Below are 106277 nucleotides of genomic sequence, written 5' to 3'. Positions count from 1 at the left end.
TTTTCTGTGAGTGTGACTATACTTTCGGCCATGTTTTTTTGCCAGCACTTTAGTCTAAGAGAGATAAAAATGCTAAAAACAAAAAAGTACATAACCCGCGGATGATCGATAGTTTTGCAACCCATTTCTATTGCAGCACACTGTCCTAGGACGAGGTGTGAGAATCCATGCTACAGCCAACGGTGTGACGATACAAGACGTGGCTAGCGGGATAGTAGTTGTAGGAACAGGAGCTACTGTTGAGGTGAGAATGTTTAAAACGATTGTATCCTTATGACGGAAACTTTACATTGCAGAAAGTCTTGCTTATTTCTTGGTTGAAGGTTTTTTATTGACTACCAGCAATTACATGCACTACTTTTCAACACAAAAATCGATAAAGATAATTTGTTCCTACTTTTTCCGTTAAGTCTCTTTTTTTTTTTTTTTAAAAAAAAAAAAAAGTTGTTTTCTTACATTGCTCTGTAGTTTTATTAATGTAATGGACGAGACACATGTATGACACAGTCTAATTAATTGTTTGGGTGTTGAAAGGTGCTATTCACTTCTGTGTCTTGTAAAATCCTCACAAACCTGCGTCTCTAGAACCCTTTAGAGCTTTTTCTTCTTTATCCAAGAAGTTAGACAAAAATATCTTCGACACAAATACACATCGAATGGAACTATTTTTCGCTTATGGTTTTTTGTTGACTTGAATAAATAACCTATTTCTGCATATATTACCTAATCCCGTTATTTTTCCATATAAAGAGGATATTGTACGTATTAAGACGAATAGTAGAGATGTTGTCAAGAGTTAATAAATGTTTTGATATTGATCTCAAGCACAAAAGATGAAAAAAAAATTCAAATATGTCATCAAGAACTTCGAATCCTGTTCGTTATCGTTTTTCTATCAATATTTGAACAGATATGATCAAACAGTCAATACCTAGGGAAAGTTTGTTGTTGTCATGCCTGTTGTATTGTGAGGTCAGAACAACACAAACATAACGGCTACAGCGGCCTCGCAACTAATGAACACTATAATTTTTCGAGCTACCACCTGTTATCTGACTGGTGAAACTATAAAAACTAATACTTATCTTCAGATATATAATTTTTCCATTTGGACCTTTAGGAGGCAATCAGTATGGCGACACAGAAGTACGTGACGACCTTATTAGAGATGGGATTCATCAGCAAAGACGACTTGCATTTGGCACCAATCCTCACCACCACTGAAGGTAGGAGTTGTACAGGATAGCTGGTTCATGTATCGACATTGTAAATATAATTAATACCAATCATAATGAATAATATAAACAAGGCACAAGGGAAATATGTCCGTGTGTTATCGAATGGCAAACGTGTACTGCATCTTAGATCAAAAACCGGAAGTAGTAATATGAGCAAGCTCTGCAATGTCGAATCAGCTGTGACATGTAAACGCAACAGGTTGGAAAGAAGAAATGGACAGTTACTATCTCGAAATTTACGATAGGGAAAATTAAAACCATCATACTTATCATACAGCATAGTGGAAAGCTGTCCGTGTTGGTTTCGTGATTTCGTTGTAGGTAAAGACTGAAGTAAGCGGTAACCATTAATCCGTTATAGTACTATTCACAGCAAAGCTTGTTTAGCATTGTATTGAAACATATATCCATTAAAGGGGTATACATACGAACTTTCGGCTCTAATTTACGTTTTAAAAGAACTTTGCGCAATATTTTATTTTTCCTGTATCAATTTGTTTAGTTTGATTTAAGAATAAACGCCGGGACGCGATACATTCTGTAAAGTTGTCGGCGGCGAAGAAGCAACCAAATCTCGGGCATGCGCATATCGCGCACGTGCTAAAAAAGAAGAGAACATGGATGATCCCGTGGCAAAACGAAAGAGGGGAAGGGCTTCTATAACCGCATCAGCGAAGAAATGACGGAAACTGGAGACGGATCGTCAGCGAAATCTTAGTTGGATAGCAATAGGGGAAGAGATCACTTGCTGGAATAAACTAAAAACATGAGAAAGGCTTCCAGTTTCATATGCAACTGTTGTGACTGCGCATGTCCCTCGTGCCAAATCCCGCGATCGGTTTTGATTGACAGTTCATCAGCAGATTTTTAAATCGCGTAAATAAATGTGTTAGAGTATCTTTGATTGTTTATAATATTAATGAATATTCTCTTTTAATAATTTTCTAATCGTAGTTTAATTCATTATCCGTTTGAGAGACCTTTCAGTTGGGAGTACATACCCCTTGAATTCATGAAATCAAATCATTTGGTGAATTTCATAGGCTCTAGTTTTAGTGAAGTTATTTAACAAGGAAGCTATGTCGAGTTCCTTATTAATAATAATCTTTTGAAGATAAACGTTGAAACTCTTATTTATCTGTTCTAGTGCCGTGTGGGGACAATTATCCGAAGTCGTACTGTGAAGATCAGAAACGATTGGGTTTCTGTTCCCCTGTTAGTGCCTACGCCACATTCATGTCTCAGAATTGTTATGCAACGTGTAGGTAAGTGGAAAATCTGTTTTCTGGAACTAATTCTCATATCTAACCTAAAAACACTTTCGTTTCGGGTCAATTGCTTTTAATATGAATCCATTTTTATGTAGGTGGTTTTAATAGTAATTCAAAATTTCAATTCTCAATGTAAATTATCTGGGGATAAGTAATGTAATTTGACTACAACACTGACATCTGTGATTCTATTTACAGGGGAGGATGCTGAAGACTCCAAAGATGGAAGCTCTCACATTGTAATGTTATATATACAGAAAATATACGATATCTACATTTGTTGGTTGTTTTTTGCTATACGATATGGTAGGCACAAAATTGATCAGAGAGAAACAATTTTTTCCACAGTAAAAATGTTATGTAAGTGTATAAAAGCTATTCATATCACAAAGACACAAGTGGATAGCAACATTTAATGCAATTTAGAATTAGATATACTAGAGCCAAACATTAAATTTAACTACGTCATATAGCTATATTTCGCCCTTCTAGTAATGTCAATGATGCTATGGGCTTGAACTTTTAAAACTTCGAAGGTGAATGAGAAAAATCGTAAGTGATCACAAGAAGAGTGAAAATCTAGACAGGAGGTGCACTAGCCCAGTACTTCAGTAAATTGTGTAATGTTCTAATATTCATTTATCAGACTCGTTATCATATACTTAAATAATTAGTATCACGGCATACAGTTTATTACAAACTATTGGGACAAAATGAGGTCTGCTGGGTCTCCGTCATGACTATACACTATTCTTAGATTGGTATTTTTAATGAAGGTTTTTAACGAGTCTACACTTGATGTTTCCATTCAGCACGTCCTTATAAATATGACAAGATTAACACCATTGGATAAGAGGTTATGACTGACCACAAAGGGCTGCTAGGTAGTACTTTTCAATCAGTCTTCTAAACCTTGGAGTTTCATCATTGTTTCAATATTTCACCTGCATCACAAAAATACAACAATAAAACAGAGTTCACTCTCAATCCGTTTTTTTTTATTTTCATATGTTGAAATCTTGTATTACAAAACTGCTATCAGCTATGAACCTGATAAAAAAAAAGAAATAACACTATGGCTTTGTACAGTTAGACATAGCAATACTTTATAACAAACAAATAATATCTATGAACCTTGTATATTAACAACATCGTCAAGATTTAATAAATAATATCAATGATGTGTGTTTTGTGACCTAAATATTGATATGACTTGAAACAGAAATGCTGATGGTGAAATAACATGTTACAGAGCGGTATTTGTACATTAAATAATGAAGAATGAAAATAGCAGTGAAATCCATATGTAGTAGGAATCAAAAAATAAAAACCAGATATTTGGTTAATGATCCCCATATGCTTTTAAAAGATTATCAACGCAATGAAATACATATGTATTGACAATTCTGTACAACCTTCCATCAAAGTCAATGACCATGAAACATGTATGCCAAAGTCAGAATGAGATTTCATTTTGAAAATACTAAATGTGTACAAAATTTTCCCGAAGGTACAAGTACCTTTTTCTAATGTCGAGCTGAACAATCCAAATTGAAATGTCTCCATACAGTCAGTCATCGCTTTAATGAAATTCAAATGAGTACTTAAATTGTTGAAAACAGATATCGGTATCACAAACACAACACTCGTATGTATATAATAAACTTTGGCCTGGCCATAATGATCTACAAACAAGACAGGTTTGACAATTAAGAAATAAATAACACCCTCTCTAGATACTGTTACTACGGTATATACAATACTGTCATGACAGTATACCCAATATCTACATTTACCAATTACAAACAAATGTCGGTAATAACACTGGTTCACCTAGATCTACCAGTTATGCATAATGTATGACAAATGAAAATAGCTGCATTTTTAATTAATATGAATACGTTTATCAAGAAATTGGCCACAATATACAAAATTATGCAATACACAAATACAAACCTTTTCATAGATATATAGATTGTTTTCAATATTTACCACTGGTACTAAACAATATTTTAAATTAGCAGTTCTATAATATCAAAATTTTCAACAAAATACAAGATAAATTTTTTTTTAACTAGAATCATATTAAAATATTATATGGAACTTTTCTTCTGAGAAAGAACTATTTTTTACAGTAAAGTAACATTCAATCTTCTGTTTTAGATGTTTCAATAATTCGCAAATATCTGTCGAACAAATTATTTCAAGTTGACTACCATACATTCAACAAGAAAACAATATCTGAGAATGTTTTCTCTATTTACTGCAACATGCCACACAAAACATGTAAACATTTATACACTAGTCCTCACAATAACGCACACCTAACAGCCCTATTTTAAGAAGATGTGTCGGACTTGACAGCAATTATATACACTTATGAAACCTCCCCAGCTCAAGCACCAGATGGTAATTTTCCTACTTTGGCTTTGGTCAGAACTTCCAATTCTAAAATAACATCTTCAGAAAAAATATTTCAAAAAATTCAAACATCAAGTTTAGAATAAGTGTTCACATCTTATGAAGGTAATTATCCAGAAAATGGAAACTTAAACAAGATTATCCTGGTATGAATAAATATTACTGTATTTACCATACTTCTAACTTATTGGAATATGAACAACATACGTTATACACCGTACGAAATGCTGCAAAAATTTCTAACCATTTAAATCAAAATCTGAATCTACCTGAAACATAGGACAGCACTTGAAACCAAATTCAAACTGCCGCACTGTTTTAACATGTTTTGAATTGCTTGTACACAATAAAACCATTCCTTATGATCAGTTTGAACAATTTTAATCCCAATATCTAAACAATTGTATCCAAAAAAATATTTACCTCAGTTCATATATATTTATGATTGGACTGATAGAACCCACGATTTCCTCCTCCAGTGTTTCCTGGTAAAAAAGTGGCAAGACTATCACAGGTCACTACAGTGATAAGTGTAAATGTATCTAGAAGTTGAGATTGAACATGAATTTCTTAGAAAACTTAAATCAAACAACTCTTTGTCATCTGTCAATGATCAACTATGCCTGGGTTCACCACACACTGATTGTCTTCACCTCGATTCTTCTGTGTTGAACAACTCTTCCTGGATACTTAGCATGCCGATCTATTTGCCGAGGTTCTTTGCGTGCTCATCAACTTCGCCTTGGTTCTTTGCGTGCATCTTCTTTAATTTTCAAGTGCATTAGTTCCATACACGATGTAGAGTCCTCTTTACTGTCATGGCCGCCAACTGTCAAAGATCACACGATATTATACGATTTTACTTATGACTTCGAATATTTAGAAACCTTTTCATTATATCTTTACATTTTCTACATTTTATACTTATTCAAAGTTTTATCATACTTGCACATTTAAGTTTAAAATAAGACATTTCTTAATTATAATACAAAATTGCACATCATGTTAATACTATAACTAAAATTTGACATTTGTAAACCTACCATCATCTTGGATAATTTTCTTCAGATATTCCGCCATGAGTGTCTTCAATGCTCTTTTGTAGGGTGGTCCCATCTTGTGTGGAAACACGACTGAGGTGTCCACGACAGTGTTGTGTAGAAGCTGTCATAATAACATGTACCAATAATTATCCAATAAAAACATTAAATCCCAAATAACTACACTGACCTTTTGTTTTACTAAATTAATCTTTTCCTTTATTCGCCCTCTTAAAGATAAGATAGATTTAGGAATATTGTGTATTGACCTTGTTGGTTAATCAAGATTTTTGTTTCAACATGTACAAAATTATAAGAAATGGGTTATCATTTACTGTAAATCGGAATAACTTAACTCTCAATTGCCTCCTTATCAACCACTAACCTTGACGGCAGAGAAATCACTCTCCAGACTGTGACCCATGACGATAGTGCGGTCAGAAAAAAGGCTGAGCAACACAGCCTGTACATCCCTCAGTGTGGTGGTCACATCTTTCAGGTCTTCTTCAGTCAGTCCACTGAACCTGTATACACCGACCAAGACTATTAGATAGCCAGCACTAAACCTGTCTCAGGTTTCTCGGTTATACCCCTAATGACAGTAGTCCTCAGCTTCCCTACTAAACTTTATCCTTTTCAGAGTTTAACCCTGAACATTACAGGTAGGATATATCTTTTTCTAAATAACCTTATTCCAATACGAATTACTGTTAGATCACTAACTGCATTTTGTATGATTAGCTATTTCATTCAGTCATCATAACACTTTTTTCAAAATTTGGAGAAAAACAAAATTTTGAGGTGATATATTGGTGTACCTGTCAGAAAGTTTGATTATATTAATGTATAAAAATTTTGTCTCCAAACAACCTTGTAAATATTGTAATCCATTAACTAACTAAATAAAATATAATTATCTACTCAATGTATTTACTAGTATTCTTCAAATCAAAACCTCAATTTGTTTAAGTTTATATCACGATATACTACCACAAGTCTTGAAACATATCATGGTGAAACATGTTGTGGTTAAAGTTGAAATAAGTCTTGTGTACCTTGTGTTATGATCTATAACAGCTCCATCTGGCTTGACAAGTGTTTCGTACACACAGTCGTTTTCTGGATCTGTGACTGTGACTCGTGCTAGCTCTATTCCAAACTTTGTGTAAACCTACAAGAAGCAGAAAAGTATCTTTCAAATCTAGTGTTACGGGAATAGATGAGATGACACTTCTTTAGCACAGACCTTATATACACTGTTTTAAGACTACAAAGTTTTACAACAAATGTAAAATTTTACACAAAAAGAATATTATTGAAAGGTATCCACCATTTCACAGTCCAAGGCGAACACTCCGTAGTCTCCATCACATGGCGGTGAGCATGGAAATGTCTTCATGTACCCAGACAGAGCTTCCCATTTGTTGGTCTCGTGGACATGGCCCTGTTATGGTAACAACAGTCAATTATTACACAAGTAAATTACAATGCCGAAATTCTATATCCAGGCAACACCAAGTAGAGTTTCTGGTCAATCACACAGTATAACACATGTATATGTAAATAAATAAAGTCTTCGTATTACTTGTTTATGTTGCATTAAAGTATTTATAATATATGAATAAATACTATATAAATATTTTAATCTGATCTGAAAAAGGATCTGAGAAAACAGCTGGTGAGCCTACCTTGGCAATCTGACAGCCGTCTGATGATAAGTCACCTTGACAACAGGTATACCTTGTGTCAATCATACCAGCAACTGAAAATAACAAAACAAAACTCTGTATCAACAAGATCAACATTATCTACATATATTTACTCAAAAAAAACCTGAACCCTCACCTTTACAACACTGTAATTATCAAACTAGTGAAGAATTCAACCACACCCAATCAACAGTTCAACCAAGATTACATTTAGTTTGATTTCTCATCAGTACAGTGATTCTGCTTGTGGCTTATAACTGAGTTAAAGAGAATACTAACCACGTTTCTTCCATGCTTTTCCCCAGTGATATGAACACTCCTCTTTGGTGGCATAAGTTCCGTTGGGGTACACAGTGAAAATCTTACCACATCTGACACACAATTTCTCATAATCTGTAAAGACAAGCCTTGACTGCATCACATCATGTAAGTAAAATTATTACTATTTACCTGGCCTCAGACAACCACCATTTGTAATGTTCACATATATGACTGAGGATTTTAAGGTGGTACTGAATCAATGGAACAGATACTGCAGTATTAAATATTATATATTATCACCTGATAGCTCATTCATTATTGACCCCTCAAAGTCTGTTTTTCTAGCTAAATGTACAACAGACAGACAAATGAAATTGTAACCCACAACTCCTTCAGGTGAGATTTTTCAGATAAATGTACATCAAACAGACAACAGAAATTGTAACCCCTCCAGGTCTTATTTTGTAGGTACGTGTAAATGTACATCAAACAGACAACAAAAATTGTAACCCACTACCCCTCCAGGTCTTATTTTCCAGATAAATTGACATAAGACAACTTACTTGTTGGCTTTGATGACTGAACATTGATTTTCTTTCTTGGCTCAACATGAAAAATGGCTGAGCCTGAAACGGTTGGGGAAGGTCTAGGAAAACCATTCTCTTTCATCTGCTCGTCTGTCAGAATGTACCGAGTCAGGCGCTTATACAATTCAGCTCCTGGAAAACAGTCATTGCAAAGAGTAAAGATAAATTTAATAGGCAATGTTTGTAATTCTTTTTTTTTCATCATTAATGACAAGATTTTAATAATACACATTACAAAGGAATGAATTGATATGAATTGCTATTCCAGAAACATATTCATTTGACCCTTTTCATTTCACTATTATGCTTGACAGATGAAAGGGCTGAAAATGGTCACGACCAAGTGTGTATGACTCTTTTTCGGCCAATATTAATCAAATGACACTTTTACAAACTAAATACAAATGCTAATCCTTAAATATTGCTAGCCAGTGTAGATATTTACCTTTAAAATTTTCCTCTTGTAATTTTGAGCCCCCGCCTGATCGATTGACCGTGAATGTTGTTTTTGTGGCATTTTTACCCCCAAGTATCTGTTCATGTGATAGTTGGAACACGGTCTGCTTTGGCTTTTTAGAACTGGATGGGCCAGGCTGTTCTGTGCGAAGTCTCTTTATGGTGTTAACAGCAATATTGAGGTAGACAGTTTTACTGGAAGCCCTCTTGTACACTGCAGTCTCCTCCATCTGACCCTAAAATACACAATCCTCAGTCAGTCACCAGGCCACAACGAGGTGAGAGGTCATAAAATGATTCATCAATTAGTCTGCTCTAGATAGCTGATATGTTGTTAAAAAGAAACATGTAACAGGATTATACCTAGTAAATGGCACAAAAACAAAAGAAAATTTAGAATCACAATATACTAACTTAACATGTTTCTCGGCTAATCTGTTTCACCTCTTGGGGTGGGGTGAGGATTCATCAGGACAATTTTGTTGCATATCTCTGATCTACCCACTTACATGGGACTGACATAGGCTCTAATTAATTGTTTAATCTTTAATAAATTGACAGTATATGTGATGATTTGTTTTTAACAACACCATGTCCCCTTTATAATATCAGACATGAACATACATGAACATACATGATGTTCATTATGAAATATTTACCAGTCAAGATATAAATAACTTGACTTTGAATATTTGACCTATAATTTTGATCTATGACCATGTGACTGACCTAAAAACATTTAATGAGTTATTATATCATAAATTGATTTTTAATAACAGTGACTTTAGCAAATATTACATTTATTTGACTTCTGACTATGTTATATACCTGAAGCGATATCTTTGTTACAAACCTTATCAAATGCTTCTTTTTCTGTATCACATATTTTGAGACATTCATCAATGATGAGATTGAGATAACGTTGACGGATATTAAATGGTACTTTACTCCCAAACTCGGAAGGAATTGTTGGTCTTGCCAAGTTGGACTGAAAAACAGGAATAAAAAAAGTGAAAATACAATCAGCTGTGGGAATAATGCAAATTACTTTCAGAAAAGCTTCACTATTACCATAAAGTTTATCTATATTCAATCTTTTGGTTCAAATCTCTAATTCCTTATCATGCCTCTCAAATTATAAAATAGTTTAAACAAAAGCTAGTATGGTTTTCTGCCTAATCTTACATTTTTATAGAACTTTACAAACGTAACTGTTGCTTATGATAAGTCTCATGACTTACAACATTTGGAGTGCGAGCCTTCCTTTTCTCTGTCCGTGATGCAGTGGTGACGGTAGTTTTCCCCAAGGATGCACCATTAGTTTTTGAGGTAGAAGGGTTGTGGGCAGTCCTTGTTTTAGTCCCAGACAAGAGAGACTTTCTTGCCTAAAAAATTTATGTAAATCAGACTTAAACTCTGGCAATGATAACAATTAGCACCCCCCCCCACCACTCATGCTTTTCTCTCTGAAACCCTCCAAATTAAATACTAAAACTATATCAATCAATGAAATGGAAATTTTATTTTGCAATATTTGTATCCATTACTTTTAAAGGAATACAACAAAAGACTATAAATAAAAATACACACATAATAATCATCATATTTATATCATACTTTAACATTGTCATGTCATTTATGTCATGTCATTTATGTCATGTCATAACTAAAGCTAATACATGACATTTACATGAACATCCATGACAGCAGTATTATCACAGCTGGTGCCTCCAGTGATCAACTAAACACTAGACCAGGTAAGGTATACATAAATAGTACTATCACACCGGTAGTATGAGGGTATTGCACCACCAGTAAATCTATGACTCAGATTCTATTTATAGCACACTCGGCTAATACACATAAGTAACGGTACACCTATACAGGATATGAATGGAATATGCTTACATCAGCAAATTATTCTAAAAATAGATATGACAAACTGTGTATCAGATTTCTTAAACGACTTTCAGTACAAGGAATTTTATCATTTTAACTACAAGTGTCATCAGCATGGCTGACTTTTATATGCCACACCTCTATCAACATCAGACAACTCCCTTTCCCTTTCAAATAGTCAAATCTAAAGAATTGGCAAATAAAGATTACAAAGAAACAGGTGAAAGTCAAACTGTAGTACTACATATGATAAGCATGTATATCCCTTCAAAATGTAAGAGTACCTGTATAAAGTTGAAGTCATTTACTACTGTGTATTGTCTTAGGTTCAACCTAGGTCATCATTCCTTCAAGAAATATTACGATAATATGCATGATAAAGCTGTTTTTATTGTTTACTGGTTTTCTTTCATACCTTGGTTAGCCAGAATCATTTAAAATTTTACTAAAAGTGAAGTATTCTGATAGAAGCCGTACAACTGTATTCCAAAACAGGAAATTTGTGCTAGATTTATTTTATTTCACACAAATGTATTCTAGTACATGAAATATGAACCAGATTTTTCTTTTTTCTGAGGTTGAAAGTCAAATCATATCCACGATACCACCTTACACTATTAAATGCCATCTTGCTCCACCTTTGCCACTCTTTGCTACCTGAGCCTGCCCAACACCATACCCAGTATTGCACTACCTGATGCAATGTTGCAGTTGCACCAGCCTTTCTGCTTGCCTGCCCTAACTTGTGTCATCTGACACCATCTTGCTTCAGCCAGGAAATGCAACAAGTTCAGATATAGGGCAAAATACATGTGTAACAGTGGCTGTGACTTTCTGTTTTTGAATATTTGAGGTCTATTTTTGTGTTTGTCTCAAGTTGTGGGTAAATGATAAAAGGCTCCATGGACACACATCTATATTCCATGAAAAAAAATCAGGGAAAGTAAATAAACACTCTCCTCATTACAGTCATTACAGCCAGAATCTTGTCAGTTAACGACTCAGGATCTCAAACAGATAATATAAAATGTCTAGAGAGTTACATGCTGCTTCTTAGAAAATTCAACAATGAACAAGAGTTCCTTGGAACTGTATGTGTCGCCTGCATAAAGTGTCACGGTCACCCAGAAATTGAACTGTATGTGTTGCCTGCATCAAGTGTCACGGTCACCCAGAAATTGAACTGTATGTGTCGCCAGCATAAAGTGTCACGGTCACCCAGAAATTGAACTGTATGTGTCGCCTGCATAAAGTGTCACAGTCACCCAGAAATTGAACTGTATGTGTCGCCTGCATAAAGTGTCACGGTCACCCAGAAATTGAATTGTATGTGTTGCCTGCATCAAGTGTCACGGTCACCCAGAAATTGAATTGTATGTGTTGCCTGCATCAAGTGTCACGGTCACCCAGAAATTGAACTTGATGTGCAACAATCAACCATAAAGTTGTTATACCAAATTTCATTTCTATAACTTGAAGCATAACCAAAGAAAGTCAAGAAAACAATATTCCCAGAAAATTTTCTAAGTTCAAAGGGGCATGACTCAGCCAAGAATGGTCACAGACAGCAAGGAATCACATTTAATCTGTACCCTTGCAACAAGAAGCCATATACCTAATTTCATTTCGATAACTCAAAGCATAAGCCAAAAAAGTCCGGAAAACAATATTCCAAGGAAATTTTCTATGTTGAAAGGGGCATAACTCTGTCAAAAAGGGTCACAGACAGCCGGGAATCAAACTTAATATGTACCCTTGCAACAAAATGCCATATGCCATATGCCAAATTTCATTTTGATAACTCAAAGCATTACCGAAAAAAGTCTGGAAAAAATTCCATTAGGACGACGACGCCGCCGACGAGTGAAGACGGACAAAGTGATCCCTAAGTGTCTGCCAGCTCTGCAGGCGACACAAAAACTATATCTAAGCTGACAATTTTAACTCTCATAGTGCAATATGGCATCCTTGCTTTTGAATTTTGAATCAATTTTTCCTACTATATTTTTTGTTATGATTTTGGTTATCAAACTTTAACTGATGATTGTGAAGTGAATAACAGTAGGCCTTCTCCCATCAGTCTCAAACTGAAACAAAGACATCTACAGAACAGTGGAAACCTACAAATGACATTTAAGAAAGCTATAAAATCAAGGATGGGATGACTGCCTGTCGACTAATTTTCTGAACAGTCTCAAATGAAAAAAGAATGACATGTAATGATGTGTCTCGTGTGTCCAAGCTTCCCATCTATCAGGAGTTAACAAGAATTGCATTGTACATGTAATAACTGTATTAAACTGAACATGAGTATAAGCTGCAGGACTGATATTTAATAATTTGTTCAATTTGATCCACTTATAAGCAGATCGCGTTATAAGCCACACCCTTTCTTACGATGTGGTAATCCTTATGTTGACCAAGGTTTACTTATCAATTTATCAAGATGGTCAGTGAAACATTTAATTTAAGTTTGCAAATGAATTATACATAGATCATCCTTAATTTTCATGATGTGTTTGAAAAACACAAAATAGCAATTATCAAACTCATTTGGCTTTGGAGCCTTCAAAGATTGTCTATGCACAGATATAGGGTCTGACAATAGGTAGGGTTTGATTAACAATATCTCTATCAGTGTCTGTACTGTTAAATATTAGCCAAGGCCCTTGCATGCCTTTGCATATTCCCATATTACTTCTAGGAAGTTTCAAAAAGCTATTCTTGTCATAAACAAGCATGGAGGTTGTTCTAGAATTTGACCCTATGACCTATCCATCCCAGGATGCATGCATATTTACACATCTACACATAGTCCCTAACATCCCTGTGTAATTTCATTGAAATCGGTCCACAACATTTAGAGTAGTCTTGAAAGTGTCTGTCTAATCATCAGTCTTATGAGATTACCATAGCAACCAAATGACAACAGATGTTATAGAAAATGGTACCATTGTAACTGTCATTCCTAAAAACTCTTATATTTCAATTTTCAGCTCAACTGGACAATATCTCAAATTCGTCCAAACAGCAAAACATGTAATAACAACTCCAATCAAATGCAATTGAACTCACGTCGTTCCATCCCGCCCATGTGTACAATACCCCTACAGGCCAAGCACATACACATTATGTATTTTACGGAATGACATAAAATAAAATTTGAATTTGCTTTTGATACATTGAAAGAAACGTATTAAGCCACAGATCATATCAATACATCAATATGACTTTATTATGAATAAATAAACATATGAAAAACATGGCACTAGAAAGTTTTTCCCTGTTACAGAAAACATTATACAAGCACTAGACTTAACAAATCACGCGCAGATATAGACTCTATCACTGTAACATACTTTCAGCACTTCATTGTCCAAAACTTACAATCTGAAAATGCCCAATCACAGTCCTTTTGTTAACAAGCTCAAAACCAGTCTCCTTTGGAATTGTGGGGATCATATTTCGTCAAAAAGTTTGTACTGGTTTGACGGGTTTGTTTTTATAGTTCCTGAAGATGCACACAACCAAGCTAAATTTTTTGATGTTTTGTGTAAAGAAATTTCTGAATCAAAGGTTTACATTTTTGTCTATAAAGAAAACAAAAGCATGGTATACACAATAGATTATGTAGCAACATGGAGAAGACTTACTGTTGAGGATGAGGCTGTTCCATTACTTCCAGATTCAGCAGCAGCAGCAGCCTCCTGGGCCTTTTTCTGTATCTGGAGGAAACGGTTGTGCATCACCTCAGCAGGAGACATCTTGGTCTTTGGTTTCTCAAATACTTTCATTTTCCTGGTAAACTGAAACAGAAAAACAAGTTTCATTATAAAGACATATTATATATCATTTCCAAATTCATGATAGATATCAGCAGTTTTCAATTAATGATCATTCATTGATCACAAACTGAAAGAAACACATACATTATAACAATTTGTAAAATCAAATATAAAATATGGTAAATATTTCTATTTAACACAAATTCATAAATACTATTTTCTTCAGTGAATGAAAGCACGTCTTGCCGTTCCGCTCTAGTTAACAAATCCTGCAGGTGGCTTCTAAGCTAAAAAAAGTTGAATTTGGAAACAAATTTGTAACTTCAGTGATGGGACAGATTCATTTGCATCACGGCACGACGTCAGCGGTTTTTGAGTGCTCCTGTCTTGAATCTTCAGTTTCAGCGTGCTACAAATCTAAGGATTTCATCCCAGACAATCAGAAACAGTTCCAGTTCTATCATTGAGAATTGTACACAATTGTATACAATTTATAACTCTACTACACTGTATAATACAGATAGTTTGAGATGTCTCTTAAATATATAGTACAGATAGTTTGAGTTGTCTCTTAAATATATAGTACAGATAGTTTGAGTTGTCTCTAAAATATATAGTACAGATAGTTTGAGTTGTCTCTTAAATATATAGTACAGATAGTTTGAGTTGTCTCTTAAATATATAGTACAGATAGTTTGAGTTGTCTCTTAAATACCTATTACAATTTTGAAATCAGTGTTTATTAGAAACTCTGAAAAATGCCTTTTAAAGGCTGATGGCTGTAAATTACCTCTAAATGAACAATTTCACATCAGAAATCAGAGTCACTCCTGAACACAAGCAACTGACCATCATTGCAATTCTGGCATTAATTGGTCTTTATTTCTTAACAACACGGCCACAACATCTGTGAGATATCAAACACTAATCTATCTCTGCTGAAATGATATATACCTCAGAATCTTTCTTGTGTGCCATACGCTGCTTGCCAGTTGGGGTTTGTGGGACATTTGCATCCTGGGTTTTTTCTGAAGATAATTTCTGATAAAAAAAAAAAATAATGCAATTTTAAGTACACATGTGTAGAGTAAAATACCATCTTTCTAAAACGGGTCCCAGGGCAGAAATGATACCAATACCAAATATATATATTTATCACGTATAAATAATGTTAAATATTGTTGTGTGTAGCTAGCTATACAAGTCAAAATACATACAAAGGGTTTAAGTATACACTGAATTATGCTGTAAATTTACACCAAATACGTGGAAGTCATTCAGTCACATTTACTCATGCATATGAATTTCTGAAGTATAGTGCAATCCGCTTAATATCATGTCCAATTTGTCTGGGGAAAATGTGACAATAAGCAGAATGTGACATTAACAACTGTCACGTTTTTTTGGCTGTCTAAACACGGAAGTTACATATTTGACGTGCAAAACTGACTTGTTTCTTACCGAAATTGTTTGAAGACTCAAATTTGTAATCAGCTTTGTTTTTTTCAACTATGCACAGTAATTCTCCTTAACGTCTGTTTGTTTATTCTTTGAAATATCTAACCTGCTATCATAAATTATCGTGAATGATTACAGTTCATACGTGGTTAAATTCGTACGTGGCATTACAATGTCGTCTGCTGATATTTTGTTGCATAATCATTATATAATATACAACGTATACATTATATACATTAGATATGCAAATATATTTGGTCATGGAAATATGCCCTGCACATATATAGTTTGCCTATTGAAACCACAAAATACACCCCCATAAAAATATCCATTCACAGTAAGTACTTAACATGTCACCGAAAATGGAAAAAACATCAAATTTGATTACAAGGAAGCTTTCCTTCTTGGCTCTGACAAGACACATGTATCTTTCCATATTCCTATTCTATAAGGGGACACCAGATTTAATCTATTCCAATTCATGACCAACACTATCAGGTCTTAGATAGATAGAGAAAATTTATTCACGACTGTAGATGTTGACTCAATGTAATGTTGTTTTTATAGAAACAGTTGGGTTTTTTTGACCGAGACAGATATTTGAATTCCTCAACAACAGGTGATGACTTTGAACGTGTGTGACATTCCAGGAAAATTGGAACGAAAAATAAAAAAAGGTGAGCAAAGACCTCGAAAATTCTTTTTACCCGAAGAAGTATAGAGATGTATAACACTATAGTACATGAGGTGAATGTGTGAGAAAACATGTTCAAAAAGTTTATAGATAACAATCTGTCAAAAAGGCAACAGGAAACTGATGATATATACACACAATATTGAGTCTGTGTCATCTATAAATGCTTCACACAAATTTGGATCCTGATCCCTTCACCCATGCAGAAGATAAAAAGTTTAAATAATCAATTTTACCTATCCTTTAGACTCCATCCAATCTATCTCAAGTAAAATCTATTTCATCCTTTTATACAATGTTTTCTTTAAAACAAAATAATCAAATAAATAAAAAATGAAATATGTATCTGGATTTCCCCAATATGTGATCTTGTACATGAGGTAATGATTGTACGAAAATATTTACAGGACTACATGGGTTACCCTATCTTGAACTGCATTTTTGTATCCCAAATGGTGGAGAGCTCAAATCAAACTCTACAAAAAAAGTGTTTATGGGCAGGTATATCAAGTTTCATAACTGGATACACAAATCAGGTCTGTTTAGAAAGAGCACCACTAAGTAAATATATGTACCGGCCACTATATTTTCATATTTCATAAACGACTCATTGTGGGGATAACATTTATCTGGATTTCTGTTAAATGATTAATATATACACCAATATCGAATATCAGACTGTGTTACAGAATTAAACTTGAAGTTCAAAATGATCTTCCAAAATGGTGGTTTTGGCAGACATCTTGGATAGCAAAAAAATTATAAAGAATTAACCTTGTTCTATAAATTGGTAATATCTCATTTACATATCGTTAAAAACATGTACAATTACCTTTTTGTTGGCATTATTCTGCACACCACTGTTTTCCTGAAATATTCTTAAACATTCATCATATCTATCAACGTCTTCATCTGAGTAATCACTATCATTGAGAAATGCTATCATGTCACTCTCGGAGAGATGTCCTTCATCGGTCACCATTGGCACCTCCACCAAGTCACCATCATCATCCTCATCCTCCGTGTCTGCACCAAAAAGATCGACATTGATATCTACAATTTTTTTCTTGGTCGTCTCCGAAGACTTTCTCCTTTCAGAACACACAGACTTGGTCCCTTTTTTATTGTCTTCTGTACTGTCTTTGTGTTTGACTTGCTTGTCTTTGCTATGTTTACTAGACCCTGAGCCATGTGATGAACTGTGAGAATTTTTTGTGTGACTTTTTTCTGAATTATGCTTGTGTTTGCTTGAAGATGACGATTTTGAATTTGAATGTCTTGAATGTTTGTGATTATTAGTAGATGACTTAGAAACACTTTTTGAATTGTCAGTATTACACGGATGGTTTTCGTTTTCTGGTGATCTACTGTCTTGGGAATCTCGGGATTTTCGTTTGGATATGACCACTTGATCTGTACTTATAGATGTGTTAGAATGAGACTTTGATGATGAAGAACGATGTGAACTCTTATCACTATGAGAAGATTTTACATGTTCAGTTTTTTTATTGGAAGATTTTGTTGAGGATTCCTTTGATGATAAATGAGATGAATTATTAGACCCTTTGTGGGATGTTTTCGATGAAGACAAATCTTTAGATGATTTATGAGATGAATTAACAGACCCTTTATGGGAATTTTTCGATGAAGATGACTCCTTTGATGATTTATGAGTTGAATTTCCATCTTCCACAGAAATTTTTGATGATTCTTTTAGTGACTTATGAGAATTACTAGATCTTTGGTGGGAAGATTTTGAATGTGATGACAAAGCACTGTGATTTTTGTTGTCATTTTTATCACAATTTTCAGCAGATTTGTCATTTTCACTGCCAATGCTAGGGATTGATTCCACTCTGAATGCTTTGTTTGTTTTTCTATCAACAGAATCAGAGCTATCATTAACTTCATCAGAGATAATCTCTCTGACAGTGTTTGAGTTGTCTCCCTTATCTGTATTGGAGATTTTCTCCTCAGCACTGTCATAATCAGTGCCCCCTGACTGTGAACGCCTTCTACATTTTTCCAGTAAAGGTGTAACATCGACATCTTCATCCAAAGAATCTAGTGAATCATCACTTTCAACTTTAACACGGTTTTTCTTTACATCCTTTGGTCCATCCAAAAGCTTCTCAAAATAATTGACATCCTTCAGATGAAATTTATCTTCTTTGTCACTTGAAGCTGTTTTTTCATCGTTTCCATGGTCTGCTTTTGTATGTTGTTCTTCTTCATCAGAACTAAACTTTGCATCAAAGAATGAAGCTACACGTTGTCTTTTGAGAACAGGTTTTTTGTACTTGACATTTGAAGGATCATAACTACACGACCTCTTACTGGCATATGAAGGTCGACCAACTTGAGGGACTGGAACATGGGTGAGCTTAGTAGAGGTGGAGTAGTTTGATTCTGGGTCATATTCTTGGCTGCAAGTACTTGAACTAACTGACAATGAATACTTATTCAGATTTGGATTTGCATTTCGTTTTTGCAATTCACTCAATGGAGTAGGATTATAGGTTGGAGTGCTACTTCCAAGCACTGCTTCTGTCCATCGTTTATTCAAAGATGATGATGTATCTTCTTTATGATAAATAGGCTCTCCTGTATATTTGTTGTATTCCACCGGTTTTTGACTATATTTATCAATGTCATTTTGATTTGTGACAATAGTTCCCAACTTTTCTGATTCCTCATTGACTATTGGTTCACCTGTATACTTGTTGAAAATTTGATCGTTGAATTTCTTTTCATCAAGATCCACATCACTGTCCTTTGAGAAAGACTTGATTGATTCACTTGTCAATGGGAACTGTCCATCCGATAGCTTCTCCAAATAGGTACTAGCATCCTTTGAGGCAGATGGAGTATGTGCCCTGCTGTTCAGATCTGAAATAAAAAAATTACAGAAAAAAAATCAGACTTCATGATATGCTGCAGGTTATTCTGCACATTTTATATCATTTCTTTCCCTATCTTTCTTTTTCAGCTTCTTTCAACCCATTTCAGCTTTGTGCACAGAATCAACACAAGAAGTCAACATACTGCCATTTCAGTTTTATGTAAAAACTATTGAACAAGTGTATATACCAGCCTTCTTTTATCTGTTGACAAATAAATTAAATTTTCCAAAGAGAATGTTAGATTGTTTAATTATTTTTCTACAGGAAAGTTTGAACCTTGTTAGATTAAAGGAATTGTTATTATGCTTTGTAGACACTTATATTGAAGACCATAACAAACTCTGATGAATTAAAGCATGATATGGACTGTCTTGACTAATAATTAGATTGCGCTACTGTACATTTCATATATGAAAACCTCCTGAATAAAGCGATGATTCCTCTATGAAAATTCCTGAATTTTTACATCATGTAAACTCAACACAAGTGAAACATGAACCTAAATAACAGATATTTAAATTGGATGAGCATCGTTATTTGATTTTATTGGTAAACCTGAGCACAGGTGTCTGGTATATCTGGCACAGCTCATAACCAAATACTTTATACACTATTATCATTAATCGAACAATATATAATGTGCACTAGAGATGCAAAGGAGTGGACATCCATCAAAGTACTGACCATTTTTTTCCTTGCTCAACTTCAAGACATGGACAAAACACCAAACTGCTAGGGGTAGGAATGTGCAGACAAAATGCATATATCCTGAAAGTTTTTTTCAAAATTTAAAAGCTTTCATGGTCAATATTTGCAAGCTATCAGAATATGCAATTGTCTCTCTTCTTGTTATAGAGGTACTGGTGCCACATCTAGACTTGAACCCTGTCCCCTGGGCACACTCTATGTTATATACCAATCTCATTCACTACTACCATATTTGACATGCAATGTGGATACATCAGAGCAACCACTCATCTTTTTTACAGGTACGGTAGAAAACTAGGTGGTTGAGAGTCATTGACTTATATAATGTACAAACCAATGACAATCAACCGATTCACTTTTCTCCGTTCAGCTGGACCACTTCCCTCCACCCACGATATATTATAAGTGGTCAAAACATAGTTCACGAAAATTCCTTTGATACAAGAACAATTTTAAGCTAAAATAACCTCGCTCTTGCAATTGTCTTCGACAAAATATCCAGTTTGGTTTATCCGAAGTATTATTTTTGTGACAAACACATTAGAAGTAGAGTTAAATGAAAGTTTTTTTTATGTCAGAATTGCTCTGTCTAGTAATTTATCCTAAAGTTTTGCATAAGTTATGACATTCATGCCTTTTCAATACTGCATGCTTTACTTCCCAACAATTTAGGGTCGAGCCACGAGTGTTACGATAATCACAACAAAACGGTTTCACTTTTTTGTTTATCATATTTGCTACCTTCATTGTGATCTTGTTTGACGTGTCTAAAGTGACAATACGGGCGTTCACAAAGTCCGCTGGCAAAGAATGGACAATTCACACCACGATAATAACCGGCAGAGCGAAACATGCTCAAGAGAGTTATCAGTTACTGCATTCACGTAAGGTTTACATTCTCGTGTCATTATGTCAACTTTTCATGAAAGCCGCCATAATGTCACTCTTAAATCTCGTCCGTCCGATAACAGAATTAATGTTTTTTTCTTGTGACCAGACAATAGTGTATCTTTCAATAAAGCCATCAAGTATGTAAAGCTAATGTGACAATTTCACCACATAATACTGATGTTTATTAAAAAAGAAAAAGGAAAGAATGAAAATAATCCCATAATGCAATTTACAAAATGGCAGCGTCCATGTTTTGAATTGTTCAGGTAGATCGAATTTGATTTTTTTGTGTGTTTATTGGTTCATTGTCAGCATGTAAGTTATTTATTGAATATGTAATGTAATTTTTGTTAGTATTCTGTATATACGTTGTCATTTTCTGTCTACTGTGTCTGTGATTTGGCAATTTGGAATCGCAACTTTTGGTTTCGATTTGTATTGTTCACAATCACTCGTAAAAGCCTTTGACCCGTGATTAGAACTAGGTAGTGCAAGTCTTTTGTACATGCACCTAATTATACTGTACACTCCTTCTTCTGCACTAGTGATCTTTTATGGTTCATACAAGGTCTATGCATTATTTGTATTGCAATCCATCAGTTCTACATGCAAATCTAAGAAGAAAGATTAACCAATGTGTGAAATCATATCGTACATCCTGCACGAAAGGACACGCAGAGAAAATACCTTCCTGTTGCGAGATATGACATAAATCAGACCTGACATCACGATCCTTAACACTAACATTTACCAAATAAGCCAAGAAAGCGTATATATATATCTTTATTGAACGGGTTTTACGCCCACTATTACAGCCTTTTGGACTTACAACGGTCAATGGTATATCAATACTGATGGAGTTATGTATCCTCAAAGAAGAACTGAGTGACAGACAGAGACAATATTAAAGTGACTCTACTCTCTTGATGGATAAAACTTCAGTATCAGCTAATGACTGAGACAGATTCTAACATGACTGACCAGCAACTACATTCTCCATTATTTTTACAGTATTAGTCATAGCCATCACTGATATATCAATATAGATTGATACATATTGAGACCACTTCTTGTCAGCCCATGTTAAGAGATTTACAGATTAAGATTTGCTTCTTGAGTAGTAAGTAGTGGTAAGACACCTAGAATGCATTTCAGTTTCTGATTTTAGGTTTATAGATTTGAAGTCCTTGTAATAGACTTATCCACCATACCAATGCTGCACTCATGCATTCAATGATATTAGTACTGGTTCTTTGCATTTTTATTTTTTCATGTTTTCTTAGGCACTGAATCATTTTCAGTTATTTGAAAGTTGTTGGATAAACAAAACTGGGGGCTAATTTTCTGGAATAACTAGGAGATTTATTTTGCAACAAGAGCAGACATTCTACCATCTCCATGTTAAATTTTCTTTGTCCAGATTTTTCATAGGACACTACTAGCTGCCAAGCTATATTATGTTTTGATATTAACATTTCCAGTGTTCAATTTTTTCTGGGCTTTAGAATTGATGATTACACTTCTGGCAAACATTCCCTCAAAAAAGGGGGAATTGGCTATTATACTGTTCCATCTGTTGTCAGACTATTCCATCAGTCCAATGTGTGACAATTCTTTTAAAGCAACATAAATAAAAAAAAAATGAATAAATAACTGACAAAATGTAAAGGAAAGAAATGTTTTTTCCTTTTTGTGATTTACTGGTATATAAGCTACATTTTTTTACAGATATTTCAACAACATGTGCCAACATACTTTATTTAAAGTATCAGTAAGCAAAATTACAGAATACATGTATTGTTAGTGAAAGCATCCCACTGTTTCAGAATTAAATCAATTAAACAGTATCATTTTCATTTTACAGAACTGAAGACAGAAATGAAGCCTTGGGATTGGATGAAAGTAAAAAAGTGATGAAATGTGATTCAATGTGAAATGGCAGATTTCAGTCTATCTACTCAAGAAATTGAGATAGGTATTAAGAGTCTTCTTAACTTCAAGAAAGGAGAAAGTGATTCAACATCAGATAAAATTGCTGCATCACCAAGTAGTGAACAGCCTCTTCAACAGAAAGATGACAAGGAGAAAGAGAAACCAGCTATAGCATCAACAGAAACATCACAGGAATTAGATGAAAAGTCAGAAAACCACAACAATGAAGGCAAAAAGACCAGAAAAAGACGAAGCAAAGTTATGGATGCCAACAGCCAAGAGAGTGAAGTCCATCTTTCTGCTGAAAAAAGCTTGATTGGTTTGGAAGCTCTTGAAGGTCCTCTCAATAATCATGAGTTAGCTTCTTCAATAAGTTCCATTTCAACAAGTGACAAGGAATTAAGAAAGATTTTAAAAGCCAAAAGGCACATAAAGAATTCACAAGGTGATGATGTGGTGGCATCGAAACAAGACGAGAAGCATAATGGTAACATACCAATGGATAATGTCGGAAACAAACAAATTGAGGAAGCGGTAAAGAAATTTTGGGATATGCCTGTTAAGAAGGAGAAAAAAAAGAAGATGAAAAAGAAAAAGGCTGAGGAACAAAAAGCTGCACAAACAGAGAAAGAATTTGATGTAGAAGAAAAGCAGTCAATAGAAAAGAAATTAGAAAAGGGAGATAACCAATCAAAGAAACACAAGGAGGATGTTGGGAAGAAGTCAAAAAGCACTTCTAGCAAGAATGAACGCAGTGAACCAGAAATAAAAAAAGGTACATAACAGTGATCGTGGATAAATCTCATTTTGTGATGTAGGCACATTACAGGCAAAACAAACAGGAAGATCAATTATTACTGATATCAGATTATACAAATCTGCCATGATTAAGTATTATTTTTATTTAAGCTTTCTGGTGTTGTAGAATTTTTTTGTGTGGAATCTTATATATTTAATCAAAATACTGTGGTAAGATTTTAAATAGTATTGATTATTGATCTTTAAAGAAATATATGTTCTAGAATGTTGAGATATGGCAGGTCTATATACCAAGAATGTCTTCAATAAGGAACACATACATACAAGTAAAAAGTAAGACCTCAAAGTGTTTTTACATATGTAAATAGAGTGCTCTTCAATCATTGTTTATATACAGGTAAATAGAAATGAGCGATTTGTTGATGTTTTTGTTTAGATGTGAGTGTCACTTTCTGTAAAGACAACAGTAATCAATGAGTAGATTCTGAATTCTTTTCATCATTAGCATATCATCACTCTATGACAAGATCATGTGAGTTTCTTCATTTTTACATGTATCTGATAAAGTACTTAATACATTTTTTAGTAAGTGTTGATTGATGAGTGTGTTTGTGTAGTTTTCATCAACATCTGTTGTGGTTTTAGGAGTAAATCAGGAGGCAAAACAGGTACTATCACAGGAAGCCTTACTGAAGAAATTAGAGGAAACCGGAATATTTCCACTGAAAAAGGTATGTTCTGTTTCTGTTTTATTGCATACAGTATACATGTAATCTCATAATGTGTGCAAGTTAGATGGAGCTGATTTTATTTTACCAGAGCCTGAATATTGATCAATCCATAATAGTGATTTATATTAAAATGCCCAAATGAAGAATTTTTCACACAGAATGATTGCTTTTTTTGATGTCAGCTTGTTGACAGGGATGCTCGAGCGAAATTTCTATATCCGAGAGAGTCTTTACCAGCAATTTTGATCAAGTGCTCAAATTCTTATTACTCAAATTTTTCTAAATTATTAAAAGCATTAGGCTACAGTATGATTTAAACAAGCAGAACCATGTCGTTACCATACGATTTTGTTACAATTTTCAGTTCAAATCTATGAATCATAAAATAAAATCAACCAGATTCTTTGCAAATTTCTTTCTTTGGAGAAATCTACACAATTTCAGAAAACAGGAATCCTGATGATATTTCAAAACACGAATAATTTCCTTTAAATTCACAAATTCATACAATGACACAATAATGATAATGTTCCTGTTTCAGAAATCAACAAGGTTTGTACAGGCCAAATTTTTTTGTCGTCTGTGTGATTATCATATGGATACTCCTGTGGATTGTGACCGACATATGCAGGACAATCGTCATAAACGCAGAATAGAGGTATATCATACTGTGTGTACAGTTTCAACACTGTTATCATCTTATCTCGTCTAACATTTACACCATGTACATTGAACCTGAGATTTGGTTTTGCTACAAGTGTATGTTACAAAAAAGGAGTAAATTAGTTACTGTTTTATCATACCATTTTGTATTATTAATTGCACTGTTAAATCTTCAAAATGGATGGATATTTTAAAACCACATTGTTGTATCTAAATAGCATTAAAGGCAAAAGTTAAACCATATAGGTTTTGAAAAGTGTCTGAATATTTGATCAGTTAACTAAATTGGAAAGAGCATCCAACTCTAACAGATAATCAGTTAGAAAAAGTATACTACTGTAAATAATATACCAATTGTCCCATCAGTTTACATTCATGTGTACTAGTAAATGCATTGATCCCTTGCTGGGGATCCTACTTTTTAACCCTTTCGGCGCCGTAGGTGACTAAAGTTGACATGCAGACAGGCCGCCGTAGGCGACTAAAGTTGACATGCCGACAGGCCGCCGTAGGCGACTAAAGTTGACATGGAGACAGGCCGCCGCAGGCGACTAAAGTCGACATGCAGACAGGTCGCTGTATGCGACTTTGGTCGACAATTTTTATATCTTTATTATCAGCCAAGATATGCTTGTTTCAGTAATGCTGCCATTGTTTTCGGATATTTTCCGGAAAATATTTGGCGCTGAGCTGTACATTGTGGGAGATATTTGGCGTTGAGCTGTACATTGTGAGAGATATTTGGCGCCGAAAGGGTTAAAAGGATATCTTGATTACTGAGACATGAACAATGTTTATAGAAACAATGTATGTTGTGATAGATTAACAAAATTGAGACACTTCTGGAGAAGATGCCAGCTGTGAGAGATGACCAGGTGAAGGCCATTGATCGCGTGGCAGATGAAATTTACCGTCAGCATGCATTGCAAGAAGAGGATCTGGAATACAGGGCCCAGGCAGCTAAAAATCTTCAAACATTTCTCTGCAAAACTCAGCCAGGTACTCATCACAATTACATAATGGCTGTACACCAATGTGTTTACATTATTAAAGCTGAAGTTTATAATTGAATTAGGTATCAGTTAAACATGGTGGTCTGTCATTTTTCTCGGATTTAAGGGTTTGATAGTGTAATCAATTAAACTCTCCATGATTTTACAGAATCCTGTTTTTAAAAAGAAAAAGAATAATTATTTTGATGTTAAATAAAAATTCTCTCGAAAAAGAGGATGGAAGTAATGAACAACAGCTACAGCCTAAATCCATCATATTACTTTGTTATACACATTTGCCAATGAAAATTGTTAAAGCCACAGATCCAACAGACGAGCAATTAAGAGTTCTTTAACCAGTTGCAAATTCTTCAAGCTGGTAGACTAATTATCCAGAAGGTTGGCAAACAAGTTGTTTGTAATTCTGCCAACTAGTGGATCAGTGGCTTATCTTGCAAGCTGGTAGACCATTGTCTAGTTATCCTACAAGCTGGTGGATTAGGTGCTTATCCTGCAACTGAGTGACCCAATGTCTAATCCTGCAGAGTGATGGAAAAATAGCTAATAACTCTGCAGGTTGCCAGGCCTGTTGATAATCTTGTAGGCAGGCAGAAAAGTAGCTAATCCTGCAGCCTGGCTGATAAGTAGATGATAAAAATCCTATAAGCTGGCTGATGAGTAGCTAATAAAAATCCTATAGGCTAGCTGATGAGTAGCTAATAAAAATCCTATAGGCTAGCTGATGAGTAGGTAATCCTGCAAGCTGACGGACCAATGATTAATAACTCTGCAGGTTGTAAGGCCAGTTGATAATCTTGTATGCAGACGGACAAGTGGCTAATCCTGCAGCCTGGCTGACTTGTAGCTAATATGTAAGCTGGTAGATCTGTGGCCTATCCACTATTTGGTTATCCTGCAAACTGGTTTCCTTTGAAAAATTAATTCCTGTTGTGTGCATTCATGGAGATATTAAATTAGGCAGGTTCTTGTTTTCCATTTCCAGATGTCAGTGTTGTGCTTTACGGATCCTCACACACAGGAATTGCACTGAAGGGTTGTGATGTTAACATGGATCTGCTGGTGAAAGGGGACTTAGGTCAGGCAAAGGCCCTTACTAAGGCTTTCAAGGTCATGAAGGAGTCAGGTAATGACTTATTACTCACCATTATCACTTATTTATCTCATATTTGACACAAAGAAATAATTCATCACATTTGATAATGCTGTCTTTTCTCCCTGTCAAATATATTGTGATGAAGATAGTTTAAGGATAATATAATTGTGTAATTAATGTCACACATATATGAGGTTTATAAGATACAAGCTTTGAACATCGATATGTATCAACAGAAGACTACCAGGATGTGAAGAGTGACTTCTCAGCTAAAGTTCCATGTATCTACTTTTCTGACCATTCCGGGTCATTGTCCTGCCAGCTGACCGTCACAGGATCCCTGGCCCCCCAGACGTCCACTTTGCTTTGTATTTATGCAGATCTTGACCCGAGGGTCAGAAAGCTTGGAATAATTTTCAGATACTTTGCCAAGGTAGGTTTTACATAACCAGCTTCAATTTCTTGGTTTTTCCGAATGCTAATGGCTAAGTACTCCTCTCAGTGTCTCCTCTAATATATTGATACCAGGATTATCAAAAACTGTAAAGTGCCTTGTACAAAGTCAAAGCCATGATCTGGGAGATGCTTTTAATGATAAATTATATTGTGTACAGACATGATAAATTGTATACCAGCTGTACACTACCTACCTGCTTATATTGTTAATGATAAATTATATTGTGTACAGACATGATAAAATGTATACCAGCTGTACACTACCTACCTGCTTATATTGTTAATGATAAATTATACTGTGTACAGACATGATAAGATGTATAGCAGCTGTACATTACTTACCCAAGCCTTTGTAAAATAAACAAAACAAGTGGACAGTTTGTTCAGATATTTGTATACTTTTGCCTTAATTTTGTCTTCAGATCTGTGAGACATGATGAGGGTACTCTTTCAACATAAGATATAAGACATTTCAAGATAAGGGTACTTTTCCAGCTTACTATTTCTCCTTTTTGGTTGTGTACTATCTTGTCTATATATTTCTATATTATCAGATCTGTAAAATAGACAGACAAGATGAGGGTACTCTTCCAGCTTACTGTTTCTCCCTATTGGTTGTGTACTATCTACAGAAGTGTAAACCAGCTGTTCTTCCAGTGCTTGATTTGGTAAGTCGTTGTACTTTGGTGCAACTCATTTGAATCATGTAGAATTTGTAATGAATTTTATTGCTTACTTGTCTGATCTAGGAAAATCTGTTAAAAACTCAAATTTCTTTAATGGCACAAAAATGAAATTGAAACAGCACTTAATTGGTATGTCCTTGTATATCATCAGAATGCTATATAATTATAAAAATATTAAAATAAAATCACATTATATGCATTGGTTCCAGATGATGAAGTTAGATAGTCTTTGGACATCCTCGATGCTCCAGGGGTTACAATCACTTTCACTCTCTGCACCCCTGGAATATGTCATGGCAAACTTGAAGGCACATGTGAAGTGATTTGATTGGTTCCAGGATAAAAAAACTGACCAATCACAGGCTGATATGTTCCTTTTGAAGATTACAAAGGAGCAACACCCAACTTCAAAGCAACAACAATATACTGTTATGTGACCTCAAGATTCCTTGATGTTACATCAAAGGATCAAACTAGTCTTTTTAGTCTTGTCCACATAGAACCTTCAATTTTGCAATGACATGGTCTTGGGATACAGAGAGTATTGAGGCTGATCTTTGGGAGGTAGTGGGGGAGGGGAATTGTGATATTAGTGCATTCTTAGGTGTGTACAAGAGGCCTTGTTGTTTACTGTATCTATGTACTGTTTCTGTATCACCAGGGCCTTGATGAAGATGAGAGTAAATCTCCTACCAAGAGAAAGAAGACACCGCCTCCAGAGGAAGCAAACTTCGCCAAGATCAAAGAAGAGGTAAATATATGAACAATAGCAGGATATCATATTTTAACATTTCTTGTAAAATTGTTTTACAAATTCATACTGACATTAATAACTATCATGAAGCCAACGAATGGTACAGATCCTTACATGTTTAATGTTCTACATCAGATGGAAACACCATGGAGATGCTGCAATAAAGCTGTTGTAACACTGTGAAGTACTGTAGAAATCCTAGATAGTACATGTACAACACAACACAGTATGGTAGTGTGGTGGATTCAGTACAGATGATGCTGTGAAAATGCTAAATTGTTTATGAATCACTAACCCAACTGACCCACTTTCCAGGCCAGAAATGTGTTGAAATCTTTAAACAATTTCATCACACTGATAAGGAGGTCCAAGTTCATGAGATGAAAATCAGTGTCATTCATGCTGGGATGTGGGGCTGCCAAGTTTATACAAACATATGACCTTTATAATGTCTCAGGGATCAAACATGCTCCAAGAACTCCAAGCTACTTCATTTCAATGACCCATCATGTTGTGGTTCTTGTGTAGTAGAATTTTGGCATTACAGGCTTTCAAATTTGCAAAAAGATAATGGTCTGATGAAGCCTGGTTCTTGATCTGTAGGGTCGGGTGAGTTATTGAGGACTGTTGGGCCTCAGTTATACCAAATAAACAATAACAACAATGAAAAATACTGATAAAAGTCTCATAGATTCATAGAAAGATTAAGATTTGTGTGACAAATAGCTCCCATGAGAAGAAATTGCTTTGCAGCTTTAAATTTTGTTTAAATATGAAAAAGTTCACTTACTGGATTATTATTCATTTGGTCGCTGTTGTAGGCAGGAAAATGGCGGACAGAAAATAGTAAGAGTGTGGGTGCACTGTGGCTGGATATGCTTCGCTTCTACTGCCTAGAATTTGACAATAGTCAGTTTGTGGTATCCCTGCGACAGGAAAAATACCTTACCAGGTCTCAAAAGAAATGGAATACAAAGAGGGTGGCCATTGAAGGTGATAATTCACAAATAAATCCATGTGGCAATTTTTACTACTTCACTGAAATGTGGTAGATAGAATAGAAGTTGTTGAATCACAAACAGTAGAAGATTAGAGTGTGACATTTTGAGGACTACATGGTCACCTTCATCAGAAAAATGATCAGTGTGGAGCATACTAACACACAGGTCATTTACCTGATGAAGGTGACTGTGTTGTCGTCAAAACGTCACACTCTAATCTTTTACTGGTGTTATCAGAACTTCTGTGCTATTGACATTGCCAACCAATAGAAATTTTTTCGAAAAATCACCGAAAGTGAAATTTCACACAAAGCATCATATAGTAAAAGCAGATATAATTGGTAATGTTGTTTATCTCAATATACCTCAAGATGGTAAAGGAATATATCAAATTGAAATTGTGGAAATATTATTGTTTTTCAGTTATATATGAGGTTCAGTTTAGTGTAAAATAGTTGGTTTTTCTCTCCAAAGATCCATTTTCCAACAAGAGAAATGCTGCACGGTCTGTGACGAATTACGAGGTGTTTCAGTACATCTGGGACTGCTTCAGAAAGTCTTACTTCTACTTCAGTCTACCAACAAACTATGACAAGCTTTCAGTTCAGCAAAAACAAGCTCTAGAAAAGACGCGGCTGAAGGCCAAGGCCGAGAAAGAAAGACTAGCGAAAGAGGAAAAGTTGAAAGAGCAGAAAGGACAAAAACTGAAACTAAATAAAAAGAATAGTAGTGAAGAAAAGAAAAATGTTGAGGAAACTGTAGATGAGTCTGAAGACAACTCTGATGTTATCATATTAGGATCCTCAGAGGAGGAGTTGGATGATGAAGGCGGCAACGAAAAAGCAGAAAATAAGGATAAGCAGGCTGAAAGAGAAGGCACTAGCAGCATTCGAAAGCAGCTAGATTTCTCTAGTCTAGAGAAAAAGGACAAAGTAGAGACACCAGAAGGAAGTGGTGCAGAAAATAAGAAGGATGATAATTCTAGTTTAGATCCAACAAGAGAAAATTTATCAACACAACTGTCTCAATCTGTAAAGGCAGAATTAACCGACAGCTGTGCATGTGGTAGTGACACAACACAGTCTGTTGTACATTCTGATCCGAAATCCTCAGACATTCCTTCTGAATCTGCCTCAGAGCAACTCGCCAAAGACTCATTAGTGAACACGTTATCAGAATTGACTCTAATGGATAAAAAGAAGAAAAGTGCCAAACCACCTGATACTGCTGCTGAAGAGATTTTAGTGGAAAGGTGCGATAATTTGGTGCTCGGTGATCAAAGTGTTTGTGAAACTCAAGAAAATCTGAAGGAGCAATTGGCAACTACAAAGGAAGAGGAGACGGTTCATTCAGAGGAGAAGTCTGTAAATATCTGTCAGGAACTGGATTCAAAGACGGCAAAAGTGAATTCACAGGAAGTTAAGAGTATTCCAACAGCTGAAAACAACAGCCCTGATTCCAAGGAAATGGAGTGTGCTGCAGAGCCTGAAAATGACAGCCATGATTCAAAGGAAATGGAGTGTGCTCCAGAGCCTGAAAATGACAGCCAGGATTCAAAGGAAGGAGAGAGTACTTGTGAGCCTGAAAATATTTGTCCTGATTCAAAGGAAGTTGAGTGTACTCCAGAGCCTGAAAATGATGGTACTGATTCAAGGGAAATGAAATGTACTCCTGAGCCAGATTCACAAGCAATACTCAATCTAGAATATGATTTTGAATTTGTGGAGAAAAAGTTCACCGATGGAAAGGTAATCTTCTTATATTTCTAGAATTAAGTTTAAAGTCGGCTGTCAGAAAGCTGATTATGTTGTGGTGCAGCATCTGTTATCTTTCAATTGTCCATTGGGCATCAATTTTTTTCTCTAAGTGACTTAAATAACTTAGTTTAGTGACCAAAAGTCTTTGGCAAATAATATTTCGCCAGTACTATGCTGGGCTGAAAGGCTTTCAAGGTTTTTTTTTCAAATGAAGCAATTTTTTCTACTTTCAACTTCACAGGGGTCAAATGTGTTTAAAACATTGAACAACTTTTTAATAATCAAAAGTCCCTGGGTCATGACATTTAGCCTGAAGCATGCTGGAAAAACAAGTGATCAAAGTTGTTAATGAATAACCTTCCTTCACTTTCAGAAACCCAAATATGTGAAAATCTTAAATAACTTTTTGTTAAGCAAAATATCCAGAATTTCACATAGAACTTTTAATACTACTGAGAAGATCTCGATTATTAAGTATTGAATAAATATTGAATAAATATATTGAATAAATATTGAATAATAGTCTTTTTACATCTAGAGAAAGTGAATGATAGAGTTGTTTTAGATCTTTTTATTCCACGCATTCTATAAATCTACAGATTTCTCTGAAACCCTGACAACTGTTTTTCGGATTCATAACCTTATTGGAATCTGTTGCAAGGCTTTATCAGCCTTTGATCTTAATTTCAGGATTCTTCTTGTTGTAAGGCATGTAATGTCACTTCATTAATGGTCTTTAAAGATTACACAGATTTATATAACAAACAAACATTTTTACAGTGAATCAAAATCTTTGAGAATGTTAATATCAAATTATAATATGAAAATATGTTTTTTCTGTTTACTGCTAAAGTTGGTGTAGTGCGAAATTCAATCTCCATAAACTAGCCAAAACTGCAACAAATAATGCTTTATTAACCTCGCAAACTTAAATAATACATTTAATACAGTATTTACCATGAATTTAGATCTCTGTTAATTATCAGCTGTAGCTATGATCAGTAACATGTTTTATTAAATACAGGGTCCGATGATCATCTGTAGTATTTGTGAGAAAGAAGGCCATCTGAAAAATTCTTGCCCTGAAGAGGCTCTCCCTGATCTCAAACCACTGCCGAAAATGACAAAAGATTTCCTGAGGTGTCTTACCAATACAATCAAGCAGGTACCAAGTAGGTGTCACATTTATTCACTGATATGTATTTACAACACTTTCATAGAAATAAACTTTTTGGACTCAATACTCAGTTTTTGTGTCGCCTGCAGAGCTGGCGGACACTTAGGAATCACTATGTCCGTTGTCACGCGTTGGCGGCGGTGGCGGCAGCGTCCATACGAAAGCTTTTTCAGACTTTTTTCGGTAATGCTTTGAGTTACCAAAATGAAATTTGGTATATGGCTTCTTGTTACAAGGCTACAGATAAGTTTGATTCCCAGCTGTCTGTGACCCTTTTTGGCAGAGTTATGCCCCTTTCAACTTGGAAAATTTCCTGGGAATATTGTTTTCTTGACTTTCTTTGGTTATGCTTCAAGTTATAGAAATGAAATGTGGTATTACATCTTTATGGTTGATCGTTGCACATCCAGTTCAATTTCTGGGTAACCGTGACACTTTACGCAGGTGACACATATTGTTCTGAGAAACTCTTGTCTAAGTCAGCATTAGATTTTACAGATCCAGATCCTGTGTAAGTTTGGTGTTTTCGATGTTGATGCAGGCCATTTAAAAACTGAAATGTGTGGATTTTTTTTTAGGAGAAGTTGCTGTCAAGGAAGAAGAATCAGCAGACAGAGAGGATATCAGACTAGAGCTGGAGGAGTTCATTCAGGAGCTGTACCCAGGTATATACAAGATCTGCAGGATCTTACTCTTTCTATTTGATGTGTGATTTATGAAAGAAATGGTGGACTGGTCAAATTGCAATGTGTTTGGTTTGTCGTCAGATCTTGAACAATTCCGGATATGGCTTCTTCTTTAGAAGTACAAGATGAATCTTTCTCAAATTTCAAAATGGCTGATAAGTGGTTGTTGTGGATACCCAATGAAAGTTGTTAAATTGCTTTGATTGAGAAATACTTTTTGAAATTTCATACACTGATTATATCTTTACTCCTGAGTTTTGCCCATTTGATGTAAAGTTTACTGTCATGTTTCGTCAGAGGACTTTTCAAATTTCCTGCAGTTAAGTGCAAAAACATTAGAAAGAAGGGAAAAGATCAAACTTTTAAAGAGCAAGTAAAGATCAAACAATGATGATACCGAGATCTCCATGGTGTCTCTTGTTGGTTTTAAAGGCTTGCTAAAATGAAAAAAATTGGGATACATTTCATAAATCACAAATCAAATAGAACTAATCAAATATTTTTTTCATCAAATGATCGATTATTCGAGCAGATATTGTAGAAAATAGACATTTCCGCATCACACTCTTGTCATTTGGGTTTTTATATATGGTCTCTTTTGTTACGTCACAATACAGTCTGTTAGAGTGTGATGTCATTTCATTATTGAAACCTGACTTCACGAGAGATTATATTACATGTGTAAAACACAAAAAATATTTTACATTGTTGTATTCACTGAATAGCAAGAAAAATCATATGGTTTCATCGGAAACTATTTGGGTAATTTTTCAATATCATTTTTTGGACACTTGATATTGTGTTTAGGCAAAGCTCAATGAGTCTACATATATATGTTTAATGGACATGTGACTTTATTGATTAAGAGTACCCACAAAATTAATGAAAATAGCTCACCCTCAAAAAATATTAAATTTACAGTATTATAACTTCTGATTTAGCTAAATAAGTAAAACTCTGTTGAATACAGATCTGGTCGAAATTCAATACAAAGCCACTTTGGCTGTTGATGATAAATATTTTTCCAACTAGATTTTTATTTTTATTATAAGAATTCAGTTGATTATAAATTAAGTTACAACAGAATTAAACAACACTATTTCTATCAACATTACAGATGCTGAACTTCACTTATTTGGGTCATCACATAATGGATTTGGATTTAAACAAAGTGACATTGACCTTTGTGTGACCTTCCAGGGCAAGCCTACTAGTGAGGTTGGTACCTGCTAAAAAGTTTTCCAAATGCATAGACTTTTTTTTTATTTGGTATTAGGTGTGAGAATTCCTTTTTTTTTTTTTAAATACAATATGGATGGCAACTGGATTATTTTTTCATATCTAAATCATCGTGTACTGTCTGATGCAGATGCTTACAATTTTACATCTTTTAACATTTATCATTTCTAATGCTGGAACCGTTACACATTTACTTTCCTGAATATTTTCAGATATTCACTTCACAGATTTAGCCTCAACATATATATACTTATTTTATTTTCCTTATTACCAGTGACACTCAAATAAAATGTTACTTTTCACCCTGATTTTTTTTTTATTGGATTTGTCCATTTTATCATTTGCTGTTCATAATTCTGTTGTTGAGAGGCCAAACTACCAGCAAACTTCATTGAATTTTTCAGGAGTAGATAAGCCAACAGTCTAGCAATATTTTCTAGACAGACAAGTTTTGTTTATAACAAATTCTGTACACAGACAATACCTTGATTTAGGTTTGGATTTGAATCCTTTTTTGCCAGAATGCACATTTCATGTGTTCCAAAATATGACCTCCTTTGTGTTGTCCCCTTACTAAGGGTCTGGACCCAGTGGCAGTGATAGAAGAAATTACACAGAAGCTAAAGAAGCACCGAGGCCTTTACCATGTGTTTTCCATCACCACAGCTAAGGTTCCGATTGTAAAGTTCAAACACAGACGCAGTCGTTTGGAGGGAGACATCAGTTTATATAACTTGCTGGTAAGATTTGTAGGAGAAAGGCGTAAGTTTGTACAACTGATTTATTGGTTTTGAAGACATTGCGTGTTGTATCTTAGACAGCAGAACTGCTCTACTAGCTTAAGGTATTCAGTATATAATATGAAATGATATTCACATTTATATTAACATTATCTTGTATTTTATTCCTTACAAACTATTTTGTTGAAATTTGATATAGGATTAAAAGTGAAATTCCAGTTCTGTCATTGCCTCTGTTAAGGAATAAGACAATACCGTCCTCACACAACTTTTGCCATACCTCCTCAGGCACTATACAACACTAAGATGATCCAACTGTATGCCTCTTTAGACCCTCGGGTCAAGTGTCTTGGCTATGCCTTCAAAGTGTTTGCCAAGGTAAGTTATTAATTATCTCTTGTGGGAAATTCTCCCTCAGCTTCAGGTTAAGACATCTAGATGTTAAACAGTAAACAATGTGAAAGTATCCTACACCACTCCAGATCCAAAAAATATCCTCAAAATTACATACCTTTAGGAGAAAGTAATTCAGTGATGTTTGTTCATTAAAACTTGTTTTACATGGAAGACGTTAAGTTCAATGCTTGCTCAGCTTGATAGTGTAATGGTAAATGGACCTTTTTAATTGGACAGGTTTGTGAAATTGGGGATGCCTCCAGGGGGAGCCTGTCCTCCTATGCCTACATTCTTCTTCTCATCTACTACCTCCAACAGTGTAAACCATCAGTGTTACCTGTTCTACAGGAGGTGAGTATCTTGACTCTCTGTCTGGGTGTAAACCGTCAATGTTCCCTTTCCAACAGAAGGTGAGTATCTTGACTACCTCCAGCTGTGTAACATATCAGTGTTACCTGTCATACAGGAGGTGAGCACCATCAGTGTTACCTGTCCTACAGGATGTAAGTACCATCAGTGTTACCTGTCCTACAGGATGTGAGTACCATCAGTGTTACCTCTCCTACAGGAGGTGAGTACCATCAGTGTTACCTGTCCTACAGGATGTAAGTACCATCAGTGTTACCTGTCCTGCAGGATGTAAGTACCATCAGTGTGACCTGTCCTACAGGATGTGAGTACCATCAGTGTTACCTCTCCTACAGGATGTGAGTACCATCAGTGATACCTGTCCTACAGGATGTGAGTACCATCAGTGTGACCTGTCCTACAGGATGTGAGTACCATCAGTGTGACCTGTCCTACAGGATGTGAGTACCATCAGTGTGACCTGTCCTACAGGAGGTGAGTACCATCAGTGTTACCTGTCCCACAGGATGTGAGTACCATTAGTGTTACCTGTCCTACAGGATGTAAGTACCATCAGTGTTACCTGTCCTACAGGATGTGAGTACCATCAGTGTTACCTGTCCTACAGGAGGTGAGTACCATCAGTGTTACCTGTCCTACAGGAGGTGAGTACCATCAGTGTTACCTGTCCTACAGGATGTAAGTACCATCAGTGTTACCTGTCCTGCAGGATGTGAGTACCATCAGTGTTACCTGTCCTACAGGATGTGAGTACCATCAGTGTTACCTGTCCTACAGGAGGTAAAGGTCTTGTCTACCTCATGTTGTACAAACTTCCACTATGTTATCTGTGTTTTTTTTTCTTTATACATTTTATTACCTGATTTCCTATTTAAAAGTAGATGAGAAAAAGATGATAGTAATTAATGTCACAAATAACTCTTTTTTTGATGTATCGATGTTTAATTATTTGATTTTTATCTTTTTGATATCTTTTCTGAAGATCAAAATGTCTTATTTTGTGATTCTTTTGGAAATCTAAGACTTTGCTGTGTTACAGTTATACCCAGGAAGGAAGCCAGAGAGGATAGTAGATGGCTGGAACACATGGTACTTCGATGATGTAGATAAACTGGTAAACATTGTATTTTTTACCTTGTGAACTGTTGTGTATCTATCTGAAAATTCAGGACAATCACCTTATTGGTATATCTTGGCTTCCATATTGTTTCTGTGTAAAAGGTACAAAGAAATAAGTACAACAATGTAATATTTTTTCTGTGGTACAATGTATGACTTCCTTGTGACAAGAGAGTGATTTAGTACCAATATTTACTGGTGGGACTGTGTATATATTTGTTAATTACTTGGGATTTGTAAACTAATACTTCTAATCCAAAAGAACCCATTTATAATTTTATGTCTGTCGCAGTCATTGTAAGTTTGAGATTTTGTGATGAGACAGGCGAGTGTCAGGTACAATGCTGTAAAATTAAGACAGGTCGCTCATGTACAACAGACAGGATAAATTATAAATAAAAGAGCAGGACAGGGTTGGCTTTAAATTGGGACAGGACAATGTCCAGTACAACAAATAGGGTCTGATATAAATTGGGACAGGTCGGGGCTAAGTACCAGGCTATTAATTGGGACAGATCAACATCATAAATAGCATTGGGTATAAATCAGGACAGGACAGTGTCAGGTACCATAAACAGGATGGGCTATAAATCAGGACAGGACAGTGTCAGGTACCATAAACAAGATGGGCTGTAAATCAGGACAGGACAGTGTCAGGTACCATAAACAGGATGGGCTATAAATCAGGACAGGACAGTGTCAGGTACTATAAATAGGATGGGCTATAAAGCAGGACAGGACAGTGTCAGGTTCTTCAGACAGGGTCAGCTATAAATCAAATTTAATTTTTCTACATTTCAGCCTAAAATTTGGAAGTGTAAGAACCAGCAGAGTTTGGGAGAGTTGTGGTTGGGAATGTTTGTCTTTTACACTGAAGAGTTCTCCATTAAGGATAATGTGGTTTGCATCAGACTGTCAGAGCCACTGACACGATTTGAAAAACTGTGGAATGGAAAATGTATTGCAATAGAGGGTAAGTTATCTACATGCACACTGAAGGTTGTTTACATATGATACCTTTACTAAAGCAGTCGATGTAAAATTCTTTTTTAAAAATAACCATAACTAAATCTCGCAAGAGCTATGGAGGAATGTTATACCATTACTGTAGACTTCACAAGGACATCAATGTATTTTAGACACATTCAGATGTGAAAATATTGCACTACACATATGCTTACCAATTATGCAACCTGGTCAACAACGATTGACCCAGTTCTGTTTTTCTCTTACATTCATCCTTTCCTAATGCGTCAGCTCTGAAGACACAAACATTATTAACCCAGCTTTGGGTGTATTTCCTTGTCAAACATTCAGATAGGAGTGGAAAAATTCACAGCCAGATTAGGGTTTGAACCTGTTACTCTTCAAACTCTAGACGGACGCTTTACCAATTCAGCTGCCTGGTTGCTGACCCAGTCCAGTACCACTGTACAGTTGTCAAAGTTTGTAGTTGTGTCTAATTAGAGTTCTCCCCCTTGATAGGGCCATGTTTCTATAGCTTAAGTCGTTACAAAGCCTGTTCCTAATGAAGTGAACAAAGCGTTAATTTAACACATTTTACCAAAGATTGAAAATGATGAGACAACAAAAATTTGTTTACTTTGCAGATCCTTTTGACCTTGCACATAACCTTGGTGGTGGTCTGTCTCGAAAGAGTAAGTATTGTTTTATCTATGTACGATTTTAATTGTAAATATGAATAAGCACAACATTTAAGGTAATTTACACATAGAAACATATTATGAAACACTTGTAATTTAGTGCTAGGCTAGGGTGTACTTAAATTAGCACTGTCTGTTGAGTGCAAGTCTAGAATTTGTGCTAATGGATATCACAAGTAACAAACTATTAGTTACACATTGCCTGGATACCTCTCGGACACCTCTGGTTATAAGGTTTATGAAATATTTGTTAGAAGTGTTGATATTAGTATTTCAAGATAGTCTATTGGAGACATGTTATGAACAATACTGGGCAGGTTATAGGATGAGGGTAATCCAGGTTTTTTCGTATTTTGTTGTAACTAAAGCTGTATCGTAATAAACATATATACATATATGGCTGTGATGTAGACAACAGTGTCCTTACAAGTACATTTTTCCTTGTCAGATTTCATTGTTACGTATCAGTATTAGTCTTTCTTTCGTCAAGATATTTTCAACATTTTGTACTAAGACGCAAAAACATCTACACTAACAAGGTATTTATCTGATCAAATGTGAGATGTTGTTGATGCAAGCAGAAAAGTTTGTAATGATTAAATAGTTTTATTAATTTATATATGTTTTTTAAATCAGTATTAGTCTTTCTTTCGTCAAGATATTTTCAAAATTTTGTACTAAAGACGCAAAAACATCTACACTAACTGATCAAATGTGAGATGTTGTTGATGGAAGCAAAAAATCTTGTAATGATCGGATAGTGTTATTATTTTATATATGATTCTAAGTTATTGATATTTCACTGATATTTGTCATGTTAATTGACCGTGCAGTGAACCAGTACATCATGAAGACATTTATCCGTGGCAGAGAGCTTTATGGTATGCCCACAGAAATCCCAAAGGCTTGTTCAGCTCTCACTGTAAGTTGATTTGTCAATCAAATTCAACGGTTCACCTGTCATTTGTTTCTAATAGAGGAAAAATCTAATACTTCTGTGCTTGGAATATAAGTTTTTCTCAAGAACATATCAAGACCAAATAATAATGGTGGGCACCAAGATCTCCTTGGAGTCTTTTGTTTTTCATTGTTTTTGATAAACAATTATTTGTGTAAGCTTATACTTAGGAGTTTAGATCAAGTTTTAAATTTCAGCTGCTGATAAAGTTACTCTGTCAAAGCACTGACATTATGTCATAATGTTATAGCATGTATACTTTACGTTTCTGCTTTTTAAGTCCATTTAAGTGTTCTTCACATTTTGTGGTGACCAATAGGGAATATGTATTGAATGCTTTAGCACTACTCTGTATGCTTGCTGCTATGTGGTATCTTTCTTTGCAACAGGAATATTTCTTTGACAAGAACCAGCTGTCCCAAGGGGCCCCTCCTAGTGACCGATGCTGTCGTGTGTGTAACAAGATTGGCCACATTGCCAAGGAGTGTCCAAAAGTCCTTCAAAGGAAAGAGAGGTGTTTTTTTACTTCTTGTTTATCAGCATTTACAAAAGTATGAAGTATGGAATGCTAAACAAATATGTCACTTTAGGAATTTCAGATGTCATAGGTCATTTGTCTGGTTTTGTCAGCAGGTATTGCTTTATAAGAGGGACATTGTTTAGCTCTCCCTATTGAGAACTAGAGGTTTTCTCACTCTAACAGTATCGGGCAGAATTTTTTTTAATTGATGCCACATTGTAAAAATAAATAAATAAATAAAATTTTTGTAAGATAAGATAGATTTTTCTGGATCATTCACCAAAAAAATAAAATGTATTTATCTCCTCTTTAAGTTTTTCCAGTTATTCTTGCTTTCAAATGATGTCATCAGAATATTTACTTACTTATGTACCAGCTAAATTATAATGGCAGAAATGTTTTTGCCTTGTTTTCCAGAGAAGAAAGAGAAAAGTTCAAAAATTTCAGGTCCAAGGATAAGAAACAGCAAAGGGAAGATGGACAAAGAAACAATATAGAGGAACAAGGTCGATACATGGACAAAAACATGTCACAAGGGCAGTACAACCACTCTAAAGGTAAGCAGCCCTTCTCAATATGTCAAGGGAGTAGTATAACCACCCTAAAGGTAGGCAATCCATATCAACATGTGACAAAAATAGTATAACCACCCTAAAGGGAGGCAATCCATACCAACATGTCACAGTGGCAGTGCAACCACTCTAAAGCACTCCTTCAAAAAATACCATTGGGACAATACAACCATTCTAAGGGAAGGCAAACCTGCCTGTAATGTCTTGGGAGTAGTACAACCACCGTTAATGTAGGCAAGTTCTTCTCAATTTGCATCGAGAGCAGTACATCTGCCCTAAATGTAGGCAATTGTACCCAACATACCACAGTAGCAGGTCAACCACTCTAAAGCACTCCTTCACAAAAATACCATTGGGACAATACAACCATTCTAAGGGAAGGCAAACCTGCCTGAAATGTCTTGGGAGTAGTACGACCATCCTTATGGTGGGCAATTCTTCCAGTGGAAGTGCTTTGTCCACACTAAAGGTAGGATATTCCATAGGTTTACATTGTAAAGTGAAGTATCCTTACTCACAACTTGCCAGCAGCAAATAGGATGCAAATGAGAATTAGGTAACACACATTTTACTTGCAGGGTTAAGAAGGTCACAGTCTGACCCCAATGACCCTGATTTGGAACAGAACTGGCGTCGCCCTGCAAACTCACAGCAGCACCTCAGTTCTAACACTGGGCAACGATATCAACAGCAGCAGCATCAACAGCAGCATCAACATCAACAACATCAACAACATCAACAGCATCAACGCCAAATGGCCAGCCAGCCAAGGGTTTGTAGTTTATCATGTCACAATATTAGCTGGTGTGTTTGGGCGTGAACCTGGTGGAGATGAATCTCTTGCTGTTTTTTTTCTGTTGTGTTTCTGCTGAAATAATTGGTGCTTCAACAGGTTAGATTAATATTCCTTGGTTCCATGGAGTAGGTAGTAAATGTGGATCTCTTATTTCTTGTCCTAAATAATGTTTGCCAAAACCTTTTAAGTTTAAGACGGATCTTTCAATAACTTAGTGGGAATGGCCAGCACAATATGGAGATGTGCTCCTTGAAGCGTCTTTGCATTTTTTCAGTTTACTGCAGTAATCCCTGTTTTATATAAAAAAATTAACATAATTTTGTCCAGCTATGCATCTTGAGATATAACAGTTTTCAGAGCATCCAATTAACTTGAAGCTTGGCTTATACTTTTGTCGAACCATTTAACACATAATGCAGGTTTATTCCTCACATGAATAACCAAATTTTTTTTTGACAATTTTCAGTGTTTTCTAGAATTAAGGTTTTGGATTTAGGTCTGTCAAGTGTCTTTATGTATGGTTGATAATGGATTTAGAATGCAGATTTCTTGGGGATTTTTATATAAATTTTTTATATAAATTCCAGTATTCCAGCCAATGAAATAGCAACAAAGGCAACATGTGCTTACTGAAATTGATATGTCAAGTCTTTACATCTGTGGGGGGTATTAGTTATACTCAAGGTGACAGGTCTAGTTTCTATTGTTGATTCAACTCCAGGTCTAGTTTCTATTGTTGATTCAACTCCCAAGGAGCTATGTCCATTGTATGATTTCTTGAACATAGAATTTTACATAGGAGTGGTTGGTATAAAACTTTTGATTTATCACTCATTCTAGCACTGTACTATAAAGTTCTGTTAAATTCAAAGAACTTTAAACCAATGTCAGACAGAAATTAATGTTAACTTCAGTTTAACTTGGGGAGATTTGTTATAAACTGGATGATTAGTTGTGAATGTTTACTGATGTGTGTGCTCCTTTTCAGAACATCCCCATGCCATTTGGTCACCAGGGGTCCCCAGGACAGAGGCAGTTCAACAGTGGCAGTCCTCAGGGCAATTACCGGGGTAGTCCACGGTCCAAAGTAAACTTGTCCGACTCGTACCCACCTCCTAGACAAACTGTATCACCTATGAAGCAAGGCCATGACCCCCGGCCATCATCTTCCCCGAAGCCGATCGGCCGACCTCAGTACCCAGAGACCTACATGTCAACCAGCCCACACAACAAGGGCATGTCCGGACATCCCTGGTTGAATCAGTACATGTCGAACCAGCAGCATCAACGTTTGTCTCATCAACAACAGCAGCAACATCCTCAACTACAGCGCCACCAAGGGACACCGCCAAACCCGTACCCTGTATGGCTATTATCACACTCACCACATGCATGCCCATCTCCATCTCTATCGACATCGCCATTGGCAACTAACTCGGCCTTTGTCACCACTAATTTTCTTGCTTCCTCTCCTAACACGGTGGTGAGACACCTTGCTCCCATGAATAATCCTCTTCACCCGTCCCCACGTCACCTGGAGCTGCAGGGTTCTGTGCCTAGCGTTACCATGGTGACACAGGGTAGACATGATCTAGTAGCCACTTCAGTACAGCAACATATCATTGCTCAGTCCACTCATGATGCTCAGGTACATTCACATCTTTAGTTCTAATTAGTTAGCAAGCAACAAGCATTGGCATGGATTGGTCCTTTTTTAATAAGATATTACATTTAACATATTTGTTCAAAGGAGCAGAGATCAAAGTTTTCAAACAACAAAATTAGCTAAAACAGGTAACCTTTTGATGTTCATAACATATTGCTAGTCCCTGACATATTAAGTCAATATCAAAATGATTTCTGACAAAGTATTTCCCTAGTTATCATCATTTAATACTGAGTTTGGTTGTATTCATTACAATTTTCTACTAACTATTTGTAGTTTAAACACAATTTCATACTCAACTCCATTTGTAGCTGTTTTGTAGCTCACCATCATCAGAGGGTGGGTTGTTTAAATTGCCCTTTGTCTGTGGTCCTTCTGTAATGTGTTATGTAGCTGTATAATGATGATATTGTAGGTGAAGTTCTTATTTGGTCATGGTCAATTATTTTTTATACACCCTACTTACATGATAGAAGAAACATAGTAACTACTTTGTCTGTACGTTTGTCTGTGTTGCTATCCATGATAACCTTGGTTGCCTGATATCTCATAAACTCCAACATAGATTTGGTTCATGTTCACAAAATAGCATTATATCACCAAGGTCTGCACCTGACTGCAATTTTCTTGGTCATTGGTCAAGATAAAGAGGTGAAAGGTCACCCTTAACCACTTTGATGTAGTTGTATGGGATATATGTGGGCCCCTTGTTCAGTTTGTCTTTATTTCCAGAATTATGATAATCTAGATTCAAAGAGACAGTGTATCAGATTATTTCAATGTCTGCTAGATTCAAACATGGGACCTCTGGCTTACTAGTCTGACACTCAACCAATCAAACTAGAGAAAAGTTCTCTTTAGGGAACAGTATGGTGTGGCTAGTATTTTACCAGGGTTACAATGTTATTCTCTTTATTGGTTGTGCATGCTTTTTATTTTCGCTTCCAGTCACATTTCTGATGTATCCCGATATTTACAGACAATTTCCAATGTTCAATTTGACCACTCATTTTATTCGGGAAATCCCTCTCAAATTTAGAGCTGATAACATCATCTGACAGTTTGAAAACGTAGTAGATCCTTTATATACATGGACACATGTGATGGCGGATAAAAATATGGTGGCACATTACATAGACAGCTGGCTTTTGTCAAACAAATTTGTTACTGATAAATAGATGTTGTTTGGTAACTTAACTTGGAATTAATAGAGATCCATATCCCTAATTTCTGTAAAAGTCTCACTCCAGCCATACATGTATTGTCAACAACATGCAAAGCTTTGACCTAGTTCCACTTTGTCAGTTGTCAGACAATGAAGCAGAATACATGCATTGTCCTGATCGCTTTCTCATCTGATATGGTAAGCTCCCATCTACCATGTTAAGCTTCCACAGAGGAATTCTGAGGTTTTTTTTTTTTGCCGATTCGGTCATTCTTCACTTCCTGGTTGACATTGAGACATTTTTCAGCTGCAACCAATTCACATTGTAAGCTATTCTTGTGTTGTTTTGTGTGCATGCATTTATTATATCTGGCACAAAAATTAACATATACAGACTTGATCAAGTGTGGAAGATTTTCTTTTATGATTAGTAGTTTTATGTGCATATTTCAGCGGGAAAAAAACTGTCATTGTTCACAGGGTGACACATCTGATATTTATATGTAATAATACAAAATATGATATAAACATCACAAAAATTTTGTTTTACCATGATGTATGTCCCTTTGAGAATTTCTATTCACATTTTCTCAAAAGATGGTAAGACCAAACTTGGAAAGCCTTGCCTAACTCCAGTAGGAAAGCCAGTAGCATTAAAAAGTTTCAATCTTCTCTTTGGTTGCTGGTGAGGGCATTCACATTGCTCTCACACGTAAGTTTCCGAAATAAGGTAGATTAATTAAGTAAAATTATTTGATTAACATAAATAATTTACAGCTAGAATGTTGTCATAAAAACTAATTTTGTGGAATTAATAAAATAAAAAAAAAGAACATCAGAGATTGTGTCTAGAATTGCTGTCAGGATTTCTTGTGGTACCTTCTAGTGGGAAGGGGTCATGTATTTTATAAGAGATTCAAACATGATTTCCTACCAATCGACCAATAAGTTTATCGTGAAAATGATTCCATACTAGACATATACGTGGATATATTTATAGTCACTTTGTCCTTCCATCAGTCTATAGAACAGAGCTGGTGAGACCTCATGAGCCCTTAATAGATTTAGTTCATTTTATTACCTTAGCATAGCACCATCAAATTCTACACCTGACTAAATTTGAGTGATTATTGGTCAAGGTTAAAGGTTTAACAAGATGCTTGTGTACCAGATATCTCGTGAGCCTCTCAATTGATTTAACATATATTCACATAATTGCTGAGTATTATAATATTAAGATATACATCAGATTAGACAGTGTCTATCACTGTAGATGCTATCTGTATGTAAGTTTCGGCATTGTCTGTCAGTCACTGAACTGTCTGTCTGTCTGTCAGTCTCTGTACTGTCTGTCTGTCAGTGTCAGTGCTGTACTGTCTGTCTGTAAGTGCTGTCTGTCTGTCTGCCTCGGTGCTGTTTCAACTAGTTTCTGTGCTGTCTGTCTGTCAGTGTCAGCCTCAGTGCAGTGCTCTCTCTCTCTCTCTCTCTCTCTCTCTCTCTCTCTCTCTCTCTCTCTCTCTCTCTCTCTCAGTCTCTGTCTCTCTCTGTCTCTCTCTGTGTCTCTCTCTCTCTCTCTCTGTCTCTCTCTCTATCTCTCTCTCTGTCTCATTGCACTGATTTGTCAGCTCTTGGTTATCCTCAGTGTTATGAATGACATAACGAAATTAACACCTAATAAAAGTATTTCCATATATGGTTTGTTTGTGTCAAGTATTAAAGCCAAGTAGGAATATTGTTCAAAAGTGAAAAGAACATTTAAAACAATAACCAAACTTTAATTTAAATGAAGATAAAAAACTTTTTGATCAATAAGAATGTGTTGTAAAATACAGTATCTTTACTACATTCTCAATTTGTTTTCAGAACATTCCTCCTGGGTCATCACCAAGGCAAGTGTCTATAGCAGCTGCTCCGGGTAACATGGGGCCACCCAATTTAGGTAAATTTCCTTACCACAGATACATATCGTCAATTTTTGTTCTATCCTAGTTCACAGGACCATACAAACTGAGTAAAACAACAATGTTTTTTATGTCCAATTTCAACATTTCATATTTTGTCCTATCTCTCCTGTTCCCCCTCCCAAACCCCCACCCCACATGCTGTGAAGTTCTATAGCAGTCATTTGTCTTTAAGTCTGTTTCCATTTTACTGCAAGTACTTTGTAAAAAAAAAAGAAAAAAAAATTTCTGGAGAGGAAGGATATGAATACAACATTCCTTTTACAAGTTTGGCAAATTTTAAGTTAAAAAGCTATTGTTTCTGCAATATTGGCTTCAGCCCGTTTAAGAGGTACATTACCACAGCTATAATTCTTGTAGTACTGATAGTTAACCAGGCCCCACTGTCCTGTAGTACTGATAGTTAACCAGGCCCCACTGTCCTGTAGTACTGATAGTTAACCAGACCCCACTGTCCTGTAGTACTGATAGTTAACCAGGCCCCACTGTCCTGTAGTACTGATAGTTAACCAGGCCCCACTGTCCTGTAGTACTGATAGTTAACCAGGCCCCACTGTCCTGTAGTACTGATAGTTAACCAGGCCCCACTGTCCTGTAGCACTGATAGTTAACCAGGCCCCACTGTCCTGTAGCACTGATAGTTAACCAGGCCCCACTGTCCTTGCCTGACAAGGTGTTAACATCTTGTTATAAGAGATACATTACCACAGCTATGATCTCTGTAGGAAAAATAGTACTTATTATTTACTAGTCAAGGGTAGATGATCCACCTATTCCTCTTAGGCTAGCGAAGATGACCAGACATCAGTTTTGGTTGACATAAACTGATTTTTTTTTTTGGACACCATATAGAGCCTTCCTTTATTTTTTCTCCCTTGTCAATTAATATTCAGTAGCAAACGTGTAATGACTGACTTCTATGATTAAATTTTGGTAGATTTATTAAAATGTTTTTTTTCTCACTATGCAGGTATTTCAATTCCTAACGACCAATACCGCCAATCTAGTCATCCAGGAAACCAGGGAGGTCATTCCAGAAGTGGAACTAATCAAAGACAATCTTACAAACAGTATACAAATCAACAAAGAAGGAAGTAAAGCTACAACAGTTGTAGACAAAGTTTTATACAGTCCACCAGTCAACAGAAATTGTCTCACAAATACAACACCAGTTAACAGAGCAGAAATTGTCTTCCAAATACTGCACCAGTTAACAGAGGAGAAAATGTCTTACAATTACTACACAAGTCAACAGAGCAGAAATTGTCTTACAATCACTGCACCAGTTAACAGAGGAGAATTTGTCATACAAATACTGCACCAGTCAACAGAAATTGTCTCAAAAATACAACACCAGTTAACAGAGCAGAAATTGTCTTACAAATACTGCACCAGTCAACAGAAATTGTCTCAAAAATACAACACCAGTTAACAGAGCAGAAATTGTCTTACAAATACTGCACCAGTCAACAGAGGTGAATTTGTCTTACAATCACTGCACCAGTCAACAGAGGAGAATTTGTCTTACAAATACTGCACCGGTCAACAGAAATTGTCTCAAAAATACAACACCAGTTAACAGAGCAGAAATTGTCTTACAATTACTACACCAGTTAACAGAGGAGAATTTGTCTTACAATCACTGCAGAAATTGTCTTACAATCACTGCACCAGTCAACAGAGGAGAATTTGTCTTACAAATACTGCACCGGTCAACAGAGGAGAAATTGTCTTACAAATACTGCACCAGTTAACAGAGCAGAAATTGTCTTACAAATACTGCACCAGTCAACAGAGGAGAATTTGTCTTACAAATACTGCACCAGTCAACAGAGGAGAAATTCTCTTACAATTACTCCAACAGAGATGTAAAAGTCCATTTGTTAACAGAGGAGAAAATATCTTACATGTGATGTATTTGTCATAAGAGGAAAAATAGAGCTGCATTAATATAAACTTTATTTATTTCAAAATGATAATTGAAAGGAGAATCCTAAGGGTAATTACATTATTCTGTACATATCACCTGATCATACAATGATATTTGTGTTTTATAATTCTTGACTTATATAAGACTTGATGTAAATCTCTACTTATTAAGACTTGATATAAATCTTGACTTATTTCAAGACTTGATGTAAATCTCTACTTATATAACATTATTCTGTACATATCACCTTATATAAACTTATTTGTGTTTAAATCTCTACTTATATAAGACTTGATGTAAATCTTGATTTATATAAGACTTGATATAAATCTTGACTTATTAAGACTTGATGTAAATCTCGACTTATATTAGACTTGATTTAAATCTCGACTTATATAAGACTTGATTTAAATCTCTACTTATTAAGACTTGATGTAAATCTTGATTTATATAAGACTTGATTTAAATCTTGACTTATATAAGACTTGATGTAAATCTTGACTTATTTAGACTTGATGTAAATCTCGACTTATCAAGACTTGATGTAAATCTTGACTTATTTAAGATTTGACGTTAATCTTGCTTTATATAAGACTTGCTGTAAATTTTGACTGACACAAGGCAGCTGGAGTCATTAGGAGTGACAAAGAACTGTTATTTCTGGACTTCAGATGGTCATATTATAGAGCTGAATTAGTAATTCTTCATCAAAATATTTCTTAAATCAATTTGAATATCAAACTTTGATGTTTGCTTTGATATATAAAATTCCTTGTTGCATTACTCCAAGTACTATTTGATCAGTTTATCCAAATCGATTTTTGACTGTTTCTGTTTTTGAGGGAAATTTGAAATGTTTTTTTATTTTGTATGGTTAAAAGTTTTTCAGAGTAAGGATGACCATTTATATGGAATACGTAGCACATGCATGTAAAAAAAAATTTTCTAATCAGTCTCATTAATTGATTTTTAGAGTGACATTCTATTAGTTAAACTATTAAGGTCAGAATATTGTGTGCTTAATTGTTTTGTTTGTCATTACGATTTAGTATAATTTCATGTTGTATCAGTTTGACTTTGGGTACCATCCAGTATTGTGACTTTCATGAGATTGGGCAGCTGTGAATCATGTTTAGAGAGCATCTTTCTCTAGCATCAGTGTTAGTAGTGTGTTTTAAAAATAGGGAAAATTTGAGATGAAAGAAATTCACATTGAAATGAAATATTAGACTTTTTTTTTTTTTAAATGCTTTATATTAAACATCTTAATCACAAGTGATAAAAAAAAGAAAATAATAGTTAACATAGCTATTCTGTTTTTGAAATACAGTATAATAAAGAGAAGAAGAAAAAGTTTAATATTTTTGTACAATTTTTTTTTAACCAAAATTGTTTACAATATGGTAGCTAAAATTTTATTATGTAAAATAATACAGAGACAAATTAAAATAAAAATATAAACTTTTTGTGAAAATTAAATTTTGGAAGTCAATTATAAACATTTATTCCATTGTTTGTTTTTATTAAATGCTCAAGTTGTTGTAGATTTTATAACTTATATAGTTAATTTTTTTAATATGTATCTTTATTTCTTGGCCATGATTTACAATAAAAGAAAGAAAAATAAAGAACTCCACGGGAACAGATTCTTTTTTTTGTACTAGATGTTCATTGGATACAAGCTGTTGTTTTATAATGCTAAACATCATCAAGTTCACGGTTCATCAACATTATATTCTGGGTCCAGGAATTTCAACCTCCGAAATAAACCCTGGAAACTCAACCTAACTCCGATCCGAAAATTATTCTTTTTTTTTTTTTTTACAACTACCGGCAAAAAAATCTCCAAATGTCATTTTACATGTACACAATATGTTTTTCCCTTTATGTACTTGTAGATGTCATCTTTTATTTTCCCTGTTTTTTTATAGCCATTCTCAAACAAAGAAACTCGGTATATACATACAAATACACATTGGTAAAGGTGAGATTTTAGATACAGCTAGCTGTTAAAAGTGTAAAACTTCCATGTGACATGTGCTAAGATATCCTATTGTGGTAACATAATACAGAAAGTTTATTTAAATAAGTACAAACGTATAAATTTCAGCTTTATAACTTTGTGGGCTTATAGAAGACATAGAGGAGAAAGGCTGAATATTATATTGGTAGAACAGTCAACAACATTTTACAGGCTTAAACCTATCTTCTTTCTCTGAAAAGAAAATAGGGTGTGATTTCAAGGGCAGGTGTGATTATAAGAAAATGATGTGATAAACATTTCCTAGGTGCATGAAGTGATTTCCAAGCATGAATTGGCAGCAGTTTGACATCACAATTAAGAACAGTGCTTTTTTTTTTATTTTTTTTTTTTTATATATATGTCAAGGACTGAGTTAGTAAGAACTGATTGTAGTGATATTCAAGAAGTTCAGATTACTGTTGGCGTATCGTGCATGTTTTGCATGTTTACTAAAGAACGTGTCAGGAAATCAGGAATGAAAGAAAAACATTTTACTGTAGAAATTTTGCTGACCGCATTGAGATTTATGTCGCCCTTGTGGTAATGGAATAAATCTAACAGACGAAATCAGAATGAAGAGGAGAATCTGTTTAGGTTACAACACCTGATAGTATGCAAGTGTTGTCATCGTAGAAATACTGTGTTATGATTTAGTGTTTGTACAGAAGATACGTTTATTGTTTATTGAGTTGAGAAATGAGTAGGTGTGCATATTTGGTGAAATGTTTCTCAATAGCCATAACATGTGTCTTGATCTCATTTTCATGTGTATCAGTCCCTCTAACATGTGTCTCCGCCTTCTTAACCTGTGTCTCAACCTCACTAACATGTCTCAGCCTCAATAATGTTTGTCTCGCCTTGATTGTTACTGAAGAGATAGTTTACATTGTGTTGTGGTATTGTAGTGATACTTGCTAGCAGTTAGACTTTCTATAAGGATCGTAGATCTTTTTTCTTCAGGTTTGTTTGTGATTTCGCCTTCCTGCAGTGACAGGTCTTATCCCTGACTAAAGTGTTGCTTATAAGTCAGCATCCATATGAAAGTAAAGAAACTGTGTTTAGATCAGTTCTCAAAAATGTAAATACTTGAATGATCTGTCATATAGTTAGATCCTTGGGTGTACTAGTCAAATTGGGGACAAATCTTACATTGTGGGTTACGATGGGGTTTTTTCTGAGAGGGGAGGGGTGGGGGGAGTTTAAAAAATGTGAAATTCGGTCACTTATTCAACACATCTGTAAACAATGTTATTCAAGATTAAAAAAATCTTTATCAGATTTTAATCTGAATTTTTATATCTTTCGAGATTAAGTTATTTGAAAAAGTCAAATCTGGGACAGCAAGACATATTAATGAATGGAAGTTTTGTGATACATGTCTGTCACAAATTAAACACCATTCTCAGAAATTTTATAGCTTTTTTTCCTTTGAGATTTTATTGTAATACATATCTTAATACATTCCTTTTGTATTGCAATATACATTGATCATTTCAGTGTGTGTTGTGACACCTCTAGGAGAAAGTGTTGTGCAAAAATTTCAGAGGTGTGTTCATACTCTGGTAGAATTATATGTCATTCCTTTCTTATGTCAAACTTTATTTTTAAGAACTTGTTGGTTTCCCTACATAATCATTGTTTGTGATACCCATTATTCCTCGTTCACACCCGTCGTTTCCTGTTCATATCCATTGTTTCTTGTACATAACCATTGTCCCTCCTACACACCCATTGTTCCTCCTACATACCCATTGTTCCTCGTACACACCCATTGTTTCTCGTACACACCCATTTTTCCTCCTACACACCCATTGTTCCTCCTACATACCCATTGTTCCTCGTACACACCCACTGTGCCTCCTACACATCCATTGTTCCTCCTACACACCCATTGTTTCTCGTACACACCCATTGTTCCTCCTACACACCCATTGTTCCTCCTACACACCCATTGTTTCTCGTACACTCCCATTGTTCCTCGTTCATATCCATTGTTCCTCGTACACACCCATTGTTCCTCGTACACACCCATTGTTCCTTGTACATTCCCAATGTTCCTCGTACACACCCATTGTTCCTTGTTTATATCCATTGTTCCTCGTACACACCTATTGTTCCTCGTACACACCCATTGTTCCTCGTACACACCCATTGTTCCTCGTACACACCCATTGTTCCTCGTACACACCCATTGTTCCTCCTACACACCCATTGTTCCTCGTACACACCCATTGTTCCTCCTACACACCCATTGTTTCTTGTACACTCCCATTGTTCCTCGTTCATATCCATTGTTCCTCGTACACACCCATTGTTCCTTGTTTATATCCATTGTTCCTCGTACACACCCATTGTTCCTCGTTTATATCCAATGTTCCTCGTACACACCCATTGTTCCTCCTACACACCAGCTGTTTCTTGTACACACCCATTGTTCATGGTTTATATCCATTGTTCCTTCTACACACCCAATGTTCCTCGTACACACCCATTGTTCCTCCTACACACCAGCTGTTCCTTGTACACACCCGTTGTTCCTCCTACACACCCATTGTTCCTCCTACACACCCATTGTTCCTTGTACACACCCGTTGTTCCTCCTACACACCCATTGTTCCTCCTACACACCCATTGTTCCTCGTACACACCCATTGTTCCTCCTACACACCCATTGTTCCTCGTACACACCCGTTATTCTTCCTATATATACCTGTTGTTCCTCCAACTCGCCCGTTGTTCCTTGTACACACCTGTTGTCCCTCCTATATATACCTGTTGTTCATTGTACCTGTTATTCCCATACCCACTATGAGGGCACTTGTTGCTGTTGTTTTTTGGCAGTTCATCAATAATCAACTGAATGAAAATAAAGTTGACAGGTTTTACCCGTCCAACACTGAAATGATTACTAAACAAAATAGAGAGTCTTGGTAGTGCTTGTTGTAAGTCAATTTTTCTAATAAGATTAGTTTCTTACACAAATAGAAAGCATTTTAGGGGGAAAAATGCATGTGTACTTTAGAGAGAATTTTTATTATGGTTATAGAATGAATTTCTGATGATATAAATCTAGTTTTGTCAGATTCATTTCTCTGTGTTTTTGAAGTGTCACGATGTTTATGCTAAATTTTATGATTCAAGAAATTTGATTTCCAATTTTTGCTTTTTTTCTTTGTCACTCACAGTGTAGACATCCTTTTGGAGCTTAATGTTTTAACTAATCCTTTTTATTACATTTTAAACAATTTTATTCTCAATGAAAATGAAAAATTTTATTATAAAAAGAAATCAATGTAACAAGTTGTAAATATTAGATCCACTTCATTCTTTATAGATATTAAAATGTCACTAATTGTATAAATGAAGTATTGAAGAAAAATAAATTAATTTGCAGCTATATTTTTGTGAAGTGTTCTTTCTGTCTTATACAGGTTTGTAAAACACCAGACCAGTATCCTTTATGAAAGGGTAAAACAAAATATTAAGATGTAATAAGTCTGTAAAAAAAATCCATGTTTTAAAATTCTTTTTTGCCAGTGTGACTATGAATGAGAATAATTTTATATATATCTGTCAGTGACTGACAGTATTACATAGTACAGATTAAGCTGTCTGTCTGGCATCTGATTTTCACTTTACTTGCACCAGTCTTTCCTGCCATATCTCAGTGAGATATGTTACAATCAATTCATACAAATAAAGTTCAGTCAGTTTTAGAGAGGAATAAAACCAATTCTAGGAAAGTATTCCTTAACACCAAATTTTGTCCTCAAAATTAATTTTTAGCCCATTATTCAAATCACCCAGTGTCCAGTGTCAATTCATTCCTAAACATTTCTTGTTATGCTTTACTTGAGAAGAACTGGATGCATCTTTCTGAAATTTAATATAAAAGTTCCTCCTGGTTTCTAGTTTAACACTTTAAAATTTGCGATTAGAAAAACAAAATGGCTAACAGATGGCCAAATTAGATTTGACAATTAAAGATCGTTATCACTATTTCTTCAATACATATAAATGAGTGTAATAACAGAAGAAAGAAAGGAAATGATATATAATTTATAAAGATATAAAGACCAAATAGTGGTGGGTGCTAAGATCCATAAGGGATGTTTTGTCATTAATGTTTGTTCATTATCCATGTATATACCTCAGTCAGATAATCCACCTGTTGTCCAGTGAATCTGCCAAGATGATATTTTTTGTATATGTCATTAGTGAATTATAACCTGGAATGTTTATCATTGGTTGAGCAAGTCAGAAATTGGGGGTGTGGCATCATTACATGGACAGACATTTGGATTTAAAACCTGTCAAAATGTCAATGTTCTTAGTAAAGTGATATTAGGTATCTTAAACTTGTTGTCTCAAACTTTAATTTTTGCTCCTCGAGGCTCTCAATGATAAAAATACTTCTAAGACTTGATTCGTAAAGTCACATATGAAATGCAAATCCTTTTAATGCCCTATATGTATCCATGTATGCACATGTAGTAGATGTTTACACGTGGTACAGACGTGTAGTAGATGTTTACACGTGGTACAGACGTGTAGTAGATGTTTACACGTGTACTGACGTGTAGTAGATTGTAACACGTGGAACAGACTTGTTGTAGATTATAACACGTGGTGCAGATGTGTAGTAGATGTTTACACGTGGTACGGACGTGTATTAGATTATAACACGTGGTACAGACGTGTAGTAGATTATAACACGTGGTACAGACGTGTAGTAGATGTTTACACGTGGTACAGACGTGTAGTAGATGTTTACACGTGTACTGACGTGTAGTAGATTGTAACACGTGGAACAGACGTGTTGTAGATTATAACACGTGGTGCAGATGTGTAGTAGATGTTTACACGTGGTACGGACGTGTATTAGATTATAACACGTGGTACAGACGTGTAGTAGATTATAACACGTGGTGCAGATGTGTAGTAGATGTTTACACGTGGTACGGACGTGTATTAGATTATAACACGTGATACAGACGTGTAGTAGATGTTTACACGTGGTACAGACGTGTAGTAGATGTTTACACGTGTACTGACGTGTAGTAGATTGTAACACGTGGTACAGACGTGTAGTAGATTATAACACGTGGTGCAGACGTGTAGTAGATGTTTACACGTGGTACAGATGTGTAGTAGATTATAACACGTGGTACAGACGTGTTGTAGATTATAATACGTGGTGCAGATGTGTAGTAGATGTTTACACGTGGTACGGACGTGTATTAGATTATAACACGTGGTACAGACGTGTAGTAGATTATAACACGTGGTGCAGATGTGTAGTAGATGTTTACACGTGGTACAGACGTGTATTAGATTATAACACGTGGTACAGACGTGTAGTAGATTATAACACGTGGTACAGACGTGTAGTAGATGTTTACACGTGGTACAGACGTGTAGTAGATGTTTACACGTGGTACAGACGTGTAGTAGATGTTTACACGTGGTACAGACGTGTAGTAGATGTTTACACGTGGTACAGACGTGTAGTAGATGTGAACACCTGGTGCAAGCGTTTTAGTCCACCATCAGACTTGGAGGGCTGACCAAACGCTCTTCGCCCGTGGTCCATCATTAAACAACTATTGCGTGATTTTTTCAATAAGTTATCTGGGATTTTAGTTGTTATTTCTATTTTTCCATTTTTTATTGTTTTAATTAACGTCGTAGATTCCCGTTGGTTCTTGGTGCATGTCCATATGATGATGTGTACAAAAATGTCTGTGTTCTCCTTACATATATGTGTATATATCGTAATTTTAATATCTCCAATTATATACATTAATTTCAAATCTATAATCTCTTGTCTATCTCGAGTGTCTGAAATATTATCTACATATATATGTGAGGAAAAAACTTGACATTTTCTTTAAACATAAATCACTCTCTTAATATCATCTTAATGAGATACCGTGGTCCATTTAAAATGGGTTAACCACAAAATTATATTTATATATCAATGGCAGCCCGTAAAACATTAATAAGTTATTTGATAATTACTTATTCATTATATAAGATATTTATCAGGTCTGTTTGCAGTGTTATCGGCCTGGGGGAACATCTTATCTCGTTCCATTGTATCATATTCTTTTCATTTTTACATATAAAGAATGAAAACATATTCTAAAAGACGCGTGTTTGTTTCTCGCGAAGGCTATGTCTACCACTACTCATACAGCTGGTCACGCCCACCAGCCTTGGAGACCGTACTGGTAGAATTTCAAACTCAAGATACCTTGTACAATTCTTTCTGCGACAATTCAAAGAGAGACGTGTACTTGGGCCCGCTAAAACTCCGTCAGATATGTAACGTAAACCATTATGTAAGATACAGCTCACAATGTACCTGGTCACTAATAGAGCGTTCTTACCGACTAACAGGTGTACATTGTACTTACATTGAGACGCTACTTAGTGCGTCATATATGTTGACTAGATAACATACGTCCGTATACCGTACTTGACACTAGGACACACCCGGACAGGTGTACGTTTCCTGTACTGACTGAGTAAAGGACGCTAAGTTACACCCGGACAGGTGTACGTTTCCTGTCTGACTGAGTAAAGGACGCTTAGTTACACCCGGACAGGTGTACGTTTCCTGTACTCACTGAGTAAAGGACGCTTAGTTACACCTGGACAGGTGTACGTTTCCTGTACTCACTGAGTAAAGGACGCTTAGTTACACCCGGACAGGTGTACGTTCCCTGTACTGACTGAGTAAAGGACGCTAAGTTACACCCGGACAGGTGTAAGTTTCCTGCACTCACTGAGTAAAGGACGCTAAGTTACACTCGGACAGGTGTACGTTTCCTGTACTTACTGAGTAAAGGACGCTTAGTTACACCCGGACAAGTGTACGTTTCCTGTACTCACTGAGTAAAGGACGCTAGGTTACACCTGGACAGGTGTACGTTTCCTGTACTGACTTAGTAAAGGACGCCAGGTTACACCTGGACAGGTGTACGTTTCCTGTACTCACTGAGTAAAGGACGCTTAGTTACACCTGGACAGGTGTAGTTTCCTGTACTGACTGAGTAAAGGACGCTTAGTTACACCTGGACAGGTGTAGTTTCCTGTACTGACTGAGTAAAGGACGCTTAGTTACACCCGGACAGGTGTACGTTTCCTGTACTGACTGAGTAAAGGACGCTAAGTTACACCCGGACAGGAGTATTTGTATTAGTCTTCCCAATTACTAACGTTTCGGGTATTTATGTAGTTTGATCAGGTATTTCAGATTAGCAGGTCTCTTGGTAGTCTAATCAGTAAATTATCAAATGGGATTCTTCTCAACTATTTAAGTTAATGTGTAATTTGTAGACAACCGCCTATTGTGTAAGCAATTCTAACCGTGTGTAAACAATAACAGCCGTGTGTAGACCACCGACCCTTGTGTAAGCAATTCTAACCGTGTGTAAACAATAACAGCCGTGTGTAGACCACCGGCCCTTGTGTAAGCAATACTTATCGTGTGTAAATTATCCTTACATATAAAAACTGTGTGTAAACAATATTAATCGTGCGTAAATGATACTTACATGTAAAAACTGTGTGTAAACAATGCTAATCGTGTGTAAACAATACCAATCGTGTGTAAATGATACTTACATGTAAAAACTGTGTGTAAACAATGCTAATCGTGTGTAAATGATCCTTACATGTAAAAACTGTGTGTAAACAATACAAATCGTGTGTAAATGATCCTTACATGTAAAAACTGTGTGTAAACAATACAAATCGTGTGTAAATGACCCTTACATGTAAAAACTGTGTGTAAACAATACTTATCGTGTGTAAATGATCCTTACTTGTAAAAACTGTGTGTAAACAATACCAATCGTGTGTAAACGATCCTTACATGTAAAAACTGTGTGTAAACAATACTAATCGTGTGTAAATTATCCGTACATGTAAAAACTGTGTGTAAACAATACCAATCGTGTGTAAACGATCCTTACATGTAAAAACTGTGTGTAAACAATACAAATCGTGTGTAAATTATCCGTACATGTAAAAACTGTGTGTAAACAATACTAATCGTGTGTAAACGATCCTTACATGTAAAAACTGTGTGTAAACAATACCAATCGTGTGTAAATGATCCTTACATGTAAAAACTGTGTGTAAACAATACCAATCGTGTGTAAATTATCCGTACATGTAAAAACTGTGTGTAAACAATACTTATCGTGTGTAAATGACCCTTACATGTAAAAACTGTGTGTAAACAATACTAATCGTGTGTGTAAATGATCCTTACTTGTAAAAACTGTGTGTAAACAATACCAATCGTGTGTAAATGATACTTACATGTAAAAACTGTGTGTAAACAATGCTAATCGTGTGTAAATGATCCTTACATGTAAAAACTGTGTGTAAACAATACTTATCGTGTGTAAATGATCCTTACTTGTAAATACTGTGTGTAAACAATACTAATCGTGTGTAAATGACCCTTACATGTAAAAACTGTGTGTAAACAATACTTATCGTGTGTAAATGATCCTTACTTGTAAAAACTGTGTGTAAACAATACTAATCGTGTGTAAATGACCCTTACATGTAAAAACTGTGTGTAAACAATACTTATCGTGTTTAAATTATCCTTACTTGTAAAAACTGTGTGTAAACAATACTAATCGTGTGTAAATGATCCTTACATGTAAAAACTGTGTGTAAACAATATTAATCGTGTGTAAATGACCCTTACATGTAAAAACTGTGTGTAAACAATACTAATCGTGTGTAAACGATCCTTACATGTAATAACTGTGTGTAAACAATACAAATCGTGTGTAAACAATGCTAACCCATGTGTAAATGATCCTTACATGCAAAAACTGTGTGTAAACAATACAAATTGTGTGTAAACAATGCTAACACGTGTGCAAATGATCCTTACATGTAAAAACTGTGTGTAAACAATACAAGTCGTGTGTAAACAATGCTAACCCGTGTGTAAACTGTTAACCATGTACAAGCTGTGTTTGAACACTACTAACCACGTGCTAATGATACTTACTCTTTGGAGGCAGTACAAACTGAACTCGTTTTTTGTATTTTATTTTTATTATTTTTATTTTATTTTATTTTTTTTTTGTGTGTGTGGTGGGGGAAGGGGTGGGTTTTGTAATGTTTATTGTGATGTCTATGTTTTCGATAAACATACGTTTCAGTTTGAAGTCTACTATATTTAACGTCAGAAAAAAAAAATCATTACTGTTAAAAGGCAAGTTTGTGTGTGACATGTAACACCTTGTATAGACTGGTGGTTTGTTATAGGGTTCCAAACCATTTCTAATCTAACAATGACAAGGTAACAAAGCAATACCTTTACAGACCTAGTCTTAAAACAATTCTTCTCGCGGAACTACAGAACAACACGGAGTTTACGGCTGATTGTGTTTGTAAGTCAATGCCTTGGTAGACTGGTCTTCACAAACAATATGTCAGCTTGACGTTGTCTTTATTACAATATCGCTTACAGTTTTCCCTTTTGTAAAAAGATATGTAATCAAACTTTCTGAAATCATCGATCCATGATTATAATTAGCAACGCGCCATACAGCTTTGAATAAGTTATGATGACAAAAATATCCTTTTTTTTCGATCGTTTGATTTGTGACTCCCTAACAATACTGTGTACCGTGGACAAACCAACCTAGCGCTGACTTTCCGTCTGATCGCCTTTATAAGAAGTATGTATAATACCAGATACTGGGGCTAAACAAACTACTGAATAAATCTCTTATGATTTATACTTAAGGTATTTTTGAATAATTACAAACTTGGAGTAGCTAAACCAACATGTCGTTGAGTTGATGTTGTTAAATACACTCCGTACTGTAGACAATGTTTATTCCCGGCACACTTGCCGTGGGATTTTCTACATTGTTATAAATCTATAGACAAATGGTAATAAACAGTGTATTCAGTAAGTTAATGGCTACGAAAAGCTTCTAAATCCGATGTTCACTATACTGTACAATAACGTAAAATATTGTACAATATATGTACACAATATATACATTGAAAAACTTAACACATTGTATGACAATGTATTACACTCGTATACAATACATTTTGTAACACTGTATATATTGTACACAATATACATCGTGTTACACTGTATATGTTGTACATCATAAAGTGTCCGATATATAGTGTAAACGCCACATGTCGAATTACACTCAATTTAATACACACACTAAGTCGTGTTACACTGTATATGTTGTACATCATAAAGTGTCCGATATATAGTGTAAACGCCACATGTCGAATTACACTCAATTTAATACACACTATGTCGTGTTACACTGTATATGTTGTACATCATAAAGTGTCCGATATATAGTGTAAACGCCACATGTCGAATTACACTCAATTTAATATACACACTATGTCCTGTTACACTGTATATGTTGTACATCATAAAGTGTCCGATATATAGTGTAAACGCCACATGTCGAATTACACTCAATTTAATATACACAGTACGTCGTGCTACACTGTATATGATACACACTTTACATCTATTTAATTTATATGTTGTATTCGTTGTAATGGTGTCGTATATATAGTGTTAACACTTGAATTACACGGGTTTTTTTTTACACATTACATTTATATATTGTTCCAAACGTATCATGCCAAAGCTATATGTATGTACACTTTATACATAGAGGTAACACAACGACTGGTGGTGGTTTATGATATATATTTCACTCTCGTTAATCCGTTTTTCAAAAGTTACAGTAAAAAGGTTTTAACTTGTTTTTTTTGTTACGTTTGGAAAATAACCAACGTGAGAGAAAGAAATACCATATATTTCACAGAGTGTGTGTGACCTGTTTCTACTTCTAAAAAACTATCCCAAATTGAATTGACCTATTCTGTAACAGTTTGGTTGATAAGACCTGTAGTGAAATGCCTCTAATGGATATTTAAATCTGACAATTTCAGAAGTATATGAAGGTATTGTAATTAATTTGTTATCTTCAAAACAGAATTAGGAATAGAAATAAAAATGAACTCCAAATTATTAGCAAAGCAGTCGTAAGCTACTTATTACGAATTCTAATTTCGGCAAAGCTCATCCTGTCAGCCAATCAAAACATGCTTAAGTGTTATACTACATGTGGTGTAACATGTATGTTTATACAGTAGTTATCAAAGCTAATTGATGCCTTGGGGATTCAATAACATTCATCTAATTTGGTAGAAGATTTGTATATATTGTACAAATTATAAATCATGGTACACTTATACATCGTGTTACACTGTATATATTATACACACTATATATCGTGTTACACTTTACATATTGTACAAACTACACATTGTGCTACACTTTATATATTATACACACTATATATCGTGTTACACTGTATATATTGTACACACTATACATTGTGTTACACTGTATATATTATACACACTATACATTGTGTTACACTTTATATATTGTACACACTTTACATTGTGTTACACTTTATATATTGTACACACTATACATTGTGATACACTGTATATATTGTACACACTATATTTTGTATATATTGTACACACTATACATTGTGTTACACTTTATATATTGTACACACTATATATTGTGTTACACTTTATATATTGTACACACTATATATTGTGTTACACTGTATATATTATACACACTATACATTGTGTTACACTTTATATATTGTACACACTATATATCGTATATTGTACACACTATATATTGTGTTATATATATTGTACACACTATACATTGTGTTACACTTTATATATTGTACACACTATATATTGTGTTACACTGTATATATTGTACACACTATATATTGTGTTACACTGTATATATTGTACACACTATACATTGTGTTACACTGTATATATTGTACACACTATACATTGTGTTACACTTTATATATTGTACACACTATATATTGTGTTACACTGTATATATTGTACACACTATATATTGTGTTACACTTTATATATTGTACACACTTTACATTGTGTTACACTTTATATATCATACACACTATATATCGTGTTACACTGTATATATTGTACACACTATACATTGTGTTACACTTTATATATTGTACACACTATACATCGTGTTACACTGTATATATTGTACACACTATACATTGTGTTACACTTTATATATTGTACACACTATATATCGTGTTACACTGTATATATTGTACAAACTATACATTGTGTTACACTGTATATATTATACAAACTATACATTGTGTTACACTTTATATATTGTACACACTATACATCGTGTTACACTGTAAATATTGTACACACTATACATTGTGTTACACTGTATATATTGTACACGCTATACATCGTGTTACGCTGTATATATTGTACACACTATACATCGTGTTACACTTTATATATTGTACACACTATATATTGTGTTACACTTTATATATTGTACACACTATACATCGTGTTACACTTTACATATTATACATCAAATATTTATAAGTTGTACATCCTGTAAATAGTGTTACCACTTCATATAAGACTTGTTTATATCAAACATGAATTTTTGTGAAATATCGTATACCGTATTGGGTTTACGTCACACGAAGCGTGTTGCGACATTACATTGAAACTTGATAGGAGATTTTTTTTTATTATTTTAATAGGATTCTCATTTTATATCTGATAAAAAACATGGTACAGTAACAAACATCTAGTGATACAATATACATTTTATAAAACAAAAAAATCTAAAACGCATATCCTATGTTATAATCGAGACAGCTTATATACGTAATATCTTATTAGCTTCCATACAGAATACCTCTGTATACATAAAATACATTATCTCCTTCAGATACGTAAATGGGCGTCACCAACGTGTTTTATAGACGGTTTAAACATATTATCGGTAGATCTAAATGTACCACTTATAATGCATTAGACCCAGTGTATCATCACAGTAATTAATTCACATTCTAACACATTGAATCGTTAATTATATCTACGGTTTTTACATTTTTACTGCGGACAATTCATCTGGAAACGCATTACCGTACGTATAGTAATCATAATACCTACATCTGTCTCAAATTACTATAAGTGGTGACCAATTTAATGAATATATGCAATACATGTCTGTGAATTAAACTATTGATTTTCATTTCTTAAATGTTCTGATCTTTAGAGAGAAAATAACCAACTCATGACAGAATCCAATAAGAGGTGAGTCAACAGGGTGTGCAATCGGTATGTAGTGTGTTGTTAACTTATAATGGGCACGAGGCACCGTTTAAACTCCGATAGCACCGTTATGTGTGGAGATAAGTTTGAACATCACTATTCTACAGAGCTGACCTGCGTGTTTATGTTGATTGCAGGAACACTACGGAATTCCTATTAGTGGCATAAAAACGTGAGAGAAAAGACCAACCAGAATCCCTCGAGGTTAAAATAAGTCTGATATGGAAGTGAATCTCTACTATTCACAAACAAACACAAATGCATGTTTTATCAACTATAATTATTTTATATTAATATAAGATTAAATCGTTAAGTAAGAGATGCAATGGTAAGATAGGTTTTGATATCACTCAAGTTTGTGTACACGGATAGTGTAAAACTTGTTTAACAGTTTTACTTGCGTCAAAGTAACGCGATGTTTTTGCTTGTTTAGAAATACACATTACACGTGCTGTTTTCATTTTCTGAAGGATGTTATGACTGAAATGCCATTTTTTGTAATAAAAAATCAAGATGTTTTACAATTAAACACAGGATTTAAAATTTCCCAGGAATCCATGAACAGTAAGATATATTCCACATTATGAAATGTGCCACACAAAACGGCTGCGTACTCCGGCGTCGTGCACTTCCGGTTTAGTCAAACATGGAAGCGGAAGTCCTCCTTTATGATATAAATAAGAAATGATCTTGATATTGGCACTAGATTTTCAACAGTTTTATGTGTCACACATTCAAACTAAGCATCGAATCTAATACGTTTGTTATCCATCATTCTGCGTACATAGCATACACCAAGCCGAGAGCGTACAATGACGTGTTCTTGTACACGTGCTGTGAGAAAGTGTCAAATTGTGCACTCCACATGCACCTGCTCGTGAAGGCCACAGACGGATTGAACTCCTCTCGTTGTCCGATACAGACAACAGTGATGATCTTATATCGTGAGAAGCCTAGCATTTTCACGCGCTGTTTTAACCTGTCTGCTAGACTTTTTGACATATTACTACACTCTTCTTTGTTATATGTCTTATCGTCCAGCTCTTTCTCAAACAAATCCTTTATACAGTCTCGTAAAAGGTCACTTCGGACCTTTTTGTCCGGTTCCGTTTTGTAAGTATTTTCATACTTGACGTTCGGGCGTTGTGTATGTGCTGACGTTATAATTAGCGTTGAACGTCCGGGGATGGAATCTACAATTGACATTTTCCTATTGTCAATAGACGGTCTCCGAACGGCCAAATTTTCTGGTGCTGGGGGTTCTAAAGAGGACTTCCGGGTGGCAGCATCTGATGGAGGAAGAGTGCTCAGCTTCCGGCCCGCTCCGTCCCCTTTCCTGTCCTGTTTCTTACTACTAGTGCTCGTACTCATCGTGGCTTTTTATGGACTAACTTTCTAAAGACCAAATTAAGCCCTTTTGTCAGGGTATGATTAGTGTAATACTTAAACCTGGCACTTGCAATTAAAATCCAATTTTCACCGGTACACGATTGAAAATAAATACGGTTCGTTTAGGTTATTATCACTAAAGGTAAAGCGTGCCTAGTTTGATCCCAAAAAAACACACGCAACCACCCTATATCACTGGATGTCACTGTCTCCGTTTGAATGTGGTCCGTTACAGAAATTAAAACTGAAACAATTTCAATGTATTTCCTCTGCCTTGCCTACAATGGCTCCTAGTGACGACCTTTGTCTCTCGGTGTTTAAACATTCCAACCGAGCCCTTAGATGGGTCTGTATATATAATCAAATAAGATCTTATGATTACCGTTGTGATTCGATGGACTTGGGTGACTTGATACGCTGGGTATCCCAGAGTTACGATAGACACGACCGCCTAATTGATCTTTTGTGCATTAGATCACAAAGCCTACCATAAACAATCCGATATAAAAAAATCTGGTTATCCTAATAGTGACGTATATACCTACAGAACACAGATATCACTTTAAGTTAATGCTACTTAAATCCTAGCGTGTCATCGCGACGACTCTGTTATAAAACCCCCTACCGTCTTTAATACACTATTTTGGGTCAGTGTGCTATGACTTGTTTGGTGTATTTTATTTATTACATGTCATTATATTTTTCAACAATAAGTGATTTATTTAAAATCAGTGTTGATATAATGCTGGCCATTTGTCTGTTGTAATATTAAGAGAACTTTAATAGTTTGATTAAACATATATGTTTTTTTATGAAATTAATAAATTCCTACGTGCTGCACAGTTCTGTGTAAAAGTGGCAATGATCCCGGGTGATTAATTGGAAGAATGCTGCAAAAAACAAAAAAAATTAGATTCCGTCCATGTATATAACAGTCGATGCGTGTTAGTTTCGATGGCACAAGATTATTCTAAAGCCGATATATCAAGACATTGCGTCAGTGTTTTAAAACATTTCAAATCTATTTTAAGCTTAGACGACACTTTGTGAAACTCTGCGTCCTGGCGGTATATCTGCATATACTACTATAAACTGGTGCAATAAATGTCTAGATCATATGTCGACGCGTGTCGCTCCATTCCAAAAATCGTTCGCTCGGTCATAAGATGACATTATTCTGTTTATTTATTCACTAGAAACATTTATAAATTCTGCGTTACAAAACAGTTAAATGTCGGTTTTCACATAAAGTTTAACGTAAACGACACCAAACACTTATACCGATTTTATGATTTGCTATGGGAACATAATTTAATACAACACCAATTACACATGTTGGTGTTGGAATAGTAAGTTTTACGACGCCGACGACACGGGTTTGGTGTTGGAATCATAAGATTATACGACGCCGACGACACGGGTTTGGTGTTGGAATCATAAGATTATACGACGCCGACGACACGGGTTTGGTGTTTGAATCGTTGGGTTATACGACGCCGACGACACAGGTTTGATGTTGGAATGATAAGGTTATACGACGCCGACGACACGGGTTTGGTGTTGGAATCATAAGATTATACGACGCCGACGACACGGGTTTGGTGTTGGAATGATAAGATTATACGACGCCGACGACACGGGTTTGGTGTTGGAATGATAAGATTATACGACGCCGACGACACGGGTTTGGTGTTGGAATGATAAGATTATACGACGCCGACGACACGGGTTTGGTGTTGGAATCATAAGATTATACGACGCCGACGACACGGGTTTGATGTTGGAATCATAAGGTTATACGACGCCGACGACACGGGTTTGGTGTTGGAATCATAAGATTATACGACGCCGACGACACGGGTTTGGTGTTGGAATCATAAGATTATACGACGCCGACGACACGGGTTTGGTGTTGGAATCATAAGATTATACGACGCCGACGACACAGGTTTGGTGTTGGAATGATAAGATTATACGACGCCGACGACACGGGTTTGGTGTTGGAATGATAAGGTTATACGACGCCGACGACACGGGTTTGGTGTTGGAATCATAAGATTATACGACGCCGACGACACGGGTTTGGTGTTGGAATCATAAGATTATACGACGCCGACGACACGGGTTTGGTGTTGGAATCATAAGATTATACGACGCCGACGACACGGGTTTGGTGTTGGAATCATAAGATTATACGACGCCGACGACACGGGTTTGGTGTTGGAATCATAAGATTATACGACGCCGACGACACGAATTTGGTGTTTGAATCGTTAGTTTATACGACGCCGACGACACGGGTTTGATGTTGGAATGATAAGGTTATACGACGCCGACGACACGGGTTTGGTGTTGGAATGATAAGGTTATACGACGCCGACGACACGGGTTTGGTGTTTGAATCGTTAGGTTATACGACGCCGACGACACGGGTTTGATGTTGGAATGATAAGGTTATACGACGCCGACGACACGGGTTTGGTGTTTGAATCGTTGGGTTATACGACGCCGACGACACGGGTTTGGTGTTGGAATGATAAGGTTATACGACGCCGACGACACGGGTTTGATGTTGGATCATAAGGTTATACGACGCCGACGACACGGGTTTGGTGTTTGAATCATAAGATTATACGACGCCGACGACACGGGTTTGGTGTTTGAATCGTTGGGTTATACGACGCCGACGACACGGGTTTGGTGTTTGAATCATAAGGTTATACGACGCCGACGACACGGGTTTGGCGTTGGATCATAAGGTTATACGACGCCGACGACACGGGTTTGGTGTTTGAATCGTTGGGTTATACGACGCCGACGACACGGGTTTGATGTTGGAATGATAAGGTTATACGACGCCGACGACACGGGTTTGATGTTGGAATGAAAAGGTTATACGACGCCGACGACACGGGTTTGGTGTTTGAATCGTTGGGTTATACGACGCTGACGACACGGGTTTGGTGTTGGAATCATAAGATTATACGACGCCAACGACACAGGTTTGATGTTGGAATCACCAATTAACACGACGCCGACGACACGGGTTTGGTGTTGGAATCATAAGATTATACGACGCCAACGACACAGGTTTGATGTTGGAATCACCAATTAACACGACGCCGACGACACGGGTTTGGTGTTGGAATCATAAGATTATACGACGCCAACGACACAGGTTTGATGTTGGAATCACCAATTAACACGACGCCGACGACACGGGTTTGGTGTTGGAATCATAAGATTATACGACGCCAACGACACAGGTTTGATGTTGGAATCACCAATTAACACGACGCCGACGACACGGGTTTGGTGTTGGAATCACCAATTAACACGAAGCAGACGACACGGGTTTGTTGTTGGAATCATAAGTTTATACGACGCCAACGACATGGGTTTCATGTTGGAATCACCAATTAACACGAAGCAGACGACACGGGTTTGATGTTGGAATTATAAGATTATACGACGCCGACGACACGGGTTTCATGTTGGAATCATAAGATTATACGACGCCAACGACACAGGTTTGATGTTGGAATCACCAATTAACACGACGCCGACGACACAGGTTTGGTGTTGGAATCATAAGATTATACGACGCCAACGACACAGGTTTGATGTTGGAATCACCAATTAACGCGACGCCGACGACACGGGTTTGGTGTTTGAATCGTTGGGTTATACGACGCTGACGACACGGGTTTGGTGTTGGAATCATAAGATTATACGACGCCAACGACACAGGTTTGATGTTGGAATCACCAATTAACACGACGCCGACGACACGGGTTTGGTGTTGGAATCATAAGATTATACGACGCCAACGACACAGGTTTGATGTTGGAATCACCAATTAACACGACGCCGACGACAAGGGTTTGGTGTTGGAATCATAAGATTATACGACGCCAACGACAGAGGTTTGATGTTGGAATCACCAATTAACACGACGCCGACGACACGGGTTTGGTGTTGGAATCATAAGATTATACGACGCCAACGACACAGGTTTGATGTTGAAATCACCAATTTACACGACGCCGATGACATGGGTTTGGTGTTGGAATCATAAGATTATACGACGCCGACGACATGGGTTTCTTGTTGGAATCACCAATTAACACGACGCCGACGACATGGGTTTGATGTTGGAATCATAAGATTATACGACGCCGACGACACGGGTTTCATGTTGGAATCATAAGATTATACGACGCCAACGACACAGGTTTGATGTTGGAATCACCAATTAACACGACGCCGACGACACAGGTTTGGTGTTGGAATCATAAGATTATACGACGCCAACGACACAGGTTTGATGTTGGAATCACCAATTAACGCGACGCCGACGACACGGGTTTGGTGTTTGAATCGTTGGGTTATACGACGCTGACGACACGGGTTTGGTGTTGGAATCATAAGATTATACGACGCCAACGACACAGGTTTGATGTTGGAATCACCAATTAACACGACGCCGACGACACGGGTTTGGTGTTGGAATCATAAGATTATACGACGCCAACGACACAGGTTTGATGTTGGAATCACCAATTAACACGACGCCGACGACAAGGGTTTGGTGTTGGAATCATAAGATTATACGACGCCAACGACAGAGGTTTGATGTTGGAATCACCAATTAACACGACGCCGACGACACGGGTTTGGTGTTGGAATCATAAGATTATACGACGCCAACGACACAGGTTTGATGTTGAAATCACCAATTTACACGACGCCGATGACATGGGTTTGGTGTTGGAATCATAAGATTATACGACGCCGACGACATGGGTTTCTTGTTGGAATCACCAATTAACACGACGCCGACGACATGGGTTTGATGTTGGAATCATAAGATTATACGACGCCGACGACACGGGTTTCATGTTGGAATCATAAGATTATACGACGCCGACGACACGGGTTTGGTGTTGGAATCACCAATTAACACGAAGCAGACGACACGGGTTTGTTGTTGGAATCATAAGTTTATACGACGCCAACGACATGGGTTTCATGTTGGAATCACCAATTAACACGAAGCAGACGACACGGGTTTGATGTTGGAATTATAAGATTATACGACGCCGACGACACGGGTTTCATGTTGGAATCATAAGATTATACGACGCCGACGACACGGGTTTGGTGTTGGAATCACCAATTAACACGAAGCAGACGACACGGGTTTGTTGTTGGAATCATAAGTTTATACGACGCCGACGACATGGGTTTGATGTTGGAATGATAAGGCTATACGACGCCGACGACACGGGTTTGATGTTGGAATGATAAGGTTATACGACGCCGACGACACGGGTTTGATGTTGGAATCACCACTTCATACGACGCCGACGACACGGGTTTGATGTTGGAATCACCATTTCATACGACGCAACGATGAAAGGATGCCCTTGGATTCACCCAGGCAAACTACGCCGGCGATAAAGATTAGGTCTATGAACTATGAGATTTTATGACACCGATAATCACTGCTAATGACGATGAAGATTATTTTCTGTGATGACCACAACGATACTGAAGCCGGAGGCGGGGGGGGGGGGGGGTAGAGAGTGGGCATTTTCTAGAGCAGGTGGCGTAAACATAACCCCCCCCCCCCCCCCCCCCCCCCCCCCCCCATTTCTATCATCTAAAATTTCAAAAAAATTAGCAAACATTATAAACTTAAGTTTTGGTCAAATACCTAAATTTTCAGACGAAACTAACATAAAACAATTTTGGAAATACCAAATGATTCCGCACAGCGCGTACAGTTGCGTCGTTGCTGTTGTTGCTGTTGTTGCTGTTTGTGCTGCTGCTAATGGTAATCATGACAAAAATGCGATGAATCAACCTTTTTCGCAATTTTTTGTTTTGTATTTAGTTGGGATTGGTAGGCTTGGTTGACAAATTGACAAGTATCGCATAATTACAGTTATACTGTCTTATGTATGGAGATCTGCGACACGAACAGACCGAGTACACTCTCGGAACCTTTCCTGTTATTGAATACATGTCGCCGGGGTTATCGTGCTCCCCTACTAATTATGATTGATGGCTTTGTACATTGTTACATGTAATTAAATATTACATTTTAAAGTATATCATATGACTAGAATCAAAAGCCAGCGACCCCCAATCGCGTAATCGTTACCCCTTAAGAATGTGTTCATTGCGACTGGTACCATTGTTAACGATTGTCAAATCTTCCCTTGGAAACTGGCGACAACGTTATGTAACTGGACCAAGGTCCACGCGAACTGGGCGAGTGGGCGGAGGGAGTAAGAAATAGCAAACACGGTCTTTAACAGCAGTGAGTAAGCCGATGAGTACTTCAGTTTTGTGATTAAGATGTTGTTGAATTCTAATTATGAGTTTTATTTCTTTCAAAATCTCAATACATTTTTTACACATGCAACCATGCACGGCGCTGAACAACACAAGTCTCGATTAGATTAAAGGGGAAGGTAAGCAATGTTTAAAAGGACAATTAAGTGAAGTTCGCTGTTTCTTGTAATTATATCACACATCTAAAGTGGAAATTTAAGTATTATACTTATTACATTCCACAATACTGACAAAATTACTGTTTTTTCTTTGTATTTCAATGTGATAACCTGTCCTCGGCATCACTTGTTCAAACATGGACTTAGGCGCTTACGTTGGACCTTTTATCAATATTTATATCATAGTGTTGAAATACGAAATTATACGGCAAAAATAAATGTCTATAGAATGCTGATGACCCTTCTGCAGTTTAACATACAATGACGAGAGTGAAATACATTAATGAAATATGTTATAACTATTGGTTGAAATGACCTTTATTATGGTGCCTTGATGAATTTAATATATTGTTTTTTTCGGCACTTTAAAATGCCTTGTGTTGTATTATGACTAGTCGACCCCACTAAATTACCACAGCGTTCTACAACTACTAACCGACCCCACTACATTACCACAGCGTTCTACAACTACTAACCGACCCCACTACATTACCACAGTGTTCTGCGGCTACTAACCGACCCCTCTACATTACCACAGTGTTCTACGGCTACTAACCGACCCCACTACATTACCACAACGTTTTACATCTACTAACCGACCCCTCTACATTACCACAGCATTCTACAGCTACTAACCGCCCTCTCTACATTCCCACAACGTTCTACAGCTACAAACCGACCCCTCTACTTTCTACATTCCCACAGCTTTCGACAGCTACTAATCGACGCCTCTACATTACCACACCGTTCTACAGTTACTAATCGACGTCTCTACATTACCACAACGTTCTACGGCTACTAACCGACCCCTCTACATTACCACAACGTTCTACAGCTACTAACCGACCCCACTATGTTACCACAGCGTTCTACAGCTACTGTTCGACCCCTCAACATTACCACAGCGTTCTACAGCTCCTAATCGATTTCACTACATTACCATATCATTCTACATCTACAAGCCGATCCCTCTACATTACCACACCGTTCTACAGCTACTAGTCGACCCCTATACATTACCATAGCGTTCTACAACTACTAACCGACCCCACTACATTACCACAGTGTTCTGCGGCTACTAACCGACCACACTACATTACAACACCGTTGTACAACTACTAACCGACCACACTACATTACCACAGCGTTCTACAGCTACTTACCGACCCCACTACATTACTACACCGTTCTACAACTGCTAACCGACCCCACTACATTACCACAGTGTTCTGCGGCTACTAACCGACCACACTACATTACAACACCGTTGTACAACTACTAACCGACCACACTACATTACCACAGCGTTCTACAGCTACTTACCGACCCCACTACATTACTACACCGTTCTACAACTGCTAACCGACCCCACTACATTACCACAGTGTTCTGCGGCTACTAACCGACCACACTACATTACAACACCGTTGTACAACTACTAACCGACCACACTACATTACCACACCGTTCTACAACTACTAACCGACCCCACTACATTACCACATTGTTCTGCGGCTACTAGCCGACCCCTCTACATTACTACAACGTTCTACAGCTACAAACCGACCCCTCTACTTTCTACTTTCCCACAGCTTTCTACAGCTACTAATCGACGCCTCTACATTACCACACCGTTCTACAGTTACTAATCGACGCCTCTACATTACCACACCGTTCTACAGTTACTAATCGACGTCTCTACATTACCACAACGTTCTACGGCTACTAACCGACCCCTCTACATTACCACAGTGTTCTATGGCTACTAACCGACCCTACTATATTACCACAGCGTTCTACAACTACTAACCGACCCCACTACATTACCACATTGTTCTACAACTCCTAACCGATTTCACTACATTACCATATCATTCTACATCTACAAGCCGATCCCTCTACATTACCACACCGTTCTACAGCTACTAGTCGACCCCTATACATTACCATAGCGTTCTACAACTACTAACCGACCCCACTACATTACCACAGTGTTCTGCGGCTACTAACCGACCCCTCTACATTACCACAGTGTTCTACGGCTACTAACCGACCCCACTACATTACCACAACGTTTTACATCTACTAACCGACCCCTCTACATTACCACAGCATTCTACAGCTACTAACCGCCCTCTCTACATTCCCACAACGTTCTACAGCTACAAACCGACCCCTCTACTTTCTACATTCCCACAGCTTTCGACAGCTACTAATCGACGCCTCTACATTACCACACCGTTCTACAGTTACTAATCGACGTCTCTACATTACCACAACGTTCTACGGCTGCTAACCGACCCCTCTACATTACCACAACGTTCTACAGCTACTAACCGACCCCACTATGTTACCACAGCGTTCTACAGCTACTGTTCGACCCCTCAACATTACCACAGCGTTCTACAGCTCCTAATCGATTTCACTACATTACCATATCATTCTACATCTACAAGCCGATCCCTCTACATTACCACACCGTTCTACAGCTACTAGTCGACCCCTATACATTACCATAGCGTTCTACAACTACTAACCGACCCCACTACATTACCACAGTGTTCTGCGGCTACTAACCGACCACACTACATTACAACACCGTTGTACAACTACTAACCGACCACACTACATTACCACAGCGTTCTACAGCTACTTACCGACCCCACTACATTACTACACCGTTCTACAACTGCTAACCGACCCCACTACATTACCACAGTGTTCTGCGGCTACTAACCGACCACACTACATTACAACACCGTTGTACAACTACTAACCGACCACACTACATTACCACAGCGTTCTACAGCTACTTACCGACCCCACTAAATTACTACACCGTTCTACAACTGCTAACCGACCCCACTACATTACCACAGTGTTCTGCGGCTACTAACCGACCACACTACATTACAACACCGTTGTACAACTACTAACCGACCACACTACATTACCACACCGTTCTACAACTACTAACCGACCCCACTACATTACCACATTGTTCTGCGGCTACTAGCCGACCCCTCTACATTACTACAACGTTCTACAGCTACAAACCGACCCCTCTACTTTCTACTTTCCCACAGCTTTCTACAGCTACTAATCGACGCCTCTACATTACCACGCCGTTCTACAGTTACTAATCGACGCCTCTACATTACCACACCGTTCTACAGTTACTAATCGACGTCTCTACATTACCACAACGTTCTACGGCTACTAACCGACCCCTCTACATTACCACAGTGTTCTATGGCTACTAACCGACCCTACTATATTACCACAGCGTTCTACAACTACTAACCGACCCCACTACATTACCACATTGTTCTACAACTCCTAACCGATTTCACTACATTACCATATCATTCTACATCTACAAGCCGACCCCTCTACATTACCACAGCGTTCTACAGCTACTAGTCGACCCCTATACATTACCATAGCGTTCTACAACTACTAACCGACCCCACTACATTACCACAGTGTTCTGCGGCTACTAACCGACCACACTACATTACAACACCGTTGTACAACTACTAACCGACCCCACTACATTACCACATTGTTCTGCGGCTACTAGCCGACCCCTCTACATTACTACAACGTTCTACAGCTACAAACCGACCCCTCTACTTTCTACTTTCCCACAGCTTTCTACAGCTACTAATCGACGCCTCTACATTACCACACCGTTCTACAGTTACTAATCGACGTCTCTACATTACCACAACGTTCTACGGCTACTAACCGACCCCTCTACATTACCACAGCGTCCTACAGCTACTTACCGACCCCACTACATTCCCACAGCGTTCTACAGCTACTAACCGACTCCACTACATTACTACACCCATCTGTTGCTACCTACCAATTTTACAACGTATCGTTAGTGTTCTAGAGCTAATACCCGCTCTAACACATTCCCACATTCTACTGTTGATCCCACTTCGTTTCCTTCTGCAATTAAAATAAAGAAGGACCCACAATACTTCCAAAGCCTTCCCAAGCTATAAAACCGACCCCATCTGATTCCCACTTTTTATGTTGTCACGACCCTACCAAACTTTCACACCATTCAGGGCCAATTTAAGGACGCCATTGTTTTTATGCATTTGACGCCACCTCTCATCATCAGTGACGGCAGTTTTCTGGAATGCTAAATTACTGGGGTCGTTGAAGAGAGGTGCTGCCTGTCTATAAGATTTGAGACATCTTCCCAGCCGATGACCCCCCCCCCCTCCCCCCCAATCCACAGTTAATTTCCAACGTCAGTCAAATCCCTCAATAATCTGTTAATCTGGCACCAGGTACCAATATTACGTAACATGACTATATTCCGTCTACTCACAACACACTTAATTGTGTGGTTACGTCGAGATCGACATCAGTATATCAATATACATACAGCTAATTGATATACTTACCAATTGAAGACCGTGACTGGTAGTGTTTCTGATATTGGTATCGGACTTGTACCATCTATATACAATCTTTATACGGATAAATCCTGAACCGAAATATCAATAGTAACTATCAAAAGTCAAAACTTATTTTCATGTCCGTAAGCTCCAACCACAAAAAAATTTGTCCGATATAAATGGTCTGCGGATGATTCTGTAGTGTATCAGTATCACTTTGATAAATTATGTTAATAAAAGCAAGGGGGCTTATCACAAAAGTACATGGGATTTAAAACGCCCAAACAGCAGCTTGATATCATTCGTTGGGTACGTAACACTCATAATCATTTTGAAGCAGGGTCTCATTTTAATGGCGGCCGGCTACCTTACTGAACTGCGAGAGACTCGCCGCATAATGTCTGAAGCAGTGAGGCAAAAGTGTCTTGTACAAAGACAAAACCACGATAGCTCTAACAGCACACTAAAACTGAGCACACCTGAGACTGTTGTGTTGTTTCATAAAGTGTTTAACAAAACAAACTTGGTTTAAGGTTGTGTTTATTTGTAAACGACCATCATACCCCAGTTAGTAACGATTAGCATTGATATTAGACAAAGTTGTAGGGATTTATTCAAAATATAAATGCCGTGACGGCAATTCTCCATCAAGTCCCAATAACGCATTTTCCGATATAAAAAATATGTTTAAATTCTTTCCGTCAATTGTTATCGTGGTTCAAATGCCGGCAAAGGGTAAAAAAAAAAAGAAAAAATATATATATACCAAAGTTAAGCCACAAATATATGGACAACAGCTATGATATCCTCCTGTTTTGATAATGTATTTTACAAACAGATCCACCCCATCTCGACTTGCTGGACTTACCACCACTCAGTAGATGTTAAAATACCTTGATTTACTCCGCATACAATACATATACTAGCCCCACAGCGTAGAACGACATATTTTTGTACGTGTACTCCGAAAATGTGTCAAAGTTTGCGTTCCACACACAGCGGCTAGTGAACGCGACTGAGGGCGAATAGTCCTGTCGCTGACCAAGGGCTACCACAGTAATAATCTTATACCGCTGTACCAAAGATTTCACGTTCTGTTTGATTATTTCTGCGAGTCTTTTAGACAGAATGCAGCATTCATCTTGGTTGTAGGTTTTGTCGTGTAATTCCTTCTCGAACACATCTTTGATGCACGTCCTGATATCGTCATTCCGGACAACTTTGTCAGGTCGATTTTTGTAGGTGTTTTCTAATTTTATATTGACGGGACGTTGCCCTTGTGCTGACGTCGTTATCAGCGCAGAACGTCCAATCGCCGGCTCTAAAATCGACCCTCTCCGAGTATCGCCGACCAGTGATGATCGTCTTTCGGCAAACGTCGACGTTTTTCTTCCGGTATCCATCGACGAATTTCTCTCGTCAGAATTGATGCTTAATTTTCTCTCTGCCGCCATTAAACTTTGTTTTCTTTCAGGATCTGCACTAGATTTCCTTTCTGACGTTGTTTTTATGCTTTGCTTTCTTTCCGCGTTCAGACTTTGCTTCCGGGCAGACTTCGCGCCATCACCGCGCGTCATCGATTTTTTACGGTCAGTCTTTTTGATAACTTTACTCATTTTCGATTAATTTATATTTCCACTAGAGAGTTCCTATAACTTCACCGTATACACAACTCGATAACTGACATCCACCTCGTAGAAACAGTATTACTGTTAGCGTATGATGTTTTCTTTTCCCAGCAACTGCTGTTCACGGTTCAACCATCCCAAGTCGGAACACTGGATATAATTTCTCTTCGGCAAAGCAATACAGCTCATTTGTCACAATATGATAGATAATTCCTACCACTCCGTTGTTCTGTGATCTTTTTGAGAAACACTCGGAAGACGTTGAAACTTCTTCAAATTTGATTCACGTAGTTAGATTATTGTACAATTTTTCACTCTTGCAGTGTTTAAATAGTACTTGACTCGCAAATCCGAACCGTAAACTAGCTCTATATTGCCGCACTGCTTTATAAGTTAAAGTAACACGTGCCCAGCATATTTAACTGATTTACTGTACAAATCAATCCGGTACAGAACAAAAAATGGGTCCGGACAAAAATAGTGTCTATTTACGAGTATCAGTTACGGGCTATCAGATCTCGCGGTATCTAACGGAAACAGTCGACGGAGGATAAACACTAGATACACAACGATACCACCGGAATATTTCACACATTCAATGGCGACAAAGCGGTGTAGAATCCCACTCTTTTCATTTAGCAAGATAGATACATTTGTAAAGGTTTTAACACAAATGACTGTTTATCGCCCTTTGAAAGGTGTTTGAATGTTGAGATCCACAATTTTATGACTCTATGGACGCGAACAATGCCAGGGGCGAGGTGTTAGATTTGAGATTTAGCGGACGTCAATGTACATTAGAACCGGGTACATCTCGGTCTTCTCTTAAATTATTTGTTCTGGGCATGCTTGTAGGGATTTCAGACGATCTTTATGTAAATATGGTCTATATGAATTGCAATGTAACGAACTCGTCCTATTATGTTACAGTGACAATTATAAACCTGAGTTTATGCTATGGGCCTCCCACTTTCTGTACATTATTAAAATGTCTTAACTAAGTAGTACAGGGGAGTGACAGGACTCATCATAGCTATATAGTAAGTAAATTTCGATATGCACTTTGCTGTTTCCATGGACACGTTTATTTTGTCAGTTACAAAGGAAAAATTTTTTTTTTATTGTATCAACAGTATTCTGGACATTTTTGAAGTCCTAGTTTTTATTTCCAAAACTTTTACAGTTGTGTGGCGAATGTGACCTTAGCAAGGACCCAAAGGGACACTTTCATAGCGTCATCACACTGAAATGCCATAACCTGGACACGGCACCACGACACTCGGTCACGTTATATTGCCTATAGGGACACTTGCATAGCGTCATCACACTGAAATGTCATAACCAAGACACGGTAGTATGACACTGTCCATCATATCATATTAGGTTTTTTCCAGTCGAGGGACACAACCTACGCTGGAGTGGACACTGACAAGACTAGAACCGAGAGTACTATTAGTTTCTGTTTACTTCAGTTTCTGTTTACTTTCTCCCCCCCCCCCGAAATCCTACAAGAAACTAATTAGGTTCATCAATCACATTAGACTGAAAATCTGACAAGTTGGAATGCTGTTCCCTTCACCTCACTTCCTAACATATATTAATTTACGTAATAAAATGGTTCAGTTTGGCTATAAAAGGTATTAACAGAATTCTAGAGTTGAGTAACATAAGTTATACTCGTATGGTACATTGGATCATTTGTCAGTCTAGATTGTAGAATATTTAAAATCTATAAATAATTTCGCCCGGTTTTCGCAAGAAATGTTACTAGTGTACCCTGATGGAAGTGAGTAACTTTATAAGTAATGTATGCCTCGATGAAAGAAAATGTTCCTGATTAGATCGGTTTGAATATTCATACCTTGGTATCGAAGTACACACATTTTACATTTCTTGTCATCTTTTAATAAAGACTTACAAAGGATCACTTTAGTTTTAGAAGTTTTTCAACTAATTACACTTCCTATGTTTGTTTGTTTGTTTGTTGTAGATATCTGCTGAATTCCTCGTACACCTTCGTTATAAACACCTGTTTTTATTACTTTTGTAACGCTTATTAATGTTTGTTTCTGGTGTACTCTGAACAGTTCTAAATACAACACAATACAACACAATAGCAAAATGAAACAATAAACTCGACCTTTTTAACATCGTTCCCGAAATTGCTAATAAAATTGAGTGGTGACACGCCGACGTGTTGACGGGCTGAGATCTTTATTTGTTGTGTACAAAACAGGTCAACTAGCCCCATTTAGCACATACTTATACAAAGATATTCACTTAGTTAAAAATCCAAACCGTGAATGTTATCGCGGATCATACATACCCATTAACGTTTGTGGACATACGGCTAATATAGGACAATAAATGTAGTTCATGTCTTTCACAAAATCAACAAATGCGATGTACCTCTAAATCTACAGAACATATGAAATATACATCCTGTAGATATAATGAACGTTATAAGATATATAAAACTGTCCATCATATCACAACATTACATTATTGTCTAATCTGTGGTTGTTTTGGTGTGATTTCCATCTCAGTGGACGAAATCATCCTGAAGACGTCATAATTATAATACTGGATAGGCTTTCCAACAAGATGGCTGTTCTATGAAGTGAACAAATCGTTCTAGCTCAATAGAGTCAAACAATAGCCATTTTGTCACAGTCACGCCGTTCTGATGAAGTGCTGCTTTATGATATTATACAAAATAGTAAAAGACACAAGGCCCTATCTTTTTGAAGGTACATGCTACGTTACACAATTGAATGCTTCAAAATTATTAGCAATCGTACATTTACAAGCTGGCATTCCTCGTCAGTTCTCACTGTAGATTTCTGAAAAGCTAACTTAGTAACAGTTACACCAGCAGACGAGCAAAAATTTTACCTGCTACCCCCATTACAAGACGCGACTAAACTGAGAATCTTTATATCTCCTGTCCTTTCTATAGATAATTATTCTTCCGAATGTCTCCCTTGACACTGTCCGACTTACAGCGTTCGTCCCGCGAAGTAGGTTTCGGGTTGTGTCCCCTGGTTGAAACGTATCAGTCTGTATCAGGATGAGTATTTTGGCAATGTAAGGACTTGTTGCCCGTTGTCAGTATAACAGACCATGGCAGTATACTTCGGTGTAGTTGTTAAATACACGTGTAGAATTCATGTCCTGAGCCTGACCACATCACTGAAATTTTCCCGATAGAATTTACATAGAAACTAGTCTGGCAATTATATTTTCCGCTGCTACTGACTGACGACAGAGCAACTGATGCTGTTTCAGATGTCTTGTGTGCATTAATAAATACCCAAGAAGCTTGAACACAACCGGTTTATCTGAATAAACGTGCAGACTAGATTTAGGGCACGCATTGTCCCTGATATCGTCTCGTCTGCGACGAAAAGTCTGTATATACATACTGTTACGTTTTGCATCTAGATCTATTGCTGAAATAGTATTCGCCCACCTTTAACCAAACTTGGAATACAGTTAGGTCAAATAGTGGACATTAACACGTCCATTATTTACCAAACATCTACCAAAATAGTCTTTATGACTTGTATATTCTGTAGCCATGCTACTGTGATGACTCACAATGAGATTATATGTTACAACAAGTACATAGTATGGTGGCTGAATCGTGATATCGTAGCATCGCTTCGTTTAATGAGAAGCGAGATTGCGATATCACGATACCACGATGCGATATCACGATAGCAAGAAGCGATAACACGACGCGCTATCGTGGTCTCGCATCGCGCTATCGTATTATCGCTTCTTGCTATCGTGATATCGCATCGTGGTATCGTGATGTCGCAATCTCGCTTCCTATTAAACGAAGCGATATTACGATGTCCCGAATCAGCCACCATAGTTTCTAGAACTCGACAAATGTACACCACCGTGAGTGCTTTAATGTGCGGTCACTTATCACCTTCGGGACGAGTTGACATGAGCCAAGTTCAAATATAACTGTCAAATCTACACCTACTTTCACAATACTCTTCCCCGTAATAACCAGGCAATATACGTGTAGTTCAAAAGAGTAGCGCGTGGTTAAGTTTAATCACGCTTGTCTGAGCCTCGGTGACAAGAGGATCATGTGAGTCATGAGAAGGGCGACATAAGAACAGCAGAAAATCTTATCACAACACATCCCAAATTTGTGCGCATATCTCTGCAATACCCCGGAAATTTGTTCAGTTGTCTCACCAACGTGCCGTTGCGATAAGTCTTTCTCCAACGCCACCAAGTCCATCATCCTCTCATCGTCAGAACCAAACATGAGGGAGGATGTCCCATCACAAATTTTCTCATTTATTTCTCAACGACAACGGTACAGGGTATTCTCTTTCGCAACGGGGTGTTGGCAAGCTCACGTACATATTGCATGACCGATCGTCAGATGGCCTCAACATCTGCTAACTTCTACACAGACCTGATAATTGTATCTCTGTCACCTTACAGATACCTTCATCTGTAGGTAAACATTATCTTCGTCATTGTCCTCGTGATCCGATGCCGAATTTGCTAAAGGACGAGCTGTACCTGCCAAAAGGGCATCCATTACGATCAACAAAGCAATGCCACAGTTAGGCAAAACGTTTGCCAACGTTATGCCTCACAGGAGCTCTTGTGACATAGACACCATCCAAATGGTCATCGATTGATCAGGTGTGAAACCAATATGAGACTGGTACATCATCCATGCGTCTCCAACTATGACTGCTGTCCCATTTCAGGCACATCTAAACATGCTGGTGGTCAAAAAACCTGCGGTTGCATTGTGTTCAATTCTCAAAGCAATGTTACAGACCGAGTTCCTACGTTCTGTGCTACCAGAGAAACGATACCACGCATGGCACCGCAAGGACCCTTCCCCTTTACTTGCAAACAACGAGGGAGAAGGCTGCTTCAACAGGAATGGTCAAACCACATTGCTGTGGCTGTGGCCTAAAAAACCCTAGGGCCACACTTCCACCCAATATTAGAGACCGTATCTACATGTGGGTGCAGGTTTTTCAAACAAAAATGTTGGTTGTCATGGAAGCGAGGTCACTATACACAGATTTTTGTGCAATGACTAATAGCTCATCAGTCCTTCGATCAGTTTCAATGAAACTTAGTAAAACTTGATCAAAGCCTATAATACACATCTGATATTTTCTAAAACAGTTACTATGGAAACAAAATGAGGATTCTGATGGGTCGAAATAAAAAATTGTATGAAAATTGATATAGACCTATAAGGATTTTGAAGAATGATACTTACAGTGACAATATTTTTTTCAAAACGTAATATTATAGGATTTTGTCCATACTTCTTCAAAACTTGAGAACTATTTTCGATTAAACTAAACAGAAATGTTGTAGGCCTTATGAAGATTTACATGAAGATTCTTTTTTGTTTTGTTTTTGTTTTTTGTTGTCGTTTTTTCCCCAGAAAACTTTGGTTCCCTTGATAACTGGGTTAGAATATGACCCCGTAGGTACATATCTACGGAAATTCAATGTTTTACCTTAAATGTTTGTGTTACTCTAGTGACACTATAGTACAACTGATGTTTAAACATTCTGCGTCTACTGGGGCCAAAGTTATTCTCACGATGACAGTTCTAGTTTTAATGCTAGCTGCAAAAATAAATAAATAAATAAATAAATAAACTTAATGCCGTGTGGAATTTGTTTACAACTTTAGGAAGAATTTTCCGGATAGTTTCCTTCCTACCGATAGACAGTCAGACAAGCTGATTCTAACACAACATATTAACGAGCGGGATAAAGAGTGTTATAGGATCTTTCGATTTAGTAGCTCATTTAAATACGTCTAGGTTCATCAAAAGTGATGCACAACATATTAAAGTTAATTTCGAACCGGTTTCTTCACATATAAATGGAGGTGATATCAGTATCTGATGCTGGCTAACTTGGGTACTGTGTATTTCTTACGCCAGTGAATAATTTACGATTTACTTCACCATAGAAAACGAAATATTAGTTTTTTTTCCAAATTATGAATTAGACTTGAAGTTTAAATATTGTCGTATCACCGAATAACAATGATAACAAAAAATGTTCATGATCATGTCTGTTCGCTCCGGGTCCGGAGACGAAATTCAAGACCGAGTTTAATGCTAACACATGTTTAACAACTTCCGGTTCCATGTAACTTCCTGTAATACTTTCGTTTTAGTATGACATCACATTGCAGGTACGATACGAAAATACCATATAGATATGTAATTTAATGACATGACCACCAGTCATCATCGTTTTTTGGTATTCAGTAGTTGTGTCTGAAAATCGACCTGAAAGAGCGAATAGTCCTAGAATCACTGACGACAACGTCAAGACACAATTGAATGGTGTCTGGACTGTCGGAACATTCTCACTGGTTGTAGGAATACGTGTACAATGTATTGTACTTCCTCTTACGAAATACGAATCTACAAGATTGAAACGTCACCGTCTGGGTAAATGATGGGTATATCAAACATTTAATGACATCTTGAACAGTTCCAAGTCGTTATATTCATTGAAATAAGTCGGCATTTTTATCGGTTTTTTTCATTTTTTTTGTTACACTTTTCAACATTTCAGGTGACTTCAACACTTATTTTTAGGTACGGATTTAGATGAACCATGTGAATTGACAACAAATAGCAATTATACATATATAAATATTTGAAAGAATTTTTCTCTGTTGCATCAAGTCCTGCAGTGCACATGATAGAAGTATAGAGTTTCGCTTGTGTGTCTTTGGCATCCAAATAGCATCTCTCTTATCAGTATCAAGTAAATTAAAAAGTTTATGAAATCATATGAGACTTTTTTTGCTAGTAATTTAGGTTCTCTTGTGATAGATATATAGGTTTGTTTATATTCATGCCATGAGGGCAAAGAACACATTTCAATTTGCTTTCTTTAACTAACTTGTTAATCATATAATATAGTAATACACATAACAAAATTCTGATTTTCATGACTTGATAATTCACATGGTATGCACTGATCCAGATAAGAAACCTTTTGATACCATTCATAAAAGTATACAGCCAATGATTTGAAGAGATTACCAGTTTTTTTTAATGTGAAACTATTGCATTTGTTTTTGTGGTCTATTTAATAATTCCATTACATGCTTTGATAATTTGTATATATAAGTCTTAATGACTTGTTTTTCAGAAAGTAATATGTTCATCCAACAGTGACTGAAAGAAGACCACGCTTTTTATAATATAGTGTGATTGGTCCCTGGCATGGCGAGTTACATGAGAAAAGCAAACATAATAGAAGGGGTCGGGGATGAATTGCTATTAGCTGTTGCAGCCTTTCTTGGAATGCTCATACCGATGTGTGTTTTTGTAGCAAGAAGAAGGTAATACACATAAATATTTGGTATTATTGTATTATATCTATCAGCAATACATATATTACAGATTTTTTACAATGGAGGATTGAAATGCATCTTTATGGCACTTTGATATGAAATATTTTTATGTTCAGACATAATTTGGAGAGTCTTGGATATGCTGGAATTGGTTTGTCCAGCCATATCTCTGTCCTTCTTGTGGATAAAAAAATGTCCCACATAAGCATTTATCTCCAGTATAAAACTTGGTAATTACATTTGTATGCATGTATATGTAAATGTGGACTTGAGAAAATAATTTTGCATTTATAAGGTTTTCTTGTACCAGTAATTATGTCTTTCTGATTATTGATATATACCTATTTGAAGCACTCCTTGGTATTTCACTCATATTTGAAAATAATTTGTACACACAGGAGTATCTTGGGTACTGTGTTGTTAACTTTTGGTTTTAACCATTTATCCGGAGATATGCACCTTTTTCTGATTTTCTGTTTGTAAATTTTGGACAAATCATGATACTTATCTTTAGTTCAGACCAACAAGCAAGCTGATATTTATTGACAATAACTTAATCAGCAATTATGGTAAAATAAATAAGTATATAGTTCAGTATCAAGTTTGGTTTTTGTGACATTTTATAGAATGGTTGGGCTTAGTTTGTTTTAATTCTTTTTTAGAAACACAGCTGAACAATATTATATCCATCCAGACAATGAAGATAATGTAAGATTTGCCCGAGAAAGAATCCAAGGAAACCAAGCTTCAAATGGCACAGGGCAGTCCACTGAAGATCAGAATCAATCAAATTCATACCGAGCCAGAGACGCCCACCGGCAAACAAACCTTAATTGTCCAATCTGTCTGGGAGATCTGGTGTATGGTGTAGACACTAATTGTGGTCATTATTTCTGTGGTGAGTAAATCTCAACTCTTTATTAAACACTTAAATTCAGTCACGTTGTTACATCATGTGATCTTTCAGCTGTGAGTTGTAATTGCAAACAGACGCTCTCAGTGTTATCCAAGCTGTTAAACCAAAATTTTGCAGCGATAATAAAAATGTTATAACTCATCATGACCTCTTGTTTGTGTAGATACTTGAGCAAGGGTACTGACATGATAACAGTTGGCAACATCTCTTGCATTACAGTTGAAGGGATGTAACTGTGGCATTTATTTGCAGGTAACTGTATCATAGCATATTGGCAGCATGGCACTTGGCTGGGAGCTGTGGCTTGTCCTGTTTGTCGACAACAAGTATGTTTTTTTATCACCATATAAATGTATGTTGCTTTAGATCAAGAAAGGAAACATTTTAATTTTCAGTATTGGTTCTTGAGGTAATTTCTACCATAAAAATTGTCTCTTAAGAAACTTGACGTGTACCAGCTGTTGAAATGTGAAATGCATTATAACTTTGGCCTTCACATCAGGATTTAAGGATTTACATTAGCAAGTTCACTGTAATTAGGACATGATAAATTTCACTTCAGATCATTGCTTTAAGCTTGTTAGTGAAAATAGGATACAGTTATCACACAACAGGTTAAAAATAACTTTATTGTAAATGCTTCTATTGGCTTGCTGTAATGAACGGCCTTGATCCCCTTTCACGGTTCAAGAGTTATTGAATCTTTTCAGCTCACTTCAAAGCATCCATGTTACATGTGCCGTAAAATCATAATTTTTTTTTGTTGATTTCATGGTACTTTTGATCTACGAAATCTTATGTCCACGAATTCTTAAAATATGTAGAAAAAGATTTAAAGTGTCCATGAAATGTTTTTAAAAACCACAAAAATTTTGCCCCATTAAAATATTTGATATTTTAATACCTGAGGCCATGTTATCTGTTAAGCAGTATGTTGCTTTAAGTTTAGTGTTTCAGCAAATGACATCAGCCAATACTTATAGTAGGTTGTAGGAGTAGGATGATAACCATATCAAACAATGATGTACACACAGTACGGCTAACAATGATGTACACACAGTACAGCTAACAATGATGTACACACAGTACAGCTAACAATGATTTACACACAGTACAGCTAACAATGATGTACACACAGTACAGCTAACAATGATGTACACACAGTATGGCTAACAATGATGTACACACAGTACGGCTAACAATGATGTACACACAGTACGGCTAACAATGATGTACACACAGTACAGCTAACAATGATGTACACACAGTACGGCTAACAATGATTTACACACAGTACAGCTAACAATGATGTACACACAGTACAGCTAACAATGATGTACACACAGTATGGCTAACAATGATGTACACACAGTACAGCTAACAATGATGTACACACAGTACGGCTAACAATGATGTACACACAGTACGGTTAACAATGATGTACACACAGTGCGGCTAACAATGATGTACACACAGTACAGCTAACAATGATGTACACACAGTACAGCTAACAATGATGTACACACAGTACAGCTAACAATGATTTACACACAGTACAGCTAACAATGATGTACACACAGTACAGCTAACAATGATGTACACACAGTATGGCTAACAATGATGTACACACAGTACGGCTAACAATGATGTACACACAGTACGGCTAACAATGATGTACACACAGTACGGCTAACAATGATGTACACATAGTGCATCTAACAATGATGTACACACAGTACGGCTAACAATGATGTACACACAGTACAGCTAACAATGATGTACACACAGTACAGCTAACAATGATGTACACACAGTACGGCTAACAATGATGTAAACACAGTACAGCTAACAATGATGTACACACAGTACAGCTAACAATGATGTACACACAGTACAGCTAACAATGATGTACACACAGTACAGCTAACAATGATGTACACACAGTATGGCTAACAATGATGTACATACAGTGCAGCTAACAATGATGTACACACAGTACTGCTAACAATGATGTACACACAGTACGGCTAACAATGATGTACACATAGTGCATCTAACAATGATGTACACACAGTACGGCTAACAATGATGTACACACAGTACAGCTAACAATGATGTACACACAGTACGGCTAACAATGATGTACACACAGTATGGCTAACAATGATGTACACACAGTACAGCTAACAATGATGTACACACAGTACAGCTAACAATGATGTACACACAGTATGGCTAACAATGATGTACACACAGTACAGCTAACAATGATGTACACACAGTACGGCTAACAATGATGTACACATAGTGCATCTAACAATGATGTACACACAGTACAGCTAACAATGATGTACACACAGTATGGCTAACAATGATGTACACACAGTACGGCTAACAATGATGTACACACAGTACGGCTAACAATGATGTACACATAGTGCATCTAACAATGATGTACACACAGTACGGCTAACAATGATGTACACACAGTACGGCTAACAATGATTTACACACAGTACAGCTAACAATGATGTACACACAGTACAGCTAACAATGATGTACACACAGTACGGCTAACAATGATGTACACACAGTACAGCTAACAATGATGTACACACAGTACGGCTAACAATGATGTACACTTTACAGAATAATAAAACCATATAATTTTCCATTGTAAATGTAAAAAATATGAAAAAATTAAGGATATTATATTTGTTTTGATCTCCACATTACTAGTGACAGTTGCAAGATGATTGAGAGATACAGGCCCATTAAAGCTGTTGTTATGTCATTTTATTTTGCAGGTAAGTATAACAGTTATTGATATATTGAAATGTTTTGTATTGGTAGAAATGATGTTGACTTAAAGAATCATCTTGTTTTCTTTGCTGATCGTGATGTATGTATGTACGTGTTATTGTTTTTGTAGGTAACACTTCTTCTGTTAGCATTTACTGTTGAGGAAAACAATAATGACAGTCCAGAGAAAACTAATATAATGAATGAAATAAGCAGGTATAACCGACGCTTCTCAGGGCAGCCAAGATCTGTAAGTATAACATGTCCATACATTCTTGTATCAATCAATATCATCTGCTGTCAATTTTTTATCAAAAACATAATAAAGACACCCAGTTGTCAGTTTTTATCATCAACATCATAAAACATCTCTGCTGTCAATTTTCGTTGTAGATATTGTCTAATTCTCTGACATCATTTTCCCCCATAAATATCGTAAAACATCATGTTATTGATTTAACTCTAAATATCGTAAAACATCATGTTATTGATTTAACTCTAAATATCGTAAAACATCATGTTATTGATTTAACTCTAAATATCGTAAAACACCATGTTATTGATTTAACTCTAAATATCGTAAAACACCATGTTATTGATTTAACTCTAAATATCGTAAAACACTATGCTGTCAGTTTTACTGTAAACATCATAAAACACACTGCTCTCGATTTTACTCTAAATATGATAAAATGCGTTATTGTCAGTTTGACGTTAAATGTGAAAAATGTGCTGTCCATTTTACTGTACACATCATAGCAGACCATACCGTTAATTTTACCATAAATATTAAAAACATGCTGTAAGTATCATCAAACACCCTGCTGTTAGTTTGACCATAAACATCACAAAACATTCTACTGTCAATTTTACCCTCAACATAAGACACGCCATGATCTATAAACATCATGAATCACCCTGCTGTCAATTCAGAAACTTTCCTTATGCATTGTATAATCTTTATCTTTTGTTGTACGTCATAAAATCATTACTCTTACACCAATAGGGGATGAAAGTTAAGAATAGATACAAATGAGGTTCAGTTACATGGGAATATGGAGGAAACAGAGATGGAAACACTGAAAGGGTTTATAGTATACAATGTACAACACTATATTATAACATTGAAATTACATTGACTGTGGTGCTATATACCCATGAAAAGTTGGTTATTGAGCCTAAAAAAAACCAAAAAAAACAAAAACAAAAACAGATTGCAACGATGGCCCTCTTGTATAAGAAAGTTAAATTATTCAGGGGAGAGTTGGGGAGGGCGATGTTAAGTACTTTCCAAACCTGGCCTTAAAATCATTGGCGGATGAATATAATGACTTCAAAAAGCTGATAATAACGCTAAATAACTCTGTTCTATCAACCTGGTGTGATTGTGTTGACAGATTGGAGAACATCTACGGGACCTGCCAACATTAATGAGACATTTTGTTGGAGAATTTTTCTCTGTTGGTGGACTAATATGGATGTTTCGTCTCCGAGTCATTGTTTGTTTTGCGGCTGCCTTGGTTTACTTTATATCTCCGTTGGACATTATACCAGAAGCAATGTTTGGAATATTCGGGTTTCTGGATGACCTGTTTATTCTACTTTTACTAGCAATTTATATAAGTATTATCTACAGACAGGTGATTCAGAATCGAGGTGGTGCTGTATGATAGACAATATCACCCAAGACTTCTCCAAAGTGTCCTCATATTTCTTACTAATGCTGTATTGCAATGCAAAATTGAATTGTTGATATTTAAACCAAAGCCAGTTAACAGAATCAACTATTTTCTTCATGAGAATTCACATTTTTGCTTCATTATATTTGCTTCATTCTTCACTTCAGTTGAGTGTATTTTTATTTAATATTTGCTTTGCTACACAAATTTTATATTTCATTTATTTATTAAAAGATCGGTTGAGATTTGTCTATGTTTGTCAGTTTATCATACCAATCTTTCCAATTATAGAATGCAGATAAACTATGTAAGCCTGCTTCAAATCCTTGAAATAAGATATGTATGTTTATATTTCGCACTCTTTTGGCATTCTTTTAGAGGCTATGTAGAGAAACATTTCTCAATGAAGAACTGGTAAATGGGAAACAAATATAAAAAAAAAAGAAAAAGAAAATTTCAAGCTTCATGCTTAAAAGTCTGCCGTCCTTTCAATTGAATTCTGTTTTCTGCCCATCCTCTTTTGCTTCTGATCAAATGGTTTGTATCATAAATGAAATTTACAGATATTACACTAGGGGGCTGCGAGTTTTGAAAAGATCTACTTTTGTTGTAAAATATTAACAACCAACTGCAATGATCCAATTTAATACAATTAAGCTGAAAATGAAAAGTTCAAGCTAATAATTATTATGGACCTATGAAGGAACTAAAGAAAGGGTCACAGAAATGAGAAGAAAAAAAATACAGAAATGTGAAAAAAAAAACCTAAATCTTTAAATTTTAGATAGCATCTGGATGGTCATGGTATAGAAAAATTCAGACTTCCACAAATTTGTCAGTGTCACTTTCAGGGGTATTACTTATGTAGAGAGATGACAGAGAATTTACCAAGACAATCGCTCTAAGCTTATAGACTTGTCTACTTTTATCTCAGTGTGTCATCCAATTGACTTACCAATAAGCTGTATAAAAAATGATAATGTCTATATATTGCATCCTGGACCTATATTTTGTATTTTCAAAGGCTTTAGTCTCTGTTGACATCATTCCTGAATTGTTTTACTTTTGTAAAACTGATGTTAAGTTGATAAGTAAATGTTTCCTATTGTTTTTCCTTGAAGAGCTCATATTGGTTTGTCTTGATCACCATAAAAAACTTTGCACTTATTTGAGACTGATCAGAATGTTGGAAAACGATTTGATGACCGACAGATTAAAAAGATAAATTTTTCAAAAGTAAATAGTTCAAGTGACAATTTTACTTTGAAAGGACATCTTTGAAATTAAAAAAAAAAAAAAAGCAAAATATTTTACCAACCCTAAGAATGTCAAATGAACAAATAATTTTCATTTCAACAACTTTTATTGACAAGGACTGAATATAGTCATGTGGATCGAATGAAATATCATCTCGCAGAAACACCGTGGAAATAAATTAACACTGTAACAGTTCAAGGGAGGTAACTCACACTTCCCTAAAGCGAAATATCAGGGATGACGATCACTAACGATCTTTGCACTGAGGAATTTTCGAGGATGACTCGCACACAACACAAGCACGAGGCTGTTTGAAAATCAAGTGTATTGATTTCGAAGATCAGCTTTCATGGGAAACCATTATTTGTAGATTGGTGTGCATTCCGTCTACTAACCACTGCTGGCGAATAGACACGCTACCTTGAAACGTACTCAACTGAAGTCATATTAGTACTGCAATATCCGTTAGAAAGAACAAACAAACAATAAAAATAAAAAAAGGATTACATACGCCTGGAAAATCAAAATGTATAAATTTAAATGAAATGTTATTCATAACCAGCCATGCAGCATCGTTCTAGTTATCGTTGATATTTAGGCCTACTCGATGGGCATTTAAAACTTGCTAGAAAATGGGAATAGAAAAATCTGTGTCGTACAAAAGATGAATGAAACTGTGAAAGAAGTTATCTATATATTGGCGATTTTGTCGGCAACTTTATTACAAATTGGGGAAGATTTTTGAAATTAATAGTACAATCGGGACATTTATGTCTATCAAGCGTGCGATATCTGAATTCTTTATCGTTCCTGATGTACTTTAATTCTCAAATATCTGGCATTATTTGCCTACCAGGCCCGAAGGATAAGTGAGCTATTGACAGACTACGGCGTTCGTCGTCCGTCTGTCATTTTTCTACAAATCGCTACTTGTCATGAACGACGAAGCGGGTATTGGCCAAAAATGGTCAGAAGCATCCTTGGGGGAAGATTTACAAGATCACTGGATTTCCTCGGTACATTAAAATGCATTACATAAGGTAACATCATTTATTAACACAGATAATAACAAAATGGATGGTCATTTATCTCACTACAGTATTAAATAATATGTGTTGTTAGTCAAAAGGTAGATGTTGAGTTTAAATTTTCCGATAAACTTAGAACATAGCCTTTTGGGGTTGTTCACACAGATTCCACTTACAAATATAGAAATGATCATTTCAATTAAATGCTACACCCAAGTGATTAAAACTGTCAACTCATTCATTTTTTGACTGTTTGTTTTAAACCTAGGGCTATTTTTACTTTCGTTTTCAATCTAACTCCAAGTTTCCACGTTTTACAATATCTATGAAAAACTTCAAAAGCTTTCTGTAAACCTTCCAACAGTATCGAAAAGAATTATAGTATCATCAGCGTAAGGCAGGACAAAAAGTTTCACTAAAATGTTAAGCTCACCCTGGAATTTGTCTTTTAATTGTTCCAGAGGAAGTATACCATTATTACGGAAGAAGTCTTCAATGTCATTGAGGAAGACAGAGAATACAAATTTGATTTTTATGTAATATTTTCCTTCAATTTTATAGAGAGAGTAAAAGGTGAGCTTATTGTTCAGGATACGTGTAAATAACTTATCGAAAGAGCTAATTAATGATATGCCCCTGTATTGGCCTGGATCCATTGGGTCACCTTTATTGTATAGGTGAGTTTTATTATACCTATGGTCCAGGACTTGGGGATTATTCTGGAGTCATCTGTCACGTCAAACGATTTACTTGTAACTATTAATACCTCCTCGAGTGAGTTTTTTTATACGTACATTTAATATCATCAATACCAGATGCTTTAGATGTTTTGAGTTCCTTAACATATTTTTTTCAATTCATCAAGTCATCAAGTGTTATTTCTTCACTCTTCTTATGAAATCGGGGTTTATTTTTAGCCTTTACTTTCGGTTTCGTTTTTTTATCTGTAGTTACGTACCTTTTAACACCTTTGTCTCCTTTGCTGTACTAAAAATATGTTACAAAAAATCTGACATAACTTGTGTTCGCTTATACTCTTTAATTTATTAAACCTTAACTGTTCTAGTTTGATCTCATTTAACGAATTAGACGGATTTATGTTCAATGGGAAAATGTTCTTTCTTAACATTTCCAGCTGTATAATCAATACCAAAATACCAAATCGATTATGGACATCAGAGAACATTGGGTTAAAGTCACACATTTCAAAATTGCTAATAAAATTATGTACAATAGATACTCTACCACGCCCACTTTTTTACAAGTTGGTATTCCAACACTTTTGTCTTGATATAGCCTAACCTTTTACCTGTAGTGAAGATGTTTTACACAGATCAGGTAATCTAGTACCGTACATATTAGTGCGACCAACATCCTTGTTAGCTCTATCAAGTGGAATGTTATTGGACACAAATAGAAATGGATATTGTTTACGTCGGAAGAGTCTATATTAAGGATGTTTAGAGATTTTCCCCGATTATGACATAGTCTACCGATGTGTTTGTGCGAGCGTTTAAGTCAAACCAATAAATTCCAAAGTATTAGACTTATGTTTAAATTAAGATCTACTTTTTTAAATATAGAGGTAACCATTGGAAACCTCTAATTCATCAAATTCATCAGTTTTGGATTCAACACGAACAAAAATATAAATTTTTTTTGGAGGGGTGTCCAAAAGCGGGCAATCTTAAAATTATACTCCTCCTGTAGGAACGCTTATAATTAGAGTTTGCTCAGTCTTGAGCAAAGGGGAATCGATTTTGTATAATTGGTGGGTCTCAGACTGCTGGGGCAGGAGGGACGGGGTCCAAGAGGGGAAAGAGAGCAAATATTCTTTAAAAATCCTATTCCTTTCACATTAATGATTGGATTTGCCCAAACTTGCTATGAAGCATTCTTGGGTGAAAGGAAATCAATTTTGTACAAATGGTGGGCCTCAATCCCAATGGGGCGTGTCTCAATAAAGGGAATAAAGTCAAGTTTTTAAATACCTACTTCTCCTGTAGGAAGTATTGGATTTTGGTCAGATTTGGTCCTAAGCATTCTTGGGCAAAGGGGAATCCATTTTTTATTAACAGTTTGTCTCGGCCCCCTGGGGCGGGAGGGGCGGGCCCCGATATTGGAAATAAAGCAAATTTTTCAAAATCCTTATTCACCTATAGGGATCAATTGATTTGAAATATGAATGGTTTGACTAATGCAAGGGACAGAGGGTTGGGATCTGGAAGGAAACAATAATGTTGTGTAATGTGTGCTTGGATGTTTAGCAGTCTTTACCTTGGTTTTAAAGACGCAATACCAGCCACACATACTTCGCCTAGGTGAGTGATACAAGCCCTATAGACCTCTTGTTGTTTCAAACCTACTTCATTTTAGATAAGAATGTATATAGGTACTGATATTTTTAGAGTACATGTATTTGAAGTCTTGAAAATCTTAGCCAATGAAAGCGTTTGTTACAAACTGTGAGTCCATCAACAAATATTCATATTTTGCATCATGTTCTCCCATTAGCCGAATCTTGATTGTATTCACACGAATAAAGATACATCTCAGACCACGAGACAATAATATGACGTTATTTTTGGGACTTGTTGACCTATAACCTTTAGCACGTTACCTCAGGTAACAAACATCACGACTTTTCGTAAATCATTCAAATAACTATGATTTTTGAAAGCTGTTTCAGAATATAAACAGAGAGGAGAAGAAAACCTGTATTGTATCTTTTGTCAATATTAATGGAACCTGGAACACAGATATAGAATAACGTCCGTTGTGTATGTTTTTTCTGCTGACGTCATGCACCATTCTATTTATATGTTACTCAGATATCAGACAACATTCTTATTAATATTTGATAAAAATACTGAACATCTTATCTTGATTGATTTTCAATGTCATCGAAAGTGAGCAAGTATTTGTTTCGTTTAAACATCGGTAACAATGGCTGACATTTCCACGTTGTAGTTAGTTGGACAAAAACTGTAAATCTAAATATAAAGACAAATAACTGACACGGCGAATAGGCTGGTACAGAGACTGACCTTTTTTGTGCCTCGGACACAATATACATGGGCACACCCCCAGTATATTTGACACGACGCGCAAAAGAAAAATCCATATTTTCGTTCCAGTGGCGGTATTCGTCGTCGTCGTCGCCCTCCACCTCCTCCTCATCCTCTTGCCATATTATCATCAGACTAAAGTAATACTATGTCCGGCTTTTTTCGCTGTTCTTGTCAATTGTTGTTATTTTATATGTAACACTTCTACTTTCGTTTTATTTTTCCAAGTACCGGAATTAATAGGATACAATCTTCCTTACTGGTCGTGTTTCCAAAAAACATATTTTTAGCGGTATTGTGTATGGTTATTGCAAGGATCAGTAATTGTTCTTAATGTATACACATGGACCTACTTACGGAACCCGTTAACTGACATGCTCCATACTTATTTTATTTCGTTTTTTCGAAATAATAATTCGTTTTTTCGAAATAATATTTCGTTTAAACGAATTATTATTTCGAAAAAACGAAATAAAATATTATTTCGATAAAACGAATTATTATTTCGAAAAAACGAAATAATATTTAGAAAACGAATTAATAATTCGAAAAAAACGAAATTTAAACGAATTATTATTTCGAAAAAACGAAATAATATTTCCAATAAACGAATTAATATTTCGTTTAAACGAAATAATGTTTCGAGAAAACGAAATAAAACAAGTATGGAGCATGTCAGTTAACGGGCTCCGTACCTACTCCTGACTGTACACTGCCAACTTTTTTACACAACATGTCACATGGCTACACTCCTAAACCATTAACAATTAATCAACTACAGTATTATTACTTCACCAGTAAGGACTTTTCTGTCCATACCATATGAAATTAAACAAAAATCGGCAAATATTGAAAAAAAACTATACCAATATTGAAAAAAAATATACCAATATTGAAAAAATAATTGATTTACGTGACTGGTTTCGAATTTAAAGCGAGAAAAACAAGATGGTTGAATAGAAGGGAATCAAAGCATAGTTTTTTATTTGTTTTACTTTTCTGCCCAAATGTGTTTTTATTACAAGAAGCGGGTTACAGTAGAAATTGATCGACTGTCTTTTGTGATAGACAAGATAACATAACCGGAAGTTAGGTCTGTGTATCAGACAAGACAACATGGACGATTTCGAACGAATCCTGATGATGTGTTGGATGAGACAGTACTAATCCTGTTCCCTACGTAGTAGCACGTACCTTACTTAAAGTCAGCGATCAAGACACTGATTTGTGTTGTTAATCAACAATATGATGTTGTCTATGTCGGCTTAGTCACTACGTCTCTGTCCGCCATATTGGCAGACCTCGGAGTAATAACTGGGCCGATCTTGAAAATACTTATTTATAACCTGAAGTTGTTTATACCATGGGGTATATAAAGTACGTTATTTTTCTGATATTTCTATGTCTGCAAATGTATAGAGAATTTCCCTTAAATAACGAAAGAAAAAAAAAGTCTGGATGTTATCATTTCCAGATGTACACATGTCCACTGTGTTTCATGCCCACGTAAAGAGCTTATCAGTTAAAGGTATTCCGGTCCGTTATGAAAAATTTTAAACCTAAATATATGATATGCCCTATTTATGTTTCTCTTTCTTATAATTAAAACAAACATTTCGGTTATCACGGACCGACATAGGAAATGACAAACAGATAATTGGAATCAATATAGAATGCACGAAATCAGAGAAAGTGACCAGAAAAAGCAAGAAATTATGGCGACAAAATTTAAGGAGAGAACGTCAAACAATACGTTAATCGACAAAGGCTTTCTGGGAGACTATTAGCTATCTGGAAGCTTCGTGGAAGACTGCGTGGAACTTCCAGGGTGACATTAAATCCTTATTCTGTAGATATATCCTCAGCTGGAAGTGGCACACCTAGCCTGATGTGGCGCTGAAGCATTGAATCAACTGTAACAAACACATAGGTTATATGGCAAATGTCTTGAAATGTAATCGAGGTATGTTCTGGCGAGAGTGAAGAAGGACAAAAATGGCGCGTCACTTTTTAGTCCCGAGGCGAAGAACATCTTATTTCTTAAGACGCTGACCATGTATTCTATTTATCCGGCAACACTGATGATACAAATCGGATCATCAAAACTTTAAACTGTTTTGTTGTTCAATCTTTGTTTACCTTACATTGATTATTTAAAAAAAATGCTTTGACCATAAATAGTTTTATTTTTTCCTTTTTAAAAAATAAAGACGAAGACAAAAACTAATTTTTTAAGATTCTTCTTCAAGTTAATCGTGGGAGATACTGATTGCTGGACATTGTTGTCATTAAACGGTTAAATAATTAATGTATCTACATATTGTTCCTGGTCTGCAGTTATCTGTCGAAATCAGGTTATGGAAATCAACTAATCTTCGTATAGTCTCCAAGATTAGTCGATATGTTATATCACGAAGTGTCGGTCCAATCTATTGTCCGCATGGGTAACCCGCGCGACACTTATGGCAGAGTTCACTACGATGTGCCTTCTCTGGGTCCACATGTCGCTCGTCCGAACGGGGACAACCACAAAACTGTGCTGGCTTCCCACAGTTAGGGCACTGGAGAGGCTCGACTCTGTATGGACTGCATGGGATGTTACACATTTTACAGTCTTGTTTGTAGTATCCCTGAAGAAACAAGTTTATACCAGAATATGTCAGGGGCTAATGTTTCATCTTAACAATCAGGACTGACATTTGATTCAGTCGTTATATACATTTTAAAAAATACTAATAGTGAACAGTCAAAAATGTTGTATAAAGTATCTTTTTAATCCTGACCTTCCCTCTTGTGACAAAACATAGCCATTCACCTATAAAGATATTTGTCAGCAACGGTGTCAACCTGAAATTTTCATTTCATTGTTAGGAAAGGGGGGTTAACCAATGGGAAACTCCAAAGAGTTTCCTTTAACCTGAAAAGCTTTAACAGAGAATGAAATAAATACGTATAGACAAGGAAGACATACATACACCATGTCCTGTTTGGTTCAAACTGTATACCTGGGCACTTTCCCAATGTCCATTGCAGGACGGACATCGGAAGTAACCGTACATTCTCTTGCCTGGCATCGTACAATTGATTTGATCGGATACCTGGTGAGCTAATCACAGTTATGTAATAGGTATGTATATTATTAAGTAGATTGTACTGGGAAGTTGGCAACTAGCCAGATAGATTTTCCATGAAAAGGACGGAAAAGTGTGCTTTCTGTTTTGATTTCTCTTCAATTATTGATTCGGTTTGTCACTCTGTCCGGTTGGAATCTGAATGGGAGTCTGGTTTGTAGTTTTTTTTTTCTTTATTCCATTGACCTTGAACGGTTGTCAAAATCGAATAGAAAGTGATTTTCTATTGATTAGAAGCTGTAACATTCCTAGTTTATAAGGATATCATATCACATGATACACAATGCTACTTTTGGCCCACGAAGCCTTAAAAAACTTCGAATGTATTTTCCCACTGCACGTGACGATTTCACCATCCTGATGAAAGAACTACAGTTTAAAAATCAATTGAAAAAAAATCACGATGGTTATTTCTTTATGAAGTGTTTAAACCAGCTACTGTTTGTCCACACTGTTTTTTTCTCTTTAAATAAAATATTGGGAGCTAGCGTATTACTTGGTAAAACTCGGCTTTTATGCACTCCATTCAATAAATACAGTGTAGAGTGAAAATATAGTTCACACTTCTATCTTAAGCAAGAGACCCATGGGCCTTAACGGTCATCTGAGTACAATTCTTTCAGCAAGGAGAAGGGTTAATTTTTCTCTACTTTGAATAAAATCTTACTAAGATGCTGTTTTTACGATGCAGACAGTAGTTTTGGTGAGTAGTAGGTAACTGTAACAAGTGTTACCTATTTTTTGACAGTAAAGTTGGAGCTCAATCCAACTGGTGAAACTTGAGAAGGTTGAAATATGTGTTGCACAGGAAAACCATGATTGCGCAATCATGTTACAAAACGGCCTCCCTGGCTGCCGTATCGAAGTTTTGACAAGGTCGAAAAATTACAACACTTTTTTTGCTACCTTTCCCACCAATTTTTAGTTCAATGGCATCAGTGGAACTTTGGGTCTATAGTTTAAATTCTTCTTTGTGGTTTTCATCTCCACGGTGATTCTGGTGAGGCTACAGTGACCCCTTGATCTCTATCTAGACACTAAAGAGACTAAAGAGAAATTCCCACCAGCAAAGGCTAGAAAGGTGACCATGAGTACCCTCAATTTCACCAACTTCTAGTATCAGTAGGACTCTCCAGTTTAAAACAAACTCTTTGTATATGAGAACTAATAATGTGCAGTGTTCAAACAATCTATGAACTGGTGAAATGTTATTGGTCACTGTTGTGTAAGATACTTTAACAATCAAACAAACAAACAATTAATTGGATAAACAAGCAATTAAATGATCGGTTGTCAGTAGCAAGTTACATGTATGATAACTGATCAACGATGTTGAAATTTCAACCCATCCCCATGAACAGTAGAAAATATCCCTCTGGGATGTCTTTTCAGAAAGTTTGTACGTTCCATTAATAAGAATGGGTTGTGGTAGTGTATAGAGTGAAAAAGTCAAATGGTTTTACTGCAGCGATGTCTCTTTGAAGTTGTTCAATATTGGCCAAAACTCCTTGGAATTCCTCAAAATCGACATACTATTAATTCGACCACTTAAAAAACAATCCCCCAATTAGACTGTACTCCTGATCTGGTAGTTCTTAAGAATTGTGGCAAGAAGCTTTGATGAAAGTTAAAATAGTCAATTAAGCGAGCTAGCGCTAAAATGTTGTTTATGTGGATTCTTGTGAGGTTTACGAATCCAGTATAAACAAAGGAGGTCGGTATTCTTATCATCAAATGGCAACCTGGACGTTTTTAATATTGAAGTATGATTAGCTAGTAAAGAAAGAATTTATTATGTTTGTTTGAATAGCCAACCTTTGTCATGTAGAATACTGCTACAAGGACTGGTGGTTTGGGAAGTCTCTCTGATCCAAAATCATGTGTCATCATGATATATCTAAATGTGCAACAGATTTGGAGAGGACCTAAAACAAAGGAAATATTGTTAACGTTAATAACTTGGGTGCTAAGACTTTTTTTTAATCTCTTGCTTTCGTGCAGTTGTCATTTAACCGAATGAAAGGATGGATTTGTCTCCCTTTTTAAAACAATACTTTTTGAGGCAATATAAAAAGGCAGGTCGTCTATGAGATCATTGTGTGCCCAAACTATATATATATATGTGTTGTATACATTATATAAGACATTACTACTATGGCTTGTATATAACTGTCCATCTTGTGTTGATGTATATTGTTAAACATTATTGGGAAAGGGCTTGATATCAGTTTGATAATTTGTGCCTTCTATATCATGTCACAATTATCGCCAATTTTTATCAGTCCATCATCCTTTATCAGGCCTAACAAGATGTAGGCTGCTAACTGTTTATCACAGGTGAACCTTCTGTTTGACAGATTTTTGCACTACCTCATACAACAAATGTTACTACAATGACCAATTAGTGAGAAACACCACCTTGATAAATTGGTGAATATTAAAAGCAGGTACTCCGTATAAAAACATTCTTTTAATTGATATAAATGTTCAGGTTGCTGAAGTCATCGTTATAGAGAAGTCGTTATAACAACGTAAGATACCACTGATCCGTCTGAATTCTTTATCAAACAATGTTACACAACACAGAAGTTGAGTTTTTTTCCGGCAGATATTGTGGCCTGGTTATGTAAAACAAACAAAAATGGGTAACTGTGTACACATTTTATTATGATATACAACATTTACTATATAATTCCACACAGTATTGTCGTACAACATCAACTATAGGAATTCCACACATCGCTGTTGTTTACTGTATTTACACACACGGTTTGGCAGCCTGTACAATTTCTCCACATTGCACATCGTTTTATCTATTTGTAGTAAGTATGGCTGAAAGGCTTATTTTTCCTTCATTTTTTCATTTTTATTTTCTTTTAATATGAAAATGTGAAAATAAATATCTCTCTATATATATATATACATGGTAACAATGTACAAATAAATAAAATTATAAAAAAAAGATAGCAAAATGGAATATGTCCGGATTAGAAATGATCCGATACCCAACCCTTTGTTGTAACCCCCAAACTATTCACAGTTCGCAACAACATTATTTCGACCGTACCAAATGTCCCTAAGATTCCCTTTGCTTCCAAACGTCCATTCAACGTACCCTGACCATTGCCCCTTTCGCTTATAATTTCTTTAGAAGTGAAAGCCTGTTATTTAGACTCGTTAACGCTTCTTTGTATCATTATCCACAAAATCCATTCGCTGCTCAACATCCTTAGAAATTTGTGTGCAAATTCACTTATTGTTACACACCTTACACAGGCCTCGAGATTGATACAAGTTACCACATTTTGTACAGTTCATTTGCATCCTAGATACACACATTCTGGTAGATATCAGTTCGTAAAGTTTTACCACCAAGAATGACGACCAAGTCTTAGAGGCACGAATATCTAATCTCTCTTGATGTCCATATAAAAAAATGAAAAAGAAAAAAAAATAAAAAAAAAAAAAAAAAAAAAAAAAAAAAAAAAAAAAAAAAAAAAAAAAAAAAAAACAAAAAAAAAAAAAAAAAAAAAAAAAAAAAAAAAAAAAAACGAAAAACGTCAGGATTCGAACCGGGAGCACCAAACTTGCCTTGAACACCATACAGCCTCACTAGAACGGTTGGCAATGTCCCGAGCACAATATATACGACATGACTAGAGACAGCACAATAGAAATCAATACGATATAAACCACAGAACCACAACAAGACAACACGTGACTTTAAGTCATGTATATGATACTTTAAAAATATATAACTAGAATTTTCCCAATTCTGGAGCATGACATATGACACAAATCCTGACAACTGTTCAAATTGTGGTGCAAAGTTGATACAAATATCGTGAAAATGTCCGAGACGAAAAATACCCGCAGCACTTTCCTTGTTTTTTCGCACTCGTTACTTACATGTAGATTGTTTTCACCAGAAAGTTTCAGACATATCTAAACTACAAAACACAAACAATGGAAGTAGGAAAATAATTGAACTTGATGTTATAGACGATGCCATGTTCTTCTCCGTGACGTCATAGTCATTGTAATAATAAGCGTAGTCTTTGTCGGCATCAAACGTGCGAAGATTTAAGCTCTTTTCGTCGATTTTGTCTGGGATAACCTCGACATTCTTGCCCTTGAAAGGGTTGATCTTTTTACTGTGATCCACGAAACCTTCATTCTCTGTAAAATAGATAATGTAAAACTTTATATGGTTGTTTCAAATTTTGTTTTGTGTCCGAGAGTGACATGTATAATTTGTCCGAGATATAATAAGGATGAAACATCTACACGGTTTGATCAGAGAATTTATCAATAATATTAAATTTATATCTAAATTAACCAGACATATCCATTTAAGGTTTATGTTAGAAAAGCTTATTAATAGAAGAGTTTTGTAAAACTTATTTTTTCTTATAACCCGAAGAAAAAAAATTAACCTCTCGAAAAACCACTTAATGATGAAGTGATGCGACTTTTGTACGAATACGTCTTGTTTAACATGTTTTCATGTTTACGTGCAAGTTTACTTGTACAAGTTAATATCGACGTGTAGTTAACAGAAGACAATGGTCATCGCTATGTTGATTTCCACAATTCTACACACCACAGAAATATGGAGAACTCACCACAGCCGGCGTAGACCCTAGGAATGCAGTACATGTATCCATCGAAACACCTACACAAGTCACAATCTGACCGGATAAAGTGGCCACTTTTCAGTGTGCCACAACTACGGTTCTTGTACTCAAACTGGCAGAAACGGCCGTAGAAATTCCTGTTATAGAAAAGAAATATAAATTAAATCAAACGCTCTTTATTGTTGATCTGTTTGTTTTCTATGTATGTGTGTGTGTGTGTGTGTGTGTGAGGGTGTGTGTGTGTGTTTGTTCACCAATAATTTATTAAACTCGTTAAATATCTGATATTTTACAAGCCTTGAAGAAATTATTGAACTCGTTCAATAAATTACATTGACTCTCATAGAATGTCTGTATGACCAGTTTACCCACCGGATATTTTGGTCCTTTTTAATTTACGGACTTTAGAGTTTATGTCAACCGCAATGCTTTCCCGTAGATACAACAATATATTAAGGGTACTTACTTTCGACAGTGGCAAAAACTGTTCAAAATGCAACGTCCTCCATTTTGGCAGCACTTTCTGGTTTTCATTTTGGATTTTGATGTACCTGTTTAAATAATAGATACTTTTTAAGCTCTAAATAATTATATATCACAGATCAGTAATACTTTAAGACTACATTCGTTACCATAGGGAGGCTTCTACAAAAGACACGCCTGTGGATAACATATTTTAATAGTTTTAGAATTGGCTATTATATCAACATATAACGAATTAAACAGTATCATACAGCTGTTTAGTCCTTATAGGATGCTAGTGATGCGAAATGTTGGTGAAACCAATGAAGCGAAGAGAATCGGCAGAAATGTTAGGATATAAATTTTTTATCTTATTTCAAAGGAACGTCATGTACACGTTTGTGTATTCTATCAGTAAGAATATGAAGAGGGTTGGAGAGCTTCCATAGTAATTTTCATGACAAAAATATCTGATGGTTGGAACAGCTTCAATGATGAAAACCGATTCAATTATCCGGAATGTTTTAATGGTGAAAATGGACATTGGTTTGGACAGTTCGAACGGTGAAAACATTAAATGGGTTTTAATGGTAGTTTTAAGGTCTTTAGGTTTTGACAATTTTAACGGCGAATAAGTCCACTGGTTCGGACGATGACCTCATTTTAGGATAATCTATGTGTTTTATTGTGTGTAATAAGACTATCTTTGCCATGTTACCAATGCGTTCAATTGGACACATCACTTTTCTGTAGCCTAGTTTAAATAAATCGTGTTCTTGTTTAAATTTTCCATAGTAAAAATAGCATTTTCTTTGAGACAGCAACAGCAAATGATTAAGACAGATAACTAACACGAACTTTTTTTTGAAAACAAACTTCCGTTGCCTGCTTGAAATGCATGCCTATCAATTCCCGGTATCTCGTGTCTGTCCATGTCGATCTTTCCATGTTCCCCGCGTCCATGTCTGTCTCTCCAGACGACGGAGGAATGGGACTAGGTTTAGATGATAAATCCCTGGCCTAGCTGCCGATTACCTGGACCAGTCAGGCTTTGATGTTGTGATCGTTAAGTGGATTATGTGGACTCAACAGCTTACATTAATGTCTGTACTTAACGCGAGTGTTTGTAAACTTGGCTTTCACGCTTTGATAAATCCGTTGCCAAATAATATCAATTACTGTCATAATAGATGAATTTCTAAAATGATTTATTTCTCCTTTTGGCTGAACTTGGATTGTGAAAATTGAAAAAAAGAAGTAATTTTGTTAATAAAGCGTTACGCTAGCTCCTAGTGTTAGGATTCGTCGCACTACCAAATATGTACAAGGATTATATTTAAACCTGCCCCCCCCCCCCCAACCCCTCACCACATCCCTCTAAAATGTGAATGATACAACTTCGCAGATTGAATGAAATTCTGACAAGTCTAATTACTAAACACATAATTGTCAGCAGAGTTTTTTACGCACCATTTTTGGTCACGGAGTGATGGGCCTCTATGTCGTTTTGTCGGAACCGAGGC

General features: G+C 36.2%; 6 protein-coding genes across 6 annotated transcripts in view; 3 read left to right on the top strand and 3 right to left on the bottom strand.

Annotated features, from left to right (window-relative positions):
* LOC132552135 (uncharacterized) overlaps positions 1-2720 on the top strand; it is a 3586-nt gene extending 866 nt beyond the window's left edge. Inside the window, exons 3-6 of the mRNA XM_060216276.1 lie at positions 137-244; positions 1121-1226; positions 2386-2503; positions 2708-2720. Coding sequence (XP_060072259.1) covers positions 137-244; positions 1121-1226; positions 2386-2503; positions 2708-2720 — 345 coding nt within the window. The remainder of the gene's footprint in view (positions 1-136; positions 245-1120; positions 1227-2385; positions 2504-2707) is intronic.
* Positions 2721-4589: 1869 nt separating this feature from the next.
* LOC132552180 (RNA exonuclease 1 homolog) lies at positions 4590-21320 on the bottom strand. The gene is made up of 15 exons (XM_060216327.1): positions 21172-21320; positions 17652-19708; positions 15622-15708; positions 14536-14688; positions 10225-10368; positions 9837-9971; positions 8973-9219; positions 8504-8659; positions 7959-8072; positions 7659-7732; positions 7301-7414; positions 7026-7141; positions 6356-6494; positions 5974-6094; positions 4590-5759 (listed from the first exon to the last, which is right to left on the bottom strand). The coding sequence occupies exons 1-15, from the start codon at positions 21281-21283 to the stop codon at positions 5662-5664; spliced, it is 3867 nt and encodes a 1288-aa protein (XP_060072310.1). The 5' UTR covers positions 21284-21320; the 3' UTR covers positions 4590-5661.
* A 1936-nt stretch (positions 21321-23256) lies between these two features.
* Positions 23257-48484, top strand: LOC132552205 (terminal uridylyltransferase 4-like). The gene is made up of 26 exons (XM_060216353.1): positions 23257-24028; positions 24658-24743; positions 25285-25401; positions 26228-26405; positions 27402-27542; positions 27749-27945; positions 28523-28636; positions 29316-29405; positions 30230-30401; positions 30884-32157; positions 33191-33338; positions 33922-34008; positions 35147-35247; positions 35847-36008; positions 36297-36386; positions 36642-36755; positions 37813-37887; positions 38694-38865; positions 39503-39550; positions 40390-40478; positions 40904-41028; positions 41452-41591; positions 42185-42378; positions 43391-43765; positions 47097-47172; positions 48165-48484. Exons 1-26 carry the CDS (start codon positions 23257-23259, stop codon positions 48290-48292), a joined length of 5265 nt encoding a protein of 1754 aa, XP_060072336.1. The 3' UTR covers positions 48293-48484.
* A 16706-nt stretch (positions 48485-65190) lies between these two features.
* Positions 65191-65790, bottom strand: LOC132552128 (dynein light chain Tctex-type 5-like). Its single transcript, XM_060216268.1, has one exon. It carries the CDS (start codon positions 65788-65790, stop codon positions 65191-65193), a length of 600 nt encoding a protein of 199 aa, XP_060072251.1.
* An 11859-nt stretch (positions 65791-77649) lies between these two features.
* LOC132552134 (dynein light chain Tctex-type 5-like) lies at positions 77650-78366 on the bottom strand. Its single transcript, XM_060216275.1, has one exon. The coding sequence runs from the start codon at positions 78364-78366 to the stop codon at positions 77650-77652; it is 717 nt and encodes a 238-aa protein (XP_060072258.1).
* A 7217-nt stretch (positions 78367-85583) lies between these two features.
* Positions 85584-91416, top strand: LOC132552197 (E3 ubiquitin-protein ligase RNF170-like). The gene is made up of 5 exons (XM_060216346.1): positions 85584-85762; positions 86437-86672; positions 86943-87016; positions 89623-89742; positions 90890-91416. Exons 1-5 carry the CDS (start codon positions 85644-85646, stop codon positions 91160-91162), a joined length of 822 nt encoding a protein of 273 aa, XP_060072329.1. The 5' UTR covers positions 85584-85643; the 3' UTR covers positions 91163-91416.
* Positions 91417-106277: the final 14861 nt, after the last annotated feature.

The sequence above is a fragment of the Ylistrum balloti genome, unplaced genomic scaffold (genome assembly GCF_031769215.1).
Source record: "Ylistrum balloti isolate Yb309-2 unplaced genomic scaffold, AGI_CSIRO_Ybal_v1 Utg370240, whole genome shotgun sequence".
Classification (NCBI taxonomy): Eukaryota; Metazoa; Mollusca; class Bivalvia; order Pectinida; family Pectinidae; genus Ylistrum; species Ylistrum balloti.
The sequence above is the reverse complement of the archived record's forward strand: the minus strand, read 5'-3'. Positions and strand labels throughout refer to the sequence as shown.

Coding starts and splice junctions, on each gene's coding strand:
- LOC132552180 (XM_060216327.1), bottom strand. CDS start 21,283: ATGTTTCGCTCTGCCGGTTATTATCGTGGTGTGAATTGTCCATTCTTT. Junction 9,972..10,224: donor AGGCTCGCACTCCAAATGTT/GTAAGTCATGAG, acceptor CCTGTTTTTCAG/TCCAACTTGGCAAGACCAAC. Junction 9,220..9,836: donor AAAAAGAAGCATTTGATAAG/GTTTGTAACAAA, acceptor TGTGTATTTTAG/GGTCAGATGGAGGAGACTGC.
- LOC132552197 (XM_060216346.1), top strand. CDS start 85,644: ATGGCGAGTTACATGAGAAAAGCAAACATAATAGAAGGGGTCGGGGAT. Junction 87,017..89,622: donor GTCCTGTTTGTCGACAACAA/GTATGTTTTTTT, acceptor TTGTTTTTGTAG/GTAACACTTCTTCTGTTAGC. Junction 89,743..90,889: donor TCTCAGGGCAGCCAAGATCT/GTAAGTATAACA, acceptor TTGTGTTGACAG/ATTGGAGAACATCTACGGGA.
- LOC132552205 (XM_060216353.1), top strand. CDS start 23,257: ATGGCAGATTTCAGTCTATCTACTCAAGAAATTGAGATAGGTATTAAG. Junction 34,009..35,146: donor CATTCAGGAGCTGTACCCAG/GTATATACAAGA, acceptor TCAACATTACAG/ATGCTGAACTTCACTTATTT. Junction 47,173..48,164: donor CATGGGGCCACCCAATTTAG/GTAAATTTCCTT, acceptor CTCACTATGCAG/GTATTTCAATTCCTAACGAC.
- LOC132552128 (XM_060216268.1), bottom strand. CDS start 65,790: ATGAGTACGAGCACTAGTAGTAAGAAACAGGACAGGAAAGGGGACGGA.
- LOC132552134 (XM_060216275.1), bottom strand. CDS start 78,366: ATGAGTAAAGTTATCAAAAAGACTGACCGTAAAAAATCGATGACGCGC.